We start from the raw sequence: 144,179 nt of genomic DNA on the forward strand, positions 1-144,179 counted from the left end.
ACCTTCTTTAAGTTTTGCATGCATTCATTCATTAAAAGACACAAAACTAAATACTGAAAAATATTGTACAATACTACTATTTGCAGCTTTGTGATCAACAAGTCAAGCAGTTTTCTCCATCTAAAAATAAATGAAAGCCCAGGTAGTCAATGAAGTGCTCCCGTTGTACTGATCATCGCCCCTTCTGCATACAGACTACATTCCTTTGCACACTTAAACTGTGAACACCGTACACATTCATACAGCTTTACAGTGGAATGATAGGTAATAGTAATCTTTGACTGGTTAATGCATATGCCACTCCTGAATAGAGCTTTTGACCATAAGAAGCTTATTTGCTTGCTTTTTAAGGCTTATTTCTAAGTCACTGGGAGAGTTGCAGTAACTGCTAAGCCATTTTATGCTATTCAGAGAAATAGTTTATATCTGCCTGGCATTTTGTAGGTGAACCTTGTAAAAAAAAAATACAAAGTATTCACAGTAGACATGTTCTTTCTAAACCCTGATTCACAATGTCTATTGCTGCCATATGTCTGAAACCCATGGAATGTAGTGCTGCTGCTGTTTTTTCCCCCCTATTTAATTACTTGTATTATGAGGAAAAACCCACTATTTTTAATGTTGATTTCTCACGGAAATGTCAATACTGTATAATTTCTCTCTAATGATATTTGGGGGGAACAGTGCAATTTTCTTAATTAGTAAATGTGATTAATAATGCTATGTTGTTCAAGCCATTATGCCTGTAATTTAGCCTTGGCAGTGCTGTGGTATATTACAGACATATTCCCAAAATGTAGGATTGCTTAGCAATTTTACCATCTCTACAAGTATTTGCTTAAGATATGTGAATAAGCATACAAACATCCACACCTGCCTTCTGATCACGTGATGAATTACTTTTGCCACCTTTCATTGCCAATCCTCCTCCAGTTACTCTCTTGATTAACTTGATAAGCCCAGTTTTTCCCCAGTTAGGAATCTCTTGCTCAAGTTATGGGAGAAAATATGTCAGAAGAACATACCAAAACCACACAAAAACCCCCACAGAAACAACAAATCTACTTCTGCCGCCTTCATCCAGTGTTGACAGCACAGCCAGAGGGCTCAAAGGTACATCAGGAAGACAAGCTGGTTACGCAAATTCAGTTTCTCTGAATACAGAAGTAAAGAAAAAGAAGGGAGAAACAGAGAAAAAGCTTTTATCCAAGACAGTCAAAAGCCTGCTAATTATTAAAACAGCAATGCAATATAGGAGACTGAAATTCAAGTTCTTGTTTTAAGTCAGCTCTCAATGGTCTTCATGGAATTGACTGTTTTCAATAGTCATCATAACTGTGAAACTCTGGGCAATTTTCTTTCACATTTTTAATGTAACTTTCAAACACTAATTTGAGGTATCAAAAGAAAAGCTGTATTTTTAGTCCATCACAGTCTTCATGGGAAAAAAAAAAAAAAAAAAAAAAAAAAAGGTATTTCCTATTAACACTTACCCAGAGACCTTGAAAGCTTACACAGTTGAAAGGACAGCTTTTTGTAGTGATAATGTAGAAGAGAAGAAGTAATAGCAACAAATCATGAAAGAGGGACAAGAACTTTAACCTGACTCCTAGAGGAATTACCACCTAGCAGCTTACTAGTAGGGATCGATCTTCTTTGCACATCCTTTCTGTCTGTGAGGCTTTTTACCTTGCACTGAACTTTCCCAGCCATTCTTATCAAAGGGGAGAGGGTCTGCATTTGAATCAGCCAATGGAGTTAGCAATGGACTGGTGGGGCAAAATGGTACTCATCATCCCTCTCACCTGAGTACCAAGGCTCTAGCATCTGTTATCTTCCCATTGCTCCACACCCACTGGAGGGTAAGTCAGCCAAAAGGGCTGATGTATTACTTAGCATTCCTTTCCTTTGTAGGCAAATGCATTTCTGTTCCTGCACAAACAACCTCTTCTCTATGCATCATTGGGTCAGGAACAGCATTTACTGTTTGGGCAACACATCCCTGTGTCTTCTCAAAAAGATGGTGGTGGGCCAGATAGGAGCTAGACTCTTTTCTTAATTAGGCTGCCTTACAGCATTACATCTGTGTACTATATTTAACATACATTAAAAGTATCCATCAAAATGGAGATCATCAATTAATTGAGCATTCTTGTTGATAACCATATTCTGGACCCTTACTTTTCCTCAGAAGTTCTAACCAATAACTGTTGAGAAGCATTTTATCAAATAACAAGGAAAGAAAGATTGTTCAAAAATTACTAATGATTTTGGATGCCTCAATTTTTCGCCTAAGTTCCTTTGAAAGGATTTGCTCTGCAAAGCACTGGCAAATATAAAAACCTACCAAATGTCTCTAACTAACAAAACCACTCATCACATTTGAAAAGCTGGGCTGTAGTATGTTCCTAACCAAGACTGTGCTTGAAATACTCACTGAGATACAAATAAATGAACTACAGAGTGCTGTCTGGCAAGATGATCAGCCCTGTCTGTTCTATTTCTTGGAAGAACATATAATTGTCCTAGTTCATAAATGGCTACTGTATCTACAAAACGAGTCAATTTTTGTCTTACTCTCTGGCTTTAATTTCAAAGGCATAACATCACATGCAAGCCAAAGTACCAAATGCTATTAAAATATTTTTTAACAGACCATGCTGTCTGCTTGTCTCCCAAGTAGAAGGGTGATGAGAAAGTGAATTCACTGATGTTTCAATACTCAGGCCTTTTGCAGTGACAGTGACACACTAGCTAAGGAGGATTTTATGCCTGTTCCCATTTTAGTGTGATCTGAAACATTTTAAATTGCCTGTATCTGCCAAACCCTGAGAAGGGTTTAATTGTGATGTCCAGACAAAACCAGAATGCAAGCTATTTGACTCCATGCCTGTCAAAACTACTCTAATTATATGTTTATGACGAGTTATACACCCTTGGCAAATCTTGGCAGATTATTGCAGCAGGAGGTTCCTTATCTTATAAAGAGAAAGGCTCCATTCCAATATATATATTTTACAAAACTAAGCCAGCTACAAGGGGATGTTACAGTCACTCAAAGATCTCCTATTATACAAAGAACAAATGGGAAAAAAATTGATCTGGCAGCCTGGTTCAGTAAAATACTATTTTAAAAGATGTGGCAACTAGCCAGAGTACTGGGATTCTGTGAGCAGGACAATCAGAGTTCAGCAGGCTTGTTCTAGTGACTACACCTCTTTGAATAAATCCCAAAAATGTTTTTTTAGAAGAACACTTACAAGTAATATGGTAACAGAATGTTGAGAATAATTATCACTGTTGAATTATGCAAATTGAACAAAATCAAGTGCATGTTGATGCACAGTAAAAAAGGGAAGATAAAGCCAAACGGAGCAAGTCTGGCAAGATCTCTTTCCCCTTTCTTCCTTCTCCAGCTCTGGCCCATCAGGAGTTTCCTGACTCCAGCATTATGAGTTATAGATGGTCATCAAGTTGAGCACCAAAAATGATGAGCTGGTCTTAATGATTTGCACAGTGTCAAAGCTGAGCTAATATATGCTCACTTGGTTCAGGGTTTATTAGTTTGACTCAGCACTATGTTCATGACTTCAGATCTCTGAGCACAGGAGGAATACATTCATGTCTGCTTGCAGCAGGAATATGCAAAGCAACAGAGTTCACTCATATCTGTGTGAATAAGACTATTCAGACTATATTCTCATTTTCAAATTCTGTACACTATGCTCAAAGGGAACGAAATTAGATGTGCTCAACTTCTGAGGGAGTCAGTTTTTCAAAGCCCTTCTCTTTCCGTCAGTTTTAATGAGGTTTTAATTAACCTTCTCTTCCTTGGACAGTGCATACCTTTTCACAAACTTGATGTACTGTTTGTGTAACATAAAAACTCCCTCAGCAAAGCAAACGTTTGGCACATAACATTTTGTATTAAAGTATTTAGTATTTGGCTTGGAATTGTTCCATCACTAACTTATGCTATGGTGGACCTTGACTGGAATGCAGCCCATCACGTAGCAAACACTCTTTCCAATTCTGTCTCCAGCCCACATCCAACTGGCTTGTTCTACAGGTTGTGGAAACACCATGTTCTTGGTAAGGCACCATTACAGTTCTCCCAGTCTACCAATTCCCCCTGCACAGCTGCTCGGGAGCTTCAAAATGGTACTTGAGATCTGTGTTGGCTGTGTGCCGGCCTTCTGAATAGGGCTGAATTTTTTGTCTGGTAGGACAAGAGGACTAGACCATGCCAAGGAAAGAAAATCATCTACGTCCCCATGCAGGGAATGAATTGAAGATGAGGATTATGTTCTACAGAGTCATAATACCCAAGGCATAGACTGTGGAAATGGCTTGACATGCATTTACTTCCTTTCACCTTAAAGGAGCTGTTGTGATGATCACCAAATCTTATAGTCCCATTTTTACATCTTAAAGCTCTGCTTTCCACATTTTGAAGTGTGTCTAGATTATTCTCTGGAGCTTGCAGGCTCTCTTTTCCCTCTGGATGGAGTTACTCAAGTAAGTTCACCCCTAGATGTTTCCAAATCTGCTCAAGTGTTAGATGAGGCATACCACTGCAATAGCCTAATCTGTACTCCTAGCAGAAAGTGCTTTGAGATTCAACTATGCATTTCACTAACTGTCAACATTTCTGACTGCTCAATTATGGACCATGACTGGCAGTTTAGAAGGAAAAAGAAGCTGGAGAAAGAATCATAAAAAAAATTTCAGGAACCACTGGTTTGACAAAGCAAGTTGTGCAAATAGTCCAGACTTTGGTGAAGTCAGCCAGAGGTCTGCGAATTTTTGTCATGAGCATGTGAGTAATAAGTTATAAAAAAAGAGAATGTGTATGATTGGAACTTAGCTACTATTCATGAATCTGATTTTTAAATGGTTTGGTATTTGAGAATGAGTTTGACACACATTTGTGGCACTGTTCTACTTAGACTGGATCATTACTGGAATCAAATCTAGCCATTTTTGATTCAAAAATTTGAGAGCTTTTCCCTTTTCAAAACATCTTTATTTGAAGATCTAGTACTGCATGTTATTGAAAGAACATTGCCTTGTAAGCAACAACATCTAAGGTGTAGCAGATGCATTTTACAAGATTGTTTCATTGTTATTCTTTTGGCAAAAATGTTACAGAACCCCTTATTGCCTGGGAAACTTTTTTTGTTTTTTTTGAGTTACAATCTCTCTTAATACTTCACATATGATTAACTGGCTAGCAGCTTGCAACCAGATACCTAGACTTGCCCTGGTGAGCCATTTATTCCAGGATAGCTCAGTTCAGGCTGATGACTTACGGAAGTTAATGTTAAGATGAGCTGTCTTACGTTAATGGGATTCACATTAAACAGCTACCTAATCGCCAATCACAAAACCTCAGCAGGTGAGTCAAAAGCATAAAGTCAAATTCATCCTCCCAGTCACAAAATCTATAGAACCAAGATGAATTGTACAGTAATGTTCTGCAGAAAGCCCAGCACTGCAGCTAAACAAACTTGCACTCTTAAATTCAACACCAATGGCTATCACTGCACTCACACTTTTTGTCTTGAACATCACAACATTTTCTCAGACGGTATAAAATTTTCATAGTATTTTTTCCACTGACTTGTTTTCTTTCAGTGCTTCTCATATGGGTCTAACTCCTCTGCCAATGAAGTCAATGGGAATTTTACAGCTGACCTACATCAAATACTGGCTTCAGGCCTCCTGACTTACCATTTCCACGCAAGTAATGCTAGAGAGGTGGTTTTTTTCTCTTCACACAAGACAGAGAGTTTTTCAGGAAGATTTGTAAATTAATAAGTTAACAAGTCAGAGACCAAAACCCTCGACAAGATTAATTTGGTGACATTCAAGATACTGTTCGGAGCAAAGCAGTTTCATAAACAATAATGGACTCTTATTCAGAAAATGAATGGCATTTGGACACATACTAAAGGATTTTATATCTATTACAGTGATGAAAGATGGAGAATTAAAAACATCTTTAAATAGTTTAATTTAAAACACTATTAAAATCAAAAGTCCTTTATCCAGTAAGAGTTTCTAAAATCTTTACTCAAGTTCGTTAGGTATGCAAAAACCCCAAAGATCTAAACTGTATTTTGCTTGGTGCTGGTGGGATTGCTACAAGATAAAAGGTTTGTGAGGATATGGATTTGAAGCATTACAAATGGCTTTTTACTGAATATCAGGGCCATTTTATTGATAATGAGGGATTTGCTGACTATTTACCACTGACATTTTGAGAAGTTTTTCTGTAATCCAAAATGATCTCATACTGTACTGCATTCATTTATAAGCTAGGATCCAGAGGGAAAAAAGTAGGCATTTGGCACAGCATGACATTTTGATGTATTCTGAAGTTATTAAAGGACTTACCATCCAAAGTAGTAGGATAGATTAAAAAATACGTAAGGACATTTTCATTAGAGATTGGCTGTTCTCAAAAAGTTCAGATGTTTTCATGTGAAGCACAAGAGTTCAGACATTCCTCTGAAATTGTTTCATGGAATTCAGGTCTCTGGGGTCCATCAGGTTTATTCCTAGAAAGGTCTTCTTTTGAAACTTCCAATTCTTTACAGATCTTCTTGCATTGAATGTTTTAACAAGTTGGAAAATGAGGATAAAAGCAGTCTTGCATGGCTTTCCAGGAGTTTTGGATCAGGCAGGCACTAACAGAGCATTCTGTTAGCACTCAGTTCAAAACTAGTAAGAACCAGAAAATTAAGAGAGCCTAAGCGTCACTGGAATTGGAGGCACTGAGCTTTTCTTAAACTTCAAAAGAGTTCTGGTACTGTTACATATAAAATCAGAACAAATTCAGTTTGCCTGAAATTGTTTTTCTTAGTTTAACTAAATTGTCTGAGTTTTTCTTTCTTACTTCTTCTACAATAACTTTTCTACAATAACTATTCTGGCATGGTTGCCAAAGGAATGCTTCAAGCACACTTTAATGGTGCACTCAAGTGACAACAACCTATTGGCAAACACAGGACATATAAACAAACAAACAAACAAACAAATAAATAGATAGATAGATAGATAGATAGATAGATAAATGCAGGAGGGAGGAACCAGAAGGGGAAGATATTCATGTCTCTGAAAAGAAGCAGAAGATCTTGGACCTGGCAAACTGAGCAACAATAATCAAGTAGAAACACTGAACCAGTTCATAGGCTGAGTTGTGCTACAATTAGCTGTTTATTGTCCCAGAAAATATGTTCCATTGTCTCCTTTTATTAGCCTTATGATTGCTGTTGACAAGGGACTCTTATAATGTGTGTCTAAATAGATTGACAAGAACCGTCAGAACTTTCTGTGACTTTCTGTGACTCAACATAGGCTCCAAATTTGTTGCTTTGCATCTATATTGCCTCATAAATTTTCCAATATGATGAACATCTATTGTATGTACTAAGTCCTGCAGAATATCTGAGACTTTTCAGTTTGGTTACTTCTATTGTGGTGCCAAAATGTGACTTTTGGAGCCTAGCTGAGGACATGCAACTAAGACCTTTTTTATTTTATTTTTTTAAAAATATATTATAAGGTACTAATATGTAATACCCCTTTAGGAAGTAAGAGAAAGCAAGAAAAACAATAAAGATGTTGATTTCACACCACAAATTCACTGTCTGGAAGGAAAGATCTCCATCAAGGAAGTTAACAACGCTGGTCTAGTAGCCTTCCTGAGACAGGACATCACTCAGATGCTAATATAAATTCATTGGGTAGACATATATCTATTGCAATATTTATTCATTTTCCTGTTGTCAGTAGTAACAAATTGTTTCCTGGCGTTCTTGGGTTAGAAATGAGCTGCTTTTTTTTTTCCTTTTTTTCTTTATACCTCCCAACACCCCACACTTTCTCAGTCATGTCTGTAGTTGTTACAGAGCTCATAGCAACAGCATTTTATTAGACATGCAACAACAGCACTCACTGTAAAATACCAAGCTTGAAGAAGGAACTCCAGCTTTCTAGGCTAAAATGAAGCCTTCAACAAATCCTCTTGTATCCCATCAAATAGTTCTTGTAAAAAAACCAAACAACAAAAAAAACCCCAACAACAACAAAACCACCTCTGTACCTTTATCACGTACATATTAAAGAAATACAATACAAAAATGAAACATGGCCCAGAATTCCCAGTTGGATTCTGTAAAATACTTTTCAGCTTCTTTTCAGTAGAACTTCTGCCCATATTCACACATAATAAAATTCAGCATCTCTGCTGTAATCTAAGATTAAAAAAAAAATTTAAAAAAGTGTATGCAAATACTGTATTGAAAGATGAGCTCCAAGAATGACTATCTGAAAAAAAAAAAAAAAAAAGTAACAATACAAGGACAGATTAGAAAACATATTGGTTGGACCAACAAATTAGTCAACTATGGATCCTCCAGAGGATATGGTGACAATGAAGGAAAAACAAAAAGATTGCCAGGTACTGAAAGATTAAAAAAAAAAAAAAAGGGAGAAAACTCAACACAAGTCCCAGGGAAGCTATCCTAAAACTTTAGTACAAACATGACTTCTGAAGACCCCTTAAAAACCTCAAATTATTCTATGATTCTACAATTCTTCCAATCTAAATTAAAAGCAGCTTCCTTCTTTTATGTCATGAAGTGGCTCTTTACCCTAGTGTTTGCTGTGCAGAATAAGGGCAGGAGATTCTTCATCTTTTACCTGCTGCTTCTAATCAACTAAAATTATAATATCATATGTCTACGTTTTATTTTCTCTGTTGGACTCCTTGGCTTGTTAAAAATTAAATTACCATGGAAAATACCCACAAAATATTAAATAAGCATAAACATTTCATCTGAACTATTTAAGAAAACTTGAACTTCATTTAGATGTTCTCTAGCTTTTTTCTTCTGTAGTGAAAGGATGCATATCAAGATTACTTTAGAAAATGAAATCAAAACCGAATAATTTCATTATGAAAAACAGGCATCATGGCATTCTTGCTAGCTATTTACAACATTCCTTATTATGGAAAAGCTTTATTACGTTACATTACTGAGCATTATTTCAGTATGTATTAAATAGTCCCAGTTTTTGAAAATTTATAGACTGTAGGAGAGCATATCAAATCAACCAGAACATAGCTGTGTGCCACTCTGCTTTCTCTACCACAACAATTCCATTTTAAACATTTCTTATTTTGACATTTCTAAGTGTTCAGACAGTTCTCCCTCTCCTGTACCTGAAATTGTGTTTAGTGCTGTATGAAAAGGTGTTAGTGATAAGATTTAAATTTACAATTTCAGAGACTGATACACTTCATTTCATTGAATAGAAACAGTTCCATTCAGGGAAACACAGGCTGCCCTGATAATGTGTGTTCCAGCTGTGACTGTGAAGGTGAGGAGGGAGATTTACCATCTTTTGAATTCAAAGCTTGATCCAACATCCGTTGGAAACATTGGAAAACATTCATGGCTTTGTAAATATCCTCCATACTGAACTAATATTTTATTTTCTTTTAGTGATTCATGGAGATAGGAACATGTTGGACAATATTTTTCCTTCAGATTTTTTCTAGATCAGACTTGAACTGTGGATTTGGTCGACAATGAACGCCAACCTCCTTAGCAACCACTGAGGGTTTTCCTATTTCTCCTATTTCAAAAATCAGCCAGTATCTTTCCAACACCATTACTCTGGCAATTCTGGGAAGATAAGCCAAACAACAACAACAAAAAAATGCATCTTACCTACCAGTCCGCCTCCATCAGGTTAGTATTACTGGAGAAGAGGTTTCTTTCCCGTTGCCTTTGGAGGCAACATGGCAGCTGCCTTCCTCATAGTCTTCCCAGTTCTATTGTCCAGTCACAAGTAGCACAACTGAGTTAAGTCCTCTTCAGCAGATGAAGAGTCCTTAAACCTGGATAGTTCAGCGTTCCCTCATGTTTTTCATACTGCCAGTTTTATCCTGTCAATCTGTAAATTATCTGCTACCTTCAGCCTGAGAAGAATCAACCCGTGGAAAAGGTTTTTATCCAGCCCACATTTTGGGCCCTGGTTCAGATAGGACTCAGTAAATAGGAGGCTTTGGGCAGATGAAAACTGATGTTGAAATTTTCCTTCAGTCAAGCTGCGAGATTTAAGCCCTCAACCTCCAAGCCTTCGCTTTGGAGCACTGATGAGCAAACCGTGTCACCACAGCTCCATCCCACCGCCTCCTCCTCCTCCACCAGCTCCTCGGGCCACCCCAGTAGTGCCTGGCACCTCTCACCCCAGAATCCACATGGGGACAAGGCTGGGCTTGGGGACAGGGCTGGGCTGGGGGACCAGGCTGGGTTGGGGGACAGCCCCTCCGTCCAACTGCCACGCTGAGACCAGGCTCGGGGGAGCGGGCTGGGAAAATGAGGGAAGTCTGTCAAAACTAGTGACAGAAACAAAACCAAGCGATGAATCCAGATCGGTTCAGGTGAATTTAGAGTGATTCAACGACTTTTATCCAGCACAAAACTAGAAGCGTCCGCTTTATGCTGACCTCAATTTTTCTCTCATTTGCAAAGAGGGTTTGGGGGCTTTTTTTTAGAACGGCTAAAAATTGCCAGATCTGAAGGATGAAAGTCTAACAAGCCTGGCTTCGGCGGCCCGGCTGCCGCGGGTGGGCGCTGGCAGCGCCGGCTGCGGGGCGCCAGCCTGAGGGGAGGGGCAGCTTTAGCACCTGAGGCCTCATCGCTGTGCTAGAAAATGAGCGGGAATCCCAATACGCTCCTGAGAGCCTCGGTTTGTGAGGAGGCTTCACTTTAAGGGACTCTCTGGTGCACCGGACTGCCTTCCCCGCTGGTTCTGCTCTCAGGTTTTATTTAGCCACCAAGCGGCCGCGAGCCGTGAGCCCGTGCCCGGTGCTGTGACAGCCCCGAGAGCGGCTCGTCCCCAGCGCCACCCGCGCCGCCCACTGCGCCCCATGGCAGCCCACAGGCCACCCCAGCTCCAGCTATGCAGGAACCCGCACCCAACTGGCCACACAAGCCTTGAGCGAAATTGTCGGAAAGTTTGTGTTTCCTCCTAGTCTATTCAAGCTTGAGTGGAAGTCATTTTCTTTTGTCATATGCTTTTTAGTCATCTACAGTAGCGAAAAATAACGCGAAATACCACAGAACTAGTTCATACGGCTTAGAGGACCACAAACAAACCATTTCTACAAGGGAAGAAAATAGTTTTCTGTACAGGTGCCTCCAAGAGGAAGCAAGAGTTGATGGAGCTTCTGGAGACTTCTAAGTTTCCTAATTTGCAATAGACAGACTGGCAGGACTCAGGCAGGGAAAGCCCAGCCCCAGCGCTCCCCCTGTGCCAGCTCACAGGCAAGACCCCTGCACCTCACGGGCTCCTCCGAGGTGGGTGCAGGGGTTGGTGTTACTCCTGCAGCGCTGTGGGATTATTCTGGCAACACCCCAGGCTCCTCCTGCAGTTATAAAGAAGGGAACTCAATTCATGACTTCGTACTTCCCTGCGTTAATTACTTCAGATCTTCCCCGACTCCCCAGCTAGTATGCTAGGAGTTAATGTGTTCCCTGCTACATCTCTGTGGCATTTACATTTAGAATGATCAGCCACCAGCTTCAAACCCCACCCTTTTCCCATTGCCTCTCACAGCACATTGCTAATGTTAAACTAAGTTCAGTAATGCATTTCATCTTTATTACAGCTGATCACAAGGATGCCACCACCATTGTGCAGGAACAAAGTTATCAAAGAAAAAAACTCTGAAAAGCTATTTTCCTTCTGGTCTTTAATATTGAAACAGGTAAAGCAACATTAATTCAGCCTCGAGTACTCCATTCCATTGAAATTTCATTGATTTGGTGCTGATATAAAATGAACCACCACAGACATTGATAAAAAAGCTTTATAAAGGAATAAGGCAAGTGATCACCAATTACTAAAGTGTAACTTGAAATGGATTTTAGCACTGTGGGCAGGTGCAGACATGGTATTACAAACAGACTATTAGCCAGCAGGCAGGTTTCTCCTTGGTTGTTGTGAATTTAGTTCATTATTAATGGGGGGGGCGGGGAGGGGGGAAAGCCCTTATGCCTCTTAATTTATCTGCAGACTGGCCCAAAGTTAAAGCATCCAAGCCTTTTCAAATCACCTTGACTGTCTCCTTGGCAGACAGAGTATTTTTAGTCCATTGGATTTGAACAACTTCCGAGAACAGATGGGTTAGCACTTCATGACTGTATGTGTGGTGCTGTAGAACAGAATGAATAAAAAATGACCTGGCTGTGAAATCCTTTTTCCCCACTTACTTCTCATTGACTTCAACAAATTGTCTAAATGTCTGCTTACCAACAGGAAAAAAGATGTCTGCAACAGTTTCACAAAGCCTCTTTTTTTTTTTTTCCATTGTAAACTGACTCTTATCTAGGGTGGTGAAAGGGAAGTATTTTTTTTCTATCATGAAAATATTTCAAGGTTTCAAAAGTCTTCACACTCTCTCCTGACCCCATGTCTCCTCAAATAACCAGTGATCTTTGATAGAGGAGCTGATACCACACCGACCTGGAACTCTGGGTGAAGTCAGTGTTCCTAGTCCTGCTTAAGGTGAACAACTGGAATCCAAGCTATTCATTTTTACTACATGGCAATGGCTATTCTGTGGGATGTTTCACATTTGCATGAAACTGGCTCATTGAAAACGTTTCTGTTTGGTATTTGAATGTGTAGTTAGAACTTCGTATTTCTCAATCACAGACCTTCATCCAGGAGGAGATTTCTGTTGTGATTAGTCACAATGACAACTTGGAAAATTAGATCCTTTCTCCTGCAAAAGTTCATGAATAGGCTTAGTCTTTTACATAACCATCGGGTTGACAGAATTAGGCTTTTTCAGAGAAATTGGAATAGCAGACAGAATTTCAATTGTTATTTATTATTCCATTTAAATTCATTATTTTTCAGTGCTCACACTTTTTAGTAGTGCGCAAATGGAAATCATACTGTAAGGATCCAAGCATGTAACACAAAATATTCAAAACTGTGAACAAGATACATCAGTTCTTTTTTTGGAACTCATCCACCTTGCTAGCTTGATTTTTTCTGGACAAAACATTATCTGGGGTCTTCTTTAAACCTTCATGAATTTATTTCAGTTGTCAAATCAGATATTTAATGGGCTTGGCATTTTGAATAACTGTTCCCCAGGTATTTACTTTCTCTCTTAAAAGGAAACCAGTATTAAGGGAGAGAACGGATACCTAATGAAATGTCAAAAACATTGAATATTTGTATTGATTTTGGAGCCTAATGCAGCATACTTTCTTTTAAGGCTGAATAAAAAAATTGATTTTGTGTGTGTTAAATTTGTGCATACTTTTCATATTTTCTGCAATTAAAAAATGCCTTTAGATACCTCTAATCTTTTTTCGCCTAAAAAATTGAAACCATTTCATGAAGCTTTGCATTTTGAAAATAGAATATTTCTCCATTAAATGTGTCAATGGAAGATTTTAGAGTAGCTCATTTTCTTTCTGGGGGAAGTGAAAAGTGATTCTGACAGGCAGTCCTTATAAAAGATTCTCATATTTATTATCTAAGGATTGCCACATGAACTCCAGCAGGGGTTGTTGTTGGGGCTCAGCATTGGAATTCAGTGAACGTGTTCATCCCATAGAACAGTTTGCTCACGTGCAGAGCTCTTTACTGTTTTGTTATTAAAAAATGTAGATAGATTCTAATGTAGCACATAGCATACTGAAATTCAAAATGAATGAACCAATGTGCTATGAGTGCAGCACATAAAATGTAACAAAATACTGTCTAGCAGCCAGACCAGAACTGTGTGCATTTAGTCATTGCTCTTAGAATTTTTTATTTTTGCTGAGATTCCCTGAGAGAAAATATTAATGTTAAAAATTATAACAAAACATATACCTTAATACATCTTCCATAAAATTGGATTTGAATGACTTACTAAAAATATATTTTTCATTAGCGTCAGACCATCACAAAGTAAGATGAGTTTGAGAACCAACACCAAGTATAAGTGCAACAGGTTATCTTACTAACTGGAGTGCAGTGTTCAGTGTACAGCACTCTGAAATGATTTGCTGTAGTTTACGTCCATTATTAAGCTTAAACTTCTAGATGAGAAGACATTTTCTTGTTTACAGTATTGACAGCATTTCCTACAGGAGACGAGTATAACCGGGGACAGCTTTATTCTTTGTTGACTTTTTAAGTGCTATAAAAATTACACTGAGAAGTTCATTATGCTTTATGTGGTAAGCAGTGTTTACCTTCTACATTCTCATATCCTGATTGCAATGCGTAATACATTTTAAAATTCTCTGCCCCAAATATCATAGAATAATGCATATTAACCCTTGTCTAAGACAAGTATTTCTGATTTTCCTTTCAGGCAATCTATGTTCTATGAATTTGTGGGATAGGAAGTGCATTAGGATCAGCCATGTCTTCACATGCATTGGCCATTAATGAGAATTGCATAATTATGAAAATTATCTCCTAACAAACAAGCATTTGCAATCACTCCTAGCTCTGCACACCTATATACAAAATATGTCCTTACCATATTCTTGATCTGCACTGCTTCTGTACCATTTCTGAGGCACTGTAATGTTACTTATTTGTGCCCTTTTCACACCCATACCTTCCTGCTGCTGTTGTGTAAGGGAAAAGTGGTGACGATAGGTCTCAGCCTAGGTCCTCTGAATGCTAAGCAGGAAAAACACTGCATCTCAGGAAATATTTAATTCAAGACTTGCCTCCTGTTATTTGTAAAATTATATGAAATAAGACAGTCCTACCCTCTTCTCCATTTGCTGCTTGTGAGCGTATGACCTTCTCCCACATACAATTCTCATTAAAACTGAGAACAGGGGAGAAATGGCAGCTAAACTTTAAAGAAGACATTAACATGCTAAGAGTTTTCTTTACATATAGATCAAGCACACACAATTAGGAGCAAACTAAATGTCCAATCTCTTTTGAAATTATTTTTCCCTCCATAAGAAAAATCACTTATTGATGTTTAGTAAAAATATGATAAAATGATGTTGTCTTCATTTAAAACTACTGGAAGAAATTCCAAGACAGAAGAAACCAAACTCATTGAAGGCTCCAGCCTAGTAGAAAATTTGCACTAGCTATGGGTCATAATGTAAACACACAAGCTGCAGGACTAATCACTAGCAGTAAACAAATATTTGAAGAGAAGGTTTAACACAGCACTTACATGGCAAGAAATTAGCTATAAAAATCCATCACGCATCATTACCATGAGACTATGTATCCAGAAGACTCATCTCAGGAAACACAAATCAAACATTTGGTCAAGTGCAAACACCTCATTCTCCAATTGATAGCCCAGCCAGGGACACATTACTTATAGGAGGTCACTGACCCTATCCCCTTTGGAAGGGAAAAAGGAATCTTAAAACGAAGGCTTAATAAAATAGAAAAGTCAGTCCTTGAAAATTGTTGAAAAATAACGTCCAAGCTGTTAATTATGCAAACAAATTTATTCATTCAAGAGAAGAGAAGAGAAGAGAAAAATTTCTCCCACTGTGAATTACCACATTACACCTGAGATCAGGTTTGTGTTGTGGCATTCTGTAAAGAGAAGAATTTAGACTGCAGTGAAATGTGGTGTAACTCTATTAATGCTCTATATTCAGTGGGGACTTGAGGGAAGAATGAGCAGAAGTGGATCCCTAGTTCATACAAAACTGAATTGTTTTACTGTAGTCAGTGTATTAATCTTGGCTCACCTCAGCAACGAAATAGATTTTGTTAATTTGATTCAAAGTCACTGAAATCCAGTGGAATTTCTCACTCCAAATCTGGTCTTTGGAAACAGTTTCTTCTCAGTAAATCTGAAAACAAACCCTGTTATAACTAAAATTTTTAGGTCTCTCTTTCTTAATGCACAGGCTATATTCTTTTGCTCGGTACTTGTTCAGCACAATAGAGATTTACCACTTCATAGTTGCCCTGGATCTTTTATAAAGCTAATATGCAAATACACATACTATAATTGTTTCATTACAGTAATTATAAGAGGTAATAGACTGGCATCGACATTCTTCGAATAGCCTTGAAAATCTCACCCATGGTTGCTGTCAATTTCTTTGCTTGGTTTTTGCTGTCTTTTAGAGAAGAGAGAGGTATTAAATTGGAGATGTCCATGTACAATAACAGATTAAAAAAAAAATTATAAAGAACAGATGCATATGTGGATCCAAGAAGAAGCAAGAATAAATCCTCAAGAGCTGCTTTTTCAACGATATTTGCAACCAAGCTTGGGACCTTGTGTGCCATATTTTATTGCTGTGAAACAGATATGAAGAAAAGTTCAGCTCATTTAGAAGTTTTAAAGTTTTCCTTATTGCTGTAACATTTTTCCATATGAAACAGAATTACCATAATAGGTATCTCAGTACATTCCCAGCAGTCTCATTGACAAGAAATATTGACAGGAAATCTTATAATGGAAATCCATAACATGCACCTCTTCCAACTCAACAATAGCTAACACTAGAAAAACGGATCAGAAAGCAAGACTTGAAGATCACTCTGTAACAGAATAAAGCTAGCCTTTCCAGACAATGAAAGTGCAGCACTAAAAACATTTGTATACAGTGATGAGCAGCTTCAGACAGCACTAAATGTAGAGGCAGACAGTGTGAAGCACATGCAGCATTCAAGGCTGCAGTATGGACCATCCCAGCTCTTACAGACTGAGAGTGTAAAATCTAGCTCAAATGTAGATTTAGCTCAAAACACTTGCAGAGTGAAAGGGAGGTAGCAGCGCCCAGTCTTTCAGAGCAGCGAAACTACAACATGCTTTCAAAACAATGGGATAAGCACATTTTTCCCTTCCTTGTTAATTTTCCATTTTTACTCCACTGCTTTCTCCTCTATACTTCCTACTAACTGGTTACCTTTCAATAGTCCAATTTTTAGTTCTTTTTCCGAAGGCAACAAGAAGCATTTGTTAGCTTAGAAAACATCTCTACACCTGTACTTTGCTCACAGCCCTCAAGTATATTGACAGCAGCTGCACATCTCTACCAAGGAAAGATTCTGTTCTTCTTAACTTCTGCTTGCTCTGATCTCCTTTTATTTCCTTCAAAATTTATCTTCGGTTAAGATGCACTGCATTTTATTGCTGCTGTTTCTGGTTATGTATTGTTGAGTTTTTCTTTCCTGGTAACTATGAATTGGCTGGCTATTTTTCATTATTTCTGTAGGGCTATGAAAAAAGGGGAAAAAAAGCAATTCCTTCACTTGAGAATTCTGACATTTATTAGCATAATAAAACTCTCAGGTGAAATTGCAGTTTTCCAAGTAATTTCATTTGCAGGAGAATTTACAAGGGATTTATTTTAAAGCCAGGTAAAACCTAGAATGAGAAATGAATGGAATTCAGAAAGAAAAAAATAGAAAATTAAAAGTAGGAAATGTGCTCCAAAGTGAAAATGATGATGCTGTTGTGGTGTTAATTACATCACAAAAGGACACATAAACTAAGTAGCTGGTATTTCCAAGCCCGCTTATCAGATAAACAAAACACAAGCAGTTGAAGTGTGTCACTAAAAATAAATAGCTGGATGATTATCAGTCTCTGAATGTGAATTCCTTATGGAACATGTTCTTCAATATTCTGTCTATAAACATTCCCAACACTGTGTATAATAGGTTGAGTAAACTTCCAAAAACTTTGGAAATTGCATGTCTTCTTTTCCAGCTTACCTAGCACCTTTTCTAAAGAGAAGGAGGCATTTCATGCCACCTTTTTTTTTTCTTTTCTTTTCAACAGTTCATGAAGGTAAAACACCAGTCTGCAAGGATGTCTAGGTGTTTAAATACCACCTTAATTACTCAGTACCACCTTTAGACCCTCAGCCCTATGCAGCCAGCTGCTGCTCTCTGGCCTCAGAGATACAGTCTATAGGTACCTACATTTTTTACTTTAAAAAAAATCCCTTTCTGTTCTCCTTTAAAGCAGAGCTCCAGTTGTTCTGTGAGGGAACATGTGCAGCTGTGAAGAACCTGAGGCTGAGGTGCTTCCTGAGATGCATATACAGAGGGAGCAAGAGCAGAGCTAGTTTCTCAAAGGAAGCAGCTGGTAGATAGTGGGGCTCTTTGGAGGAGGTAGATTGTACTTAGTGAACATCCTATTAGAAAAAAGCAACTTACTCTGTGATTTATTTTACAGAGTCCATATTTGAAGCACAGTGAATTACTCTGTGCTGAACTTCACATTCTGTTTGCTGGATTCAATGTTTCTATATACAGATATATAGAATACAGGTGTATTCTGATCCCAGATCACACATTCCAGGCTTCTCATTTAATGGAGACTATAAATCCTGCTGGAGGCCTACATAAGGTTACTATGTTGAGAATTGCAGAGCTGCATTCCACTTCAAGAATCTAGCCCCTTGGTGACCTGCAAAGGAGCACACTTTAACAAAATTCCAAGACCATTTGGGTACCTTGACCCTTTAGTTATCTGCCAAGTCACTTTGTTTCTTAAGGTATCAGACATACCTAAAGAATGTCCTACTTCTGTAAGCCTACTTGCTGTGAAAAGCCCAGCTGTCATCTTATCTGAGCACTGTGCACTAAGAACAGCTGCTCCAGCAAATAAGCATTGCTTATTTGCTGTGTCCTGGTTTTCTTTGTTATGAGGTACTAACAATAACTATTTAAAACCTCCAGAGCCAGTCTCCCAAGTGATTTAATACAGCAACTGTCCAGCTAAGTCTCTGTGGGAAAGTTTGTTAGAATTTTCTTTTCATGGGTCACAAACATTGATGGATTAAATCACACAAAAAGCAATGTTAACAAAAGAAAATTTTCCTGAACAATGAAGTTTGTGTGCAAAAATCTGAACTTTAACATGGGCTAACTGCATAACTGATTATGAAAAAAGTTGATATTTCCACAGGTATTTATTATTATTGTGGCACCTTAAATAGATGATGTGCTTTATAAGCTTGGACAAGTTTCTTTTCCTAAATGAGCTTACCATCTAGGTCAACGTATAGAAGGCAATCGTGAGTCCAGAGAAATGACTGCTTGAGGAGAGATAGATTTACATGGGGTTTGGGAGGGAACTCTACACTGGGATTTGGAAGGGAACCACGCAGGAATTCAGAGACTGCCCAAAACAGTAGCATACAGAAATATACTCAGTGTGCCTTTCCTACGTGTTCAGAGATTCCCAGGAGAAAATGAACCATGGATAACAAATATATGTAGCGGTCTACTTTACATCTCAAAATACACATCACATACAAAAAGGTACTGAGAAACCGCCTGTTAAAGGCATGACTATGAGACTATGCAATAGGTATACAACTATTTCCCTCACGTCCCACCTCACTCAAACAAATCAGTTGCATACAAAACCGTCACAACCCTGTTACTTGAAACGTTGCCCTGCAAAACAGATGTTGGGAACTGAAAAGAACAATTCTATACCCAGCAGTTATCTATCTGGCCATTCATGGGAACAGAGCAAGGAGCACGGGAAGGTAATAGTAACAGTTTAACTACATTTCCTGAACTGGCTGCCTCAATAGTATCCAGCTCACCAGTAAAACAATACAGGACCATATCTATGCCGTGTGTCAGCCCGGAGTGAAAGGATTGCTAAGACACAAATTTCAGGAGGGCAAGTCAACTACTGTGATGAGATTATTTTGCTTATAGTCCAAACACTAAGCAACTGCTCCACAGATCTAGACTAAAACTCTGTTTTCATGGGTTTTAGTACGTATAACAAATGGATCAAGAACACATTGTGTGGCTTTTTTTAAAAAAAAAAACCATGAAATAGCATAATGATAATATAATTAGTTGTATCTTTTCTATGGATAAATATACCACCCTCACCTTCACTCATAGCTTAGCTACGGAAAAATACCTGGCCCTATAGCAAAGTAAAGCTAGGAATCTCCAGCACGTATCTTGCACAGCAGAAGGCAGAAAACATGACAAGGCCAGTGAGAGGAGCTGTTGTTACTGCAAATCAAACTGCTTTCATCAGAATAACTAGTTCAGAATAAACTGACCACTTTCTGTCCAGGAGTAAAATTCTTTCCAAGGCTGTTGGACTGCATGAAATTGTAAATAAAATGTGAATGACCTTATTCTGTCTCTACTGTGGGGAACTTTGTAGGCCTGAACTCAAAAACAGATGGCAAGTTTCCAGCTACACCTAACCACTTAAGCAATCACAAACTGCAAAAGGATGTTCTAAGACTGTCTCTTTTGTTATCAAAAGTGCACCAACCGGCAAACCTTTCTTTGGAAAAAAGAATCTGTTCTCCAATACCGGAACTTCATACAATACTGTGAGTAGTTACCGCCCATACTTGTTGCTGCATTTTGCATTTTCAATCTCAGACATTAAGAAAATTAAGATAGGAACTTAGCATCCAGCGCAATTGGCCACAACCCCTTGAAAAATTTCTGGGAACAGTCCTCATTTGTAATGTGCCAGTATTTTCTCACCTTTAAAATGTTAGCAATACAAATAATGATGATAATTCAGATGCAAACCAGAAAAATTTTGGGCCTTCTAATGAGGATAATTTTTGGCCACAAGACCAGTGGCTTTGAAAGTTTGTTAACTATTTTTCAATGTTTAATTTTGTAGCTATCTATTACTACAGGTATCCAGAATGCATTCCTGTTAGTCCTGGATCCGTTATTCAAATAAAGGGCTGTAGTCTGGCGGATTCCTCTGCTGTCCACATGGCTCCAGTAGTAGCTCCCCCCCTGAGGATGTGATAATTTCTTCCTAGAAAGATAAAACCGATTAAAATGTCAAAGGTATAAGCCTTTCCCTGTCTTCTAAGAAAAGCAACTGATAGCAATAAAGACCATCACTCCACTGTAATTGGTAACCAATTATGAGTAAATGCTTGGTGAAGTACAAACCACATCACATGTTTTTGAGACGGTCATGTGGAAGTAAACACAAAGATTTAGCAATGATCTTGGATTAGGTTATTGCTGCTTTGCACACAGTATTTAAATGCAATTAATAATAAGAGAAAATGCACACTCATACCCTCTTCTGTAGGAAGTTTGTTCTTCCAGCTAATGGTTACCACCCCCTTCTGTCAACTGAGTTGCTTGAGTGACCTCTTCTTAATATTTTTTAAAGCAAAACGAAGCAGGTTTAGATGAGCCCTGCTCGTTTTGACTGAAAGTGAAAAGGACCCTCAAGGAGAAGTCCATGCAACTTTTGGGGTGGGGAAGTTTTTTCTTGCCAAAAATAGTCCTGAGGAAGCGGTAACTTTTCCAAACAATATAGCAATAGCCGCAAGAGAAAGTATGCCTGCAGCGCAACCATTTACATGAAGATTGCAGAGCTGGTTACCAGGAGGTTTGGGACACTTGACAATGTACTTCACCGGAAAGGGCAGGCAGAAAAGCTTCAGAGAAAACCATGTGAGAGACAGGATAAGATGCCTCCTGAAGGGATTGCCAGAGACCAGTTTTAATATAGCTATTAAGCTAGACGGTTACAAGAGAATTGTGTGGTGATGTTAAAGTTGAACCAGTTTCTCTGATGGGCTTACTACAGTGGGAGCTGTTAACTATTACCAGGGGACAGCTAAGAAAACTTTTTTTTTTTTTTAAATGTCAGGAACCAAAAGCCATTCTGCTTCTGACAAGTGCCCTGCTGCTGTCTGTAAATAGCTGTGTTTCTAGTACAATGATTGCTGAGGATGAGCTGTGATGATAACACAGGAACACAGCTGGAGCAGAGATGGTTGGAATCAGTTGTCACCATCACTCCTCTCCAGCAGCACAGCGGACACTACTTTAGCCAGAGCTCCTATATCCAATGGCTGATAATCTGCATTTGAGGTGTTGTACGTGTGCTTTTCTTTCTCTGTCAGGGCCCTGGTTTATAGACTCTTTCCAGTTGTACTGGGTCTGGCTGGGATGGAGTTGACTTTCTTCTCAGCAGTCTGTATAGTAGTGTGTTTTGAATTTGTGGCTTTATAAAACAGTGTTGATAACACACTAGTGTTTTGGCTATTGTTGATCAGTGCTTGCACAGCACCCAAAGCTTTCTCATTTTCCTACTCAGGCCCTTCTGGCAATGAGTAGGCTGGCACTAAGGGAGAAGTTGAGAGGGGACACAGACCAGTTGGTTGACCCAAACTGGCCAAAAGGATATTCCATACTGTGTGTCACACACAGCAATAAAAACTGGGATGGAGGAAGACGGGCCTTGGGGAGTTTGGCTTCCAACGTGGCCATTGAGAAAGAATTTCATCAAATCAGGGGAGGATGTATTTTTTGGTGAAATGTGTCACCTACTAGTCTCCCATGTGGAAATATAATGTCATAGTGATCTGTGACGGGATGCTAAGGCAACACCGAAGAAATGTTGTGAAGTAGCTGCAAAAAAAGAAGTATTCTAAAAAGAAGGGAAATTAGAAGAAAAATAACCTCTGCTTAGTGTCTGTGAGACTGAATACTGAAAAAATGAAAAGCTGTGAAGGAGGAGCAAAATGTTAACAGAATTCATATGAAACAACAGTGAGAAAAGCATAAAAAAGGCAAGAGAACTAGAAAAGAGAGGATGAATAGAAGTTTTAAGGGTGGCTAAGAAAAAAGCAGAATTAAAACTGATGAAGATGTGGAGACATGCAAGATGATGAAAACAAGCTATGCTATCAGAAACAGTGCTACTGTTTAGTCAGTCTGACAAAAAAGAAACACAAGTTAGAAGCAGAGTAATTCAAACTCATCTAAAGTCAAAGAACAGTAGTAAATTACTCCTGTAAGAGTTTTTTGGATAAAGGAATGACCTTAGCACATCTCCAAGAGAACCCTTCCATGTTCCCTTCTTTACTGCAGGGTGCCACTCCTTTGCTTTTGCATGTTACAGCTCCCGCATTAAAGGTCAAAAAATGCTGAAATTTCATTGAGAGACCATTCTATGGTATTTCCAGTCCAATTTTGCACAGCAAAGCGGGCCAAAAAGTGTTAGCTCTGTCAGTCCTTATAATAAGGTCCATTTTCAGCCCAGGAGAGCATACATTGTGTAAGAATCTGCTTAGAAGGGGACACAAATACATGCTGAAGCATTCAAAAGAAGAGGAAAAGCCTTCTGATTCACTGCAACAAAAGACACAAACTACAAATGTTACAGCTTGGCTTAGTGTAGAACATGTATGTATATTCTTTTCCCCACTATGGCTACTACTACTTTTCAGTGTGGTTTCAAATTACATGATTCCTTTCTAAATTATTAATCCATTCCACTCAGCTATTGACCTCTACCTAGCAAGTGTTACCTTGTGAAAATCAATAAGATCTGTCAGTGTTGCATGTCGGTTTGGATCTACCCCCAAGAAGCTGTAAAAATCCCCCGAAGCATCAACCAGGAAGTGTTTGAACCCACTTTGCTGGCGATAAGACAATGCATAGCCCCAGATCTTCTCGCTGACCCGCACTAGGAATGTTCCTTCAGATTTATTCATCAACAACTCTTCTGCCTCCTGGCGGCTGATAATACCTGGCAAGAAAAAACCCTATAGTTATAAAGAAAACAGGTCTGTCAGAGTAAATAAAATACAACAAATGCAGAGCAGAAGTGTAATGAAAGTGGCATAACTTCCCCAGATTGAAATGTCTGTAGGAGGAGTTAGAGCTACGGAGACACCATTTATGCTATTCTTTTCCGAAGGACAGCTGTAAGAGTTTTGGTGGAGTCTGGTGGGATATGCTTTTTAATTATCTGACTAAGAATTGCTTTTTCCCATCCTTACTGCTTTTTCAAAGGAAGTGCACAAACACAACTGGCCTATCAGACCAGTGACTTCTGTACAAGTGATTGCACAGATACTTGCAATTTTATTGCAGTACTTCTGACTGTTGCCTTACAACTGCTTTATAGGTCTTACAGAAGGAATATAAAGCAAGTGCCAGGAGAAAAAGCATTTTTCTCGTTTTGTACATCCATCCATACACACTCATCCATAGATGGGCTTGTATTTCTAGGGAACACTGTCACAGAGCAAAACAAGAAACAAAGATCACAGTCCTTTCCTTCTGGGGCATTTCAGGCTTAATATCGGAGTACGTATCAGTAGAATCAGTGTCCTCTAGCTACAAACTGTAGCCATGAGCTAAACAGAGTACCAACACAAAGAAAAGATTGAATACTGTATTTGTTGACTAGATGTGAGCTCATCTTTACAATTCATAACAAACAATAATGAGTTATGCACCCTGCTCCAGGACAAGAGAAAAAATTAGCTGGGGCTTCTTGCAGTGCGTAACTGTCACCACCCGGTGGTCATTTTCTCTATGAGCCAATTTACCTCTCAGGGAACAAACTGTCTCCCCATATCCTGGTCACCAAACAGTTGTTTTATAGATGAATTCCTTCCTTTGCTGTACAACAAACTTATTTGTCAGCGCAAAGAAGGATCACAAATTCAGATTATCAGAGTATGCAAGGGAAAAAAGTTTAACAGGGGTAGAGCTTTCAAGAACTTTCTCATTTTATTCTGCTGTGTTGGAAAAATCTTCTTTTCTTTCTTCCTGATCCTGGGACACAACACTGAAGTTGCTGGTACTCGCTTGCAAACAGGGTATAACAGATAAACCCCATTCTGATCACACCCCATGTAAAAGGTGTGATCAGAATTTCACCAAGCAGTGAACTGGTTGTACCATCCTAGAGAGCTGGGTTCTAATTTGTCTGGTAGGCCTAGAGGACAGTGAGCTCATGCCTCACAATTATTTGTGAAATACCAGATGCTCACTTTAATCAGGAACAGATGTTGAATTAGGCCATCCTGAATGTGAACATGGCACCAATTTCAATAAATAATATATGTACATGTTCCAAAGTTACTCTCTGTGAAGCTAAACTTTCTCAAAACAATGCATGTAGTATTTAATGGAACTTGTAGGATAGGATAGATTCCTACGCCTGTCCTAGTGAGAGATCCATGGAGTCTGGGTACTGAAAAGCCACATTGGTTTACTGTAATGCTAACCATGCCCAGGGCCTACCTGAAAGACCAAATTTTGGGATGCTCTAATTAAGCCCACAAGGAAAATTATGCCTCTGGGAGACATAGGAAGGGACTGGGGAGATCTGGGTCCTAAAAGCAAGCACTGTCTGATGTTAGGAAAAGCAAAAAAGCATCTTCTTTCAGCTTTTGTCTACTTTGAGACAATGAATTTTTTTTTACGGTTTTACTTGGTGCAGTGATGAACACAGCAAGGGCTCAATCTCAGCGGGGCTCAAGAGGTCACTACTGAAATATCCTCAGTACCAAGAAGAAACATACACATACATACTCTGCTGAATGATGCTGGAGGATATTACATCATCTTTGCACCAGCCACGCAAAACAGGCAATAAACATGCAAACATACGCATTTGTTTAGAAAGAGCATGCAACTGCTCAGCCAACAGTGTCATTTACTGCACTTTGCAGATCTATTTTTTTATTACAACTATTCCAAAATGAATTGTTATAAAGTCGTGAACTCTGTTCACATGAAAAGATAGTACTAATATGAATCCATATGACACAGCATGTTACGTGAAGCTGTATCACTAGATTCCAATACCAGGTGCCACGTGCCAAGAATTACACAAGAATTATTCTGAAATTACACGCTTTGTTAATCCAGTCTTCTCTCAAATTGACCTTATTTAAAAATACAATGAAAGGTTTTATTAGTGATTATGATGCCTACTTCCTTGACAAATCTCTGCTAGAAATACATGTAGATGAGCCACACTAAGAACCTCAGAGCATTCAACGATACAGGAATCCATCACCAGCAAATCCTACATCAATTCCAATAATCAACGTTCATACTGTAATGCTAGTTTACAATCATGCTGGTAACGTCTGGGATAGGAACTGGGTGCTGTTACAACTACCCCTTCTCTAAGCAGCGTTAGAACTGTTTATGCAGCCCTGCCAGGGAATGAGGTGGCCTAGACAATTTAGCACCTATAAAAACAGAGGGTTGGTAAAAAAAGAGAGTTGTAGAAAAAGAGGTTTTGTATTACATGGTGAAAATTATTCTTAGGATATTTATAGGGTTTGAATGACCATCACTATCAGGCATATAATATGAAATTTGTTTAGCATTGATTAGTTTAATGCTGAACAATCTGTTCATCTACTCTTAACTCTCACCAGTACAGGTAAAGCACTGCAGGCTTCCACATGATGTTATCTTCTTTGCCAGACCTTATTTTTGTTCTGGGTGCTTTATATCATTGAGTAGGTGAGAAATGCTACATTGCTTACAGCCAAGTTCTTTTCTGTTTTTATTCTCTTTTCTGCTAAAGATGGTGTAATAATTTATCAGCCAGCTGCTCTCTTCCCTTTTTCTCTCCTGATTCTGTTAACAGCTCATGAGAAACCATCTTTCCCCGCCACCTCCTCCCCCTCTCTGCCTCCCAGTTATTTTATTTTTCTCTGGTTCAATTCTTCAGTGGGTGGTGATTGCAGCACTGAAAGTCTCCCTCCACCCTTTAAAAAATGTTATACTGTTCTCAAGATAACTAGAAAAACAGTGGCACTGTTCACGCCTGAGAAAAGTTGTAGAGAAATAGACAACATCTGTGAAACCCCTACATGAACATTTAATATTGTCTGAATTAAGGTCAAGAAACCTTGGTTTCCCAAGACTCTGGTAAGAAGTTTAGATCCATCAGTGCTCTTATTTGTGCTAGTTAGGATATTAATTTGAAATATTAACTGGAAAAGAAACCACTGGTGCTTTGAAAGCTGATGTTCCCCTCTAATTCTTGCTAATCTCTTAGGAAAAAAAAAAAGGCAACATCTTAACGTCTTCACTCGGTGTAAAGTGACACTGTGTCAAAAGCAATAATCCTTTCACATAAGCACAACTTTGCAAATTTGTTTTAAAATATATACCTCACAATTACTTATCATCAGTATCATAGTTTCAGATTGTCACGTGGCCAAATACAGACTAGCATATTGGACAGCAGTTAGCTACCCCACTGAACCTCACTCACATCTTCTACCTGTCATGCCAAATAATAGAGTATACAAACTGCTGCTGTCTGTAGTAAACTGTAAGAGAACTGTAAGGTTTTGACTGGGACAGGATCAAAAGTGTATGCGGCTCCTCTTGAAAGCATGGAAACTCTATCAGCTGGCTTGAATTTTAGCCCCTTGCCCCCCAAATTCACTGCATGCACCTATCTATGTTACAAGCATCTACCTGTACACTTTAAACATGTTGGTTTTGCAGTGCTTATACCTAGTAACATTTTTGATCCTTAGCAAGAAAATAACATTTTGCAAGACAGTTATTTCAAATCATAGGATGTTCATCATCAACTGACTTGTTCCTAATTAACAGCTTCATTTTTAAAAACAGTTCCTGTAATGACAATTTGTAGATAGGCAAGTCTTAATATTTTTGTTGTAATTATGTTCTTTTTACTGCCACCAGTCTTCCAAAAAGGGGAAAGAACATCCTAACATTTAAAGTATATTAAGCGCATGGAGTGTCCGTTTTGAGTTTAGTGGGCACAGCTAAAAAATCTTGATGCTGCCTTCCAAGTTTACAGCAGCCTCAATACCAGAAAATGCTATTTGGAAATATTACGCAATGACACTTCAGCTTCCCACTCCTCCCTCAGCATTATCCTACATACTTCCTTGAGTGAAACTCAGGAGATAAAATACATAAATATTTGCTAAGAAAATGCCATAACAAGCATGAATCCAAACCAGAAAAGCTGATAAACATTGGCAACAAGGCAAGACTATATACTAGAAGTCTAAAATTACTCTTTCGATTATACAGAGCACAAAGTTACACCATGTCCATTGCTGTAATCTACCAGTGGTCAAACGTACTGAGTGTAATAACAATGTCAATACATAAAGATAATTTGGCCTTTCATGATCCATATATTTTTAAAATGCATATATGCATTTATATATGCCAAGAAGTCGAGTAAAATTAGAGGGGAAAATACAGGACAAACACATTGAAGTTTTCATTTACCCTTCTGCAATAGAAACTATTTGCTTAGCTGATGTTTTCTCTTTTCATATTTTTTCATTACCTTGATCTCAAACACTCTAGTGCATGAGGTTTTACTCACAGAGCAAAGCATCACAAATAGTGGCATGAATAAATATTAATGAGAGCATTCATGCCAAAAGTGCTTTCATGACCATTATGAAAAGCTTTCTATTTCATGCAAAATTGATTTGTTGAACAATTATGAATATTCACAGGTAGTCATGAGAGGAAAGAGACTTATCCTGTTTATACAACTTAAGACATCTAACCAGCAAGGTGTGTGATTTAGGTCACCAATCAAAATTAGGAGCAAGAGAAGCTAATACCAGTATCTCTTTTGTTTTCAGTGGGATTAGATCAAAGCCCATATGAATACAAATATCCTTGGCAATCATTACATGAATAATTCACATGCTAAAGGTCATACAGACACATTACACCTAGAGCAAGTGTAAACAATAAATAAATAAATGAGTAAACACAAGGAATTATGAGGAATTAGCAGATAACTCCCGACTAATGTAAAGGAGTATATTTGTCCGATTATACAGGCAGACCTAAACAGTAATTTGAAAGATAGTGATAAATTGGCACAAGGGTTAGAAGGATCAGTCTGCTAAGCACCAGCCAATCCCTTCCATTTTTTAAGGAACTGAAAATCTGAGCTAGACAGACATACTACTATAACTGTGCTACTTTGGAATAAAACATTTCCCAAAGAGGAATAAACAAGCAAATTTTCCAAAAAATTTCAAATAAATTTCCTCTCTATGAGACTTAATTTGAGAGTCAAAAGTTGGATTACACCTCACCTTGAAAAAAGCTGAAACGAATTTCAAAACAAACTGCTATAAAAGCCAGAAAATAAATTTGTTTAGAACAGCTTTTAGGGTCCTGGGTATTTTTAATCAAAACAGGAAAGTTCCAGTTTGAGGAGAGGAAAATACATCATAGTTTTTTCTGTCTACTTCTTTAGAATAATAAAACACCAGTAGTTGGAAGTAAAGACCCTACCTACTCTGGACCAAAATATGAATAAAGGCAATCAGTTTTGAAAGAAATAATCAGAAAAGTAAACAGAAATTCAGAAGGGATTAAGCCAATTGCAGCCAGTTGGTTTTGGAAGAGCTGACAGCCTGTGTTAGCATCCCAGCATTAACATAAACCACTGTCAGGAGGCGCAGGAACAGCTTGTAAGAGCGCTAGTCTACGAACCTAATGGAGGGGGTCATAGATTTCAGAGACCACAGCAAAGGAAGATATACAGGAGGAACAAACACAAGCTAAGATGAAAACTGAAGTTGGGGAACTAAGGTTTAGAATAGATCTGAACTTTTTTAGATCTCATAATAAGGTGGGACAGTAAAGGCTTGAAACAAATGTTCAAATGCGTGACAGTAGCAACCAGCTCTGATCTAGAAGGTGAAAAATCCGGCTCCTTCAACCGCTCAGAAAGATCAAAAGCATAAAAGCAGGGAAGATGAAGTGATTGCTTCCCTGCAGTGCAAGAACTAGAGCAGCTGTGGTTTACGCTCTCAAAGAAAAGCAGTCTCTACATCACTCAAAGCAACAGTTTCCTCAGGCTGAGTTTTTCAATTCTCTCCCACAGGTGCAAGTCTATATGTGGACTCTTAAGCTGGCTGAACATACTTCTGGTTGTTCATTCAGAAGGACACAATCTACAAAACTATGACGTCTAGACTGAATGCTTTGTTATCCTCCAGACTATTGATGTCACATATAATTTAAAGAACACTGTTATCAGTAATGATGGTTTATGGACTGATCTGCAACTGAAATAGCCAAAGGATAATGTACATATCTAGGTCATATCTTGTGCTTTCTCCAGCATTTACAGCAGGAGTAGCATGCAAAATTAAACACATGCACAAACATTTGCAGCAGTAGGATCTTACAGCATGCTACTGTATTAAAAAGGTTTCATCCTCTCCTTCTTCTCCTTCCTTTTAGTCACAATACTTTTTGGATGGTGCAACAAAACAAATAGCGGAAGAAGAGATCAATAGCATTGTGTGAGAAAAACTATGGCTGAGAGATAACAATAGCTCTGCCTCTGCTATTTCAGAATAGAAGCAATAAAGACTGCAAAGCAAAGCAAGGGAGTAAATCAAAGACAGCTGGTAATAGAAACAAAGCTGTTGAAGCTATTCACCATCTGCTGTTAAGGCAGGACAAGCTCACGTGGGACTAGGTCGTCAAAAGAGTTCTCTTCCCATTTAGGCACCAAAATAAATGGCCATGCTTTAAGAAAAAAAAAACCCACAAAACCAAAAACCCAACAACCAACAAAAAATAAACAAACAAACCAACAACCTCAGCACAATGACTGTTTTTCTTTTTTTTCCCCCCAAACCTGGCCACAAGTGTTGTGGCAAGAGCCCAAGGGAAGAGCCAAGGGGCGCCGAGTACAGCTGGTGAGAAGACAGGTATTTCATGCTGTGCTGCACGTTGGTAATCTAAGTTCTAGTAAACTGCATAGTATCCATAAATGTTACTATATAAAGGACTATAGGACTCTGTGCTGACAATAGCATCACAAAAAAGCAAAACCTAAAATATGAGTAAATAAACTAAAACCTTCTTTTCTGCATAGAACCGCAATAGGAGGCAAAGCTGGAATGTATTTAGAAACCAACAAGTGAAATGCACATCTGAAATACACTGGCTGTGTCATGGATAGGTTATCTGAGTACTCAGTGGCCAGTGCAGGGCACGGCACGACTCTTCTCTGAGCTACATAGGCAGAGTGAAGTGACACTGGCTAGGGAGCCCCTGGAAAAACTCTTCTTTGTTCCACATTCACCACCTTTTCTTCTGCGCAAGCTCAGGAGCAATGCGCACAGTAGCGTAGCTAAGATAGAGATAAACCTGTGCTGTTTGCTGTTGAAAGGTGAGGAGGAGTCTGTTACCTTCACCATTCCTCTCCTTTGTAACCATCCTGGTACATTTAAGATACACCAGTGAACCCCAGCAACCTCCCCAGTGGGCCTCACTTGGTATGGAAAGTATGCCTGGGCTACTTACAGACATGTATAGAAAATCAAAGCCCAGAGGAATAATGTTTTTCTGATAGAAAGAGATCTCTTCAGGCAAGGATAAGGCATACTGATAATGCACCATGCCCTAAAGAAGCTCTCCTTGAAGACTTATGTGGTCATAGGACTATCTTGAGCCTTTACACAGGAGAAATTCACCAAGGAAAAGTATCATCTGTAAAATATATATAGGCCTGTTTTGTTGTGGGTTTTTTTCTCTTTTTCTTCTCTTTTTTAATAATATGTATTCATATCTCCGTTCTGTCAGGATAAAGTAAGTCTCAGAATAAAGAAAACTCAGACCTCAGAAGGTTTCTTAATTCCCTAAGGCTGAGATGCCTTAAAGCAATTAAAAACCTACTAACATACTGAAAGAAATGGGTGCCTGACTCCCCTGGGAATCTTTGAAAATCCTATCTAAATGAGCAATGCAGTTAGAATCACAGAACGGTCTGGGTTGGAAGGGACCTTAAAGATCATCTAGTTCCAAGCCCCTTGGCCATGGGCAGGGACACCTTCCACCAGCCCAGGTCGCTCAGCTGGCTTTGAACACTTCCAGGGGTGGGTAATGTGGGTTCCAGCCCCTTCACGCAGCCAGCGGAACGTCCCTCCCTCGAAGGGGCACCCTCCCGCCCAAACTGCCACCGGCCGTGATCCCCGGGGCTGACGCTGTGGGAGCAGGGGGTGGCTGCCATTACCCTGTGGGTCTGGGCACTCCCCTGGGGTTCCCCAGCTCAGGAACCCGCGTAGCCTGCGACCTCCACAGAACATGCCTGCTCTGGAGCCGATCGCCTCAGCAAGTGACTGTTATAAGGGGTATTCCTCTTCAGGTTTACAGAAAATCAGATGTGCTACATCCATTGTTGCCAGTGTGGCTCACAGTTAATTCCCTATGCACTCTGGAGAAAATATACCCCTTAATTTTCTCCTTTAAAGTTCATTCTATACCCAAACTATCAAATACTCTAAAAACCCTTTACACTCACTGTCAAAATATTTATACCATATTCACTAACAGGCAGTGCAGCACATAAGAGATAGGCGTTTGCATTACTTGTCTGAATACACCGCTGGTATAATAGAGCTATAATTTTTTCTGTTAATGTCTCCTCAAAGCCTAGTGCTGGTTTCTTTCCTTTCTTTCTTTCACATCAGCCTATAGAATGCCATATAGACACCATTAGCCAGGAAGAAAACAAAGATTTCAAACTCCCTCTTTGCACATTATTGTCACCTATCAGAGGAGAAAAGGTAGCACAGAAGACCTTTAACCTTTTATCTCATATATATATATATTTTCAGACTTGTTGCTTTAGAGATGGGCTCTTCTGACATGAAATCCCTTCATTAAACCTCTGCTATTACCATTTAATTTTTGTGAGTTTTCCCATCTGAACAGCTTCTGAAAAGAAGCTAATTTTTAAAAATGGAAGATAACCATTCCATTTTCTGTGGTTTCTCAAACTACATTCTCTGTGTAGTTCATCATGTATGATCAGTAAATTGACAGAAATTTAGGTGCAAGAATATCTAATTTTGTAATGTTTTCACTGACTGAAGTTAGAAGCCTCTATTTTCTAGTAAAGTCAATGCAAGACCAACAACAGGGAGGTTTCCAAGAACCTAAATAGGATGCATTACATAAACAGTACAAATATTATTGATAATGATGTTTTTTCCTTTGCTGATAGGATGACTGGAAAATATGCAAGTGTGTCTTTTAAAAAAACTAAAAAATAAAACAAAAAAAATCAGTAAATACTTCCAGGCCTATCCTAGATGCTGTTACATACATAGGTGTATTGACATTTCCTGTAAATGGCATGGAAAATAAGCATATTCATGAGGATGTCTGCCAACTCCAAATAAGAAACAAACATGCCTTGAGAAAATACACTAATCCGAATAGGGAACTTTGTTACAAACATTATTCCTGTAAGATGTGTTCACCCCCTTACAATACAAACGGGATTGAATTTTAATTCCTATTACGTGTGGAAAAGACAGCTGACTAAACAGACTATTAATAAACTTTTGTGATAGGTGCCTGATGCGACACATGTGAAGTAGATATTAAGACTTTACTGTGTCTTCTGAAACATCAATTTTTGCTTAATCAGTAAAGCACACAGAAATACCTCACTAGAACAGCCTGGCAGGGCTAGAAATAGTACGGTGATGTAATACAAAAACACAGTAGACCAAAGTAGCTGATTTTAAGCTCTGATCCTGGTCCAGCAAAGAAAAACACATCTGTTCTGGTACAATAGTCACTGATACTGTGTTTTGTGTGAAAATTGAAAAGCGTGGCAGTTTTTTAGAAGGTTAGCGGTCAGTATTCACCATCCTTTCTCCAGGCAGGCAAAATACATTCATTCAGTCTTGGTCTTGAAAGCAACAGAGGAAAAAGAGAGGGAAATTCTAGCTTGTGGGCATCATTCATAAGCACTTCTTATCCACTTCACTTGTTTATGTTACTCACGTTGTTACTTCTCATTCAAATCCTCAAATTTTGCTGAATTTGAAAATGAGAGATAAAAAAATTTCTGGTATACAAATTAGATCTAAATCAAGGAAAAAAGATGAGAAAGCTGACCCGTGAGAGGATGAGAGAGCAAAAGCTCTCCTGGGATCTATTTACATTCTCATAAATCCAGCCATCAAAAGTCCTTGTTCCTCCTAAATACTTCTGAGGGCAGCGCAGACATGAAAATATACAGAAGACTGAGCTTTTACCAAACCAATTGCACAAAACTGAATAAAGCCCAGTGTGAGATTTTTTGTTACAGAAATCTAAAGCAAAGGTAAAGTAGAAGGATTAGTTAAAGGTAGTCTCTTTGTAGCCCCTTCCTGGCTTTGCACAACCCATTCTGAAGCAGCACTTCCAGATGACACTCCAGGGGGAACACGTGGACCGCAGACAAGAATAGTGCATGGAACAGCACTGCGCCCAGATAGCCTTAGCTGGGATGACATTCCTACAGAGACATGATTTGAGACATGGCTTCAAAGGGCCCGTTACTGGCTGATAGGTAGTTGCTGAAGGGGAGTTGGGAGGTACAGGTCTGAACACACAGAAACTGAGAAAAGTTTGTGAGGTTGGGGGAAATTCTATCTCGAATCAAAGGCTCCTTTAAAAAAGAATTTTAAGAAATATTCATGTAGAAGTAGAAATTATTAGCAATTCAAATAATTTCAAAATCATCGATCACTGGACACTTTGAATGCTGGAGGCATTAGAGTCAGAATTGAGCGCAAGTTCAATGCAAGCTGCATCTGGAACTTAAAACTCTAGACACCTGCTCACTTGTGTGTGTAAATGTTACCATTTCCCGCTTTCTGCAAGTGGAAGACAAGAATGAAAAAATTGCAAGCGTTAAAACTGCTGTCAGTCTCAGAGAGCGCTTCTGAAAAAAACATGTCTCAGATGTTTATCAGCTTGCCACTTCTCCCTTCCCTCAAGTATATGTGTACACTTAACCATCGAGATTTTCTTTGAAAACCAGTGCCAGAAGAAATACTTGCACTTGCAGATCAACAGGTGTTTAATCTCGACAAGAAAGACAAGTCAAACACAAAACTTCTACCTAGAAGGATAAACCATGCCAACCTTTAAAACAGCAAGCATATTTTACTAGCTCCAAAATAAGCATTACTGACTGAAGCGTGGAATACTTTTCAAAGCATGTAATTCCATAAGCACTATTTAAAAAATTAAATGCTAAAACATATACAATATATTTATTTTGGCACCAGGTTCTGCTTCTCTACTACACATTTTATATACTGATGCTTCTTAAGGAGTAAGATGTTCCTCCTCAGATAATTCTGACATAAGAAAAACAAAATATGCTAAACCAAATTATATATGGTTTCACTTACAGTCTTACAGTATTGATATGTAAATCTTTTTTGATGCTTCCAAATTGTGAATACATGGATGCTTAGGCAAACAATCATTTATGTTTGCAAATGCAGACTGGATCCTTTATGTAATCAGCCCCTCTTCTGAAAACATGGCCACATTTAAGGTTGTATAAACCAGAGAGCAATAATGCACGTTCATTAAAAAGCCCACTGTGGTTAGCCCACCATCTGCATGCTTTATCATGAATATATCACTTCTAGAGGAAAACAGGGGACTGAATTCAGTGCCTATTAAATTCTTAATGTTTAGGCTGTGAGTGTGACGTTATACTGAATAAATGATATAATAAATCAACATAAAAACTCTGGCAGAACAGTTAGGGCCGGATTTGCTTTTGCCTTGGATGTCATGCAGTCATTTATTCTGTGGCGGCTTTGCGACCCATTATACCCATTTTCCCATCATGTAACAGAGTACAGAAAATACAGAGAAATTAAAACATCAGGCCCTTGTCCACAGAGACTGTATTGAGACAACCTGCCAAAAAGCTTTCTAATAATACTAATAAATGACTAAGAATTGTAATATGCTGTGATTTCATATCAAAAGGAATAAGTAAGACACGAACATTAAGTTCGAGTGCAGTTTTCCTGTGCCACTATTACTATAGCTGTAAATACCTGTGAAACATAGCCACTAAATTTACTAAATGAAGAAAATGAACAAATTAGTTAATAGGATGATACTGGCAAATTTCATCAAGCCAAGGGAGAAGTAGCAAAATGAACAATAAGGTAATTCTTATATCTTAAGTTAATTGCACTGGAGGCTGCATGGTGCAGAGATTAACAATAAAAAGACAAGCAAATGCAAAGCAGCCCTATCTATATCACCACATTTTGTGGGTACTCCTGTCTTTATCAAAGCATCTCCAAGAACCATACAAAAAAAAAAAAAAAAAACAAACCAAAAAACCCCCCAACAAAACAGGAAGGAAAAGCAGTGCATTCAGTCATGAGCTAAATTATGAAAAGCCTGATTTTTTTAATGGTTAAAACTCAGGGAAGATCAGCAGTGCCACTTTCTCAAGCTCATCCCTAGGGGGAAAAAACAAACAAACAAACAAACAAACCAACCAAGCAACCAAAAAAAAAACCAACAAGAAAAATCCACGTTCTCAGGCATTCTCAGGCATTCTTTCCTTCTCCATATTGCCATGAAGCTCACCAATATGTCTTTTATAAAAACAATATAATTGCTTCATTAAAAAAACAAAGTACATTTAAAAATATCTTCATACATACTTAAGCTTTTTACAATTTTTGTGAATTAAGACAAAGCCCAACACTTCAAACTGGGACTTGGAAACTGAACTTACTGTCCTCATTAGAGGATTGACATATTTTATCTGGGTGCAATAAAGCAACCAAAAATACAGATTACAGTTTCAGGAAATCAGGAAATATATCCTAATTCTATTCATAATTAAACTTAAAAAAATAAATGAAATTTACTGAATGAAAGCACATTTTAAGAACATCTGAAGAACAACGATCATCCTAGTGAATAAAAAGGAAGGCAACTGCATTGGCTTTAGAGTAGCAGATGTCACTGACACATCTATGGATCCAAATAGTTTTCTACATGATGCATCTAGACAGCAGAAATAATATTCAATAAATACTTAAATTACTTCCATAAAGGCAGTTAATTTGCAGTTCTACCTAAAACAAATGAGCTTCACAATTACTACTGTGAAACAGAGAAGTAAGATTTTGACATCAGGAAGGACTATTAGATACTCAAAATCTGTATATAAACTGAAAACCGTATGTCTCCATATACATACATACTTAGTAAGATTTATGCAAATGTCACATTTCTGTGAACAAACGTCTTGAACAGTGTAACACAAAATGCGTGTCTGTGTAGGAAAGGTTTTGTAATTCTACTGGTTAATGACAAAGGCGCTGTCTAGGTTGGTCACGGTTTTTGAGCATTAGGAACGTTCAGAGTCTTCTTCGAGAGTCTTCCTGGTATATTGCTAGTTTAAATGGCTTTATTTTATGCTAGTATTGATTTGTCATTCAGTACACTGGGAATGCATTATGAATACAACTTCATTAATTTAGTGGTCTCACCGTAAGAGCATTTGCCCAGTGAATGGACACTGAAATGCCTAGAAGTTAATTGCACTACATGGCAGCAAACAAAATATCACATTACAGCCTCTGAGAAGCTGCTAATTTGCTAGAGTTGCTAATATTTTCCACTGGGCTTTTTATATTGATACTGATTTGTATTGATGTAGCTATGCTATTTTAATTTTAATTTGCTTTTTATCTGAGTATATGGAAGTTAGATTTTGATTCTTCATGACATCCAACAAGACTCATTAAACATCCAGTTGAACCTCCAGCTCCACAAGTAACAAGAGTTGACTTTTTGATTCTGGGGTCCATCTACATCAGCCCTAGAAAGGCAGCCCAAGGCTCATTCCGGTGGGTAGGGAGGACAATGGCATTGTCACTAGGGTGCAGTAAGCTCCAGCTTCTCTCTTCCCATGGTATGTTGCCCTGTACTTTATAAGATAGCTGAGGGTTCCTGTATGCTCCCAGCATGAAACTATTAATTTTAGGAAGAACTTGGGCTATTGTTATAAATTTGGCCCACAGCTTATAGCCAATTTGACACACTATCATGAATATACTGAGTAGATATCATGGCAATTATATAGTCCAATTGGCTTTGCAATCACCACAATTTATGAGTATAAGGTATAAAAACTTCTCAGGAGGATTTAATGGTAATGTTCTTTATTGTGAATTAGAAGAAAAGCAATTAAATGCAATTTCAATTCATTTGTAAAGAATAAAACCCCCTTGGTTATTAATAAAAATACATCACACTCAAAAATAACCAATCAACCCTTCTCCTTTCTATGATGAAATTAATAGATTAAAAAATTATGAAAACTTTACATGTGCCCATGATGGTCTTCAAAAGCACGTATATTTTACGGTTTACCTAGAATACTATAATCTCACAGGTGGTGAAGAAGCCGTCAAGACACATTTTCCATAAACCTAAATGACAACTGCAATAGTAAATCACAGTGTCAGCAGAGATCACAAAAGAGAAGGACAAAAATGAAAGTCACAGTAACATGGAGCCCTGGAATTCAAATGTTATAGCTGGTGTTAAAACACATAAAACTAAGCAGAAAATATACTGTGTTGTTTGCTTTTCATGCTTTTTTCATAGCTGACGGAAAATAGTTTTGCCTTAGATATATCCCATTTGTGTAAGGTTTAACAACGCATACATTTTTTTTAGGTACACTGGCAGTCAAATACGAAATCTATTTACATCTGTGAGAATCTTCCAGATGGTATCAGCTTAGAAGAAATCTTTCTACCTGTTTTTTAATCAAGTAATCATTAGAACTTTTTCTGTTAAAAGGGATAAAAATTTAAATCATGCTTTATCTGGAGTATTTTCCCATATTCAAATTAGAATAGCAGTTCCAGACAGATTTCTACAAAGCAGTTTGATTGCAGTATTTTCTGTAAGTACTTAAGAAACTATACTTTATCTAGCTCAAAGAAAAACAGATCTAGGGATAATATTGATAACTGATTTTTCTTCTCACACTTGGCTAGATTTGGGAACTTTAAGTTAATTTTGTTAATTACAGTGCTTTCTAGCTGCTTGCAACATTCTTGCATATTGATTTAGTGCACTGTTCCTCAGGGAAAAAAAGTTACCTTTAATCACTCAATAAAGTGAACCAGACACCGAAGCACTGTTGAAAGTCAAATGAGAATAACATTGGGACAGTAAAAACTTCACACCCAACGAGTGGCAGTATAATAACCACGTGCAGCTCTTACAATGATCCAGTTCTGGACATCCTCTGGGGTGTGACCCAGTTCTCAGTTAAGCCACTAAAAACCAGCCACTAAATAGCCTCATTTCCTACCAGCACTGGAAGGTGAGCAAGCTAGCAGCTAGGCTCAAACTCATAGCAGAATAATCTGAATCAGGTGTTCAAAGCCACTACTCAATAAGCAGAAATGGCTTCAAAGGAGGGACCAACTTCATCTGAGGTTCTGAAGAAGTTACAAACAGAAGCAAACATTTTTTTTTTACTTTATTTGTAATACAAACTCTGGGATTAAGAGTCCTTCATTTATGCTAAATTTCATCAATGGAACTATTCCAGTTTACGTGATAAGAGGATCTGGACACAGACAGCAAGTGTGCAGAATCATTTGTTGCTACCACCACCTTAGCTCTCAAAGATTCCATCCCCGCTCTGTAAACAGTAGCGTGGGTTAAGAGAGAAAAAAGGAGAGGGAGCTCCATCCCATGACTAATAAACTATTACTCTCTTGTATCTTGGACTGAAGTTTCTAGACATCTTTGCAGCTCACTTCAAGTACAAGCTCACTTCAAGCTTTTTATCAAGCATACTAGAATGAATTTACAATAGCCGTATGCACTCATGAAAGATCCATGCTGTGTTTAATTGTGAGAAGCAGTGGTAACAGCAGTGGCAGAATGTTCCATGGAATTATACATGATTTAGACTCAAGTCCTCCTTATGACAGATTAAGAACTCTTGTGTATTACGTTACATATGCTAGTCTTGGATAGAGAGGTAGGGTATGATCCAGTCAGAGCCAGCGCTGATCAGCGTGCTAATCTGCATAGAACTTTTGGAGTTTTACCTCTTAAAAAGACTCATGAGTGTGTGATTTGACAGTCCCATTCACTGAAAGGCCAGGAGAAGAAGGAAGAGCTTTCTGAAATCCAAAAGGGAAGAAAAGGAGCTGCCATTCCCTTAACTTTTGCAGGGGAAGGGTAAATTTATGTTTCCCACACCACTGCATTCTGCCTCTATGCCAGCATCACATGGTGAAGTTGCACATACAGGTTAGTTACCCACAGAGTTCCGGAAATCTCTTGCCTTTGTTTTCATATCATCTCCTACCGTTTATCTCCTCCAGTGAAAGCAGTTTACGTGTTTCACTCTGCTTCTTAACTGGGTGAACTGGAATTAAGTTAAACCAGCAACATAATTTTGTGCAATCACATGCTTTTCCCCCTGCATAACTACACACCATACCTGCTGATACTGTTTGAGAGAGTTGTGTTTTCTTAGCAGGGAAACAGCATTGCTTCAAAGGAGCTTTCAAACTAATAACTTTTAATCTTTTGCCTTAAGGCTGGATCAATAGGACTGTGGTTTCGACACTGCGTAGCAAGACAGTAGGACCAGTAAGGCAGACATCTGCTGGGAAACCAGTAAAATTTTCTGACCTTGGGCCTGCAAGTATTTGCTGTGCTGGGCTTTAAACAGAAAATACTACAGATAATAAATATAACTTTGTCTAGCATAAGCTGAAGAAAATGTATGGAAGCCTGTGAAACAGAAAGCATGTTATTGTAAGCATGCAAGCAAAGGAACAAGAGCTGGAGGTACGGCTGATAAACAAATATGGACCAACAATAAGCAGGATATCAGCAATTCATCCAAGACCAACGAGTTTCTATGCAGGACACCTGTGGTATGCTAGAGGGGGTGATCAGGAACATCTAGATACAGCATTTAAAGACATAGAGCATGAGCTGAATGTCTTGTGCTGGTAGTGACTGATGACTAAGCACACCTTGCGCATGGACAAACTAACACACACATACACAATTGACTCTGAAAGGAGAAAGCATGATCCAGCATTTAAGGAACAGATTATGATATATGTAAAAGGGTACCACAGCTCAGATTCAGGCTTCTGGACAGATGAACAAGGCCTTCTGCATTAGCTTTGGTCACCATAAAAGTTTCTTCCAGTCAGCATGAACAACCTTTGTAGATGTCAAGGCTTTTTACTTGAATGTAACATTCCTTATTTTCTTTAAAATGGTTCAGTTCTAAGTCCTCATATATGATTTATTCCAAATAATACATGCTCTTTTATCACTTGGTTTTTATAAATGAATCTTCATTTCCAAACACTAAGAGCAGAACTTTCCACTCAGCAACACCTCTCCTGTTTTATGTAATGTGATAAAGAAAGCCTGACTGAAGGAGCTGCAGTAACAGAGAAATGTTCTCACACACAGTCCAGTTCATTAAGAAGACAGAACACAGAACTGTAATGTAAAATTACAGGTAAATATATTAAACTACCACAATGGCTTACTAAATGAAATTATAATTGCTCACTATGTCATACTCTAATAGTAGCACACGGAGAAGAAGACAACCTTGAAGTGTTTTAATTAAAGGGGGCAAGAAGTCTTCAGAATGTAAAGCAATTTGGGTTTCAATAGGAAAATATTTGTTCATTAAGATATTCATAAATTCACCTGCGAGTAAACTCAATGAAAAAGCTGCTGCATATTCTTTACAAATGCAAAGAATCATCTGGCAGAAACTTGAACGGACTTTTTTTTTTTAAAAAAAAATTTTTGACTAGCAGTGCACTGTATGGGCACTGCACCTGACCTGTTTGTATCCATGAAACCAGTAACACTTCATCAAACTTGTTTCCCTTTTGTGGTCACATGCGCTTTATTATCTCTCATTTTTAGTGTCTACAATACCTGTTTAGAATTGCTGCCTTCTATCTTTAGAACATGCCTAATCTTTAGAATATAGCTTCCAGTTAAAAAGCAGTCAAGAAGGACAATGTATTGTAAAAGAATAAGAAAGCTCATTTCATATTAGCAATTAGCCTATTTACATTAATTATTCAATTGCCTCATTCTACAATTTCCCTGCTGTTCTTTTGTGCTTCCTTTCTCCTTGCAGCATGTTACAGCTCACATTACCTCACTTTGATACTTTGCTCCCTTCCAAGGGGAGCCATGAGTCTAAAACATTTATTTTGTTTGCTAATAACCTGTCTGTGTAGACACTTTGGAGCTGTAATGGCACTAGAAAACCATTCCAAAGCCTGCAAAAGAACTGACAGACTGAAACAATCATTACAAGCTAAGTGAAATGACTTAGAATATGAAGGATTATCTTATTTCTCAGAAAACAGAAAACCACCTCTCATTTCTTAAAGAAGAAGCTGAGAACTGAACAAGAGCTGGTGAAGTATTTGGGCTTTGTCATGTTATGGGTCTTACTTGACTTGAGACTTCCATAATCAAGTACCAGAATCTACCACAGGATCTAAACACTTCCAATACCGTACTATCTTTGAAAATACTACCAGAACGGCCAGTAGATGTTTGATAGGAATATGTTTTGGAAATACAAAAAATAGTGTTCCATCTCACAGCAAGGAAACAGATGGTCATGGCTCTAATAACTATGTGCAAACCCACCCATATAAAGAATATATAGAAAACTGCAAGACAAAGTGGTTCATGTATAGTGCCCCAATAAAATCTGTATGCGTAGGTTGTGAACATTACTGCTTTATAGTTATTTCAAAGTAAAGCAAAATTGCAATATTATTACTATTTAAAGGCCATGGTGCAAAACCAGAGCAAGCCTATCATTAGTCTTTCAAATGCTAGAGACAGATTTTCCAGCCTGACTTGTCTCACTCAGTGTTCAGCAACCCCTCTACAGAATACTACAGAGGGCTCTCATTCATCCTGCGTAAGCACTGTGATATGAGTATCATTCATCTCTGTGTCTGAATTCAACAGTGACGAAAAACACAGGACTATGCAGCCTTGGAAACCCAAGTACTCTTTTTAACTACAGGACAGGTGACAGCAGTGTGTGCCTCCCCACGCAGGCCAACAGTATGCCTCCACCCTCTAAGCTAGGGTTACGTGACCAGAGTGAAATGTGGTGTCCACGCTTCTTCTGTACTTGTTCTTCCTGCCAAGATTCCCGGCAAAGGTAACACTCGTTCCTAACAATGTTTTTGGAGAAGTCCACACAGATTAGGAACGATGGTTAATACTAAATGACTGTGGTATTACTCGTTTCACACAAAACCAAGCAGGTGGCAATAACGACCAGCCTGTGTGGGCCTGGGTATATCCCTGCAGCTGCCACGAGCCACAAAGTCTACAGATACATGAACTGCTGATCACCGACTGTCAGCCCTCTCTTTGAGAACAGGCTGGCAAAGTAGAAAACAGAGGGATCCACCTTTTTGATAAAGAAACTAAGACATAGTCTCTGCTAAAATCTATAATGAACATAATCTTCAATTTTTAATCTTTGCCAGGCAATTGTTCAAAATAAATTTTGATAATCTGTAGCTCTATTTTAAACTCACACTTCCCCTTCTTCATTTTGTTGTAGAAATTGGAGACCCAGAGCTGTCCTGCAACTGTGTGCAAAGTAACAGGTACATTGTAGCAACTTTTGTTTTAGCTGTGTTTATCATGTGAGTCAGGAATTCTCTGATAGCATTCCAGATATTTCCAATCACAGGATGGTTTAGATACCAAGCTTTGCATACAGTTATTTTTCAATTGTGTCTTTCAAGGCCTATGGAAGACAGTGGAAAAGCTCTCAGTGAATTCAGGAAATTTTTAACAAGATCTTGTATCTTTTTCCCAACAAAATACCCCAACAACAACAATTCTAGAATGTCCCAGACCCCTGGGGCTCAGTTTACTTAAGCAGAGAATCTGTCTGTGCACTTTCTCAATGAAAACTAAAAGCTAGATAACAATAAAGCAGTGAATTAGAAAATAGACTGTTAACATCAAGAAGGCTGTACTTCTGCTGGATTTACACCACTTGCTTTGTATCTTTCTAACATGCATTTATTGAACGACTGGAAGGTTCTTCTTCAAGAGCAGAAGAAGAAGTGTGCTTTTATGTTCAAAACAGCAAACTGTATTCACTGTCAGACATTTTTCCAAACCAAACCACTGCCATTTCTGTGTCCCTTAGAAAATATTACAATACAAACTACATTTTGTAAGATATATTTCCCACAGTTCAGCTATACCAATATGTCTAGCATTGTCGCTGCTGTTCAAGGACTTGAAATTAGTAGACTTTCAGAAATATTGCCTTCAATCCTTTAGTGAGAGCATCTGATTTGCAGAACCATTGCCACTATTTAGTTCTGCTAGATTTTCCTCTTGAAAACAATAGTCACCACCTGAAATTAAACCTTGATCTATAAACATTTACAACATGATCCTGTTCAAAATGAAAATTGCCTTCCCTGGCTCCCCTGACCTCAGGGATTACGCAGCTTCTGCTTCTCTCAGCATTTTTCAATCCATCCTTCAACTTGCTATGATCAGCTTCTTCACAGCTTGCAACTCCCTTAGCCAGTAACTGCACTGCCACCCTGACTTCCCTTGATAAAATAGTTCTCCACAACACAAACCATGCTACTGAAATTACATTTTAAAGGTACCACCTTTAGGGCAACTACCTCGTGTTTCCAGATCTGTGATATCAGCCTCTGAAACTTTCCTTTCAACCTGAAGGCAAGTAGAGATCTGATAGTGCTACAGTAGATGCTTAGCAAACATGCACACAGCCACCTCATAGACAGGCAATGAATAAATCACTCATTTTGTCATACAGTATTGTACTCACTGTATCTCTGAGAGATGCCCTCTATATCATGAATAAATAACACCAACCATCATAAAACATCAGTTTCAACTAAAGCTAGGGAAATAATTAGAGAACAGCCCACCCTGCAAACAGTTCTCCGATGTTCTGAATGGAAAACAACCAAGTGCAAAACAGAATACGTGAAAGCGAAAAATCTAACATCTGAAGTTTAAAAAAAATAATCAAAAATATCAGAAGTAACAGCTGACAAACCAGTGGGAATGGAAAAAAAAAAACGAAACAGATTTCTAGCGAAAGAGAGAGATTAAAGGAGAAATGAAAGAGAGCAAAGAAATGGAAATATTACCTGGCTCAGCCACCAGCACCCTTTTGTTAAACACTTACAGGATGAAGAGGCCTCTAGTTTTGTTGCCATATGGAATTCTATTCTCAGTGTCTTATGCTTGCAGTAAACTGAAAACTACAATTTGCCAATGTCTATGATAGTGTTTGGCAAAACTCTTCAACATATACAGGGAAGGCTGGTAACTTTCCCTTTATTTTGCAGGGGTCGCACAGAGGTTTGAAAATTCCAGTTCAAAGCTAAACTTGGCCGAAACAATGGGCACGTCTCCCTTTCTAGCCCTTCTGAGAGACAGACCTCCTACCCTTAACACCAGATTACCTCCCAGCTTTCAAACTGTACCAGCAACTGAGATATTGTTCTCAGCTAAGAGAACTAAGAATGTTCTGAATTCAGATTTACAAAAAATGTTTCATACATCTTGATACAACACTAGGATGCCCTTGTAAATTAGATTCATCAGCCCATATTCATCAGTTAGCAGATAAGAAATCACATTACAATTATTAACTTCCTGGTTGTCAAAATTATGAGAATAGCCCAGCTTCTAAATTGAAAATGTCCAGCCACCACTCCCACACAGAAGGTGACAGGAAGGCATTCTTTTACCTTTAACTAAATTTAGTTTTCATAGTAAAAAAAAAAAAAAAATAAAAATCAAGGCATATTTCTTTTCACTCAAACTTAAAGCAACTATTAAAGAAACTATTAAATAATACAAAAGAAAAAGCTGTTTTTTGTACAAAAGATATCGACACCTTATATCCAAAGATAAGTCTCAGTGACACCTTAACCACTTGTTCCAATTCTCCTTTAATGTAGCAGTTTGAGAACTGAGCATCATTTCACTGTGGCCACTAAGTGAGCATAAGCCACTTAAAAAAAAGGTTCATTTTTTCCCAATCCAAATGAAGTAAATATCATCTAATTTTATGATTTCTGAAGGGATTAAATATGGTTTTGAATTACAAACAACATTTTAAAATAGATATTTATGTTTTAAAATTTTTTTTAACAAACTTTAAAAAATCATCCTATATTGAAGAGGTATATGATCTACTTCTTGGCAGGGATCTACTACAAAAACATAGGAAAAAGAGTAGAATATACATCCAAAAGTCATAATAATATGTAAATGAACATTACATTTTGTATCTTTAACATGATAACTTTTTAAATCAAGAAAACAGTAAAACCTATTCAAAATGAGCTAAAATCATCTGTTAGTGGAGTTCAGGTAATGATAATATCAAAAGGCAAACAGAGACGAAGTCAAAGCTGGTATTTGTTTAAGAAGTAACTTTGCATACAAGGAAGGAAATGCTCAGATTAGAAAAAGACTTCTCCTTACCACAGATTTTACTGCTCCACTTCAAATGAAACATTTTGTAGTGATTCTTCATATGAAGATAAAAGGAAAACTTCAGGTACATTAAGTATGCCCTACATTACCCTGTTTCACATACCATGAAAGTGGCCTAGACAATATATATTTTAAAACAGAATCCAGATCATTTTTGATGATGTAATGTGAGAAATATACCAAATATATGAGGGTAAAGACATTTTTACATTGTTATTTGGACTTCACTATATTATCTAAACACACCTGCCTCCAACCTTCATCTCTGTATAATTAGAAAATACCATATGTCCATACTACAATTTGAAGACAGTGAATTGGCTAATGCTTAACTTCAGTTAAAAAGTTGAAAAACCTGAGAGTCAAAACAGGTAAGAAAAGGTCTATTGACCTCGGCAAAACCATGTAATTCTGTAACTAATATCTACTTTTTCAGTACTGCTGTAATGGATCTCTCAGTGCATTACATTCAAAAAGCCCTTAACATGAGGCAGAATATTATACTCCCATTTAATGGTCTAAAATTGGTATACTAGAAAATACAGAAGTTCCAAGATGTGAAGGACCTGATTATACTTCTTTTGAGAGATGCTTGAAGTTTTAAGAACCTGTCATCATAACACTAGACAACTTTAAAATACTAGGCAGCAGTTATCTACCTATCCAAATGATGATTGTATTATTACCCCATTGGCTCAAGTGATTAGCCTTAATTCTGGGCTCTGCAGAATGGCTGTCACTTGAATGGCCAATTTCTTACGCCAGTCAGATATATTCTGCTGTATTTTCATTCATACACAAAACCCATATATATTGTTCTGGTTCCATGAATACAATACAAAACATGAACACGCAGAAGATCCTAAATAGGCTTATACAACAGAAGTCACAATCTTTATTTTAATAAGAAGTAAACAGAGAACAGAAATAAAGATTACTGGTTGGATCAAAAATCTTCTGGCTGCCTTCCCTTCCCCACCTCCCCCAGCCCAAAACTGGAGGCCAATGCAATGAAGAGGGTTTGGGTTTTTTTCTAGAAAAAAGAAGGAAAAGTATGTCAATGCTTTCCAGTATTTTGCTTTGGGGTTTTTGTTTTTGTTTCGTCAAAGTTTGTCTACATTACAAAATGTAACACAGATGCTATATAACACAACAAAACATTGACTACCACACCTGTAACAACCTGATGTTTAGCTTCCACAGCTCCAGGAGAGTTACAAGGTAGTGGAATTGTTCACTAAGGATTCCGATGAACCTGACCAGAGCTGCAGAAGCTAAAGCAGCTAACCCAGCAACCAGGTACCAAAGCAGCATTCATGTGGATCTCTGCAAAGAAAACCACTGAACTTTGTGCTGGGAATCTATCTTGATTGTCTTTGTCAGGCTCCTTGAGTGGGGGGAGGACAAGCAAGGTACTTTGCACACTTCTATAAATGTTGTTGGATAGTTGCAGTTTCTTAAGATATGTATGGCATGATCGGAGAAACTAAAGAAAGATGATGAATTTCTCAATTCTTGTAGTGATTAACAGACTAAAATAAAAGCCACTGAAGTTTGCAGAAAGACTGCACAAGCGCATTAGCTCAAGCCCAGGTCCTTCTTCACTGAAGGCGTGAATTATGTTCCTAACACGTTCACATCAATAATAACGTCCTAGTCACGTCAATTTATATGGACGTGAACTTCCCACAAGCCGGGAAAACATTTACCATTGGACCACACAGAAAGATCATGGTTGAAAATACTTTTGAAAAATGTCCACAGATGAAATTTTAATCAGTTTGTCTCTCAAAGAAACCACACCAAATGTCTTTTGTAAGAAAACAAAAAAAAACCCTGTCTACATCACTATTCATAAGAAATGGAAGTATGTAGCATTTACAAGCTATTCATGACTGACTTCAGTGTCTTTGGCTAATTAGGCACTGAAAACAGTAGCTTGTTGATGTCTTTTAACACATAAGGATCTGTGTATCACACAAAGAAATCTGCAATACATGAAACACTAAACTTGTTCAGAAATCTTCCTTGCCTGGTTCAGTTTAGAACACCCACACGTCTTCATCTTTTACTGAGAGAATCATGAAAACAGGATCAGGGTCAGCTTAGTGCTTTGAACAAAGAAATGTGAGACTCACCAAAGACAGCAATGAAAAATTATTAAGATTTACTTCAAAGTCTTTCCAGTCCCTCAATTATGTCAGCTATTAAGCCAGAATTCTTTTTTTCATGTTTAGGTACCTATGAAAGTAAGATGACTTGCCTGTAAATTTGATATTAAAGATTCAGCTGCATAGAAAATGCTATACAGAGCAAAAGCCTCAGAGACGCTAGGAACTCCAGCAGATATGACAGCAAATTATGGATCTGAACAGGAACTGGTTTGCCCATTTCATGAAAACTGTCTAAAATCATACACTACCAATTCTTTTCGAGAAAGATCAAGACCTTTCTATAATTTTTGTTTGCAGAAGAAAGCAAGCAAGAAAGAATGCTACCCCAGTTTAGAAAGTACAACAGGGATTTAACAGACATGAGTTCACGTCCCTCTTGCAAATCAGGTAAAGCAAAAACCTGAATGTCAGTCACCCACACACCATACCACTAGAGTATTCACCAGTTTATTTTGGAGTCCCCCTCACCCTATCTTGGTCTCATTCCCCCTGCTTGGCTTGCTATTTTACAGAAAGTATATTTTGGCCAAAATACTCGTGAAAAAAAAACCAACTTTAGTGCTATGGGTCACAAATTAGTCTACTTAATCAGAAAAAAAGAAAACAGGAAAATCACATACTAATGACAGGAATGATGCTAACACCTTGTTTTAACAGGCACTAGGTTTCACAATGCCAGTAGAGGTTCCTTTTTGTGATGAAAGTTGGCAAGATTTATTTCCTGAGTGTATGCTTACAGCTCTATTATACAAGAAATGAAGGATCAGTGTATTACCATGAAACCATTGAGCAATCCTGTTGGTGTTCCTCTCAAACCCAGCACGTCGGGGGATCTGCTCTTCTTTGAACCAGCGAATGATGACATCTCGGGAAAAGGGTCTGGAAGGACGCTCCCAGATGTTACTGCATGGAAAGGCAAGTAATTAGAGAAAAGTCATACAGATAATTAGCAGTGTATGAACACAAGGGACAGTATCTCTTTTCTATATATATTTACAAAATGTACAGCTACAAAATGGTCATTGTAACTGCTGTTCAGTATAGCTCACTGAATAATTTTAACCTTTTTAAAAACTGTTAAAAATATTGTTCGTTTTTATGGAAACCAGAATATTTTGATTTCACCTTTGCAATGGAATCTTAAACATTTTCTTAAGCACACAACTTAAATAGAAAAATAATTTACCACAAAAGAGGCAATGGACATTTCAGTTAGCTCTTTTTCCACTTAAATTTTATTCCAGTGTACATATTGACAAGTAAAGGTTTTTTTGCCTAGAGCATACTACTTTTCACTGGCAAGCAATTCTCAGCTGTATCTCAGGTTGCGTATCCAAACCATTGAGCATGATAGAGGCAGCGTTTTGTTTAGACTCTTATGTCCCCTTTGCATTCTCTACTTGACAGCCTCCCTTACTGTTTCTTCTACTTTCTATGCATTTTAGTGAGTAGGAGGCAAATCAGGTAAAATATGTGGAAAATCTATCCAGCTACCCGAAATAACTACTAAGGATATTATATCAAAAGAATGTATGACTGCATTCCAATTAAGCACACAATCTCACTTTTCCTGAAAACAGTAGTAAAAGGGAGGCTTTATAATGCATTTCTGTATAGTGCCAAATCCCATGGGTTTCTGGGTGCTCAAACTGTTAGCACAAATTACCAGATCTTCATGACTGTATGTGTACCTGTACTATAATTTCACTCATTTGGTGAGATATACATTTCACAGCGTACAGCAGCTGGCTACCTGCTTCTAGCTTTCCCACTCCACCTGCCATACAGCTGCCCGTTAATGCTGTATATTTCTAGACAGTGTAACAGAGAACTATTACTAAAATTAGAATGTCAGCTCAGAAGTCACCAAAGAGTGTTAAACAAATTTGTGAGATAATCAAGAACCCACAAAACCAGTCAAGGTTCTGCAATTCAGGACAGCAAGGTGCTCTTTAAAAAGGAATAAAAGCAAAAAGGTACATGCTGTCTGCTTGATGATATGCAACTGAGTCCTCCTTTCAGCTTGCCTTACTATTACTAAAACCAGTGATTGATTCAGTTGATACCAAGTCATGAAGCCCACAGTGAATGTAAGTTATTGTTCAATTGCACGAACCCATGTGAGCAGATCTGACCAACATTCATGATACAATTTGAAGATACAGCCATGAGTGAGGAAAGAAAATGAGAATTCAGTTATAAACACACATTAAGGAAACCCACCTACATGTGTTCCTTATTTTTGTTTTTTAATATTTTCTATAAAGAAACAAGAAAGCCATTGAATTCCAGGGCTTAACAGTCCGTTCTTGTTTCTTAACTTATTTCTCTCTAATTCAGTTCAGCTTTGAAAAACTTGTCAAATCCATATTTTTGTCTGCCCTAGGCCAAATCTCGAAATTACTGGGTCAGGTTCTACCTATTCACTATTAAAGCAACTTTTATTTTTCTTGATACCTTCACAATCAAGTCATGGACAAAGAGGAGCCTTAAGAGATAAGAAAAATAAATACTGTCTATTTTTTGTAATATAGGTATAGCTTAGAAGCAGGTAAATACTATCGGATATGAGCTGGATAATGATTAGAATATTTTCCAGCTTTTTTTCAGGTCCTTTTTGAAAAGGATTGCATCTAGCCCCTCCAAATCCTGTAGTAAATCACCTCAGAAGCTCAGAACTGCAGGTCAAACAAAGTTATGGGCTGTATTTTTCAAAATCTGCCACTGTCACTAGTGGTTTTACTACTTCAAATTGAAGAAAAATTCAAGTGGTTTGGAAAAGCAATAAGAGAATTCCTTTCTTTGATAATTTGATTTGATGATAACTTTAAAGATCCTGTGCGCTCTGAGATTGAATTTCTGATTCCTCCTCAAACTAGGAGTTTTGCCTACTGTTATGGGAGAGTTTCTGTGTCTCTGGATTATTTTTTTTTTTCATTTAATACCACCATCCTGCAAGTGTTCACATTGCCTTTATCACCACATGAGGCCAAATTAATGGTATAAGAAATAACCAGGACAAGAGTAGAGTGACTAGTCAATTTTCTAGCACCCATCTGCCAGTTCAGATTCTTTTCCCCTTCTGCAATTCATGGTGCTCCCTAAACAGTCAAAAGATTAATAAACACCAAAGTCACTTGATTTTGCCTGAAAAAAAAACCTTAAACCCCCTGAAACTTAGGAGTATGACAGCTCTCTGCAAAACATTTCAAAGACCTGTTAAGCAGCAGGCAGTTCTAGGCTTGAGGCTTAGGCTTGTCTAAGATTTTGTCTATTTGAATTCTCCATATCGCAGCCTTCCATACTGATCTAATACTGATTTTTGAAGGACCCATCCCCCACCATGTGAACTCAAAGAAATCTGTCTGAAAAATAAATGGTGTTTAGTTTAAGTATTCAATCTGTTTTCACCTTTCTTTAAACATTCCTTTTCTGGTTGTAGCAAAAGAGCATGGCACTGAGAATTTCCAGCAACTGAAGAAGAGCTTGTTGAAATGGTGGGGATTGGAGAGAGAGCAATTCAACAGAAAGTTATTTCAAGGTCACTCTGGTACAAACTAACCTGGATGCTGCAGAGAGAGGCAGCAAAGAACTTGCACTATTGCTGTGCAGTTTTATCTCCTGATCATTATTCAGCCTTGTCCCCTGGAACAGATTACTCAGGCCAGCCACTCTTCCCTTCTGGATGGCACGCAAGGATTGTCGTCGGTATTCATCCCGGGCCCTGCGTGCTTTGTGGCTCCTTTCCTCATCTGCAGCTTTGGAGCGGCGCACTGCGGGGGATGAATGGGAAGGGTAGGGAGGAGAGACTTTAGAAATACAAACAGCCATTTACACCTTTCTTTATAGAACAATTACCTTTATTCCTTATATGACCTGATTTTAAGAGCGTTCATATTGCAATGCTCTATCAAAGAGATGGCTAACTGGATGACTTCCCTGATGCTTCAAATACAGGCCCACCAGTAGAATAAGCATGCCAGACTCGAGCTATCAATGATCTGATCACTATTGGCAATAACTGAGCCTCTACATACTGCGATTACATCTGACACTTGCTTTGGCTGTAAGAAGAGAAATTCTGCTTTGGGACATCTTTTCCACTGGCAGTGCACCAAGGTTTATGTTTCAAGAAAGAATGTTAACTATGGCTTAAAATTGCAACTATGCATGTAACAAGAATTGCAAGAGCTACTCCAAAGATTTACAATTATAAAAAACTAACATGTAGGCCGCATTTTTTGTTGTTCATGTGGCTTTCTTTCTGAAAGGCCTATGCTATCTTTGTTACAGTACTCAAAGTCAAAGTAGTCTCCACCTTGAAAATTGCAGTCCAAAAATGGTTTCAGTAACAATGAAGAAATTAACAGCCATCGGAAAAGGCACACTGATACTATGGATGGGGTTGTCTCACACTCAAGTCTCTGAAATTGCATATAAAGAACCAGCATCTGTAATGGAAGATTTAATACACACCTATTAATGGCACTGACCAGGGAGTTACATATTTCCATAACCTGAAATGAGACTGCTGCTCTGGCCATTCCAGGTCAGGCATCTTTCATTTAAGGTTTTTTCATTTTGAATCTCTCTTCAAGATGGTATCACTTAAATGCACCAAGAATTGTGCTGCAGTATTTGTTATCTGTCAGCTCTTTTCTGGTGCCTCAAGCCCCATTTTGATGATTTTAATTTTTTTTCAGACACAAATAACTTCAGGCAGGCAAATTATTCCAGTGCAAAACAAACCTTTAACATCCAATGAAGCAAGTATTAAAGCAGCAAGCTATTGCCTCCAGCAGCAATTATCAATCCTGCCATGACTATCCTGGCTTAGATCATACCCAATTCATAAAGTGCGCACACTATTTCTTACACTACTGTGATTGTACCTGTGACTAGGAGTGCATGATACAATACCCGACAGCTGCATTTCATTAGGCTGTTTGCATGCCTCTGGTTTTAACAGTCCTGGTCTAAAGCAAGCAGAAGTATAAATGGATTTGTCTAAATTATGAAAAGGTTTGATGAAATCAAAAAATAAAAGCTCTCAAAGCAAAATGAAACAAAATAAAAACCTCAGGGCAAATGAGGAAAAGAGGAGACCTTTAAACTTAGAGTTATATATTACCATAGGTAGAAAGATATACAGAACTAAAAGCTTATCAAGATAGCACAGTAAACAAGTCATAGACACTTCATATTTATACAACTGGCAGGATTTCAGTTTCACTTAACTACATCCCCTGTAGTTTTAGCTAAACACAGTAACAGACAATTGTACAGCACAGAAAACATGAGTAACAGGCTTCACTATGGATCTTACAGGTCATTAATTTAAAGGGTAGATAACGTCATCTAGATATGCTACTTCAATGGCTCAAATATATTAGTTACAAAATTTCTGTAATTTATCCTTTGTAACGCTACTCCATAACAGCTGCTTTAAATGCAGACTTCGTGTTTTCAACAACATGAGAGGCAGCAAGGAAGCTGAGTGCAATGCAGCTTGGTAAGACCTTTAGAGACGAGCCATTTTTTGTCACAGTCACGGTATACAGAGTGAGGGCAGACTGCCTGGAGCTTCCTGGGATTCTTTTCTACTGTTGTACAGGCTGCCTGGTAACGAGAAAGGCAAGGTAGCTTCGTGCCCCACTTTCTTCAGCAACAGACACTCTTTTCAACAGACGTTCCTACTGCATTTTTGCTAGCTAATAAATTAATACCATCAGAAGCTAGTGACGTGGACTACATTTTCCCAAACTATCAAATTTTAATATTTCTTATCACAAAACAATGTGAAGAGGTAGCAGAGTTATCAAGTGTTGCATATCAACATTCAGAAAACTTTGAAAGTATGTATGACATGCAGCCTTCCCTTATCCATACATGTATATGTGTTTAAATATATCTATGTATACATTCATACATGTGTATTTGTGTCTGCATGTATGTTGGGATAGGGAAGGCTGCATGCCATAGATATCTAAATGCATGCATATAGATTATATATATATGTATCTATACACACACAAATACATAGGCATCTCTTTAATGTCATAATGTATTTTTATTGAAATTTCCAACTGAGGTATCTGAAGAGTTGTATCATTGACATAGGGATGCATAGGGGCTCTTAATCCATTTTTTTCATTACTGGAGTTCTGATTTTCTCTGTATTCTGTTCCTTATAGTTATTCCCAGAACCCTCTCTCTCTTTCCTCTATCTTTAGGAGTAGTCTAGTACAGCTCCTACCATTGATCTGTGTTGCTGTTATCCCGATTTTATTTTAAACCTCTCTGACTGGCCAAGGGACTTTGTGTTGGGTAAATAATCAAAGTCACTGGCACAATAACTGGTTTTGGTGATTGGAAATAGTACTGTGGATAAAGATTCATCCAGTCACTGCAGTCAGGAATCTACACAAAAGTTTTCCACTGCACTCCAGACAAGATGATGTGTGCCACATGAACTGTCCTCCCATACAGACACCTCCCAAAAATTTATCTATCTTGAGAAAGTTACTCAAGGTCTGAAGATAAATCTGGGCATATTTCTGCAGCAGGTTTATTTTACAATAGAATTTAGTGATTATTCATATTTCACTCTGAACCATCTCACTAGAAATAAGAAATTAATGTCTGGATTGAGTCTAGCACAAATATTCTAAGACCAAAGAAGCCACAAATTCTGCGTTACGCGTTGAAGTTCAGGACACATCATAGCCTTTCTCACAATAAGAAAGTAAAAGCAGTCAGGACTTCTAGTAATATCTTAAGTAGGAACAGATTACTTTTCTTGACTGGCTGTCCTTTTACAGTAAACGCACTTCTTGCATGACCCCTGTGCAAAGCATTAAATTCAATAGTCAATATTTTCAGTAGGGGGATTAGATATCTGAATGATGTCTTCCATCCTTAAAACCCCTGGATCACCACCATAGGTCCATGTATCTACCATCAAGAATTACTACAAAAAATAGTTTACATTTTCTTCATCTTCTTGTTATATTATGGAATACTGTCAGGACTGACAAGACTGAAAACTGAGGAATTTGATTCATTTGTCAAGCTCACAGGAAATTTATGGTACAGCCAGGTCCCATAAGTCCATGTCCACTACCAGTTTTTGCTTCAGGTGTTGGTGATAACAACGACAGGAACATCCTTCTTCAGTGCTTGTAAAATTACTTCTGCCCTGGTGGCACTGTAGCTTGTGTAGAAATGCCTGAGCTGTTTACGTAGGTTAGGTGCCAATATGATTACAGCTGCAGTAGAACAGGCCAAAAATGGGTTACCAAACCTTCCTGTAAAATTGGTAAAAACATCCAGACTGAGGTCTGTGCTGTCCTGATTATACGACTCATCGTTACTAGAATTTAATAGTTTAAAGCCATCTTGGATATGTCTACATGCCCTGCAGCGTGAACATACTCTAACAACAAAGAAGAAACCCAAAAGCTTGTGTACGCAATAGCTTTTATGATCCTATAGGTCACAGTTTAAGTTTGCCTTGTTTTCCTTGAACAGTTTATGAGAATCTATTATTCCCCTATGCTAACCTAAGTTGTCTTTTGAGTGAAAATGCAAGATTGCCTTTTGTATTTTCACTTAGGATTGGGAAAATCCTATTAGCAGTCCTGGCAAAGTTCTAATACCATGTCTTTTTATATAGATGAGGATTAATTCATGCTGTGCTGCAGCTGAACTTGATCACATAATTTGTGAAGGACTTGGAACTCTCCGTTTTGTATAATCTATTTTGTGCTTTGAAGAGCTGAGTTACAGTCAGAACTATGTGAAAGCAGAAAAAAAATAAATCTGCTATGAATATGCATCTTCATTTTTAAATTATTTTGTTTCAGCTTTATCCTTGTTAATAATTCCTGGAAGCTCATTTATGAGCAATTCAAAACAACTACTTAATAGATAAAACTCAATCTTCAGATTTTCTGAGTGCGCATACAAGTCACACAGGGTTTTTCCCTTTCCTAATTGGAAAATAACTTCCCACAAATACTCTGCAATATGGCTCCAGTTCACCAATCTTCTTATCTGAAAGCATGTGAATAATCCTGTCCCTATTCAACAACACACTCTAAGACCTATTGAAGTTCAGCAAGCAACATACTTAAGGCTGAACACTTGCTTAGTTAATACATAGCTGAACTGGGGACTACTCGCTTTAAAAATCAGCATTTTATCAAATGCTCCTGCCAGTAAACTCACTCACTTGAATTTCTGCAGAAGATAAGCAACAAACATACATAAATTCCTTTAAAATTCAGACAAAAATAAATTCACAGACATAGTTTGTAGAAGAACAGAAAAATACAATATAAAAGACACTGTAATGAGGCAGCCTGCTTCCAACAGAGACCAAAACTGAGTGCTTAGGGAAAGACATAAGAATAGATCAAGTTACTCAACTCTGTTTAGATTTTTGCTGGAATAATTTTTGTCTGGAGATGAGTACAGCTGGTAAGATGGTATCTGAGCACTTCAGTGCTTGATGCAGTTTTCAGGGGTTTGTAAGTGTACTAACAGAATGCCTTTTGCAGTATTCAATCAGGTGAATATTTATGCTACAGTTCTCTCACAGATTGTTTACTGAATACTCTAGAAACCTACAAATTGGAACAGCCCACAGAAAGGTCCAAACCTGATGAGAATATACATATTCCTCTCTCCAGGCTTTGCCTCAGTTGCCACTTCTCAGTTTCAAAGAAGAGCTTTGAACAGCAGACTCTTCGAATCAGTCCTTTCCACTATTCATCTTCTCATTTGCCAGCTGATACACTGCTCCCCACACTAACTCCCAACTGCCAGCTAAAATACCCTAACATATATCCATTACATGAAATCAAAGTGTATAATTGCTCTCACATCTTTTTTCTTTTTAGTACTGATTTCTCAAGTTATTCTACATTCATCACTTTGTATATTAAAACCCACTAAAATTTCAATTAATGCAGTGATTCTATGGGCTTTTACTGTTATTTGGCACAATCAGGCAAACAGCAGAAGCAAACTGAACTGAACAACAGAAACTAATATTAGTAACACTTTGCTTATTGCCTTGGCAATAAACAGCTGAGCGATAATGTGATGAGGAGAGATGAATCCTCATCACATTCTAAATTCCATCTACTAAATAAATTAGTAGTGTCATCAATATCATTGCTTCATTTGCTCTCCACAATAGCTGCTCTAGCACTCCTGTTCCTCTTCAGTACTGACCCCCCAGCACTGTTGAATCTGAAGGGCTGACTTCAAGGAGGTAAGACACACAGGAGCCTGGCCTTGTTCCTAATGGGCAATATGGTTTCCATTGCAGGTGTGTAGAGACAAAAGACGTTAATATTACATCTGCTTGTAATTCTGTTATGAATTCATGCATTTATTTATTGCTTAGAAAAGATGACAAGTGGATGGCTTTGCCCAACTTCACTGAATTTCCTCTCAGCATCCCGAAGGAGTATTTGAAGATAAAATGAAGGATTACCATAAAAAGGAAAAAAAAAAATCTGGAACTGAAATAAAAAGTGAGAAGTCTGGTGAACTTGAGGTATTAGTTCACTCCACAGCAACTCAGATGCTCCCACTTCCAAATATTTGTTATTGCCTGTCTGCTGGCGGTTCTGCCTTCTGCAGCAAAGTAAAGGAAACAGATGATGTTAACGCTCCTCAGGAAGCTCAATGCAAAGTCTGATGGCATAGTCTAAACCAGCCAGGAACTGGTTTCAGATAAGGCACTAAACACTGCATCTTCATATCTTAAGTTGTCACACCCATTTGCTAATGGAACACAGTTCTAAGCCCTCAAACCAACTGGGAAAAATTGAGACACTGAGATAAGCGTAAGAGGATAAACAAGGATGTGATACACTCCAGTCATTAGTCTGCAGTTAGTTTAATGCTGTATCAATTACTGATAACAGCATAAATTCTTGCAGCACAGAATTCATAGTAGGCTGCAAAACCCAGCTGTGGTGCCACCAGCCGAAGGTGCTGAGCTTTCGTTTGGCCACGGCAGCACTATTATTGGCGATCAGGCTAGATAGCTTGAAATTACATGAGCTGCAGTCATTTTGACCCCAAGCAGACAAGTCTACAGGTATTGAGGCACACAGACTGAAGGTGATAGAGTCCTTCAGAGCATACAGAATACTCCAAAGGTTACACAGGAAAAAATACGGGTGGTAGATTATACCCATCAGCATATGATGCGGCTGAAAGTGCTTTCACAGATCGAGGGTGCCATTGCAGAAACCATGGCCAAAACCTTCCCCAGCTCATTCCTTTCCTCTCTGCCTTCTCCCGTAATTCCTCTATTGCATTTCTGATATCTGTCCCTGTACAACCAGCATTGCTTGAGAAAACAGACAAAAATTTAAAACCTCAGTTACCTCTTTAATGTAATAGTAAGGAAATGATAACTGGGTTTAGTAATGTTTATAGGATTTTGTTTTATTGCCTATTTCACTGTAAAGATAGGCTGGGTGTTGTTCAATTTTTAATTTTTTATAACACAGTTGAAAAAGTATTTTCTTTACTTATATACCATCAAAGAAATGCTAAAGTACATAATACCATACTCTACACTTGCTTGCCAGCTGATGCTAATTTTCTACAAAACTAAATGGTTATTTTTACCCCAACTCATTCTGCTTCTAAACACCCAAAATACAGAAAGCTACAGTTTTCCTTTCTGAATAAACATACAGCTGGATTTAGATAATTCTCCAGGAAATAATTATCTTCTCTTTATTGACAGTGTAATATACAGAGGTTTTATTGATCAAAAATGAGAGTAGCCTGCTACGAGCTTGGAAAATGGCACCAGTGTATCTTATATAGATTTAATTCATGTTGTACAGAATGATTCACTATCACATCAATTCCAGGTAATAGGCCTTCAGTAATTAGTCCTCAGGAACTCCTGAAATGATGACTAAAACCATAAAATAAACTCACCGCATATTTTGAAACATTTATTTTACTTGTCAGGAAACAAGTAACACTACAGCAATATTTTTTTTCCTACTTCATGAGGTATTTTGTGCAACACATACTAACAGCTCCCTAAAACTACATTTTTAGTATTCGTTGCTTAATCTTTGTGTTACACCTAATTACTACAATAACCCCATATGAGCTAAAACTTTCCAACCATTAAATTTCTCTTTTTGCAGAGTAATCAAATCAGTACAGATGTGGGAAATAAAAAAACATTCTTTCCCCAACAAAAATGCATAATTCTTATAGCAAAATTATTTTCTACTTCTAAAGCCAGCTATACAATAGACTCCAGATGGAATAGATGTACATTTTACTCACAATAACCTATTAAGTCTTATTACTCATAATGTGGGCCTTCACTTACCTACAGTATGTATGTATACATATATAAAGTAATATATTTGTTCTGTTCCTTATAGGCTTTTAAAAATTGCTAATGTATTTTGAAATTAATCACAATGATATTAACAAAGAATTTCAGGCTGGCTACAAAGGAACAGTACCCATAGAGTGAGATCATCATCATGAGGATTTTTTTTCAGGGCAACAAGCTAAGCATTATTTACTGTAATCTTTTGAAATTAAGTGAGTTTCAGTGCTGATATCGTAGCTTGATCCCGTTACCATATGGAAGCAATTAAAATACAGGTGAAGACAGATTTTACCTTTTCAGAGATAGCTGAGGACAAGCTGTCAAAATAACTGTGTCCAGAGCTATTGTTACTAAGCCAAAACATCTAAATAATTACATTAAACAAAAATTAATTCTTTCGGTCACTGTATGTGAAAAATTTTCTATAAGGCATTGACATGGATTCTTCTTCAGAAAGAAATGTGAAAATGGTAAACTCATTGTAACTTCTGTTTGTAAGGTCAAGCTGGTAATTTTCTGCAAAATAATACAGTATTTTGCATTGCTCTAGGTAGAAGAGATTTTCAGCAATACCTTTTTCCATTCTACAAGTGTCCTTTTATTTGCTTTCAGATATCCATTAATCCTGTGAAGGTAATTTTACTCACACTGTTCTTCCCACTCCTGGTCATCATCGCTGTGTTGACTATGCTGCTGAGCTTGCTTAAGGCTTAGATACAACTCCTTTGCTCGGATTTCTTCCTGTTGCCTTATTTGTTCTTCACCCTTTTGTCTTTCCTCTTCTTCTCTTTTCTAGGCAAATAAAGAGTACAACAGAGGTGATTAGAGAAAAATAATGTGCCAAAAGTTCGGACAGTTGCTTCCTCCCACAGAATAGCTACATTTCCTTGGACAAATCACTGTCTCTTCTAACTTTGGGTTCCTCACGTATCACATCAGCCATAATAGAAGTTTCCTACCTCCTAGGAATTTCTGAAGAAGGTGTGTTTTGAGATGCACTGGTATCATGGGAATAAGGAACATGAAGTATTTAAGACCTGAAATCTATATAGAAAACATGTTTTATCAGGTGGCACGCAAGCCTGTGCTATTCTACAATCCATAAGCAGTGCTCATCTTAAGTCCACATGTACTCCCACGGGAGGGATCACTCTCACTCAAGCAGTAAACACACCATCCACCGAATCTGTAGAATTCAGTAACTGATTTACTGGTGTTCTTAGTTTAGCAACTGTCACCATGTATCGTCATAACCAAGAAAGAGAAGAACATTTTCAAAATATCAAGACCATTGCACTCTGGAAGAAAAACCACATCCTTCAGCACACACCAGTCACTTTGCAAAACTTGGCTAAAAATACAAAAGTTTCCTGCCAAGACGACCTTAAAGGAGATGAAAATCTGATAAAGATTGCCTCTGCAGCTGGCCTTCCACATACTATCAATAACAACGGAGCTTGATTAGTGCAGAAACAGGTGTCTGTACCTGATTGCTGATAAATTTTCCCAAATTCCTTAGGTAGCAAAGAAACAGATTTAGTTCACTGTTTAATCGAACCCAAATAACCTACAAAACCAAACCTCATGAAGCTTTATTTATATTATCGAAATAACTTGAATTATGAATAAGATTTTTTTTATTTAATTTTATAATCGAACCAACACTATACCCTTTTGCGTAACAATCTTACAGATAATAATTTTACTGTCAGTCACTGAGTATAATCACCCTAAACATCTAACCTATTTACCAAACCTAAACTATAAGTGAGGCCCAAAGTAGATTGTGTGTTGTTGCAAAATCAAATTTCTAGGGTGAAGCAACTGCCATCCAGTTGAGTAAAACCTGGTGAAACTCTGCTTTTTACATTGGGAGGTCTGGGGGACATAATTCTGTCTTCCTTAAATAACTTTTGTTTACTAAATGTCAAAAAAGGGATTTCATGAGTTTTGCACTTTCCTAACTTTGCTCCCTTTTGGAGGGATTTTAATGTTTCATTGTAATGGGAGCAGTAATAGTTGAGCACAGGGAAAAACAAAAACACAAAACCCACCAAACCCATAACCAAAAAAAACCATTATTACTTTAAACTGGAAAACATTTTCTGAAATGCACCAAGACATTCTATCAATCAGCTGAGATGACATATTTTAGCAAATGTTTCTTAGTTACAGACTTTGTACTGGTAATATTTTCTTTTTCTTACGATACGGTATGATGTAAAGTCTGAAAATTATGTTCAGATGGGATTGCTCCTGCTCTCAAAGGGCAGACACACTTAGCTTTCTTTTTATTATATCGTATGATATATCGTATAATTCCACTATGAACTTTGTGGAAGGGCATATTTTGTAAGTTTGAAAACAAGCTTTCATGACAGCAGGATTCACAACTTGACCAAAACAATCCATGTTCTATTTTAGTAAGTACTGCAAATATGAGTGAGAGATTTAAAAAATGGGGTCAAAATATCACTTCTGTTACTAAGCTTTCATGCCGTTGCTCATAATCCTGCAAAAAGTAACTTGCATAACATTTTTTTTTTATTCTACTGATATGAAAGTTCACACTATGTTTAAATGTTTGTTACAATTCAGCCTCTTTGCAGGCTGAAAGGGGCTGAACTACCCAAAAGCAATATTAATTCAGTAAAAGTGTATATAAATTGATTAACACTTCCCTGCAAGAAATTATATTTTATAATACATTAGAAAAGTACTCATTCGAAGGTTGTTTGTCCTATCTTAACATCTGCCAGGCCAGAAGTATCAAAAGCAATCCAAATATATGAATGTCCAAACAATGTGTTTTAATGCCTCAAAGAGGGACTCATGCAAGTTTTCCCAGTGGTGAAACAGGTGTCTGGAATGTCTGTGTGGGAAACAGAAACAAACTTTTGTCCACCCTGGGGAAGGAAAGGCACTTTTTTCTCTCCTCTCTCCACCGCAGTTCTCTCTAGCTCTGCAGAAGTTTTCTGGTTTTAACCAGACATCTGGAATTAAAGGATGACAACGCCAATTCTTTTCAGAAGACAGCTTTCCAAGAGAAACAACATTGCTGTTCGCAACCTCTACAAGCTCAGCGAGGGCCAGAAGCAGCAGAAGGAATCAGGACTGTTTGGGTGTTCTGGTCATGGAGCACACGACGACATGTTTAAGGAAGAATGACAAAAAGACTGAAAAGAAGCAAGCGATTTAGCAGTGACAAGCAACACCATCTTCAGAGTGGGAACATGGAAGAAATGCAAAACTCTATCCTCTGAAAGAAATCAACCACTTTTTCGTCTCCCTAAGTAACATAAATCAACATTTCTCCGTTTAGCACGGCTGAGCTCCACCAGGTAACACCAGCAGAGGACCTGTCTTCTTGATAATACAACAATTCAAAAGACCTGAAATATTGAGCATTAATACTGATGTATCTGAGCAGTGAATAATGGTTCCATAACACACATGATGAACAGCACATTAGGCTGGTCTTATTATTTATAAGAAATAAAAGCCTAGTATTGTTCTTCAGTCAGTTTTAAGGCTAGTATCTTTGAATACTGCTAACATCATCCTCTCACTGTTATCCCCCAAGTCCTAAAAATATTAGTTGAGCAGACAGTTCATTATTTTTGAAAAGTCAGTGCTTTTAGGAAGCACTAATTTCAAAGCCCAGCAGCTTCTTCAGAACAAACAAAAAACAAAAAATCTTTTTAAATACCCCGTAGAATTAGGGATTCCATACTTCATTTGCTAGTAAATGGCTCTATTCCCCTCTTGGAAAAAGTATGCAATCAGCTGTTCCTTATTCTTACGAGGAGAATATTTATTCACTTGGTTTCACTACCTAAAAAAATCCAATATATCTAGGCTATCTTTTCAGAAAGATGTACAGACACCCGAGTAATCCTGGGTTATCACAATGGTTTCTATTTAACGTCTCAAAACACAAGGTTAGCTTAATGGGGGTGGGGAGGGGGGATCAATTTCACAGCAGTTTCCCTGAATCATACGAGTTTTGCCACAAATCTGTTTTGGTTTTTTTTTTGATGTAGGTATTGTTGAACCTACATCAAAGATGTAGGTAAAAAATGAAAGTGTCCAAAAAAAACCCAACCAAAACCCAAAAACTAGAATTCAGGTAGAGTTTCACTTCTTAATGGAAAGCAGTAATGCCTACTAAGAAATGTCTACCTTTTTGTGTGTGTGTGTGTGTGTGTGTGTGTGTGTGAAGGAGATTTACGTCAAAGAAGAGACAACAACAAACTTAACGCTGACACCTGATTCTGAATTCACAACACTTTTTCCTATCATTTTCCTTTTTAAAGGAAAAACATTTTTTAATCCTATTTATTTAAATTAGCACATAGATGCATGTGTAAGTATATTGGTACAACTCCTTACAGATGTGTGTGAGGAGAAACAACCCGTGCTAGAATGACGCAGGAAAGAAGAGTCATCCTTTTGTCAAGTATGACTAAAAAGCATAATTTGCATTTAAGATGACCAACTGAACTGTTCACATTTACTCCACTGGAAGACTACAGCAACCAGTTTCTCTGCTTCCCCTGCCCCGTGAATGCAATCCTGCGCATTAGAGCTGAGAGCCAAGAGCTGCAGTAACCTACAAACATCACTTCCAGCCTGACAGTAGAGAGACACTGCACTGTGTCCTGTGACCCTTTCAGCCTTTCCAGAATAATTAGGAAGGTGACAAGTGAGTACATGGTTGCAAATTGCCATCAAATACCAACGTGCTGCAATAATTCAGGCTGGCAATTCAATAGGCAGCAGTAATCCTCTCCAGCTTTAACTCCACTGGAGAATTTAAACATGCTAAATGATCTTATCTGGCCTCTGGCAGTTGAGCATTATACCACAAACTTGTTACTTATTACTGTAAATGTGTGCCTCGCAACATTTGATAGCTTTACTACAACCAGCTCTAAATAATATTTAATATTAGCCATGGTTAACTTTGCATGTTTCAGTCAAGTGCTGATGAGGGGAGATTAGGTCAACATTTGGGTTTTGCTGCTGAAAGATTTAGAAAATACACTGAGGAAAAGCCAAAATACAGCAGTTGTTTATTTACAGTGGAAAACTGAGCTTCTGGCTGGCATGGCTCTTGCGGTCTCTCTGGGGAGTGCTGTGGGATGTAGGGCAGCAGCATGACAGCCATCCTGCTCAGGGCAAAACCTGAAAGACATATTTGCTACAACAATCCTCTCCAAAGCAAAGGATGCCTGGGATTCCCTCAAAGCTTCAGGCTGGCAGGAGGTGACCTTGGCAGCCCTGAAAGCTGCAGCTAGTCGGCTGTATTACACCTGCTGTGAATCTCCTGAGCCGCCTCAGCAATCACCCCCGAGCCAGGGCAGGTATTCAGGCTACCTGCCCCAGAGCTGAGAGGACAGCTTGTCTTCAGACTGGAGCCCCTAGGACTCCCTGCTCTGAAGAAGGGAATCTGGAAATCCCAAGGTTCCCAGCTCCAGGGCAGCCTGCTCTCAGCAAGGCTGGCACAGGAGGCTGAATTCAGAGATCAGAGTTCTCCACAAATCCACCTGACAGTTTCCAACAGAGCTGTGAGTATCAGCAGAAATATGCCCAGCTCCTTCCCAACGTTTTTCTGAGAAAATTCTCTCTTTTGCATCAAAAAAGAAACTGTTTGCAGAGAGATTTTTAATTCTCTGCTGCCAGTGTCTCAAAAGGAACACAGGGTTTGCATCACTTCACTGCTCATGTATTTGCACAGAGACAAATGTACGGAATTCGGTCATGCTATACATAGAACAAGTTATGTTTCAGTCATGGATTGCCCCAGGACATGCTACTCACACACGGCTCATTTAGGGGGTAACAATACAGTCTGGTTCACAAAGACCCTCTTTTAGATCAGACAGAAAACAGAACTAAGGACTATTCCTGACTGGGAGAGATCTGAGACTTACGGCGTGTGCTGGGCAGACCCTGCTTGGGTAACTTGCCATAGATCCAGTGACAATCTACTAAAATTTTGTCTCTGGATCTTAGGGCCTCTTCACAGCTTGAATTCCTGATATGTAAACTATCATTAGCGGCTCAGATTTTCCCATTTATCCATGGAGAAGATCAGAGCTTTGCTAGTTTTTACCAGCAATCCAGAATAAAGACAGCAGCTTCAGCAGCGCAACCATTACTGATATCACTGGGGAAAAGATTTTTCTTAAAATTAATATTGCAGTTCCTCACAAGCAGGATAGAAAAATCTGAAGGCCTGATTCCCAGCAGAAACTAACAGCTGCCTCGCTTCCAACATTATTCAAGAGACAACTGCATAGAGAAAAAATTTCTGAACTGTGTTAGCACAAAAGAAAACAAAATGATGTATTACCGAATTATTCTAATTGCAATTGAATGAACCCAACTGAGGCATTTTCAGAATGAACTGGGTGCCAAACTCCAGCAAGAAGCTGTTGTCATATTCCTGGATTCTAAATAAGCTGTCCTTTGGAAAGAGTTCAGCGTTTTTTTGGCACCGCAAAGCACAGAGCTGAACTTACAGCTTATTTGCACTTAAAGATAACAGGCCCACTCAAGTGTTTGATGTTTACTTGGAGACAAGAGGGTTTTTTTTTTAGATCAGGACAGAATGCTTGCTGTTACATCACAAGAAGCCCACGGTACTGTAGGTGGTGACGGCGACATTTTACTGCATCCCTAAACTCTGTACCTGGCAGCAGTTATCTGAAGCATCAGGTCCACAGCACTTTTGGACACCGTAAAGCACTCAGACATGTGCTGAAAAGACACCTAAGTCAATAGGACTGAGGCACGTTCGTTCTATTAAGCATAAACTGTCCTTATTAGAGATCTCCTGAACTGAAGCACTCATTATTCTGTTCTTCTCTGAAGGCTGATTCTAAACCTGTCGTCTTTGATGAGAATGGAAACAGCTAGGACATAGAAATTCTTGGATCCAGACTTTAAAAAAAGCTCATCTCACTCACCACAATCCCAACTGCAAGTAAAGGTCATGAACTTGCATTTTAAAAAAATAATTTTTATATATATATATATATATGAAGGAAATGAAAACGCACTCTGACTCTCTTGTGGCCTATCAAGAGAATAAGCATTATTTCTCCTTAAGTGCCACTCTCATTAAAATGCCTACTAAATACTTTTTGATGCATGAAGAAAAACAATACCCACAAAGTTTATATGCAGCTTTTGGTTATCACACGTTTCATCTCCGAAGGAATTTTTAAAAAGCAATCTAGCTTCACTTTCAACTGTGCTTATATTACTGAATTTGGCAGTATCTGATGTTGTCATACAGATAGTACTTTACTGTCAATATTCTCTGGCTTTATGCAGACCACATGAAAAGCGAGCTCAGAGAGTACCTCTCTCTAATTTCTAAATGTAGCTGAAGGATACCACCCGCCCCTGGCTGGCTGACACTCATACCTTTAATTTGCCCTAGCTCTGCACATTGTTCCAGACTCTTAATGACAGCAACTGATAACAGTAGGAAATTATGCCTATGATCTCATAGCCTTTGTGAATTAGCAAAAAGATTAATGATAGTAATTGGCTCTCTTATTTGTCCTTTGCAATAGGCACATAAAAGAACTGCAAAAATAGAGCAGTCAACATTTATATTCTAGCATCATAAATTAAAGGCATTTCTGCTAAAGAAACACTAAGGAAAGCAATACTTTTCTGATAGTGTTGGAAAAGGAACCAGGGATCATCATTCACTTTGATATGTGAGATATCATTTATCTAGTGCAGACAGCCCTGAAGTCCCATGATAGGTCAAGAGGAATAAAAGCATTTTAAACAGGAGTGTTTGTGATACAATACGGTTAGAAATTAAACACATCAGCAGAAAGGACAGAGTTTCAATCTCCTAAGTCAAAATGCTTCAAGAGGATGAAGCATTATTAGAGACTGAACTTTTCATACCCCACTTTGGAGATTGCTTTAAACAGTCTGGTTATCATCACAGAAGGATGATTACCAATGTATTAAATATTCTAAACCTGTGAAAGTGGGCTTGCTGACTGATCTGCATCCCATTCCACACCCTGGATCATTCATGAAAGGTACATTTCTTTGTGATTTCAATGACTGCAGTCATACCTCAGTACATTCATTAATTAATCTTTTTTCCCCAACACCGTAGTTCTTACCGCCTTTTGTAGTTCGAGGCAGATGCCAGAAACATAACTTTCCTGTCTCCCTGTCTAGGTACCTTTCCACTCGTTCGGCTTGTAAATATTTCACATGATTTTTCCACTGCACAAGAGTAGTTATAAAAAGAGTAAAATGGGAAGGAGAAGGAAAGCCAAGTGAGCTTAAATAAGCCAGCAGACAGAGGTTAACAACTCCCCCACACTAGCCTGTGAGATCCACTTGTCTTTGAAACGCCTTTACTGTTTCTAAATAGTTCTACAGCACCACGTACAGGATCTGCTCTTCCAAGACCAAGGAATAGCTAAGCTGCTTTTCTGAGTGGCAAAGGTGTGGTGTTATAGTACCAGGGATCAATCCTGCATTTGGATCTCTGCTGGTGGAACCCTATGTTAGCCCATGTCCCTTCTAACAGATCTCAAGTTATAAACCTAATTGAAGACCCAGGGCTTGAATTGTAATTAGACTATGTTGTTGTATTAATACAGAAAATGCCAGGAGAGCATGCTCAATAAAGGTGCATTTAAAAAAAACCAAAACCCGCTGCATAATATCTTGTTTTCAAACTAATATTTGAAGCCAAAAAGTTAATTTCTGCTGGGTCTTGCCTTAAAAATTTTCATCCATTTATTTAATCTTTCTGCAAATATTCTCTCCAAATTTTTGACTTAAAGGAAAAAATAGGGGGAAAAAAAGGTTTCTGTTTCTTTGATAAAATAAAGATGTTGGCAACTTTATGAACAGGACTAAAGAAATCCTGGCTGAAGGTTAGTATTTGAAATTCAAAGTAGAAACTGACCCAAATTCTCATCCCACTTAACAGCAGTGCAATTCTTTCTCCTACCAGGCACACAGCTGGATGGAGGATACCTGCTCACTTCCTGAGAAACAGTGGGAACACAGATCCCTGCGACATTGCCTTTCCACCAGTACAAAAATGAGCAGAATGTGGTGCTATTCCTTTTAAATTGCATCAACAACTGAAAGACTAGTTTCCCTTAATAGAGAATTATGACTGCTGGCCACTAAAAGTCTCGCAAGTTGCTCATTCTGCTTTTTGAAAAGTCTCTTTGAAACAGAATAACAACAGTGAGCTTGTGGACATTTACCCCATCAAGTGCACTGTAAATCAACCACAGAGATATAAGTGAACAGTCTTTGTTCAAGAGGGCTTTGCTTTCCGGAAAGCAGAGAAAAGAGCATTTAATTAGTTGCTCTGCTCATTATTCATACATTAATAAAGCACTTGAAAGGTATAGTTTCATTACTCATTGACATCAAATTTCAAAGGCCCTGTTCTCTGCTATGAATTCAAATTAATCGTGCAAAGGTAAATCGGCAACTTTGTGCAGAGGAGGCTACAGGAACCGCCCTTGCTTTGTGCTACAAAACCACCTTCAAATCCCAGACCCACAATTTATAGAATAACAAGTAAGTTGCTGACTCTAGTTTGTAATCAAACTGCATAAATTTAACACCGAGTTTTTCAGCATTCCTCCCATCACAGAGGGACAAGGGAGGAGGCTATCCACACTTTTAATCACCATCTCAGGACGGGAAAAATGACATAGCAAGCTGTCAGCAGGGCAGAGGCGTGTAGACATGAGTTACTGGATGCAGATCTCCTAGGAGTCATACTTTGCTACAGGCTTTCTCCATGGAAACCCAGCCTCACCAATCTTGTGCAGTCCCAGTGTGCACATCCCAGACTCAGAACTCTCTGATAATTTCTCTACACACTAAACCAATTATATTTTATTTTCCCATTTTTAAACAATTTTTTATCTTTACAAAGTAATATGAAAAGGGAAGGCAAAGGCCATCTTTTCCTGTTTTTCTCAACAAAAGAATGTGAAAAAAATATTATTTCAAACAAACATTAAAATACTATAACGGAGCCCGTAGAAAATTCATGATGAAGTCAGTAAAATCAGACAAATTAACTTCTCCCCACAAAGCCAACTGGGTTTTTCCCATCTGTTGATTAGGAGGATCCACCTCTCATTACCTTAAAGAAAGTAGTGACAGAATTTTAAAGTTCAATATGTGAACTCACCCAAAATACACAAAACATGTTCAAGCAAACTAACTTAAAACGAGACGTTTCACAATTGTACATTTTTCCCCCCAGTATGACTCACTCGGCACAGCTGACTGAACAATCCTGTTAATGTGTGAGCTGAATAACCAGTTTGATTGTCCTGACACTTTTGAATGAGATATGTAATTTTTTTGCATCACTCACCCAGCTGTTCTGGTGAACACCATGTAGCTATTTGTATATTCCAGGATGAAAAATTACAACTCTGGGTTTTAAAGCTTATTAATAAACATGCACTGAAGGTGACAAGAACTTTGAAACTATACAAAAAGACTACTAGAAAAGCTAAAGTACTCTGTGCAAACCTTCAGTTCCTCCTGAATTTTTTCCTCCTCCAATTTGGCAGCTTTCCGATCTTCTATTTCTATTTTCCATTTTTCTGCCACTATTCTGGCTTTTTCTTGAGCCATAGCATCCCGGAATTTCTTTGTTATTTCAGCCTCCTTTTGTCTCCTTCAGAAAAGAATTTGAAAATGAAAATAATTTAAGACACTGATTTTTTTTTTTTTTAATTGAGGATCAATACTTGCTCACTGGTTGCAACAAATAATTAGCACAAGACTTCATGGAAACATAAAAGGAAATACTTAAAATGTATTTAACAAGAGACCTACTTCCAATCAGATTTGAGGAAACTATCCCGAAAGCAGACATTCTCAGTTTTTGATAAATGACTAATTAGAAGAGTACCTTCTAAATTAGAGAAGTAGTTTGCGGATGTTGAGTCATACCCTATATTTTTCCTTCCCTGGCTGAAAATATAGATTTTTCTGTCAGCCTAGCAAAGCATGATTGGGAATGTATTGTCTCTCAAATATCAATGCAAATGTCTGCCAGATTTTTACAGTAGATTGTTTATTAGTACTGACAATGTAAAAGGAATGCAGAGCACAGGTTGAAGCTTCTAATCCCTGCTTCAATATGCAATCACTATAAGCAAGAAGAATCTCCTATGAAAAAGAATAATACAGAATAGTCTGACATTTAAAGTGTCACTTTTCAGTGCTACACTACAAAAGGAAGCGTGGGAGGCAGGTGGCCAACTTCCTAACCATATCAGGCATCCAAACACTTTTGAATCTTTCCCAAAGCTTGAAGAGGCCCTGCTGGAAATACCAGCATGGCACTTTGTGTAATCAGTTTCTGAACTGCTGGGATAAGAATTAATACAAGCAATATGTAAATAAAACCAATTTCAAAAAGGACTTTATGTACCAATACCCATTGTGGGCATAGATGCGCAATACAACAAACATCTCTAATCTAATCATCTCAAACACAGATGGCTTTATTTTTATTTATTTACAAACTGGTCAATGGTTTAGCAAAATTCCTCGAAAGAAAAGTTTGCTTCACTTTTTTTGCGGAAGAGGATTTTTGTTCTTCAGTATTCAACAAAAATGAAATTCATGTTTTCCCCGTGCTGAAAAATTGCCAAAACAAGTGAAAACTAATGTTCACAAAACATACTTACCAGTTTTACCCACCATTACCTGCTGCCTTTCTACAAGGCCATGTCTCCCATTATGCCAAGTGGACCCTGAATTCAAGATTCTTAAATCCTCACCATAGTTCTTCTGCCTCCTTCTGCGCTTGTTGCCTGGCTCGCTCTGCTATGAGCTCCTCTGATATCTGTTCATACGGCTTGTCGCCGGGGGCTTCTCCCATTACCCAGACCCAGACCTCACCATCCTTCCCACGCAGCCACTGCACATGTTTGCTGTTACCTGCAACAGCCACCAAGAACAAACCAAAAATATAAATACTACCTCAAATTCTTACATAAATGTAGATGAAAAGACGGGAAATATGCAATTTGGAAACGATAAGCTTGCAATTTACAATTCAGAAGAACACATTACTAAGGAGTGGATGAAATCTTCAGATTTGAATAATCTATCGTGCTGGGGAAACAAAAGGGTTCGTGCACTCCAGATCACACAGTATTTAAAGACTTGCTATCATGCAAAAATAAGAAATTATTAATTCTGACATGCATTTCCCAGAATTTAGGTATTATGATCCCTTTTTAGTTGTATTTTCTTGCTTCGCTCAGCAAAGGATATATGAAGAGAATGGAAAGAGATGGAGCAACAACAATAACCAGTGACATTATGTGACCAGCAATGCTTCAGCACATAGGGACTGTTGATGGCTGAGCTTATAGAGACTTTATCAGAACCCCTGCCAAAAATTCAGGATTCCATCTCCCACAGTGTGAAGGAGGAGTTTCAGCAACCTGCAGAGCACACCACTCAACACTGCAGAGGCTTTTCTGCTCAGGTAGGCAACTGAAAGGGATTAAGTTTCTGGTTCAATTTTCATGAAAGACACCATGCAAAAATCTACAGTTACTGTGTTGATAGAGTGATTTTAAAAATACCAAAAAAGCCTGAGTGCTCTTTACAAAACAGACTATATTTGGTGAATGTCATGTCCAAGGACCAACTACAGGACTTCTGCTGACTACAAAGAGCACTAAAATCACGGAATCATTTAGGTCGGAACATAGCTTTAACATCATCAAGTCCAATTGTTAACCCAGCACTGCCAAGCCCAGCACTAAGCCATACCTCTCAGCACCACATCTACACATTTTTTAAACACCTCCAGGGACGGTGACTCCACCACGTCCCCGGGCAGCCCGTTCCAGTGCCTGACCACCCTTTCGGTGAAGACATGTCCCCTCACACCCAATCTAACCCTCCCCTGGTGCCACCTGAGGCCGTTCCCTCCTGTCCTGTCCCTTGTTCCCTGGGAGCAGAGCCCGACCCCCCCTGCCTACAGCCCCTGTCAGGCAGCTGCAGGGAGCGATAAGGGCCCCCCCGAGCCCCCTCCTCTCCAGGCTGAGCCCCCCCGGCCGCCCCCCATCCCACGGGTGCCCCAGCCCCCTCCCCAGCCCCTGCCCGGCTCTGGACACGCTCCAGCCCCTCTGCGTCCCTCTGGCCGTGCGGGGCCACAGCTGGACACAGCGTTCCAGGGGCGGCCTCACTAGTGCTGAGCGCAGCGGTAATCAATAGATTAGATTCTATCTGAATACATTTTAAAAGTCATATAAATTACCTGACTTCATGTCGTTTGGTCTTTTCCTTCTGCTTTTATATGTATAACTATCAGATACTACGCATTTTAGAGGATCATAATAAGGAACTGATATAAAGATCCCTTATGCATCCATTTTTGGTATTTTATTTCTCACAAATCTGTTGAAACTGCTCTTCACAAAAGGAGATTCCTCCACAAAGCGCATTCCCAAAAGAGGCAATGGATTTATTTTAAAGAACACACACTAAAAGGCCATAAATGCTTGACAGATCATCTCACTTCCTTTATATTACGGTACACTAGATTTCCCCCTTTCACCCAAATACTGAGGGTAGTAAATTGTGCATCACCACATAGCTTCTAAAAGGCATCTTGTCACATTTGAAAATATGAAGAAATGGACAGTCCACCATTTTCCCAGGGATTTTTTCTTGGACGTTCCTGGAAGAGTTAAAAGAAACCTTGTCCTACTTGAATGGCCAGTCTTTGCTTCGGCTCTTTCTACATCTTTCTCTACCAGCATCAGCTTAGCTGCTCTCACTTTCAGCTCCTGTTGTTCTGCAATAGGACAGTATCCATTTAACCAGATTAAGTTTCCCAATACACAATCAGTAACATGCTTTTGACATCCCAGACTGAAGAGAGAAAACTGCAGGAGGGAATGATGCAGGGCTGTTGACAGCAGGCAGTGCCAGTGCCAGCCCACATTCTCAAGTGTTGACAGTACGAACTGAAGGCAACAAACATATCAGATCTCTCAATGAAAGCTAATATTCTATATCAAATTTGGAAATGTGATTTATACAAATTCCCAGCGTTGGCCTAACAGTTCTGACTTCAAGGGGGGAGTGGGGGTGGAAATTTAAGCTAATGTTTTCCTTCAGTAACTCTCAAAACCATTTGCTCTTTCACAGTCTATCAGATTATGTCTCAGGTTAATGTATTTTATTGTGGTTCCTATTCTGTACATTTCTGTGTTCCTGTCAACACCACATTCATGTTGTACTTTTTGGATACAACATTTGAATGCTGTCTGCTGAGAACTGACTGGCCATATCAGTATTTGCCTGCAAGGTTTTCACCTCCTGCATTTTATGTTAAAGTATCTTGACAAGTATGGAATGATTTCCCAGGAGTACTGATCCCACCTAACCAGTGGCAGGTTTTCTTTTAAAAGCAGCCAAAGTTGTGTTTCTTGGAAGGAATCTGGATATCCTAGTTGTTCCCTTTTATTTAATTCTTTAAAGAAAACACTGCAAACATGCCTCGTGTTAATTTATTTGCATCATAAGTGGTAGATAGCAAATACTTCTACTGTTCTGAGACAACTTCACTACTTCTGCTCATTTATGAGCTTACCAAATGGAAAGAAAATAAATAAACCCCTCTTCAGGTAAGCAGGTAAATTACATCTTTGCTCTTTTCCAGGTTTTCTGTGCCAGTTATTAATAGTTCTCAGAGGCGTTACTTAGCCATTACTACCCAGCTCCATAAAACAAATAGCTGATTTGCAGACATGTCTTGAGAAATTGTTCTTTTTCTTCCTTTTAAAACAATGGATCTCTCTTCTGAAACTACAGACACTAGATGTATAAACTCTTCTGAAAACATCAGTATAACATATTGTTGGTTCAGCACTAACTACTGTATACTACAGTACAGTATACTACTGTATACACATCCATAGCTCAAGTTGAAAGGTAATAGCAGTATCAAACAGTCTGCAATTTTAAGCTTCAGCATTAAACAGACATACCTCCATACGTACAATTTTAAAGCAATTCAACTTGAGTACATATGCCTTTATTCCATTTTCTTCTTTAGACAAAGAGAACAACTTTTTCACAACCAACCACCCTTTCTAGTATACTTCAAGAAACAACTTCCATTCAAATCTTCCCTTAAACCTACAGAATCACAGAATAGGTCAGGGTTGGAAGGCACCTGGAGCAGGCTGCACAGGGTGGTGTCCAGGCGGGCTTGAGTGTCTCCAGAGAAGGAGACCCCACAGCCTCTCTGGGCAGCCTGTTCCAGGGCTCTGTCACCCTCAGGGGAAAGAAGTTCTTCCCCATATTCAGAAGGAACCACCTGTGGTGCAGCCTGTGCCCGTCGCCCTCGTCCTGTCGCTGGGCACCGCTGAAAAGAGCCCGGCCCGTCCTCCTGACACTGGCCCTTAAGGTATTTGCAGACATCGAGAAGATCCCCCCTCGGCCTTCTCCTCTCCAGGCTAAACAGGCCCAGCTCCCTCAGCCTTTCCTCCCCAGGGAGATGCTCCAGCCCCCTCACCACCTTCGCAGCCTCCGCTGGACCCTCCCCAGCAGTTCCCAGTCTCTCCTGAACTGGGGAGCCCAGCACCGGAGCCAGCGCTCCAGCTGTGGCCTCGCCGGGGCAGAGCAGAGGGTGAGGATCACCTCCCTGGGCCTGCTGGCCCCGCTGCCCCGAATGCCCCCAGGGCACCATTGGCCTCCTCGGCCACCAGGGCACACTGCTGGCTCCGGGGCAACTGGCTGCCCAGCAGCACTGCCAGGTCCCTCTCCGCAGAGCTGCCCCCCAGCAGCTCAGCCCCAGCCCGTACTGGCGGTGGGGCTGTTCCCCCCCAGGTGCAGGACCCTACACTTGCCTTGGTGGAACTCCATCGGGTCCCTCCACACCCAGCTCTCCAGCCGGCCCAGTCTCGCTGAACGGCCGCGCAGCCTTCGGGTGCACCCGCCGCTCCCCCCGCCCGGCCTCCTCAGCCTTGCTGAGGCACCCGCTGCCCCTCGCCCAGGGCACCGGTGGAGAAGTGGAACAGGACTGGGCCCAGCGCCGACCCTGGCAGCACCGCGAGCCACAGGCCTCCAGCTGGGCCCTGCGCCGCTGACCACGGCCCCCTGAGCTCTGCCCTCCGGCCAGTCCTCGGCCCACCTCACCGCCCGCTCGTCTGACCCGCGCTCCCTGAGCTCACCCACAGCGGTGGTATGGCAGACAGCGTCACAAGCCTTGCTGAGGCCAAGGTAGACAACACCCACCGCTCTCCCCTCATCTACCCGGCCAGTCATTCCATCATGGAAGACTATTCGGTCGCTCAGCCATGATTTCCCCTTGGTGAATCCATGCTGACTGCTCCTACGCTCCTAAAAATTTGGAGAAAAGTTTTACTGTACATTCTGATCATAAAACTTGGTAGTTTCTTAGCACAAAATAACATTCAAAAATGAGTGTGCCAGAAAAGAAGTACGCAGCTCAGGGAGAAAATCTGGCACTGCGCAAATGGAATTCCTGCCATACAAAAAGTCTTTGCAGCTTGCAGAATCAAGTTCACAGTGGTCAGTGTCAGCTCTGCTAGGCTAACGATACTGGGTTTGCACTTTTAAATTGTAGAACCAATTGCAAAATCTGAGCTGAAAGTACAGAAAATTATTTTCCTTAATAGTTTTAGGATACCAGTGTTGTCTGCTTTGCAAGCAGAGAATTACCACCATTGAGGGCTGCTTATAATAAAGTAATTTCTCCTTTAAGATGACCCTCAAGTATTATATTCTTCTGCAAAATAAGACACATTTTGTTATATAGTTAATAAAGTTAACACACTTTATTTACAAATAAAACAGAAATAGGGAAAAAAAAATCAATTAAATCTAAAAGGAAGAGACGGGTCCTGACTAAACAAATTTGAAATCTAGGTGAGGAGGAGGCAAGGGAGCCTTAGGTTTCCTGCCCAGAAGCAGGCTTCTGAGCCCAGTCACAAAAGCTAATGCAGAGTCAGGGAATAAAAATTAAATCTTTGAACCCCAGCCTTGTGCCTTGACCACAAAAGTACTTTTCTTTTTCCTGGAGACACTGTGCCAGGCTGCAAATATTAGTGCTATTAGGAAGCAGTGGACATCAAGATTAGTCTGGATTTGAAATGAAAGTGTTTCAGAAACAAACACTTGCTTTATCAGGAAAACGTACTGAATAATTTACCAAGTCTTTTCCATCTCTATTCAAACCAACAATTTATCAGCTGTAGTATTCTACCAGGTGGTTTTTTTTTTTTGTCTGAAACAACACTGCAGCACCACAAGAAGGCAACATCAATTTTTGCAGTTCTTTTCACCTGTAGCTCCTTCATGAATTAGGACCTCCCATGGAGTTCACCTAAATGTTTATCTGTACTGCTTTAAGACATGAAAATTGGTTTCTGGATATTGCTCCTTGCTCCAGACAAATGCAAAATCAGATACCTCAAATTTGCAGCACAAAGGGATTACAGCAAAAGCCTTCTTGGAGACCTACACCTTGAACCAACAGCAACACAAATGCACACATATAAACACACATAGTCAAAAATAAGACCAGAACATGTTTTCTATTGTTTTGTATTTATGCAGTCAATTCTATAACAGCAATTAAAGTATAAAACAATGCCCTAGAGAGCAACAGTAAACCCAAGGCTCTCACCTGTAAGAATTATTAGTCTCTACCAGCAGCACTACTAATCTCATACACACTCCAGCAGTGCTGGAGTGCAACTGTGAGTTGTGCTACATGGCATCACACACTGCTCTTGGCATTTCTGCTCCCCTTCAGCAGTCCCTGGTGTAGGCAGGGTATCCTGGCTGCCACAGCTGACCACTGCCACCCACCTTAGGAGAGAGAGGAAAAGCAGCACCTGAAGGTGCTTGGGAGGGCGAATTCTGGCTGCATGCAATGCTCAGACTAAACCAGGCTCCAGCTCCAAGCAGCCCAGACTTCCACACCATGACTAAGGCTTAAAAGAAATGAAGTTGCACAAAGGAGAACTGGGCCTTACGCTGCCTCTTCTAACCAGGACGGAGGAGCAGAACCACAGATTGGGCTTGGGATTTCTATGGGTTTGGCTTTCTGGGTTGTTTTTTGTGTATTGGCTTTGGGTTATATCTGGCTTCATTTTCACATGTGCTTCTAATTAAAAGTGCTTTAAAAAACAACAGTAGTCAGAGCAAATGGAATACTGTTGGAGTCAGCTTCCTTCCTCCAAGCTTGTTCGTCGTTGCTTTAACAGTTACAGCATCCCCAACAATTCCCATTTGTGATCCAAATGGTAGTGTTTACAAGGGAACCACTGCAAGGACCACTAGATGCCTGACTTGGTGTGAAGGCTCCCAGCTGTGCTGTCACCCAGCCACCCTGCCTGCTCAGTCCAGCAAAGCACCAAGCAGCCCTGACTGCCGTCACAGGGAGCAGTACAGGCTGCGCCAGGTGTAAATTCAGAATATAGGAAGATCATTGATTTATAATCTCAGAAATGTGGAATGGCATTCAAAGTCTGCTGAAACTTTCTCAAAAGAGCCTGCTATTTCCATGAACAGTTGTTTCTCTGAGGTTGGGCTTCCCACCATAGTTCTGCTTGGAAGCTACAGATCTCTGTGATACCAATTGACTCTCCTTCCTCGCTTGATGGAAAGCTTTGTAGTCATACAAATATCCTTTGACTCCCTCTTTAAAAAATATTCCTTTTCTTTTCTCTTTCTGTGCTAGACAAGGCTCTTGAAACTTATTCTGCATTTGAAAGAGGCTGCCTAAGCATTCACTGCTGACGTCAAGCTGAGCAGCCTGATTTCCTTTTGTCATTCAGAGATAAACCCTAGCTTGTGGAGTCTGGTTTGTAAGGGTTGGGGTGTTTGTAAGGTTGGGGTGTTTGCAAGGGTTGGGGTGGTTTTGTGCTTTTGGAGTTTAGATGTCTGGTATACTTGGGCCTAAGCACAGTGTGTTTTATGTGAGGTTTTACCCTTGGCTCTCCCAGAAAGTTATTTTTGTGGCTTCTTCAAAGTAGAAGCTTGAATTTTGATAGTGTGTAGAGTAGATGAGGTTCCATTCGGTTTCATTAGCTGCAGGACATGTGTTACAAGCACATTGATTAGGATGAAAATGAGAAACCTTAGGCTGTTCTCAGATCCTGGAGCTTACCCTGTACAAGTATTTTATTTATTTCTTTTTTATACTAACACACACATACAATTTCATGTCTTTGTAAGGAGAAAACCTAGGAAATTACTGAATGCTTCTGAGACTGTTCAAAGGACAGAATGCACTTTTCCAAACATTAGCTGCTGTAAATCTATTAAAATACATATAGAATAATTAGATTGTCATGATGAAAGTAATGAAAATAACATAATGCCACAAGCAACTGAAGATCTGCTATAACTAATGCTGTGGTCTGCCCCTGCTGATACTCAGAGGACCGTGAACTTCTCTCAAAACCCTGGTCACTTCGATTCTTAAAACAACAAGAAAATGGGGGAAAATTCTGAACTTCTCAAGCATCCCCCCAACATTTCAGTTTGCTCACCCTCCATTTTCAACACTGTGTTGTGTGCCTTTCTAGTTAAAGGAGGATTCGCAGAAGGAGAAAGAAATTCAGCTGATTTACATTAATATATCAGTAAGGGTTGCAGGATCTCAGCATCGCTGAAAAATCAGCCTTCATGGCTCTCCAGCTGCTTCCTGGTCATATAACAAAGTCAATCTTCTGTTTATGGAATTACAAACTGTTACCATGGAAATAATTATGCTGCAATACCCCTGCAGGATCAAATAAAGGAAGAGTGACTGAAGACAGCAAACATTAAGGGAGGGAACAGTTACTCAAATAAGACTATGGTAATTAAGAAATGCAGCAAAGATAACTGTACATAACACTCAGAGGTAAGTGGGCTTGCCTTACCACATGGTATGCATATATGCAATATGTATATATAGGTTTGCATACTGTAAACTAAAAAAGAAGGAAAAAACCCCAAAAGAAACACAGAAATGAAGTATCATTTATGTGCTCTCTATCTAGTACATCCCAGGTATTTTCCTGGCTCCCTGGCCAAAGCACGCTGTTACATATAACAATTTTGTAGTTTGCGCGCCTTCACCTGGGAGATAACGTTCAGAACTCATTCTTAAAGATATTGTTCTAACTCCGTCTACAATCTAGATGTAGTCCCTCGTCTGTCCATTTTAATGACTTTCACTATAAGCAGTATAAAAATGCAGATACACATAAGATTAGCTCCAAGGTTGTAAAATCATTCACATCAGTATCATTCATTTATTTTGGTTTTTTCCAACATTATAAAAATTAAGTCAAGAACATAGCACACTAATTTCTGATTCCTGATCCCAACTGTCTCTCGTAAAGTGTAAAAGCCCAAAGGCTTGGTTTCTCACACAGAGCTGTCACAAAGCATCCAGGTTTTCCCACTGCTAGAGAACAAACGAAAGTCTGCATGGCTACTTCAGGGTCTGCTGGAAACTCAAAGCAGAAGGAAAAGGGTTCTCTGTCTAAGACTGGACAGAGAACCATGGATCACTTTCTGCACCAGACTCCCCTACTTAATGCAGCATGGCAGGCTTGCACCGACTCCTTTTATCAGGCACACAGGACCACAAAAGCAGGGAGAACTATATCACTGCATTGAGATTTTCTAGCACCACAGCACACGAGCGGACTTGGAGGTTACTGAACCACCATCAGCATCTGGCTAAATCCACTGCTGACTTGAATACAGGGAGTTTTCTCATGTCTTCCACATCCTACTATCAAAACCTGGTACCTCTGTCCTTGAATGTTTTAGTCATTTATGCTACAAGCTGGCAAAATCAACAAGGAAATACTGAATTAGCTTGGGCGAATCCTGTTCTCCCCTTAGCCACAGTACTGCTCTTTCCGTATCAAGTATTCATGAGCTTGCAGACAGTCACAACCTCATATCATTACCAGAGCACCAGTATGCACAAGAAAGCCCATCTAACACCACTGTGTTCAGACAGGCTGAGGAACATAATGCCATGGAGAAACACGGGAATGCTCTCCACGCCAGTGGCTCAATTAACCCAGTAGCCTCTCTCAGCAAACGGCTGACGCCAGATGCTTCAGACAGCAGGAACGATGAGGATCACACGCATGCAAGAGAAACCTCCAGTGTAATACGGCCCAGGTAGCCAGCAATATTCTGCTTTCACTTTTCTGCAAAACAGAGAAGTCAGCTGCAGGGCAGGATATAAGACTAAAAAGCAGAGACTTACAGCTAATCCTAGGCGAGCAGAGAAGTCCCTCTGGATTTGTTCCATTGGGTACGTATTTAGGTCATGCGGCGGTTGGAGGTCTCTCTCTAGCCCCAGGTTCAGAGAAGCGAACAGCTGAGAAGCTGCTGTTTAACTGTACCTCGGTGCGCAGCCACACTGAGCACGAGCTCTGAGCCACTGAGTTCTGGCCCCAAGGAATACAGCACTAACAAAACCGCATCATATCACAAGCTGCTATACACGTCACGAATGTTACATTAAAAATTTTCCAATGACTTCAAATCAGTTGGTTCGGTCTCCTAATAAAAATTATTCTAAAGTTCCTGCTGATGTTTTCCTGTTACAACTCAGATACAACTGAAAAAGTAAACAAAAGATAGGGCTTTACAGAATTCCAGCCGACGCGCAGCCAGAAATTTCAGAAATACTGAAGCCTGATGTCTCTGTTTAGACCCATGCCCAGTGATACAGAGAAAGATACAATGACCACTGCCAGGAGCACACCTCTGTAGGAGATAAAATCTTAGCTAAGCATTACCAGGGTGTGTGGAGGCCCTAGTATAAATGAAGAATTCATTTCTGAGTTCAAAAACATAGAAAAAAATGTCACTGCTTGTACACCCACTAACACTTCACACACACTGAAACACACTCCCACTCGCTGGCCTTCACATGTGACACTGATGTATCCTCCCACCACCCACTTGTGATATTTGAAATACTTGTTTCCAAATAGCTTCATCTATTCTCTAATGATTTTCTAACACAAATGCCATTTAGATAAAGAAATTATTTTCTAGCCATGATTGGTAAGCCTACCTAATTTTCTCCTAGCTACTCTCGTTAAGGACAGGTAAATATAAGTGTTTACAAATAGCTCCTCCCTGAACATCACGAGCTGCAGTTCCCCATGAGTAATGTCAAAATAAGCAGCAGCAGACCAGCATTGTCTTCCCTCCCGCGTGGCTGTCCTTCAGCTACCTAATGCTCAACAGTCTTTGAGATCTCATTTTGGGTATGCTGACAGCTCTGGATACTGCATCAGGATCAAAATCCAAATTGGCACGGTGCTTCGCTTACTCCTAACTCAGCTATACTGGGTAAAGGGCTCCTGCCTAATTAAGTAAACATGTTTATTTGCAAATGGCAAAGCTTCCTGCCAGTCAACTCTCAGCAAATCCCAAGGGGATCTTGAAATTTTGAGGAGACTTCCCTTAGTGATTTTAGCACAATAAGAAAACGCAATCTTATTTTATTACAATGAAAATATGTTCCTGAGTTCCAGGAGTAATTTGTAAATGAACCTGAGATGGACCTGCAAGAGTTCAAGTCACTTGTGAAGCCATTTCAGTACAAGCCAGCAGTCATGATTTAATTAAAGCTAAAAAATACTTTTTTTTTTTTTACCTTGAATAAGTTCACTGAACACTGCACTTTTGGGAGGACCCAAATAATGCTCAGAATCTACTAGTATTTTTAGGTAAGGTACAAATGTAGGCGAGGTACAAACAGAAAAAGTCTGGGAAGGGTTTATTCAGTATCATCTACAGGAAATATCTCACTCTGAAGTGACATTTATCTATTGTTCCCTTTTAGACATCAGTCTGTGTTTCTAAAAAGGGAAGGAAATTAACACTGTCGAATAATCTGAAAACATTTCATTTACCCGCAAAGTGAAACGATTTTTTAACATTGACTCATTCTGATACAAATTTCAATTTTAACCTTTCCTCAAGACGCATGGAACCAAACAATCCAAATGGGAAAGCACAATTTAGCATTTACTGAAGGTGACTAATACTATTTTCTTTAGAAATGAAGAATAAGACTAATTACACACAGACTGTTAAGCTATTTAACTTGCTAAACACTCTCAGGAACTTACGTTGGTTTTGTTTTCTGAGAAGCAAATTTCATTGCACTGAATAGGATGTTTATGGACAACCTGCATTCAGTGGTGGTTCTGTATAAATCACTGCAGATACTGGTCCTTTCCTAGTTAGTTTCCAAACAATTAAAAAGAGCATTCCCTAAACCTGCTGATGATTTTACCTGTAGCACAAGGCCAATCTGACCTGAATACGCCACTTTTTACCTCCCCAGCTCTGCACTTGTGGTTTCTGTAAGACAACACATCTAAACCTGGCACAAGAACCCTTCATCCCTCAAGTCACTGTAGAGAATCAAACCCAGATTCACAATCACTGCTCTGTTTCAAAAAATCCACCTCTTCTTCTGTGCTGCTGGGGTCACACATAGCATTGCAGGTAAGCTCCTGAACTGACTGAGGTTTGAACCAGTTGGAATATAGGACTCCACATCAAGCCCAAGCACTTTTTGGAGCATTTTTAATTGGAGAAGTGCCCGTTGTCATTAATCCTTTTTGTTCTATCTCACCCTATCCCATCCTAAAGAGGTGAGGCAAAGTTCTCGTATATAGCTATTCAAACTATGAGGAAAACAGAAGGATTTGAAAGGTAGTCCTACACGTATAATTCTGATCAAATTAGTAAAAACTTTTTTTTTCTACAAATGTTATATTCATAAACAACATACACATTTTTCTGTCAACTAGAAAAATTCAGAAACTCAGCACAACATTAGAGAGATTAAAGTCTCACCTCTGTGTTTTACTACGTCAGGCTACAAAGATCTTTATAAAGCCAGAGCAACTCTTGGCTTTAACAAACCAGCATGAACATAAAACCCGTGTCATGCAGTAGAATGTCAATGAAACTTGCAGATGAAACTGCTCAAATCCCTCAGTTTGAAAGGAATATAGGACATGTAATTGCAGTAGCTCTAAATTTTCTGGTAGCCACTAATTTTAAACAGGAATAAAAATATTCCATGTTCTATACTGTGTAGCAGGGAGAGAATGTTTGGAAATTCACTTATACATCAATGGAAACTGAAAACTAAGCAGCTTCAAGGTCCAAAAAATGTTGATGCCAAATGTCTTTTAGGGGGAAAAAAATAAATCACATATTTTAAGATAGGAAAGGATTATTACAGTCACCTACTCTGACCCTTTGAATCATCCAGGCAAAAATACTGCACAGTAATTCTTACCTTACACCAGTAATCTCTGGTTGACTTTTTTGCCTTTTTTCTTTTTTTATTTTAAATGGGAAACTAGCTCCCCTATGAGACCATTTACCATCATATTATGGAACTATGCAGTAGAAATCAGTTACAAGTATCTGTAGAGTTAATGACCAGCATGCCTAAAGATGGAAATTACCTTGCAACTCTGGCCCACATCAGTTCATGGAAGTCAAAATATATTTTTAGTGGAACCAAATGCCTGACTTGCACATCTAATTCCAATAGTCCTCTCTACAAAAAAAATAAAATTGGTGATATCAGCTCTTTAGTACAGTTGTGAAGGAAGTAGAAAGTTTCTAACAGTGGGCAAAAGTCAAACCTAAGCAATACCTTAAACTGCTAATTTAAGAAGCTAAAATGGAACTGCGCTATTATGAAATTTATCTCCATGTGTATTTGTGAATGCTTTTGTCAGGGCAAATATAATCTACAGGTTACTCTGCTGCTCTCCTTTTGCTTTTTTCTTTATAAATCAGAAAATTAATTACGCAGAAAATGGTCTCCTGTAGTAGGAAGCTGAACAGGTTTAATGTATAATTTATATATGGAAATCTAGGTGTCAACAGTGTGACAAATCATCACATAAATATTTTTGCAGTTAGATTTTTCTGCATCTGTCTTCCTCAAAGAACGCACATAATACAGATCGCAATGATATAATGTTGTTTTGGTATGTGGAGCTGAACTGCATTTTTAATTTTTTCTCAGCTACAAATCAATCAAAATGAACAAGGTTTTTGTGCTGTATGAGAGAAGCTATATTGACGCCACCCTTCTAGGAGAGCACCATTCACAGCAAGAACACAAACATGAAAGAAATAGAAATTAAACAGGATGAGGCTTTCCGACATCCACCTTGCCATCTGTGGAGGGACATTTTAAACTCCTATTACAACTGATTAGGGTGTTCTAAACATTCCCCCTTTATTTTAAGGTTACCATCGTGACTTACTCTAGAGTCACTTCATAACGGCCTGTGCTTCAAGTGAGTCTTGGAAACTAGTTTTGCTTTGCAACACATTTCTTCAACAACAGGCTTTGAGTTGCTAACTATCTAATGGACACTTTGTAGGGTTCAGAGGCTCTACACATTTGCAGAAGTCTGACAATTGAATTTAATAATCTGTATTGAGGTGCTCCAAGCAAAGCTTTCTACCACGGGTATGTTAAGATAAGCAACACTTTAAACACTGACTGCAGAGTCACATAGCTGCTAGAGTGCTGTCTCAAAATCAGCTACTCAAAATTATCAGAAATTTTAAATATTGAACTTTTCATAAATTTAAAGATAGGCTAAGATCTTTGGCATTTTACAGGGAAAGGAGTGTTTGACATGTCTCTGTGACACTTCCTTGTTGAGTGAGGAATCACTGCAACTACATTTATTTCCAAGGCGAAAATGTTTTCTATCTTGCATCAGCCTAACAACTTCATCCAGTGAATGGGGAAAGAGTTAAAAGCCACTTGTTCAGAGCAGAGAGCAAGGAAATAAGTATTTCTTTTTATTCCAAACAACCTGGACCCCAGACCACATACTTGGAAATGACATTTGGAGAAGTTCTTTTTCAATGTTTTCTTCCGTGATTTTGCTTATTTGCTTTTCAAGCCAACACACACATTTAGCATCTGTAACAGCTGTGGAAGGAGCTCCATAGTTTAACTACATATTGCATGAAAACATATTTCTGTTTTTTGCTTTTGGTTGCTGGGGTTCTTTTTTACATGTTTGCCCCGCTATTATCCTATTCTCTAGACATAAACTTCTGGAGACTGTTTACTAGTACAGTTGGAAATTTAGTCTCGTATGGTATGGCTTACACATAAACAGCCCTTCACAACAAGCCCAAATTCATGAATTTATCTCCTACTCCAGCCACCTGGAAACATTTAATGTCAAGTCAAGAAACCTCAACAGCACAGGCAAGACTGCCTTTTGCCTGATTGAGGGTGAGGGGTGGGGATGGTAGGTGAAGAAAAAAGCCTTAGGAGTGGATGGAAACTTGGCCATGGTGCATCTGTCACCACTGAGAGAACAGGAGCAGTGACTCCTGACTGAAAGGGGCACTTCAAAACAATTCCCCTTTCTCCCACACTAAACTGTTCCCCTAGATGAAGAACCAGCCTCGAGAGACAAGGGGCAGGAACATGGTGGGTTTGCTGTCCCAGACTTTTTGCCTATGGGGACAGCTGGCACTCTTTCTTGTAATCTTTTCCAGACACATGCTGCACCACAGCCAGTCGCAAGCCCACCATCCCCAGCCATTTAAGTATAGAAGAAAGATACAAAACTTACTCTGGTTCCGCCTCGCTGTCTTTCTCAGCACAGCCTCCTCCACTGGTGCTTTTTCTTCCCTCTCCTTCCAGCGCCTCAGCTGCTCTTCTCTCATTTTATAGAACAAGATTTGCTTTTGTTCTTCATTCAGCTCTGCCAGGAGCTCAGGGTCAATATACATATCACGCAAAATTTGCTGCAGCATGATGACTCAAAAAACAACAACAAAAAAAGAGATGAACCTGCTTCCACTTGCACTCGCTACAGTGACCAAACCCCACCAACAGCACTCCAGAAAGCAACCTGCAGCAAAGGAGCTCTCCCACACCTGCCTGTGCCTGCCCAGGAGAGGTTTGAGTCTTGCTCTGGCCCTCTTTGTGCGGGCATATTCTGCTCCTCGTCTCTTACAAGGACAGAGTCCTCTGCTTATCTCATCCTCCAAAGGTAGGGACAGGTGTCAAGTGAAAGGGAGGGGGAGGAACAAACAAGGATAAGGGAAAAAAATTGAAGACCAGGAGAGAAAAAAAAAAAAAGTCGCTTCAGTGCTCCTGAGTGCAAGTCGGTAAAAATAAGAGATTATTGAAAAAACCCATCAGCTTTGCTCCCCCGAGAAGAAGGATATCCAATGTGAAGTCTCAGACTTTCAGCTCAAGTCGTTCCCTTCAGCAGCAATACACTCCCAAGGGTGTAAGTGCTGCCCTGGGGTTTAAAGTGATGTCACGGTTAAAGGTATCACCTACACCAACAATATCTATGTCACTTTGGGAACGGATCTCTTCTGATAAGAGGGGAGAAACGAGTTTGCATATTATTTCCCAGTCTAGCCCGTTATCTAGTCTCAACAGGGTAGGTCATATTAAAGGTCCTGTTTACCTGGTGTTGACAAAAATTGTCATGCAAACTGATTAAAATGCCTCCAGAATTAAAAGCAGTTGTAACATAAGCCACAAGAATGTTTTTATCACTTTATAAATAGTAAATTAATATTAATTAAACAAGAGTAAGTTCTCAGGAGTTCACGCGGACTATGCAAGTCCTGCTGTTAATTAATTTTCCACTTTGTGACTGCAGAAAGTTATAATGTTGCTTTTCAAGCAAATCGTGGGGTTTCACTACGTAACAGAGTTTTACCAAAATCAGTAAGATAATACTATTTCAGCACCAGGGACAACAGGCACTTAATCATGTAAAAAACGAAACCAAACCAAACACCACAAGACACCAAAAAACAAACTCTCTTTATTCCAGAGCCAGCTTTCACTGGGCAGGGGTCCGGCCCCTGCAGAGAGCGGTGGCACTTCGTGGGGAGGGGGCCATCTTCTAAGGAGAACCAAGATGTGGCCACTCGGAGTCGTAATAAACCCAGATCATGTTTGCAGGCTGAGCTGCATCCCACTGCGTGACGTTTACACAAGACTGAAGCTTGAAAGCAGATCTGTATTTCCTTAGAAGAAACCTGCTTTCTAGATAGGTATCTGCCAAACTCTCATATGACTCCCATGATCCTTATATTCAAAAACTGTACTGTTAATGCATCTATTCATGTAACATTCTTCTGAGGTATCCAAAATACTAACATCTTAATTTAGGCAGAAAACACATCTGATGCTGATGTAAACTAAATTTCAAGAGAAGACACTGTATAACCTAGAAGTATGAATCCAAAGATTATACTTGAATGACGCCTTCAGCTGAAACAATTTCGGAACCCATCACGTTTGGACTTTAGAGTGTTTGGTTCACATCCAAGCTACTCTGCAATTCAGGTTCTCTCTTATGTGCAGACTTTCTCTCCTAAAATAAAATACTTTCTTTTTTTTTTTTTTTTTAAGAAATACTGTTTGGCAAGAAAAAAAACTCTGATAAGGAGGACTTTGGTACTGCTTCTTTCTTCTATTTTACTTGGTCGGGTATAGAATGGGGAGAGCCAGGGGGGGTTGGCCTTTGTTTCTCTGCTTTTATTCAATTATATTAGAGCTGTGGCTCCACATTCTGGCACTAATTGAAAAAGACTCGCCTTCACAAAGGCTTCAGGGCAAGCACTTTTGCTGTTCTACCCATTTGTCATCTTTCTTATTTTATTTTACTTGACTTCACAGAACAGAAATCAAATCCTGATCAGAAGCTATCACAGTGCAAAGAACAAACTCTTCATCAAGGATTACGTGCATTTAAGCATGATAAGAACCACCATTTCTGAACTGCATTTAGCTGCAGAAGTAGCTCAGGATAGATACAAGACAGCATACAAACAAATTTTCAGGCAACTACTGGTAACACTCAATGAGCAATCACAGAACAAAAATAGCGAAACCAAGGAAATGAAATGAATACGTCACGAAGAACCCACTGCCTGAAGGTTATTCACCAAACATATTTGAGAACGGTAACCAAATGATTAAGTAGAATTAATCTGTATGAGAATTTTTGTGCTTTTTTTTTTTTTTTAAAGTCACATATGGAAGTGTTATCTTCTAATCACAGCAATGAATGTGATTAACTTCCTCTGTTGTAGCTTTTCTTCTTTGGATGGTAGCAACCCCAAAATAAAAATTGCAGACACACAAAGGGGAATTTAGGAAGATAAATAAATACTCTATCTGACATAAGCCAAAATCCAAAAGAAGTAGAAATATACATCACCAAGTCTGCCTTTAGTTTCTTGTCCAAGATAAAAATACTCTGCCTCAGAGCATTGGGTCTTCGAGCTCTTACATGGGTGGCAGTTTTCCATCAACTCCCTCCCTTTGCCTTCACTGGTTGCTAAGTTTAAGTCTTACATTTCTTTATGGGGTGGAAAATTCAACAGGACCAATGGGAAGAGTCAAATGTTTTCAGCAGTCCCTTCCTTTCCCTTACAAATTAACATTTCATTTGACAACAATTTGGGAATGGAGTAAATGGAGGGAGAGAGATGGTTACCTAGCTGCAGATCCTAAAGGTAGACAACCTCAGTCATGTAAGTAAATACTTGACATGCTTGAGAAACCATCCAACATTCCACTTATCAGAAAAGACTAATGGTGGATGGTGTTCCCAGAAATACAAGCTTTGAATATTTTAGCCCAATGAAGTATTTGGCCCAAACTAGGCCTAGCCTCTCGGCTTTATCAGGAGCTAGCAACACCCAACCCATCTAATGCTGAGCACCTTGCAGGAGGTAAAAGAATTACACAGCATGTCCACCTTCCATATATGCTTACCAGACTAGAAGTGCTAAGGAGCAATAAATAATTCAGACAACAAAGCGTAGTCACTAACCACCATTCCAGACCCTCAAATCTCTTCTGCATCTGCCACAAATCCTTTCGTAATCACATTTGTCCTCTGTGAAGAAATACTCTTGAAGAACCATCAGAAAACAATTAAAGGACCTCTCTGATACAGGCAGAATGACCCCAAACAAGCACTGCAAGGACTAAAAAAACCTGACTGCACAAGATATAGTCATCTGTCCCCTCGTAATAGCCATCATGGGGAAAACGACAGCAGGGAAATTCTCCTGCTCGTGCTTTTTCCAGCTCAGTTTATTTTGAACCCTCTCCTCTTGCTTTCCTGCCCACTGTGATGAAGCTTCCCGAGAGGCCACTTCCCTCAGCTGGTGGCCCAAACGTCAGAGCCTTCCTGATTAGCTGTAACCCTTTATCCGGAATGAAAGAACACGTGTGCAAAAATGTTCTCTTCCACACTGCTTGTCTTCCTGTGGGAGACATCACTTTAGATGTTAATGCCATCCTCACATCTGGCCTTTAGTGCTTTTTAAATGTAGACTGTTTTCACAGCCCATTCCCATAACTCACAGGGGTGTCAGGATGACCCGTGAGAGACAGGCATCTGTGCAGCTCTGCTTCTTGCTCATCCTCTTCACCATGGGAAAGCTAGACACTTGCTTCCTCGAAGAACGATGATGTCTAGAATGACCTCAGGTAAAATCTAGCATATTCTGGTATGAGAGAGATATCTGACTATCAAAAATCCAAAGAAAACACTCAGTCCGCACAGTTAAAGTAAAAAAAAAAAAAATTGCATAATCAAAAACAGAAATTCCAATTCTAAACCTATCCTGTCAGAGGAAGAAGAAATGCCCGTCTACCAGAAAACAATTTTTCTCATCACTGAAGACAGTCCTGTTAAAGGCATAAAAAGGCTGCTTCTCTCTTGGCTATGTCGGTGAACACGAAGTGTTCTCAGCAGTACCCATGCAAATCCAAGACTGGATTTTTAACCTAGTAGTCACCAATTCTCATTACAGTTCACCTCTCCATAAATATTCCAAACAAATAGTCTGAATTATCATGAAGAAATTATCAACTCTCCTATTTCTCAGAAATTTGGAAAAATCTGTGAGGTCCAAAACTCAAAAGGCAACCTTGAAGAAACACCTACTTTAAAAACCCTTGCTACTTCTAGGATTAGCTCATATTTTGGAATGGATGGGCTTTGCCATGGCTCCAGACAACCCAGAGCCAGAAAGCTGACCAACAGGAGAAAACACAAATGATGACTTTCTAGTGTGAAATAAAAATTTCCTTTCTTCCCCTCCCTTCCCAGACCTGATTAAATTATGGATGAATTAACGACTCTGAGCAGGGAAATCTGAAGTAGGGGTGACTGTTTCCTGACTGTGGCTGTTCACCCTCTTCCCAGCATTTCCCACAAGTATTTTGAATAGTTTAGAAGGACAGTGACCTCTTCACTGCTTTTCTCTCTTGGTTACCCCGAGTTCAACAGTCCAAACTAAGCTAAAATCATTACAGAAAGACACGACACCTCTACAGCCTATACACAAAATAAAAGATTACTACTAATGCAGGTTTTTTGTTGGCAGCCATTACTTTAAAAGAACTGCCACACAACTTGATGCTCTAATTAGCAGCAGTCTCTGCAAGGAGCTCAGAGCTGTTTAAAATTTAAGTTTGGGGTTTCCTTTAACCTTTAACAGTATCTTCTGGAACTCGACCCATTCTGTCCCATCTCTGGCATAGCATCTTTGTGGCTAAGCACTCCTCAGTGCTGCCACTAGAATTCATCTGCTGGGGAAGGGAGGGAAGGGAAAAGGCACAGAAGAACATTTTAATCTCATTTTTAGGAAAAGGGGAAGTGCTTAATTGTCCAAGGCCTGCAAATCTCCTCATCCATTTTCTTCCACGCATGTGCATCTCCCATTCCCTGAACTGAATAGCTCACTGGCAATGCTAATGAATGCTGAGACAGCAGAACAGCATTTTCATTTGGATTTTACGACACAGCCATATAACCTACTTCATCCCTATCATTTACACAAAAATATTCTGCTATAACCTGCCATTGCAGGGAAAGACTGGGGGGTAATGCACCTCTCTCCTTCAAGAAAGGGATACGATTAAGAAACAAACAAACAAAAAAAGAGAAAAGATGGCAATCATATGTTTTCCAGGCTGAACTCTGCAGCCTTAATCAATTTTTAAAATATTTTTTATTTTTTAAGAGGAAGCAGCATACAGTATCTGAATTTTTCAAGTCCTGCTGTGTCAGCAGCAAAAGGAGAACAGTGGAATCTGGAACTGAATGCTGCAGGAGGGAGCTGACCACGTGAAATGGGGAAGGTAAAATTAACATTGGTTTGAGGCCTTCTGAACCCTACAAATCTGTCACTAGAAAAGTGAATGCAGTAGGGCGCTCACACAACAAACCAGTCTTGTGTCTGATTTACACATTGCTGTCAATTAAGAACTAGAAAAAACAAAAGCAATTGAGAACCATCCCCTCCCCACCTCCTCTAGCACAAAAACCTGCCTGCTTTTCCTCCGCTTCCATAGTCAAGTCTGTGGCTCCCTCTAAGGGCTAAAATGAGCTCCTCCACAGCACGACCTGCAGCTGGACCAGAACGATCATTTCCCTGGAGCTGCTATTCCATTAAAAAAGCATCACGCAGGGCAAGAATGAGGGTATGTTTTTCCAGACCTTCCTTTTCCATAGGGAGCTAGTATCAGGAAATCAGACTATATAATGTTTTGGAGCATGGACTGGCTTTGTGTGTTTCTCGTCTTCTCTGTACTGGTTCAAGAATAGTATTTCTACAAGGCACTGTCATAATAAATAAAAAAATAAAAAAATAAAAAAAAAAGGAAAAAAACCTTGAGGTCTGTATAGAAAAATAGGAACTAAATAGATAAATTAAAACCTATGTGAAAGAAATGAAAAGCAGCAGAAGAGCTACAGACCAATTAATGAGAAAAGATGTCTTATCATACTGTCAGTCACATAGCTGTAAGCGAAGTGATGTAACTTGGGATTTTAATGGTGTAATGATGATTTATAGTGGCAGGAGATTCATCAGATAGCTGGGTTTTGGTTTGTGGGTTTTTTCCCCAATTTCAAATCTGTTACTCCTCAGCCCCTCACAGAAATTAAGACGATCCCAAATATAGGTAACGCTGACAGTACGGAAAGAAAGGGGATGGGAACTAACCCAGAGAAAGTAGTATTGAAAGTCCAGGGCTGCAGACAATAGAACAACCTGTCATTACTCCACTCTCCCAAGGTTAATTCTGTACTGTGCAACACAACTTGCCCTTCAGAAGAAGTCATATCAGTGATTATTTTTGCCTGGCAGCATGGCAATCATACCCAGCAAGATTACTTTAGGTCTATCACTTTGTGTTCTGTGCTACAGCTACAGCTGTTGTACACACGATTACATTGGAGCCTGTAATGCCTTCATGGTTCAGCACAATTTATCGGAGATTTGGGGAGCTGGGTAAAAAGGGCAGCACTGCGATTTTTCTTCGAGTTGATAGTAGATACTTGAAATTCTGACCTATGTTACAAAGGTCTGAGGATAAAACAAGTTTGTCAGTTTTGCTTAGACTTGTTTTAATTTTAATGCCTCTATAGTAATGCAACCCAAACTAGAAAATTACGTACTTGATGTTTATTGCTATTAATACACTCACAAAAGCAAGATACATTAAAGAGCTGGCAAGTCCCATTATAATTTTTCAAACGGAGAATGAAACATCCACCATTAAAATAATTCAGAGTGAAAATTAGTAAAGTAAACCACACAGAAAAGAAGCCAAGCTTCCTTAAGAGAGTTCATCTGACAAAACACGGCCCATAGGCTTGCAAGCAACGGCTACTGTCCTGTAAGCCAAGCACTGCAGAGAGAAACTTCCCAGGAGAGGAGCAGAAAAAGGCAGCAAAACACTTCCAACATGCTGCAGGTAACTGAAACAGAGCTCTCCATCCTCCGCCACCCTCTCACTTGGATCGCGCTCTCCAATTCAATTGGTGTATATCTTATTTACAAAATAGTAATCAGGATCATCAGGTTGGACCCTCAGCTACAAATGGGGTGCACTTGGTTGGCAGGTAGCAGGCTCTACTGAGGAAGCAATTACAACTCACTAAGCGTCTGCAGAGATCTCTCCTTAACAGAGGTTAAAAGGCCTGCCGGCAACAGTCTCCATGGAACTTCTCAGTTCAAGAAGATAAGCAGGATGCACTGCCCCCTACTCGCCTATTTGCACTTCCTTGCTCCTGTCAGATCCTGACGCTATACTTCACTGCATTAAATGCAGCATGTGCTTACGCTGCACACTGCAGTTCAGCTTTGTGCTGTACAAAACACATCAGTCCATCTGTTCCTCAGCAGAAGTCTCCACAGCTGAAGGAGGCCATCCACAACTCTCTAAAGCAGAACTGGTTGCCTTTTAACTTCTGAGTGACAGGCTTTCCTTATGACTCTAACACCTTTCCTTTTTATTGATCTACCGGATCCTTACAATGAACTATTAACCTAGGACAAAACTCCAGGTACAGGCAGCTTCCTAAAGAATACTGGTATAGCCTGCTCTTCCTCCCCTGCCCCTCACACACACCTCTCCAAGACCCAGCTGTCTGCAGTACAACAGGATACATATCTTCAAGCACAAATTCAATATTCTCCTTTACATGAATTATTTGCTTTGTGTATCTGCAAGGCCCACGAGACCTTTGGATTCCATGACCCAATTGCTACATGAAATTATTCCAGCATTTGGTACATTTTCAATGAAATTCATTCCAATAAGCTACCCAAGAGATATCACGCTCTAAATTATATGAGTTTTTTTCTCTCAGATATATATTAACTTATGAAGATGCTCGGTAAGTTCACCTTTTTCCATCTAACCGTTAAGTGCATCAAAATGTATCATGTGAGAGCTAATTTTCTTTAATATACTCCCTGGTACAATTTAGCTGCATTATGTATAATGCAGCAGTCGTATCATATCAGCTTCACATCATATTAGACTCTGCATTATGGCAGCTAAATTGATTACTTGTGTAATTGAAGGCTACTGATAGGAAAATTTTTGATCATTTAAATGACTCATCAGCTTTATATACAAAATGTCTTGCTTTAGTGGCATCATGCAAGTGATTTCCTTTCAGGGCGTAGCATTTTGCCCATTTAAGCCACTTCTTATTCTTATCATCTTTATTGGCAATAAAATCTTACAGATTTACAAAAGGCAGAGCATATTCTGCATGCAGACTATATAGGATTTTTTTTTGACTATTGGATTCTTACTTGCAAGACCCGATCAACAATCCAGCCAAAGCTAGTTGCCATTCTGAATTGCACCACCAAGCTTTTGATGATTTCTGTTTTGGGTTTTGTTTCTGGTGGGGTTTTTTTGTGGGTTTGTTCTGTTTCGTTTTTAATAGTTCATTCACCATAAGAAGACAGACTTTTCTTTGGTTTTCAAGGGTCAGGTAGAAAAATCCACAAACACTTTTGGCATGAGATACTGTTCTTCAAAGCCCTTTCAGCTTCACTTGCCACCTACCTCCTAAGGTGGCAAAGCCTCTGTTGCAAGAGACCCCTAACTTTCTGTGCAGGTCATATTCGGCACTTGCCAAGTCTTAACACTGAGGTGCTGTTCAAAAGGTTTAAAAAACAGTACCTAAAGTATTCTGAAAATCCTTCTTTTTTTACTTCATAGGTTTTTTTAAGACCTTCTCCACTCCTGTCATATACTGTGGGACAAAGAACAGCTCAGTACATTGTAGGACATTGTTGAAACTATTTTTTTTTTTTTTTTTTTTTACTCTAATCATCTTCACAGTTTCAAATCACAAAACCTGGATTAAGCCCACAGATTCATTTTCACAACACAAGCATTAGCAGTTTTGTCATTCATGTCTGTGCTCCATTCACCTGACAGAAAATACATTCTTCAAAGGTGCTGGCAAAATTATGACACATACAAGTTTCATAATACGGATGTGTCCCAGTCAATCCGTTATGCTGGAATTTTGAAGTTAGAGCAGCTCTATGTCTCCTCATTTTCTCGTCATATCCTCAGTCATGACAGTCACCTCCTCATTCTTTTCCAGGCAGTGCAGTTCTTCATGCTTTTGTTTATTTTCTCCTTTCTTCCAAACATCTGCATTTTAGATTTCTACTGCTGCTTCCTGCATTAAGAGTCTACTTACTGCCAGTAGGTAACTCCTGAGAAAGAGGACCAGCTCAAGTAAATTCATCCCTACTCATCTCACTGCAACATACAACTGCACTGCCCCTGTAGCATCGCACCTGTCCCCTCTCCCAACAGGAAGACAAGCCCCTCTACATTCCTCAAAAACTAAACATGCAGGGGTAATATACTTTATTATATTAAATACATTATACAATAGGGCCACAAAATGACTAAAGTAGGCAGGTGACTGAGAAATTTCTTCCTACAGAAACTCTTGCTTTGGAAGCTACAAGCTAGTTCATGCAAAGAGATACCTACCTTATGTTGGCCAAATTTTCTAGCCATTCTTGAGTAAGAGTGGATTGAAGCAGGTTATGGCTGCTGCTCCAGGCCTTTCTTTCCTTTTATTAAGTCATCTTAAGCCACCTATGTGCCCTCAGGAAGATATTCAGAGTTTTCCAAAAATAAGATTATCTCCAATTGCCAAACAAGATCATTTTCATGTGCCCACCTTAGAATTCAAGTCCCTCTTTATCTTACCATTGGGCACTGAGTGTGGAGTCTGGGCAGGAGACAGCATGCTACCAATGATCCACCTTTTTCTACTCTCTCACTGCTACCTGTATGAATCATCAGTAACTCAGGTCTCTTCCATTCTCTGCAAAGTACTGCATGACAAACTGCTGTCAGCTGTCCTCAGAAATTTGGGGTAGAGCTCAGCCAGCTGCTGCACTTCAGTTATCAAAGCGTACCGCAGTCATGGGCACAGTCACGCCCGTAATGGTTACAGCCTCCGGTTGAAGTCACTCACAGGCAGCTGCAGCTGCCTAGAGGTCCCCTTCCATTAGAGCTGGAATAACCAGAGCTCCCTGAACTTTGTTAGTACATTGCTGGTTCAGCTCCTGTGATATTTTCAGGATTCCGATGTCTCATACCAAGGCTCACTTACCATACTCCACACTGGTAGATGCCATCCTACAGAGTCCTATCTTTTCCACAGACCACTTGCCCTACTAAGTAGCTCAGAGGTCTCGTCCATCCACACTGCCATCAACTCCAGAAGCCTTAACTAATTGCTCTGCTCCAATCTACAAAGAAACCGATTGGGCTTTTCCCTAGCCTTTTTCCAGTTCTCTCCTCACAGCTCCCATGTCCAGGCCAGGCTGGCACACATTCTGATGACAGTCTGCGCAGCTGTAGCCCAGCTCTCCGTGCTAGCCACAAGGCTGGCACTTCCAAAGAAACCGGGCTTACGCTGCCCTTGAGCGTATCTGGCTCGGCCTGGACTACGGAGGAAGACCCGGTCCCTCTGATTTGACTGGTGAAATGTGATTTATTTACTACAAAAGGGATTTTTTACATTAATACTATTGGGAGTTTCAACTGAGTCATCCAGTGGGTTATACCTTGCAGATACAAGGAGCTGCTTTGATTAAATTATACTGATAATCATTAGTCTCACAGTGAGACCGGTCATACACTAACGTGAAGCTGAAGGCCCAGGTTTGCAGGACATTTCTACTTTTTCTCTACTGGCACCACAAACAGTTCTTTGCAAACTACATTAACCATCAATTCTGAGTGCCAGAGTGCTCCAGCAGCCCCGTGAAGCCACTCCATTTTCTCCTATTGAATTCAGAAAGGTTGTAGGTCTGTTATATCCAGCCTTATGAACAAATGCTACATGGATAACTGGGTGAAGTTTTAATGTCCTGTTATGATCGAGATGATCAAATAGTCTCTGCTGGCTTATTTACTATGAGTCTATAAACTTACTCAAGATAAACTTACTCAAGAGTGAGATAGACTGCTCCCAAGTGGAGATGTCACTAAATAACACAAAGAAGTTAGCACTTAAACATAACTGCCAGAAGGCACTGGAGTAATGCAGTACTTGTGCTGATAATTTTATTTAGTCTTTACTTTGATCATATGAAGTAATAATCCTTATAACCGTAACCATTAAAGAAACAAAACCAAAGCAGCTTTCTATTCCACACTAAAATTTATTGGATTTGCTTGCAGATTTGTCACCAGCAGTCTCCCTTTGTTGGCCCAGCTGTTAATAGAAATATAGACTGAGGCAAGCACTTAACTTTATGCTGTAGAGTCAACTCTAGTAAAACCTATAGGATTAGCTAGCATGTGTAATATCGAAAAGCTTTGTAGGCTGCAGAAGAAATGGGATCAGACACTGCATCTTCCCTGAAAAAAGCCCAGTAAGTACAAGGGAGTATTTTGCGGCATGTGTGAAAATAGGGAAATACAGGCCTAACTTATCACCAGTATAGCTCTTTGGAAGCCACAGGGTTGTATGCAGCCAGCTTAGTTTTCAAAGGACTCCCCATTCCATAGGTTCCATTGCTCTGTACAGTCCATACAGCAGCTCACGAAAACAAGTAAACATCAGTTTAAGAACAAGCTACAAGGCATCGGCAGAATGCTATAGATCAGGTGGCTTATTTAGAGAAAAGATGCATATATCCAGGTGCCTTTGGGCCAATAAAAAGCCAGTAGAGAACTATAACAACCTTGAGACTTCTCTAGGCTACACAGGAATGTAAACTGCCCCAATTTCACTCCAGGCCCTTCCCACAGACCCCAAGGCTATACAAAAAGTTCAGCTCAGCTAAACTGAAGACTAGGTCCTTGAGACTGTCATTTACTGCATGTTCTTACTTTCTGTTTCAGCCTCGTTTCATATGATTTTATGGAAATATTCAGAGACCAATATTTCTTTAGCTGTTATTATTCCATTACAGGAATGCTGCATTAAAACTTATTTTCTGGAAACAAAATCCATCATAGAACAAGATGGACAATATTTGCATTCTCTAGGAGCGACACTACATTCAGTATGTAGAACAGGGACTAAATTGTCTATTTAGAAAAAAAATAAGCTGCAGGAAGATGCAGGTGGTTGATATACAAAGTCATCTTAAAGTCGGATCCGCATTTAAAAAAAAACAAAAAAGAGAGAGAGAAAGGAAGAGCTAATAGTGTTACAAACTAAAATTAAAAGAACCAGACTACACCCTGGTTTAATAAAGTGAGATCCCAGAATTTAACTACAAAAATAATATTGTAATGTGCAATAGGCAGAAACTATTCTGCTAGAAGGATCCCTTTGTGGCTTAAGGACTACAGGGGCTGGACAGGTAGAAATTCTGAAAATCCAACCAAGATCCAGACTTCCATGATGTTTTGCTTCCAAGAAATTCATAACCTTCTAGACTTACTGTGGCCTATTCTCCATTACGAACAAGTTCTCTTTCTTTAATTCAACAGCAGGTTGAATACAAAGCCAGTTCTCTGTGACTGATATATCACTGTATTTGCAGCTTTATATTTTAACATAATAGCTCATACCACTAACAATACCTGATCTTCTTGTGAGCAAAGATATTCCGTGGTCTTTGCTAAACATTCAATAACCAAAATCACACACAAGGATATGCTTCCTCCTTTATCATACAAGTGTTGTAAAAAATTATTCTAAAAGAAAACACGCTCATCTCCTAACTTTTTATGTCTAATGATATATTTTCATCACCAGAGTGGAACAAGATGAACAAAATCCACAATCTCAGAAGAAAACAAGCAGTTCTGAGCCTCATAAATACTTGCACATACTTCCTTTGCCTTTGCTCTTTTTAAGTTCATGTGTATCAGCAACAAATCTTTTTGTGGATTTACAATGCATTTTACAGGCTCTTATATGCCCCACGGAGTCAGAGGTTCAGGTATTTTCAATCATTCCACATGTTTTCTTTAGAAAAAATTAATACCAATACAATTTTTTTAATTTCCAAACAGTTTTATAATACCATAAACATAATGCACCAGCCCTTTTCTTTGAACAAAGCAGCTACTGGATTGTTTTATTGCTCTTCAGATATCTATTTAAGAATAGACAATTCTTCTCTCAATGATTTAAAAGACTATTTCATTTCAGGAAGGTATTACAAGGAAGAAGCATGCTTGAGTTCTCTATCTTCCAGAGTTCCTCCAAAGGTCAGCTGGAATGATCCTCCAATATGCCTAAGCAAAGACTACAGTCATTTTTTATACAGCTGAGCTGCAGGACCTGTCTGCTTCATTCTCTTGATGAGAATATCACGAGGCAAAGAGCTGGGAATAGAGCACCTCAAGCCAGAATTCATTCAGTGGGCTTTGAATCTATCTCTTGAGCCTCAGACTGTGCAACTGAAGAGGAACTGTTCAAAAAAAAAAAAAAAAACCCACAAAAACAACCCACCAACTACTAATGAAAATTATAGGAAGCAAACTCTTAAATACTCAGAGTACCTAAGAAAAGAATTGACACCAAAAATTAATCTCAGCAGTGAAGAAGTTCCTTGATCTCCATTATAAAATGAAAAAGAACAGCAGGATTTATATCACAATAGGTAATTAAAAAGTGGCATAGAAGTATTGAATATTTCACTAATATTACTTATTACAGTGCTGTTTGAATTCTGAAGTCAAATATATGAGTTCTCTGAGCCTGACAGAGATAAAGTACAAACAACCGAATCTTATGCCTGCTTTTAAATCTTCCCCTTGAGCAATAAACGCACTAAATGTAGAAAGAAGGATCTAGCTTTCCTTTTGTGCTGTACATGCTGTCACACATGGATGGAAATAATTAGAGATTATCAGAATGGTTTCGACTAAAAAAAGTTCTGTGAAAGCTTAAATATTTCAGAATCTTTAAATACCAATAAACATTTCATTAAGAAAGGGCGGCTGGGGTTATGTCTAAGTATGAAAGTGAGGCATTCTCATTGCACCAACTCCAGTATTGAAGTCTTTGATGTACACGGATGAACTCTTCATTCAAAACCTACTCTCAGAAGATAGCAGGCATAACAGATGTGTGCATCTGTCCGTTCCTAAATCAGCTTTACCAGTCTAGCTGGATACGTATGCACAGTCTTCTAACCATAATGGCAAGGTTTCGATCCCAGAGATGACCCCCCAGTACAGCTCTGGTTGTGGAAACATAAAAATGAAGCAAAAATCTTCCCAATGTAGAAGAAAATAAAGTGTCAAAACCTCAAAAAACTTTTCCAAAACCAAGTTGGTGGTGTGTAGCCAGCTGCTGTTGTAACACATGTTATAAGGCAAATTATCTTTTTACTGGACCAGATAGGAAGAATGAAAAATCTATAGCTAATTTAAAATCTGCCTGGTACACACAACACCTAGAGTATTTTGCAAATGCATAGTGGCAGAACAGTTCTCCTAAACAAGGGATTTGCTCAGTTAGTCTCCAAGTCATCACCGATACCCCTTTTACAGTCCCTTAGTCCGTGAAAAGGAATTAGTAAGTTCATTAATTTTCTCTCAGAAAGTTTCTTGCTTAATATCCTGAGGGAAAAAGGATTTAAAAGTGAGTTATATGGAAGGACACAACATCTCACAGCCTTAGCAAAGTTAGAGAACCAATAGAAAAGTTAATATCCTTTTTTTTTGTTTAATATATATGAATAAACTCTCACAGTGAACGAACAACAGCCTAGGATTTCACCTACGCTATAACATTACAGCCAGAAAATCAAGGAATGGAAATCTGACCTGTATTCATCTTAATAAAGGATTCCTAGGTAAAAGAAAATTGTACTAGTGAGCAATTATACTTGTCCTTGGTCACACAGATCTTGCCCCACTGAGCAGAGCTCAGAAGCATGCATATTAAGATTATGTAGGGTTTACTACCTTAATGCAATTCACAGATTCCTAATTCACTACAATTCAGTTTATTCACTGCCAAATCAGTAAGGCCTCAATATTCCAGAGAGAGGGGAAAGTATTAGCCCTCTGTTTCAACCCCTTTAACTAAAAACTGTAATGAAACAAATCTCATCACACAGCAGGTCAGAAGCAGCTCCGTATGTGCCAGTCTACACAACGGCTTTTCAAGCAGCCTGAGGGCTTCCACTGGCAGCCCCTGCACAAAACCACCAGACTTCCAAATAAACAGAGACAACAGCAAAGAAACAGTATCACAATAAAGTCTTGTACTGGTCCACTTGTACAAAAGTACAAGACTGCCAAATTAGAAATTAAACTCGCGCGTGAACAACCTTCGGGATTGACACCACAGCAACCGTTTTGCGCCACCACCACCACTCCTTAAAATGTTATGGGAGTGAAGGACAACAAATCCACATATGGGTGGAATAGAGCTGCTCTTCAGCACAAAGTAATCTGGTCAACGTCCTAAAACTAACAGTGCTTATGACTTAGAGCTAACCTGAATTTCTTCCACAACACTGCTACAGCATCACACAGGGCTAGAAATGGTGTTTTGACAACTCTGAAAAACATTAGTATGTGGGCCTGGTAAGAGTGACTCGTAAAATAAGAAACCAGAGCACTGCGTTGTTACCACCAGCTTGAACCTCCACGTGCAAGCTTCCTGACTAAAATTCAGCCAGGATCAAACTATCACATCTATTCCTGCTAGTAATTTCTTTGCCTTCCGGAAACATCTCTTAAAAATGATGACTGAAATGACTGGCATTTTTCATCTGTGTTCTCTTTAAAGGGGGAGCTTCTTTCTGGTCCCCAAAACCACAGGCTTCAATTCCTTCAGGTCTCTGTCCATCATAGAAAAACTCCAGATACGCTTCTTTGAAATGCAAGTCAAGAGAAAGGCAGGATACTGGTAGTGGTTTTTCCTCAGCTGAAGATACTCAGGTTGACAGGTATCTGATGCTTTTCCATTTCAATTGGATATTCTTATTCCATACTAAAAAGCATAGAAATCTGTGGGGGTGTGCATATTTATTGCACCAGCATAACACAAAACAGGAAGCAAAAAGTGGTACATTAAAATTGCAGCAAGGGAGAAAGACAGAGAAAACTATTGAAAGATGAATAAACTTGAAGTATCTAGGTACTTTGTGAATGCACAGGAAAGGACAAACCTCTGTCCCTGAAGTACTACAAGTAGTAAAGATGGGAGAGGAAATGATGACTGACTTGAGTATAAATCCAGTTTTTCACACTTAACACGTTATTTGCTAAAAGACATTATTCTTTTCTATATCTTATTTTCATCATCTTGGTTAACTTACTTTTCTTTGTAGAGTTCCCCGACTACTCATTGTCAAAACACAAACACTGAAAGGATTACAGAAGAGTTTGTAACATCAGCCCTTACTCTTCTCAGTAGATACCCATAATCAGACTTTCAAAAATAACAACCTTCAGCAGAGATGCTGCCTAGAGGTATGCTCTAAGGTTCTCAGTCAGTTTACAACAGTACAGACACCACATTTTCCAAGTAACTATGATTACTAACCTGCTTGAAACTTCATGGCATTAAATGAATCCTGGACTCTGGACGATGCTTTATAGAAAAAGTATAATCGTGCAACACAAGAGGATGAAACACGTATATTACAAATTAAACACCTCCACATTTCAGTATTATGGGAAGACTCTATCCTAGAGAAAGATAAAACTTATAACATGGACACGTGACAAAAAAACCCAACACACCAACAATCCAACAAACACACAACTTGAAAATAACCAGAGAAAAACTCTAATGACCCAAAGTTCAATGACCATATAAAGTGAATGAGACACATACAAAAGGAGAGGCTATCACCCTTTTCTTTTTTCGGTGGCCAAGGAAAAAAAAAAAAAAAAAAATGGTCCAAGGAGTTGCCATGGTCAGTTGAACTTCGTTACACTGAACCATGTCTCCAACTTAATGCAATCCATTTATAATCAATGAATGTAAGATCTTTGGTAGGAGTGTCTCCTTTATGAACATGACGGTTGCTGCTTTTGATTAATTAGGAATACCAACCTAAGTCCATCAGAAAGTGAGATGAGTACTCAGATGGCCCACTGCCTCAGTTTCATAAAGCCATGACTCTTTAAGGGGTAGACAAGCTTTTGGTGTTCAAATTCCTCTCATAATATTGAGGGCATATTGTTAAAAACTGCTTGAAAAGAACTAGCAGTGACAGCAGCAATTCATACACTCTTTCACTGACCAAGTCCTTTTTTGCCATCAGGAAGTATTGTACTTAATTTGAGAACATGACCATTAGGTACATCCCAATACAACCCTGCCAGAACTCCAAACGTGGCCCCTAAATATGCACAAATAGGGTGTCCAGCATGTGTGTTAGGACCGGAGTGCTCCAGGTACACAGTAACAATTTGTCCTGGATTTGGGGGTATCTTTAGCCCACTCAGCGCTGGAGTTACAAGGCAAGCAGTGTGCTCACGTCACATCCAACATGCACAGGAGCATGTAGAGTAAATCCAGAGCACAGTAGATGTGTATGTTTCTTTCCAGGAAATTTTGGACAGAATTCCAGTAACTGTGGATACTTGTTGTTTTTACAAATAAGAATAAATAATTGTCATAAAAAAAATCAAAAGTGTACCTCTAAGCCAAATAACAGTATCTGCTAACACGGATTCCTCAAAGTACCTCAGAGTAATCTGAATTGCAAAGAGTAGTAAGTCTTTAATATCCTCTGCCCAGCTGGAGCAGTATTGCAGCACACTGGGAGAACTGCAGCCACATCTCTCATAGCACTGTGATGTTGTGCACTGCTCTGTGTGATGATACGCCCCCACAAAAAGAATAGGGCTTGCTGTGAATTTTAATGGGATGTTGTAGATCAGCTTATTTCCAGCTCTTTCCCCAAAAAAAGTTTGCTGAAGCATGACAAAGCCCTTGGCTCTTACTCTCCAATATGTTCACCCTCTGCTCTAACTCCTCCACTTTCTCTTCTGTTAGGTTTATTTTTATCATAGTTACAGAAATTTCACGCTGAGCAAGTAAGCTGATGATAGTTCCTTTTCTAACAAGCTTTTGATTTTCCCAAGATAACTGCATCTACTAGACCTGTGAACCACACCAGAATATCCTTGCACTAGCATTCAAAGGCAGAGAACAAAAACAATAGTATATATTCCTCAGCACTGTATATTCCCCAGTGTAAAGAGTTCTGGTATTTCACTGCTCAGATCAACACAGGTATCCACTGTCCACTTTTTTTCTGAAAAGATGCCAGTTTACTTAAAGCTGCAATCAAATAAATCACATTTCCATCTTGTAAAAAATTAAACCCGCAAGTTAACCTTCAGCTGAGAGATACATCACAATGCAGACTATTAGATTAACTTAAAGTAATACATCAACTAAGAAAGAAACACTTCTCCATTGATTCTAGATAATCTCTTTTGCTGAAAGGAAGTTTTCTCATTGGCATCTGCAAGAAAATGCTTTCTCCATGTCTGTAGGTCCTGGGATGTGCCTAGAAGAGACATTAGCTTACCTCCAGTCCTGCAGGCAGAGTCCCTAAGGACCAAGCTGCATCGCTGTACGGGCACACAACAAGTCTCAGACCACAGCACATTGTCCCTCTCAGCAGTGCTGACCAGCTAACGCTCCAGCAGAGCAAAGCTTGGGCCTCCCTCACCAGTGGAAAATCACTGGGTCCTCTCACCACCTCTGCCACTAACCCTCCGCCAGGTTACTGCCCAGATATTTTCTGATTTTTCAGTTTGGTTGTAAACTTTCCCAACACAAAAATACCTTGCTGTGCATTTGTACGGTACCTAGCGTAATCAGCACCTGATGTTGGTAAGAACCTTCTGCAGTGCCTTATACCAGGTTTGCAGGATTATATTCAGACAGAAAAAGCACTTTAGCTTGAGGGCACTATTCTATAAATCTGGATTCCCATACTGTCTTATTTTGCCATAATCTTTGTAACTGATTAGTTTGTGTATAAAATCACCGTTCATTTCAAATGGGATTTCCGTCCCTGGCTGCCTGTCAGTGCTTTGTGCAATACTATGAACCTCTGTTTTTCCATTAGTATTCACTGCAGCAAGATGATGAATGACACTGAAGATGAGTTTATCTGATGTGATTTCTTACTTGTCTTCACCCATTTACTGTATACCTCATTTTGTTTCCTTTGTTATCTTCAGTCTTTTACAAAGGAAAGCTTTTTTTTTTTTTTTCTTCCTCATTATTACTGTTTTCTACATATCCGTGAGCCTGATCCAGTGTTCCTTTGAAAAAACTCTCATTGACTTCAAAAGACACTGGAACTTGCCCCTATGGAGATTGAATGCTTCTGGAGGCTGAATGCTCCTGGCATACTTAATATTGCAGTAACACCACCTACTTGTCCCCTCTGTATTTTGTCTCTTTTGGGGCTTCACAGTTTACCATGCCTGCCAATAAAATGCTAACATTCACCCCTCTTGCGTGCCTTTCAGAAGTGTCACAGCCTCTGCCCACGCTGACAGCACATGGCAATCCTGCTTCAGGCTCAGCTGGCACCATAATATCAATAAAACCCAGCACCTTTAATATCCCAAAGCGGTCAAGAACCAATTCATCTTGTCCACCCCTGAACTGGCAGGAAGATGTGATATGCAGCTTAACCCATGACTGACCTTGGCCCCTTTCAGGCAGTCAAACATTCATGCTGTATTTCTTCAGTATTCATAGCATATGTTTTTTTCTGAATGTGCCAATGCAAATGACTGATATACACATAAGCAATTTTCCCCATTACAAGATGTCACGTAGCAGTCTTTACCTTAGGACTTTTCCAATTCATTTGCAATTTTGCAAAACATGTCATTAGGATTGGGGGAAAAAAAAAATCCTGAAAGCATTCAGCTTCCCCTCCCTCTCCATAAGCCCAGCCAAAGGGACCAGCTTTTTAATTATCTAGCAAGAGTCAGTAAAATGTCCCATCCTCCTTAACAGGATCCGCAGGCTCCAAACTCATTATCAGATTGCTTTTTATCTTTAAGAGTCAGCAATTTAAGCTCCCTCCAGTGTTATAATCACCATAGCGATTATAGCTCCACAGTGCAGCAAAGTTTTAGAACACTACAGATTTGGAGCCCACTGTTACTACCACAAACACTGCGATACACAGCCGTGGCCAGGCAGCACCATACTGGGAAGCTCAATCTGCTTACTGGAACAATCTTTAAATAGTATTAACTGGCAGACAGTGGTTCCTCTAACTCATGCTGCAGCAGCGTTAGGGGGTTGTCATGCGTCCTGAACAGAACACAGCACATAGTTCGTAAGCCATCATATAACTGGCTCTTATTTGTTAGAGGTTCAACTCTCCGATAAAGTGGGCTGAAAAAGGCAACAGAAAATGTGTACATTTTTTTAACTACTGTTCAAAAAACAGCATTGTTTTTTCAATAACTACCAAAAAAAAAATTACTAAAAAAAAAACAAAACCAAAAACAAAACCACACCACGATAAAATAATAGTAAGCCAGAGATCACAGCTTCAGGCTCTAGCATTATTTTTATGGAAAAGAGCGCTCCCATTTGTCTCAGCTACATAAACTTGAAAGGTGAGTGTGAAGCAGAGTAAGATGAGCTTGCATCAGGCTTTCTCAAGAACTCAGCACCCATCAGGCAAGATTCAGGCATCGATATAGTTTGGCTAGACTTTATAGAAGTAGCTTCTAGGAGCCAAACACTTTTTAAACCTGGCTGGTGTACCTAGATGCCAATGAAGGATCTGGTCTCTCTTAGAAATCTGTCCCTCGTTAGATTCAACAATCACTCTTCTGAATGACAATAGAAGGAAATTCAATATAAATTATTTTGAAGATCTGAAAGATTCTCTCCCAGCATGATAATTACTGTGTTTCCATTGCTGTTAATGACATCTAAGAACTGGAAACACAAGCAACAGTGGAGGATTAAGTAATTACAGAGTATTAGATGCATTTGAAGAGCAGGGTCACAGAAAAAGACAGAAGAGAGTGAGCATGCTGTGGGCTGCTCATCAGCTTGAAAGCTATAAAATATCCCCTCGTATTCACAGCTTGCTAGCTGGGAAGGACAAAGGCTCACAGTACAGATCAGCTATTCTTTATTGTCCCCATTCTGGAGAGCTACAGCTTTTATGGGTAAGTAAAGCTCTTGTTAACTATAGATAGATATGATCTCTAACGTGATTAATTTTCTCCCATATAGGAATTGTAAATGTATAGAAATAGAAAACTAATTTAGGATCATTAGAAGTGTAGTTCTATGACAAATGCAGTATTATAGGTGACCTGAAATTCTTGTGTGTCTTATTTCAAACAATATGTAACACTTAAAAGTCATATGAAAATTAAGGTTTGTTTAAAGATCACTAGAAAATTATGAGAATAGCAATGAAAAATGAACTTAAAGCACTGGAAAAATGTGAGTACTCATGAATTTAAGTATTTTGAAGGGAACTAAAATTCATCACGCTCTATTGACAGTACAACACACATCAAAGCGAAGCTGCGCACAAACAGGTCTGCATTTTGTCAAGTGCTACTGAACAGCTGCATTGAAGCGGGCCGGCCTTTGAATATGTTTCTCTATGACTCAGCTCTAGGCCTACATAACCAAGGGCTTACACTCCAGCTTTATGACCACGCCACACGAAAGGAATGACATTCACAGTGGATTTAAAATACACCTTTGAGATTTTATTTCCACTATTCTCCAGATCATTCCAAGGCATCAGGTAACTGGATCAAAGGGTTCAGCCTTCCACCTTCATTCACATAATGGTAACTTACTCCACAATTAGATCTCATGACATCAGTGGAACTAATCTTAGTATTACTCAACATGTTTAAAGGTGAAATAATTTGTCTGAGTATAACAACTGAGCAGCTACTTAGAGTAATCACCCTCCTAGTCAATTAAGTAATTATTCAAGTGAAGTTAAACATCTCAATAGTTTCGGAACACTGATAAAAAAGCAGGTTTAAATTTAATTTAAAAGCACCTTAAGCAGTCAGAGAGATGGACAAAAGATGTAGGTGGACTAAACCAGTATTACACAGGCACCGCTTCTGGCTAAACCAGCTCAATTTATACAGAATTACTGCTGTAGGACTGACTTTCTAGTGTGATTCAGGTAGAGATAACTAAACTTTGTGGATTGTTTCTTCTCCTACTCCTACATAGTTTATGTGTACCTGTCCTGCTTTCCAAACGTTCCATTCAGAAGACTTACTCTTTTGAAATATTTGTTGATTGTGGCTAAAAGTGCTTATTCCCACTGTTGTTAGTGTTCTTTTGCTCTGTGATGGTCCAAGTAACTTTTAATACCCATTCATTTTAAACTATCATTTCTGTGCTTTGGGATCCCCTTCCCCTTCATTGAAAAGGCTACATTAAGGAAATACAATATAGTGCCACTTGGAAAAAACTGAATTCTCTTCTCACTATTCTAATAACAAAATCCACTTTTTTGGGGAGCTACTTTCTAATGAAGAGCATATTTAAAATAAAATCCATACAGAAAAATTACTTCATTCAGGACTCAGTCCAGTAAAAGTATTATGACAGCATAATTCCTGTTTGTAAACTGGTGTGGGGACTTTCCTAGGGCCCCTTATAGACTGAAATGTAAAATTATTGTTCTGTTTACTTTAAAAGTATTTGGGAATAGAAGTTGCTCACCTTTACTGGAATACATCTAGAAACTCCTTCAATGACACCAATTCCAGAAAGAAAAAGGAAATGCTTATCCATTTAAGAGAAATTAGCCCATGTTACAGATTATAGAATAATTCACCTTTAAGGCAGTAAGAAATATCACAAATAAATTTTTCTGATCAGCACTGTTCAACCCATTTGTCAAAACATTTAGCAACCCAAAACTATTTCATGAAAAGCATTTCATCATTCTTTAACTTTGCAAGAAAAAGTAGAACAATAAGAAGAAATTAGTCACAAAGTACTTAAAAATGCACAAGCTCACCACAGCAAAAGAATGTTATGACTTGTGTGCAGACACTTCCTTCCCCCCTTTATTAAACTCTTCCTTTTCTCCTTTCTCCAAATCCCCTCCTATACACTTCAATATTAAAACACTGACTTAGATAATTTCTAACGACTGTAAGCATTTCTTCCAGGCAAACAGAAGTGAAAGAACCTGCAAAGATTTTTGAATGTGATAGTTCTAGGCACTGTCAAAAAAGCTCGTATAGTGTGTTACATAAACAGAAGTTTGTGCATTAAAACCTCATTGCAATATTCAGCCCAGAAAAGACACCCAAGACAGAAGTCATTCATGTCATCTTGTGCAGGCTGGAGCTATTGTAGCCATTAAATCTGTCTAAAATGCTTTAGAACTGATTGTGGGGTAACTGCTTTATTGAATTTATTTCATTGATACAACCAGGTTTTTTTTCCAAGATGTCAGTCTATATAAGCCTGCTTCCTTTCAAAACAAACAAAAAAGTTACCCAAATTGAATTTTCAAAAGCATTAGGACACCTGTGCTTGTCTACATACCTTTAAATCTGATCCTTCTTGCTCCACTGGGAACAAGCACTGAAGTAGCACTTTATAGGCATTGATAAAGTGACGTACCGATGAGCAGATTCTGCTGAGCAACTCAGGTTTTGGAGCACAGGACTAAAATATAGGTTATATACTGCAGCAACAGGTTACTTGTATTAAGCACTGACAGATCTCGTAAGGCCATAATTTTTAAACTATGTGTCAGACCTCAGAATGATCCTCTTTTCAGTATGAGGTATCTTCTACTGCACAAAAATAGCCACACACACCCTCCACTAACTAGGAAAAAAATAATCCTAGCACGTCCATCATGAATCAACCTTGAGGCTATCTTCCAAGGATGATCTTCCCATCCCTATGAAGTTATAAACAGGTCAAATACACGTCTGGATTGACACTATAATACTGAGCACTACAAAAGCTTCAGACAGTGCCCACAGGAAAAGTTGCCAGAATTTATGCAAGTTCCCACTACAGTCTGCTTTATTCTGGAAACTTCAGATTAGTCAAGAGCCTCACTAACTACACCATAGATCGTGTAACAGCCTTCTCAACAGTGCAGAGACAAGATCCTCCTCCCAGCGGCTTTTCTCCAGATCTTGAGTGGAAAATGGAACAAGCAGTTAGCATGGACAAGATAGGTGGAGGAGGAGTTGCAGACAAAAGCTCTGTCCTTTCAAGAATCTAGAAATATACTCTTTTTTTCGGCACTGTACCAGAAAGCAAAGAAGAAAGGAATGCCCCTTAAAAGTCTGACAACGTAGCTTTGTACTATAGCCTCCTAAATTTACATGATACACCCACCTCAAACAGCATTTGTCACACAGAAGTGGAACAGACAAACGCTCGGGCCTGTGAGTTCCCTTGCACAGACAACAGTAATTAATTAAACCCTAGAGTTCAGGAGTTTTAGTCTGGACTGTAAGACCTTTGTGTTGTGCCTGTTTAGGTGGAATCCAATAATTGAATGTGCCTCATAACTTATCATCTGTCCATGTAGCTCCCACGCTACCGGGCGTGCTGGTGGGGCCTCCTTGCTCTGCCAGCCACGCCACATGATGGGTTGCCACTGTTTGGAGCCAGTCCTACTCCCTGGAGTCTACCTGGTGATGCTCTCTCCACTGCAAACACGCCTTCTGGTTTCAGTTGTGCATTGCCGTGCTCCAGCAATACCTGTACACCAACCAAAACATCTGCAATCAACCAGCTGGCTTTGCAACAAGTCCCTGCGGAGAACGGGATTACACACACTGCCATGGCCAGGGATGAGACTTTTCTGCTTCACTGCAGAGGCAGCAGACAGCTGGAGCTGAGGGATGGCACATCTTCCCAGCTATCCAGCCCACCATTCCGCAGTCTACCTCCTACACCTGTCAACAGCTTTTCTTACGACAACGCATATGACTGTTTAGCAGGGATAGTTGAGGACTGGGCTGATGCTTTGATACCAGCACAATGGCTTATTTTTTCACAGCTGATCTTTTACTTGGCTGAAAAACCCCTTGTAGGAGTTGTCAGCCAACGGAAATTAGTGTTTTCTCTGCTATGGAGTCTAATTGGTTTTTCCTCCACTGACAGCTCTTCAAGCTAAATTTAGGGAGCCAGGGAAATTAGACTGAACACTATTTGGCTGAAACTACGGCCTACTTCCCCATACACACATAATGACCAAAGGGAAGGGTTCCTTTAATTCCTTTTGTGCAGCAGAACTACAGAATGTGAGCAAATAGCAAGCCTATCATATAAAAGATCTATGCTTAAGATGTATATTAACCGTGTGATCAAAGGTACTTTTAGAGGGCAACATCACTCACAAGAAAATGCAGAAAACCAGATCTCCAGTGAGCAAGAAAGGCAGAGGGATTTCATTCATTTCCATAAGTCAGTCAATTTATACCCAGCTGTCACAATTTTTCTGATTACTTTGCTGCTCACATTGTCCTAGTCAGCATGTAGCTTTGCCAGCTCTGACAATTTACCCCTGTGCTTCACAATACTTGGTGAAATCAACACCTTCTGGAACTAAACAGCTATGGAAAAAGCTGAACTTTCATTTAAACCAGAAAGTTTCCTGACCTGTTGTTTACAAAGAAAAACCTGAAAACATGACCCAAACTGTTGCTCACAGAAGAGGAAAGTAATTTTAGGTGCATTACTCATTCCTTTTGAGCATAGTACATTCGTTCCTATTCTTGCAAGTCTGATTTCTAAACCCGAAAGCTGGCGTTCCCCTTCCCTTGCATAAGGAAGGAAAGCATCTGGGAGCTCAGGCTCTGCATTAGCCTGTGAAGCTGTCACCTGTCAAACAGGCCTATTCCATAAGCACCAAGTGTCACAGTTAAATTACCAGGCACGTGAAATGGCGCATACTTCTACACAAGTTTAAAACATTTTGATTCCTTTACGCTAAAGTGAATTTTATTCCTATTCTCCATCCCTCAAAAAAGGACTAAGTTTAGCAGAATATGATTAAGCAGCTTTTCATGCTACGGGTCATCTCTTCAGCACATATGTTCTCCCTGACTGCACTCGGCTGGCTTTCTTCCGACTTATCTCACTGACCTGTTTTAGGTTAATCCTAGGATAATCATATTTTTCCTCTTATCTGTTTTCAGTCAGGGTTCTCCAGCATTTTTCTTGATGACTCCACAGGGCACAGCGTAAGCCACAGACCAGCAGGAACTGCTTTCTACCCCTACCTCCCCCCTGCCCTCCCCCCCCCTTTCCTGTATTCCCTCCTTGGTGGAATTCAGTTATCCAAGAATAAATTTGCCAAGGAAAAGTTGTTTTCCTCCTCCCAATCAATCTCCATTTCACAATCAATTGCTATTTTTCTCACCATCAACAGCGTATTGATGTGTGTTACCACAAGGAATATCAGTACCCCCTTTTACCAGGGCCCCTTCCTCTGAGCCTGAATTTCTCCACTGCAAATTTCTGCAAATACAATCTTCCCATCATGAGAAACATGGCTGAGTCTCTTGCTGTTAACAATGAAAAAAGCCTTTGTTCAGGCACTTACAACTTTATACTTCAGTCATTGCACTGTGAAACTCTCAGCTTCAACCATGTAATTCCCATCCAAATAATCCAATATTTCTAGATCTCCTTTAACTGCCTAAATTTTCAAGTTCTTTGCTCACTTTTGTTTTTCTTAAGTTAAAACTATGCACAGGTTCTCAAAGGATAAAATTTAAATGCCTTCCTGCATCAGCATACTCTCAACCATATGATGAAGTTGTCTCCTACCACACAATGCAATCATATTGTTAGTAAAACGCGTGCTCAGAAGCGAACCCCTCTGTCCACCCATCTGTTTTCTAATACCCCTCTCTGAACATGCCTGAAAACAAACCTGACATCAAAGGCCAAAGGAGAACTAAGATTTCCGGACAAACTGCAGGCCAAGCAGCAGACGGACAGTAGGGAGCCCTTCAGAAGTAAATGCTGAGTGTGGTGGTGATCAGCAGCTGGGAGAGTAAGGAACAGTCTAAGGCCAGCTGATGCACATCTTGTAGACATACTGACACCATAGTGAACTCCCTCTAATACTTGCTGCTCCCCAACCCCTTGCAATGCTCTTCTGTTTAATGGTTGGTGCTCAGGCATTAAAAATTCAACACTCAATATCCAGCCATGGCAGCCAGATACTGACCCATTTGTGTTCTACATCTATTTTCTTTTTCTACTTTACCACTAGGTAATATCCTATTATTCTTTACCTCTTTTTTTAAAAAAAATAAATAATGCCACACATTACAGCATGTAAAGAAAGAGTATTTGTGGCTGTCCTGGCTGATCTATGACAATTAAGAGAATTTTAGACATGGATTATAGAAAGCTTTCTTAAATCCTTGAGATTAATAGAGAACGTTAGTGTAAGTACTAGCCAGTCAGGCTTAAATTCCTGTTTTTATCATCCCTTCCACCTGCAGCTCAGGCTAAACAATCAAAATCTCCTTAAAAACTCGCTGCATTCTCATGTTCTTTGAATAGTAAAAAGTTCAAAGGCGCATCCTACAGGATCATAGCCACTGAACAATGCTCAGAGGAGTTCAGTATGGGTCAACGCAGTCCAGAAAGGTTGCAAAAGCAATGGGCAAAGGCTAGTTTTTGTGGACAATACACTGGGCTTTCATCTATCTTTTTAGTCTTTGGCAACTGGCATTTTTAAAACGCGCTTAGAAACTGTACATATTTGTCCATTAACAATGAGAATATTTACCTTTAGTCTAAACCCGGATAAGAGAATATTCAGATTCTGAGAGGGCAGGAGGAAATATTTCAATTCCCAGATAGCAACATGGCTCCAGTTTTCTAGGACAACCTCTACAAGCCATCTAATTCCTACCCCTTTTCCTCCTTGGAGGAGGTTGCTGCAGGGTGCAGGGGCAAGGCAGAAAGGTTATATATGCCCCACATGATCATAAACTACAGGACTGTCCCGGTTAATTTAGAGTTAGTGTTAGGTGCCATTCCAAACAACATCTTAGATTTCATCCCCATGCTGCCATACACATAGGATCGAGCCTTAAGCTCAGTTCAGCTTAATTAAATCAAGGACATTCCAGTGAACATCCACCAAGAGAACCACAAATTAAAACACCGTCTCAAGCTTTCAAAAGTATTTAAAGAAAAAAAAAAATTCTGCTTTTCTAATTTAAGAATTTTAATAAAGCCAATGTGTCCACAAAGTAGAAATCCTTTCTTGTCCACAGATGTTTTCTGTCAAGTAACTTCCATTCAGAAAAAGCTAAAAACGTCAAAGGAATCCTTAAAATTTACTTTCATTGTGAAATCTTTACAATTACAGAATAGACAAGAGTAATCAACCACACTTCATAGAGAAACAAGTGTAAAAAAAAGTCAGGTGATGAGCTGCTCATAATTATATCCCCTGTCATCCTTAGGATATTGGTTTTAAAGTCTCTCCCCAGCTCCTTTTTAATCTAATGATTTTTTTCTCCTACATCTCATCACCCTTGAGTGCAGTGACAAAGACACAAAACGTATCTTTTAGCATGGCCATAAGTGACTTTTCATGGAGACATAGATAATAGCTTAGCTGATTTATAGGACAATTTCCTTGCCATAGGTTTGAAAGTCTGAAGAGATGGAGGAACTATTCTTTTCCAATACTTTATTTCATGCACCAAGATAAGATAGTTCTATTGGAAAGCATGTAAGTCAGCCCTGTCCCAAAACAGTTGCATGCCTTTCTAGAGATGGAATACAATAATTCACCACTGGAGAAATTAAAAAACCTTTCCTCAGATTGAATTGTACCTTTCTCCTCCCTTTCCTGGTAGGGCCACCACAGTCAAAAGCAGCAGTTTTTGCTTCCCTTGGTTACAGCAGAACTGTTGTAATCATATAGCTGTACCATTCACAGTCGGCAGGAATGTAAGTATTTCACCTTGGAGGCTTTATTTGCTCTTAAGACACATATGCTGACCAGCCCTTCTAGATTTCTCCATCTCCAATTTACATCTTTTTTATGTTTCATTATAAAATAAATACAATAGCACATTCTTAGATGAGGAGACCTGGAGCCTTACTTCTATTACCATTGCTAATTCTTGTACTTAGCATACAGGCACATTTGTTACCATAGGTTTATATGGGTGTTGACATGGACCAGGAATTATTTTTGTTATTTCAGGGAAGAGCATTAAAAAACACACTGCGAGAAAACAGAGGCTTACAGTGACATGATTTTGCAGGCAGCCACATGAGTATGAATGCAGGTCACCTTCTCATTTTGTTTATTATTAAACTGCTAGACAGACCAAAAAGCTATTTTCCAGTATTATGACTTGAAAGTTTTGTTTCTTCAGGTCTCCTCTTATGCCTTCCAGCTACTCTTGACATGCAGAACTCTAGCAGTTTATCAGCATGGACTCTTACTCTCAGCTGTTACACAGGATGCATTTAATGGAGACTTGTGCTCCCTGCCCTGGTGATACAATTTTCAGAAAATCAGAGACAAGAGAACAATGATTTCAGAGACAAGAAATAAAAATGTGTTGTTTTCTCTCTCAATCAAAAATTACTTTGTGGAACTCATTACTAACGTGTGTTCTGGAAGCTAAATTCAACAAGCTCAAAACAAATACTTTCATGAATGTAAGTGCAATTAAACAGGATGAAACTTCCAGCAAAGAAAATCCCTAAGGAGTTGAATACTAAAAGTTGAGAAAGCATAGCAGGGAAAGGATATGTACTGTCTTCTTTTACTGGTTTTTAATCATCTATTACAAGAGACATTACACTGAGCCAAATGGACCTATACTGTAAACAGTTACCACATCTTTATGTTCTGGAAAATCACATTAACCTGTTTTCCAGCTTTGAATAATAATAATAATAAAATCCACAGAAGAATCATCTAAAATATACTAAAGGTAAGAGGCAGAAGAATAAGTTTAGTATGTGAAATTACTAAAGGAAGAGGCAGCAGAAAAAGCAGACACACAAGACTCTGCATTCAACTGGACTAATTTGTTTCAAGCCCTCAGACTGGATCATACTGACTTCACACTGCTCAGGATCCAAACAGTAATAAGTGACAGCAAATGTAGCACTTGGCATTGCAACATAAGGTCTATATTTCCTCTAGAAAAAACGAACCAAACAAACAAACAAAACAATCCAAACCACAAAATAGTTCCTACACGTGTGAAAGGGTAGAAAATGAGAAGAAAAAAAAAATCAGATAAGGCATTCCTGTTTTAGGGAGTGCATAATCAGTCACTGAATAAGAGAGATGTGTGAGATTCCTTCTCTCTAGGTCCCTGAGGACTTCATAGGTCAAAACTTGTGCTAGGAACTGGCACAGCAATAGTCCAAGGGATCCAAAGAGCTCACACCTCATGTTCTTTCCCCACTGTAGAAGCCAGATGAAACCTCCATGGTCCAGAATGTTTTCTGCGTTGTTTCTGCTCTCAAGATGATCCAAAACCATCTCCCACAGCGGAAGTCTGGTTTCTGTGCCTTTATTTAGTAGCTTATGCACAGATTTATGTGTGAAACAATAACCTAACCGTTCAGGTAAAGGAGAGAAAAAAAAAAAAAAAAAAAAAAAAGCAGCCTTTTGAACTTCAGTCTCCAGGGATTTTTAAATTCAGGCCCTGCAGGTAATCAATGAAAATGTAAAATTAGAGCTTTCCAGGACAGAGCCCGAGTCCATTTCCCCTATTTCTACAGTGAATTAAAGCTGATCAACAATATTCTGATAAAAATGCTGATTCAAGAGAACAAACAAAATATTTCTTAGGAACGTTTATTCTGCTAAAACCCTCCTCAGAAGGTAGGCGGGCAGGCACTCCCACTGCCCAACAAGCCCGCTAGCCTGGCTGGCTTCTTTCCAGCTTGCCGGGCAGCAGACCAGTATGCCAGGCAGCCCCCGGCGGCAGGGGGAGAAGCACATTTGCAAGAAATCTGAAACAAATTGTTCTGTTTTGCCTGAAGTTCCACCTCATCAACATTCTGTTCCAGCACAGGATGAGACAAAATGTCAACACCACAGAATTTTACACAAAACAGAAATATCCTTCTCTGGACAATTTTAGTCACAGTCTGTATGTGTGCCTCTCCACAAAAATAACTGTCTCTTCTGACGTCTGCTTTAATTCCACTTTAAAAGCATGGATTTAAAGGCAATGAGTATTGAGGAATCAGTGCCATGTCAATAAAATTAATCAAGTTTTTATAAACAACACGTTTTATAACGTGTTTTAAAACAAGTTTTATAAACAAAACAAAAATTACATGATGAAATTCTGAGTACCTAAGAAAAGGGTTCAGTATTTTAAGAGTGTTACAGTTAAACACTGCCTTCCTGCAAAACTTTTATAAAAATAGCTCTTCAGTCAGCTACTTGGTTGAGTCTCCTGCTTATAGCACTAATTTCACAATACTACAGACTGTAACCAGAGAGATATTTTATGAGGACTTTGTCATCATGCATATGGTGTTATTCTACTGATCTATTCCCTGGAAAAATAACAATGCACCTGGATTTCTAATTACCACTATACCAACCTAACAAGTGACCAGTAATGTAGCCTGTTCCCTGCTATTTGTAAAACCACCTCCCCACCTTAGAGTGCGCGATTTGCCTTTTCATCTTTCTATATATACTAACTGTATCAGAAACGTAGTTGCAAATATCACTACTGTTCTAATTAGAGGAGAGAGTACTACAAGTTAAATGTATTACCTCATGCCAACACATTTTGGGTCTTCATTAGGACGAAGTCAGAGTTCAGCAAATAATTCATTCTCACAGGATCCTAACTTATTTGATGTTGCTCTACCAGCAACTGTAGCCTTCTGCCCACTCCCACTGGATCTAGTTTAAGATCAAAGCTGATTCAACTGTCAGGTTGCTCAGGTGATTTTTTTTTTTTTTTCTTGCAACCCCCCCCTGTTTTCTCCATGTGTTTCATTCATGCAAAAATCATTTATTCAGCAAGTTGTGGCAGGAGAATGTGGACAGAAATGGAAACATTATTTTTTTAAAGCAGGTCAAAAGATGTACAACAAGGTTAATTTCCATATACTCCAGGAGCTTTCAGCCTGTTCTTATTAAGAAAACGGCAACAAATCTGAAGTCATCTATTTCTTAAAAAAGCCATTGATCTCGCATCAAATTTATGCATGGGTTGCCCTTAGCACATGATTTTGAAGAGGCCACAAAAGACAGTTACTTTGAACTACAAAGCCTTTCCACAAGACATCAACACATACAGCTTCAGTTTCTTAATCAAAAAAAATAATATTGACACTTCCCCATAAAGATTTTTAACCTGATGAATCCATTCATTTTTCTACAGACAGCATCTTGTTTAAAGCACAAAACCAAAATTGTTTTTCTTAAGTAACAGCTTTTGATTTTTTTTTTAAACCAAATAATTTTTCTTCTCAAAGGACAGTAACAGCCTTTAATTACATTCTACTTCCCTCCCTTTAATTCATCCTCTCTTCAAAACAACTCAAGACACTTCTGGTTCCTCTGAAGTAGATTCCTGTATGCACTAAATTCATGGCTTCTACTTTTTAAAACAACACCACATTAACCAATGGACACATTAAGAAAAGAGAAAACAGTGAAGCCACCAAACAACAAGTAGTATGAATTATTAATCCTGGGCTGAAGAATTTCTAGACTAAAACTCATAACTCATCTTTTTCAATGAAATAGTTTGTGAAGTAAAATGCTATTTTACTACAGTTTTGGTAGCACTTTACATTATATTCTACTATAATTAACTACTTCAGCCATCAGTTTTCCCAACATTATTTCTTACATTCATTCAACCACTTCAGGTCTTTTCACTTTAAGGAAGTAAATGGAGGAGCCTTCAGATTGAAAGGACAGAAGATTTAGGACAAATCAGTAAAAGAAACGGTAACCAACTGTCATGACTGGATGTTATTCCACAGAGTTTAAGGCATTAAAGAAATGAATCATCAAGTCACCGACTGTGATATGCAGAACGCCATTTAAATCAACTACAGGATTAACAGGGTGGAAAGCAGTTAAGGGTGGCATGAGTTTACAAAAGCAGTTGCAAGGAATGCAGGAATTTAAAAACAGTAAGCTGATATCTGCATAGGTAAATTGCAGAATTATAGTAAAGTATAAAATTACTAAACACAGATATGATAAAAAAAGGAGAGAGTCTCCGACTTCTGTGGAGGCAAGTAATGCTCAACCTCTCTTGCTTTAAATGTATTTTTAAGGAGCTGGCAAGAGGGTGAATAAAGGAGATACTATTAACTATGCATTTCAATTTCTACAAGCCTTTCAGTAAGGTTTATCATATACGCTATCTTGGGGTTAGAGATAAGGTTATCTGATGAAGTTTGAAGGGCAAAATAAAGACAGCTTTCACAATAGAGAGACATAATTATTAGAGGTTACCTTTGCTGGAACCTGCATCATTCAATACATTCATAAACAATCCAGAAATAGCCGAATGGTGAAGAGGTTTTGGATTATTTGGAGTACACAGCTAAGAAGAACTGCAGACAGTTGCAGAAACATATTATCATCCTGTATAACTTGGGACAGAGAGGCACATCAAGTTCAGTGTCTGTAAATACAGAACACAGATGGGGAAAAGACGGCCTAATTATGAATCATGGTGGGGATCTAAATTAAGTCTCTCTGCCCAGAAGACAGAAAGTCATTGTGAATAGCTGCACAAAACACATCCTCAAATAGACAAAGGATTAAAAGAAAAAACAAACAAACAAAAGAAAAACCCTATCTCTGTCTTAATCCCAGTCCACCTATATCTTGAAAACACTTTCAAATTCTAGCTCCTCACCTAAAAAAAAAATAAAAAAAATAAAAGTGAACTGGAGAAAGATTGAGACAAGTTATATCAAAGCTTCTGTAGAGGAAACGTTAAATGAACTGGCAGAAGAATTACAAGGGAGGGTTATAATAAGAATCCATTTAATCATGCCAAGTATGGGAAAGGCAAATAGTGAAGCATCTTTCCTTTCTCTTACTACAGAAACTCAAAGGCTATTAGCTTTGAGCTTTTTGGTAGCTATTTTAAAACAAAATGAAGTACCTGTCTTTTACAACAGCGAAACTGTGGAACTTAATGTCATAGTGTGCTAAGGAGATAAAAAGTATGAATTATCTTAAATAGGCAATTAAAAACATTATGGAATACAAGTCCATCAAAATGTATCAAGTGCATCGATGTAAATACAAGGCACATTTCCAAAAGCCAAGGTTGCCAGAAACTAAGGGAGAAGTATGTTACTGTATCTGTTTCATGCTTGCATTCTTTCAGTGCCTGCTACTGGCCACTATCAGACCAGATACACATGTAATCGAACTGCAAGTGCTATGGTTAGGGTAAGGAGACACTTAGAAATCACAGGCTCCATTTGGGTTCTCTAACTATTCCTCTCCCCTCCCCACTTCAAACTCTGCCACAGTTACTTTATATGTTGGTTTATTCTTCCAGATGTAATTTATCTCTGCACGTCTATACCCGCACAAGAGCTATGTGCTAAGAAGCAGATGGAGCCTTTGCCCTCACACTTTTGGATTAAACGAGTTATTTAGTGAGCCTATTTAGATCTGGACCCTTCAGGACCTGATCTTACGGTCAGCCATTGTCACTGAAAAATACCAGAAAGAACTAAAAATATTGTCCATACAGGCTCACCACAGTTCTCTATACCATTCTGTTTAGAAACCCTGAGTCAGCACCTGGAGTACCTTGGGCTCTGCGGAGATGACCCAAAAGCTGAAGATCAAATCCTTGAAAGTCTGAACAGGATTCTGCTGGCTCTTACTGAAGACAGCTAAGTATCACTCCAGATCACTGTTTGACCCTTTGCACAATCCAAAAGCATTCACTGAAGGTTTTCATCTGTTGTGGTAATCTGTATTACAAGTGACTGCTGCTGGAAATATAGCTGCCCTCAGCCTGTTTTGCTGCTATCCTTTCTCTTTGTATACTCATAAATCAACCTGTGACCAGATAAAGCTACTAGTCACTAGAGCACCTGAAGCTGCAGAGAAATTCCAAAGTTAATATTTTATTTCCTACAAACTCCTAGGATTAAATTAGAGTGACCCTATCGGTTAGGAATTTTAAAAAAGCAGTTCCTAGTTTCCTTATAAGAAAGTCCTTAAGGTCTCTGCACGTTCTCCTGAAATGACATAAACCTGCATTTATTTGGATCTCCTGGCAGATGGTAATTTGCTACCTTAAGGACAATTAGCCATATTTTTGATGAAAAAAGGCTAAGGGAATTGACTGCTCTCATTGCTGGTCTAATAAAAGAAGATGTGCCTACCTACAAAATGAATCGCTAGGCCATACCTCAGGAATAGTCTTAATCCCTTACTTCCCATGCCTTATGCAAGCATCCTTTTATAGTCAGAGAAGATGAAACTGCCTTCCTCTTTGCTTTGCCACCTGTGCTTCAATTCCACATGAGGCAGAATAATCAACTGGAATTACACTTGCTGCAATTCAAGCAGATGACTGCTTCCATATATTTAGACTAAGCCTTCAAATACCTTGTTAAATCAGAACCTTGGATCCCACAGACGTCCACTCAGAATTCTAGGAAACAAACAACATCTAAATAAAACAGCTGCAAACCTACTGCAGGTATTGTTAACACTCTTATCTTTACAGAGCAGAGATCCCTCAGCCTACTCAGAGAGAGCGGAATCTTCCTAACATTGGCAAAAATCCTGAAGGGCAATCCACGATGTGCAGTGAAAGCAGCCCAGGTGCTTTCAGAGATAGCTAAGAATGGTATGTTCTACTAAAGTGTTACTACAAGACATATTACAGCACATTAGCTGTACGTTTCCACTCTTGAGTTTTGTTTCATGGCTACCGGCTACTGGTCTTAACTGCAACTGTTTCATTCCAACATGGCAAAACCCCACAAGTTCCTCTCCTTTACCTACACAGAGGAAATGAAGAAACCATGTATTGAAGCAGATTTGGTTCCAGTTTTGATACCTTTGCTGGAGAGTACAGACCAAGAAATGTTGCTGCATGCTGGGAGGGCTATTGGCCGTATCTGTTATGATAATCGTAAGTATGGACTTGCCAGAACCCTATTTTCCCTAGCTCTAAGGTATTATAACCTGTAACTCTCAGCTTTATGAGACCTGAGCACATAATGTACTTCAGCCTCCAGTTAAACATACAGTTTACACAGGTCACAGACACCAGGCTGAATGCATCCCAAACACCTCCAGAACTCTGGGCTTCCCCCTATATTTTTGACTTCAAAGTAATACATCTTTGTCAAAACTGCTCTGCAAGTACAAGAGTAGCAGAGCCTCATATATACCTTAATCTTGCAGAACTGCCTTGGGATCAAATCCTGAATGGTTTTGTCTTCTTTCAGAGTAATAACAGTGTCTATAAAGCAAAGCACTTTTTTTAAAAGACTCAGAAAAAGCATTACTGATATATTTATCTCTGCAAGGAATTGTCCTCCCTGAGGACCATTGCTTGCATATAGGAGATCTCTGTGCTCCAGATTTTTCCATAAAGCCAGTACACTAGCTTGCCTGTTGGTCTCAAGATTTAAACCCTTTCCATTTACTTGCCCCAACAAATTAAGACTTTTTCTACCTTTAATCCCCAGACTGACCAAAATTATTTAATGCATACTGGAGGTAATATGGAACTTTTTACACCGTACCTTCTATCTATTTCCTTCTACCTTCGACCTACCTTCTCTTACCTTTCTAGCATGGACCTGCATAGCTTTACCTAGAAAGCTATGGTTTTGCCTCGGCATTCTTCGCATAATAGGTACTGTATAGATTCTACCGGTCCCCTGCAAGTTATGTGTATTTGCAGCAATTTTATAAAAAACTTCCCCATATGATTACACGCAAGCCTCATGCAACTACCGTAAAGCCAGCATTACTACAGCATATGGCCATACTCCAAATCTGCTTCACTTCTGTCAGAACCAGGCCCAGCATAGATTTAACAAGATGACTATGACTTTAAGATATGTGCTTTAATAATTTCTAACACAACAATAAATACATCACAGAAAAATTAACTTCACCGATTCCCTGACTGATTCCCTACAATTGTGTATGCTGCAACAGCACTCAGGTACCTTCTGGAGTCTGTCATATATGCCATCATCCATGTTTGACTAGTTCTCAGCAAGACACTGCTGCAAAAGCCATGTCACCATACTGTTAAGCAGCCACTGTCCAACTTTGTATTTCATAGCTCTTGGCATTCTTAAAGTCATTTTAGATATTAAGCTTTCATTCTTTACAAGACAAACTACAAAAAGAAAATGGATTATCAGTGTTTTCCTCAGCAACTCTACATGTGGGTGGAGACAACTGTAGTTAGTATACTAAAACCAGGATCAAATTAGTTTTTACTTACTGTACTTCACTGACTTCCCTTAAGGGACATGAATTTACACCTGCTTGGAAACCTTATCAGCCCATAAAAATCCCAATGATACCTTGAATTCAACCACTCTTCATTCCTACATGCTGATCAGCTAGCATTCAAAACACTGAAAGAGGATGATTCCCCTGGATCAACTTTAAAGCAGTCTGTCTCACAGTGATTTCTTGTAATAGCCCAGGTATTTGTAAAGTGTCTTGTTTTACAAATAATATTTTTTTTCCTTAAAAAAAGTAATTCTAACATGCAAAAAGCAGGTATATGGACATTTGCTCTGAGTCAAAACACTACTGATCTCGGAAAGCAGACCTGTCACTAGACCATGCTTTATCCTGAGTTTCCAGTCCCTTCCCTCTCCCTGCCCTTCAGAACAAAAGCATCCACAGGACAAGGCTGAGATTCCCATTCCCTGAGAGAAATAAGCCAACTGTCTGTTCCTCACTCAGTTTTCAGGTACACACCAACAGATACAGCCCATCAGAACTTGCATTAGTAGCTGTAGTAGTAATAGAGATGCTCGTGCAGTTGGCTTTATGTATTTTTACAGTGGCTTAATTCCTTCAGTCAAAGCAGAACCGGGAGGTTTAGCAAAACTGCCCTGAACCTGCATTTCTCACACACATGCATTCACTTAGACCCACAGCACAAAAGCTGTATAAATTCTAACAGTGTGTGACAGAACCAGACTATATTGCTGCAAACCATCTCAGCTGGACCCTTTTTACTGATCTAATTGGACCCCTATAAAAGGGTCCCCTATATATTGGTCCCCTTTAACCTCTACGCTTACTGTTACCAGGGGATCTTCAGGAAGAGCTGGTGAAGGCAGGAGTAACCACATCGCTAGTCCGAATATTAACTGATTATGCAGACAGTGAACCCCTTGTCCACGTTGATCTACTGGCCTTATGCAATCTCGCAGACCTTGGTAAGTAAATGTTTTCGTATCTTCAAGTAAAATATCATCTTCACACTGTCACTGCCTTTCTATGTATATGCAGAACACCCACAGGTTTTTGCTCTGGGGGTTTTTTGTCTTGTTTTGTTTTGGGTTTTTTTGTTTCTTTTTTTTGTTGTTGTTGGGTTATTGGGGGAGGGGTTTTGGTTTGGGGGTTATTTTGGTTGGTTGATTTGGGTTTTGGTTGTTTTTTTTAAACACTACTGATACCTAATCAGGGACTGGCCACCGTATCTGTATTGGATGCTTTGTATTTTTCCTGGAGTACCAGCTATTGCAGGTACTCTATTAACACAATTAAGATTTAAGAGACAAGTTTTGACCCAGAAAAAAGTACAGAGGGCATAACTTTATGTAATAAATTGGCAGTTTCAGCTATGTCAGATATGGTATCTTAAGTATTCATTTATTAAAATTTTATTTAATTATTAAGTTTGTATACCTTAATGAAACAGTTTCCCTTTTCATTTATGCAATTTTCAAACCAAAGGTGTCCTCACTGATTTAAAATACATCTACCTCACTTTAAACAAGTTGTGACAGAAGAAAAAGACCAAGTAGAAAACTATTACCACGCTTCGTATATGGTCTAACGACAATTTGATTTACTGCTGCCTGCATTTAGGGGGAGGGAGAGGCAGGGAAGTGGGTATGGTACCACACTGTCACATCATCCTCCAGTGAGGTCTGTCCTTTGTAGATTTCACATTACTTAATACCATACTCCATCCAAATCTGTACTATATCAGATACCAGCAAGCTTCCAAAGAAAAAAAAATTTTTTTGTTAACATACATCCTGTAGATATTTAGGATCCCAGCAAGACTAGATGCATCTAATAGAGGCAAAAAATGTACTACTACAGCCAAGTAGCATGTGCCAGTTTGATGTATTAAATAATCATACTACAGATGGATTCATAAAAGTCAGTGAAATTAAGCCAGGATTAATTTGAAAGCTGTTATAAAGTCACAGCTACAGGAATTACACAAAAATGGTGTTAAAGAAAGTGGGGGGAAGAAGGGATGGAGTAGAGTTTTGCTATCTCAGTGCTGTCCAAAGGGACTGAAGTGTCTATAAGAACAGAAAAAACATTCAAGACCAAAGTATGTCTAATCACTTCAGAATATAGGGAGATATGCTTTCAACATTTAATCAGATAAACATTCCAAATCCTGACTTTATCAAATACACAGATACAGCCAAGGAAGCTCTAAGCAAGACCAACATTGCTGAACAGCTGGTGAGACAACTGAGAAGAGCAGCGAACCATGAGAGGTTAGAAATTGTGTTTGACGTCCTGCAAGCACTTGCAGAAAATGGTAAGGCTCCTTTCAGCCTGGGGGAATGCGGGGAGACTGGGTGCTGGCACTTAGCTTCAGCCCCAGGTTCAGTGTTTGCCATGGGATCCTACTAATGGAACCAGCAATCCCTTCAGTGGAAATAAGACACAAGAACATACAAAATTCTGGCCTAAGAAGGACTTTGAAGCTTAATAGGTGAGGCAAAAAAGAAAGGAGAGAGAGCACAGCATTCCATTCCGTTTCAGCGGATCCATAAGACAGCAGATTCAAACCAATGTTCTCCATGGTGCTAAGAGGAAAGCAGACTAGACAGATTGCTTTTTATTAAAAAAAAAAAAAAAAATGACAACAAAGTAGCATAGAAGATGTCTGTTCTAAGCAGTGGTGTAACAGGCACCAACAAGAATCCACTAAAAACGTCCGGTTAACCGAACAGATCTTAAAAGAAAAGAAAACCCATGACCAGTAATACAAGAAATGTCAGAGATCAATTCTGCCTTGGTGTTATCCTACCACCAGAACGCTCCTTACAAATAAAACCAAAACAGTGACTACGTCTGAAAAAAACACTGGCTAAAGTTCAAGGATTTAGCTTCCTAGTTTGAAACACTTCAAAGACCCAAGAAGCTTTAGTGTGCTTTTACTGTGATCTCTACAGATTCTCTGAAAGTGCAGCTGGTGGAGGCAGGGGTGCAAGAGGTGCTGTCCGAGATCCTGCTGAGGCTCCAGGGTAGTTCACAAGCTGAAGACAGGTGCATTTTGAAGGCTGCATCAGATCTCATTGTCTCTCTGCTGCTTGGAGGTAAAAACAAACAAACAAACAAACCAACCCAAAAAACAAACAACAAAAAAAACCTCAGAGTACTGACAGTCCAGATACTTAAAGAAACCACACCAGAAAGTCTCCTTAGCAGAGAAGTTGCCATCTGCTCTGTCGCTTTCATCTCCTTAACAGGATCACGAAACAGGGGGCAGATGTGTCCCTTAGGGGAATTCTCAGGCACCACGCTTTTTCATTTTATAGGAGCCTAGTACTCACAGTGCCATGCTTTCCTTCAAGCATATGAGTATGTTGCCACAGGTCATCTAACACCACTGCAACCACTCCTGCGCAGCACACGAACACAAGCACTTCAGGTCGTTGTAACTGTACCTGTGGTTGTCAATGCACACACTGCTTCTATAACTTCACTTTCAAAGCTGCCCTAAGAGCTGGTTTTTAAATTTAAGCTAATCATCAGGTTAAGTTCACATGGTATTCAACTACTCATGTTTCCTCATTCACTATTCCAAATCTGTGTACATAAAAAAACTTGGATTAACAAATGAAATATAAGAACTTTCTTATAATGTAAGTTCTGCACCTATTAGGAACAGACTACATACATTGCTGACCTAGATTTTTCACTAAGTCTTTAAGCTGATTTCAGGAATAACACAAAAAGGCTGAAGACCTAACAACAACTTAATTTAGGGAGCCCTGCTATGTTGCATTTTGGACAATACAGGTTAAAGAATAAAACATCAGGAACGGGACCACTTAATACTGCATCCCATCATGCCCAATCCCAGAGCAACCAACAGTTTAAAAGTTTTAAAATATTAATAACAACAATCTTAAGTCATCATTGATTTGAACTTCCCCAAAGGCAGACAGAACAGTTTACTTTGGGGCTAATTACAAACAGACATGAGATGTCCCCCTCTATTTATTGTGCAACAGACAAGCGCATACAGAATATTTTTTTTTTTTTTTTCTTTTGCTAAGGGATGTGGCATCATCTCCCAGAACACTGGTACTTGCATCACATCTCAATACATGCAGCTACAGAGACAGGAGCAAGGGCTATTGCTAATTTTACAAAAAAAAATGGTAAGGTTGATTATTCTCTACCCTTCAAAGATGGAAAGCCAGTGTTTGTGAGTGGAGAAAAAAAACAATGCTATTAGGTTTCACTGCTACCTGGCTCTGAAATGGTAACATTCTTGCTTTTCTGCAGATGCGCATACCTTTAAGTTACAGATGCTAATGATATTGAAGCAGTTTGAAGGACATAATACTGAAAAATGAGGTAGTTAGGCATGCGAGTTTTGCGGTTTTGTGTTGGGTTTTTTTTTGTTTTGTGTTGTTTTTTGTTGTTTGTTCTCCCCCCGCCCCCCCCCCCAATCACATATTATTAGAGGCGAGACTCTAGGAATGTTTCACAGCAAATATTTGTTAGAAACAAAAAAAACCCACAAACAACACACAGTTATTGATGTTTTAGATTTTAAGTCACCTTTAGGAAGGGAGGGTTATTCAGACAAATCAGGGGAAAAAAAGAAATCTCAAGATAAGTCATTTCATCTTTTACACTTTCCAATTATAGGAAGCAATGAGCCTTAATACTATGTGGAGAGAAACACAGATTCCTGGAAGGCATGCTGTGCCGAATCAGTCAGCAGACAATACCCCACCATGTTTTCTGTCCTTTCTCACAGATAGCTACTGTACTGGGTTCAAACTCAATTAACAAAAAGGAACTTTTTCAACATTGCTCAACTTTCTGCATTAATATGTGCTTAGTTATCATAGAAGATTCCCTCACATCTGTCTCAATATTTAGCTAGTCAGTCTAATGCATCTGGACATTTTTTTAATTTGTTGGGGGCTTTTTGCTTGTTTTTAGAGCAAGCTATCATACATGCTCTCCACCTTCCCACTCCCATCCTTTCTTCCTTGTCTTATACCTTGCTCTGAATCACCCACTGTGCACCATGGTTCCACAAAGGCCAGAGACATGCCCTCGGTGCCTTTAAACTGGCTATCTTCAATGTATTCAGCTGAATGGCTTGCTTTGCCTGTCGCTCTTCTCCCTCCACCTCCCCCACAACCCCATTATATGTTCATGCGGAAAAAGTGAGTAATTGCTCTCAGGCCCCCATATATGCCACTGATGTATGCACAGGCCTTAATCTAAGAGGAAAAAAATCCTATGGAAATCTGATCTCGACATCATATGTCTTCTGAGGCAGTGAAAAGACGACAGACAGCTTTTGAGCTATGAAAGTGGTTGTTCCTACCCGACTTTAACTATGAGCCATTACATTCAAGGTTCTGCTGTTATACAAGCAAAAATCCATAGGAGGGAACACCAGTTTGGAGCTCTGTGACCATCAAAGCAAGGCAACCACTAATGGCTTCTGCCTATTCTCACTTTACTACAAGAGGAAAAAATGCTCTACCATTCTTTGGTTTGAAAGGTGGGGGGAGAAGAGAAATTAAGTTCAGTTAAGGTTAGTCTACATGAAGATCAAAATATTTTGCCTGTAGAATTTTGTCACACCAAAAGAGATTATTTATTCCTAGAAAACCTGTTCCTAAAGAGGACTGGGTGATTTCTTCCATATACTTTCATCTCTAAAGATTAGGACCAGGCAACAGAGCATCTGAAGAATCACAAGCAAACCCATCAGCTTTAGAAAACATAAGCATAAATTACTATAGAAAGATTTTTGCATGATCAGAGTTCAAACTATTTCAGTTACAGTTCTATCATGAAAATATCCACTTCGATTGTATGAACATTTGACAAATTCTTACTTAACATATGCAGTAATATATGGGAAAAATATGCTAACAACAGAAATGCTATGAGATTAAAGGAATAGTAGGCATTAGTTCAAAAGACAACTCAGGAGTTTGTTACTTTGGGGTAGAAATAATATTCAAACCAAAGGCATTAAAATTACTAGACCCATTTTCAAGTGGTATACACACAAAATTTAGAAGCCTGTGCATCTTAGGCATGCAGCAGTTAGTACCATGAGAAGCACTTAAAGCTACTTTTGGCCAGATTCTGTATTTGCACAAAGTCTGTATAGGTACATGGATAATTGTTTACTCCAGGTGAAGATGTGATCTTCCTATATAGCATTCACACTTTTTTGCCACATTTTAACAAACAGCGCCCACATGGTAACAGCACAGCAATATGGAAATGGCCAGTGTCAGGAAAACGCTCCATTTGAGGCATAATAAATTGCATAAAATAAAATACAGGAAAATATTTGACAGATGGCATCTTCAAAACACTTCCTTCAGGAAGGCTGCAAACTGTAATATGGAGGGTTTTCTTTTGCTCTTTAGGAGAATGCTTTCTCATTTCCTATCAAGGTGAGCTAAGATGCCTCCTGATACCAAAAGGGCTGTTACCCCTGCAGATCAAGTTCTTGGGCAGGGGGAAAGATACAGACATATGTTGACAAAACAGTGCAGAGCACGTACTGGGAAAAATGGTAGTTCTTTGGAACATAAAAATCACTTTCACCAGCATTAAATAGATCAGAACTCTCTAAGTCAACTCATTTTCCTAGCTTCATACGAGTGCAACACAATAAAACTTCTCATTTCAGAAAGTGGGTTTCTCAAAACAGGTAAGAAAAGCCTAGGCCCAATTCTTTTTACGATTAGTTAATGAAAAAATTTTTGATTAATACAAGAATTAACAGCAGTACAAAACTAGTAATCACTCACTCACCTTGCTAGATAAGATCCTTGGTCTCACAAGAGTCTCTTAAACGAGTAGAATAGCAAAACTGGATTATTAAAGCTATCCTGTGGAGAAACGGAAAATGCCACCAGTATTCCACTACATATATAGTGGAAAGTAAAGCAGCACTGAGGAAGAAATTGATGGGAAAACACATGGGCCTGAATTTGACAGTGACTGTCCCTAAAAAGCTCTCTCAAGCTCAGCTTTACTAGACGGTGTCTCAGCATCAGTTCACAAGTGGCTGATGCCCACTTATCTCTCGAGATGTTGTAAAAAACAATGCAAAAGCTACAGTGTCCATCTTATCAAGACATGAAAAGTCAAGGCAAGAATTCTTCAAGCTCTCAATCTGCATGATTAATGTCTATCACTGTTTCTTATCTCGCTCACCTGCTTGGTTTTGCCTCTTTCTTCAGATGGCAACTGTGTACGAATGGTACAGCTGGGAGTCATAGATCAGCTTCTAGATCTTTTGGAGAAGCATGTAGAGAGTGGGGACATCTCTGTTCAACATGCTGCACTCAGCGCACTTCGAAACCTTGCTATACCAGGTACAGAGTTTGAAGACAACTGACTTACTGTAATTCTTTGTAAAGACAGGTCATGTAATGGAGATGTGTGCAGCTCTGTCCAAGTCACCAACTCCAGTTCTTTGTATTTTGAGGGGCAACTGACCATTTTTCCCCCTGTAGAGACATATATATTTGAATAATTCATCAGGACTTCTCATCTACATAAAAGGTATAAATATAATAAAGTGTGATCTCATTGGCCGCTGATGAAATGTTGTCATATTAACAGTATACAGCAGTTCAAGACAAAAATTCAGAATAAGGTTTATAGTTTAAACTACAGTGTATGGGGTGGAGCTATCACATCACAACTGGAAGGGATTTCCTCAACCTGCTCCTCTCCTATAAAGCCAATATTCATTGATTATTTGGCTTTTGTAACACGCTTAAAAACTACAGTACTTAAAAGGGGGCATGTAAGAAAGATGGGGACAGACTTTTTAGCAGGATCTGTTGTGACAGGACAAGGGGTAATGGTTTTAAACTGAAAGAGGTAGATTTAGACTACATAAGGAAGAAATTTTTTATGATGAGGGTGGTGAGACACTGGCACAGGTTGCCCAGAGAGGTGGTAGACACCCCATCCCTGGAAACATTCAAGAATACCAGGTTGGATGGAGCTCTGAGCAACCTGACCTAGTTGAAGATGTCCCTGTTCATTGCAAGGGGGCTGGACTGGATGAGCTTTAAAAGGTTCCTTCCAATCCAAACTATTCTACGATTTTACTCTTGTGATATTTTGTTAATACAGGTCAGAAAGTTATGCTGCTTCTTATTGCAAATTTACTGCTTCCATGTAAAGGCCAGACACGTTTTGCTAGAGACTTAACGGTACGTTACCCTGCAACGCAGTCCTTACACAGCTCTACAGTACCCTAGAGAAGAGCGTGACAGCAAAATTATTTTGTGAAAACAAAAACTTGAATTTGTGTGCTATAATCATTGCTTTGAACAGTGAGAGCCCCAGAATGTACTAGTTGCTACTTAGCCTCCGCTACTTCCTTTTAAAGCCTGTTACACTCATTTCTTCTTGCAGGTAGCTCTCCTCAGAACTTCACTTATTGCTTTCAACTGGTTTTTTATATGCTTTCAAGTAATTTATTTAGTTTGGCTTACAGGATCATCACATCCTTTGGATCACAATAGCCAGTCACATCTTTCTACTCAGTATTTTCATAAACGTTCACACCATAAGCCCCTCACTGCTTCTATGTGTATTTTATTTTTCTGTGAAGAGATGTTCTACCACCATCCACATCAGCACACAGAGGCCTGTGCAAATTGCTTTTTGGTGCTAAGAGTATACAGCTTCTTGACCATGCATGCTAGCTACCTTACATCAATTACAACCTAACATAGAGCTGTTAGAAGATAATCACAGAATCATGAAAAATCACAGAAAGCCATCCAGCTGAAACTTGGAGAGTAGTTTTGTAGGCAAAATGTGACTAATTTTATTAGAATGAAAAGAAGGATTTTTTTTTCTATAAGCCTAGGCATGGGCTCCCACTTAGTTCTCATTGACTTCCCTCCTGTAATGTGTACAATAGGATTCAATGATTACAAGGAGCAAAGAAACCTATTAATCTCATTTGAAAGATAATAATTTTGATGTAGTTTCCCTTGAAAACAAGCAGAGATGATCACATTCTAACTCAAAACAGAACGCATTCCTCAACAAATACTAAGGTCTGCTTTTTGTAGTGCCAAGCCCAAGCATTCCTTGGGAACTCCTTAACAAAGCAATGAATGCAGATGATCTGCAAAGATGATAGGTCCCAGAACTCCAGAAAAATGTGGTTGCGGCCTACAACTTCATCCCTCTATCATTGCCTGTTACAGAGTTACCAGTACATCTTCATGTTCTTTGCAGCTGTACTTGCAAAGGCTAAGCTCTGAATTATAAAATATCAATGTATCAATATGGAGTCTATTTTGGTTATTTGTTCTGTTCAAGTGTGTTACAAACTATTTTAGATCTTTCTAAGTATGTAGGCAATGTAGGCACTTAAAATGCTATTTCTGCACCACACTTTTGCTCATCAATTGATAAAAATTTCATAACAGGGAAGCTGTAAGACATTCCTTCATGATAATACATTGCTCTATAGATACAGAAATTCTATCACTTTCAACAATACAGTCTGCTACCTGGAAAAAAAACCGAACACCAAACAAAAAAAAAGACTGAGTGCAAATCCAAATAAATCATAAAATTAAATTAATATGGGCTAATACTTACAAAGGTACACAGGGGAAGTCTTCAATTCAAGAGCAATCTTAAAAGAGAATAGGTGCTTATAAAAGAATTGAAAAAAGTCGTTATGCTGCTCTAAGTGAATGGAACCAGTCAAGGACATTAAGAGCAATTTACTTAACAGTGTCTACTTCCCAATTTGCCCCATAGGAGGAAGAGATAGAACAGTTATCTCCCTAATTTCACTGCCATGCCACCACCCCACCCCCTCAAAAAAAAAACCAACAAACCAAAACCTAAACAACAGGACATGAAGAAGATGGGAGGAAAATTCCTCTGGAGGAAGCGGCTTTCGGTAGCCCAGTTAAGAAGCATTAGGATTCTTTCCAGACAAGCTTCTGATTATCACCAGGGATTACTGCATTAACAACTGGAGGAAAGATGCAAGAATTAGGAGAGGGAAGTACAGAAACAAAGGCGTGAACAACAGGGGATCAGTAAGCTCAAATATGAAACCAAAATTCATTCTCAGGAAATGGTTACGTAAATGACTTCTGCCACCTAGTTCAGTTAAAATGAGCAAGCACAGGAAAGCCTTGCTCATGTGAGTGGGTGAGTAGATGGATAATCTATTACAACTAGAAAAACAAAGAGAAACAATGCTGTGCTTATCCTCTTAAGTACTTCGTTCAGGGCATAGCTGAGATCAAAAGTAACCAGAGTATAGTAACAGCAATTCCTAGGAAGTTTTTAGCTCAGAAGGAGCCTAAACAGTTTGGTAGTCCTAACTTCATTTCCAATTTCTCTAACATGTTAGACCTTTTGCTAAGAGCATAACAGAGCATAAAATTCTGAACAACAGTTATGTCCTATCTACATTTTTCACATGTGTAGTCACTGAGCTTCACATTCACATTCTTTTTTCCATTTTCTAGTTGTTAACAAGGTTCAAGTGCTAGAGGAAGGTGTGGCAGAACGGATTCAGGTACTTCTAAGATCAGAGGTGCCTCCTGTGCAGCTTAAACTTCTTGGGACACTACGGATGTTAGCAGATGGTCAAGGTAAGGAATTGCCAATGTTTCATGATGTCAACTACATGCTCCCCTCCTCCTGCAATACAACGGATGTGAAGGAGATTACAGGCTAAGTGTCCCGCTAACCTAATTCCATTCAGCCTGGAGAGGTTCCAACAGAGATGATTGCTAGGGGCTGCAAGCCTTCCATACTGACCCAGGCACCCTCACAGACAGATGAGAAACAAACTAAATGGAAGAGTCTGCAGTAGCCAGTGAAAAACGGCAAAGGCCTAAACCAAAAGTGTTTTCTACCAGAGATACACCAGCAAGGCATGAGTTTGATGGAAAAAGAGTCAGGCTGAGGCTTTGCAGTGCCAAGTCACAGGAAAGCAAATCAACAGGAAAAAAAAAAAAAAAAAAAAGGAGAATATGAAACAATCACAGGGAGCTGGGATGGAGAGAGGCAGGAGAAAATCCACTGTTTTGCTTCTGAGCAAAAGAATTTGTGCACTTCAACGGGCAAAGGACTTTCAGATTATGCACACAGTTCATTCAAATCTGGTGTTTTGTAAATTAAAAGGTCCTCCTGTTCCTGTTAAGAATAACTAATTAGATTTTATCTCAAAGAGCTCTATTGCTGGTAGACATCAGGAAGTCCCTATGAGACTGCTTCAGGGTGCTTTCGCTGAACAAGCCTCAGGCTGAGGTTCCACTCACCACCCTCTTACAAGTTCCAGCTTACTGTATTTAACTGGATTACCGTAATCTCCTCAGACTAACATGTAACATCTATGTAACATCTGACCCAGAAACAAAAGGAGGTAATATGCAGGTGGTTCTGCGACAACAAGTAACTCAACTCAAAACAAAGATGTTCAACTAGGCTACAAACAGGACCAGGGTGATGCCCCTATCAGCTAAAACTATCCCTTCCGTTCCATGTGTTAATGGTGGTTCTTCCTCAAGTCTTTGCTTCAGCAAAGCTCTGAGACACAAAACTTCCCAGTATCTTAAAACCACGCAGACTTTCCCCCCACATTTTTCCCTTTCTGAATTTGCTTCCAAAAGCAGGGATCTCCCCGGTTACTTTCTTTCAGGCCTGGAACTATTTAAAGAGATTGGAAAAGCAGAAAGATTGGGAAAAGCTCACAGACCCTTTATAGCCTTTCTCAGGGAATGTACACTTCCCATGAAGGCCTCTACCACACCTTTCCTCCTTTGGAGCACCCAATGCACATTTCATGCTCATCTGCTCTGGTCCTCCAGCACCAAGAGGTAGGGGGCGGACATGGGACAGGACTCAATATGACCAAAATTAAGTCAACAAGAAAACCCCTTAATTACAAATAACTACATGAGACCCCTAAATTTGAATTAATTCTTGCAGCCACAGTGTAATTTTGCAAACAGGGTATTTCTACACCCAAAGTTAGCACCTGTCTGGTGACTACTCTTGCCTCTCAGTTGCTACATCTGTTGCCTAACTGGAAGTGCTGTGCATTTATATCCTCAGTTCACGATCAAACGGAACACATGGAACCAGCACTTTGGCAGTTTACAAAACCAGCTCTTTTGTGCTCAAAGCCAAATGGGCGAACACTCAGTTCCTACAAAAAGGCACATTAAGTTTGCACATTACTACTTTCTTATCTTTCTCCTAGTACTCCTCACTTAGAAGAATATTCCAGTTGAATCAAGATGTAGAATTTCAGTCTTAAGTACTGAACAGAATCAACTAACTGAAATCACTGAAGCAGCGTCTACCAGGATTTTCTCCGGACTGAACCCTTGCTTAACATATTTGGTTAAAATAGAGTATGTCAGCCTTCAGCACCCTTAACTGCATTTTTCTTTGGCTTAGGAAATCACTTTCCAACAGTTAGTCACTTTTGATCCACAGCACTTTAAAGATGCATTATTAAACTGCAATAAGATTCACACAGAACCATGTGTGAGACTGATGCAATATTTAAAGAGCATGACTTAAATCCCTTCTGCTGTTGAACTTTTAAGATTTTGGGGAGTAGTCTCCCTTAACAGCAACAAGATTTAAACCATAGCATATCACTAGAGTTCCACTTCTTAGAAAAAGTTCAATCTAGTGAGGGTTTTTCCAGATGTCAGCCACAGATTAATACTTCTAGCAAGTTTTAAGATTGCATTCCCTTGTGTTTCAGGAGTCCTAATTATAAGGCTCCTCCAAACACTGGGAAATGTTGATGATGCCCAATACACAGTTCACCACACATTCTTGAGACATGCAATTACAGACATGCTGCAATTCTGTACCAAGACTTAGCTTCCCACCTGCTACCAACAGTAATTATTACCACTACCAAGTGCACTCAACCAGAACAGGCTCCGAGGAGCCCATGATTACATTTGTGCAGGGCTCAAAGAGCAAATGCAAGAAACCAAACAGGAAAGGGACACTCGTCATGAAGACTTCAGTATAGCAACAGAATATCTGCTTTCAAAGATATGAAGCTGTTCATTTCAAGCCCTGCTCCAGCAGCCCCTTAGATAGGGCAGCTCTTGGAGGTAAAGAGCAAAGTAAGGTCTTCTGATAGACCTAACACAACTAGCATTCCTCAGGTAAAGATCTCTAAGATCCTTTAAAAGCCCAACACTTTAGTTACAGCTTTTAAAGCATACCGAGTTCTATACTCACAATTCTTTGACAGAAACATTGCAAGGTCTAATTTTGAATGTCTCCTGATGATGCTTTTCTCCTCAGCCGACGCAGCTGAAATCTTGGGCCAAGACCCCATGCTGCTCAACAGACTTGTGCAGTGGTGCGATGCCAACGACCACACCGGCATTCATGGAGAAGCAAATCGGCTGCTAGCATCCATCATGCATCACAACAGATCCCAAGTATGACTACTATTGGTCTGATATGTTTCTACTTTCTATCTTTCTCAAATCTTTTTAAAGCTTGTTGATACAGCTAGGTGTGCAGTGTTAAACAGCACACACAGCTTTATTGTTAAAAACATGAAAGTTCACAGTAAAACCTCCCCTAGTCTGCCTCAATACCAAGACAAAACACGTATTTTTCTTATAGATATGCACATTCATAATTGTAAGTATTGATATTCCAAAACAGACCACCTCTAAGCAGACATGAATGATCAACGCCAAAAGCAATGTTATCTCTAGTCTCCAAATATCATCAATTTGCATTGCACCAGGCAAATAATTTTCCATCTCTTCAAAGGCTGAAGAGTATAATCTCATTTCTCTCTTCATTCTATTTTATTTGTAAAGATTTCCGTCTGTGATATTTTACCTTTGCTTTAACAGGAAGTGGTCAGAGCCATCCAGGAGGCGCAAGGAGTGAAGCATCTGGTTTCCATGACAACAAGTAAACACGCTGCCATGCAGAATGAGGCTCTGAATGCCTTGGCAATAGCATCTGCAATCGATTTAGGTATTTTTTTTCTGCTAAAAGTATTAGAGCTATGCAAGATCTTCAGTTACAAAGAAACTCTGTCATGCTGTTAATTCTACATAACATGGAAGATAAAGCGTATTTCTTGTCTAGATTTAGCTCTTCAGCATGAAATAAAGGTCAGCCATCCAGAAGATCACAAAAGCAACAGGCTTCAAGAATTGCCTGAAGATTTAGGGTAGAGTCAAATGATCAAGCTGTCTGGACAGGGACAACCTTAAGTTGCATGGTACGATGCTAGAAACCTACACACACAAAGCGCAGAAGTAAAGATGAAAGACTAGAGAAAGAGATGAAAAAGTCTAAATGAACACAAAATTAAGGATAAACTCTGGACTTGAATAGTCAGTGAAGCCTAAAAGTGGAGGAAATAATCTTCAGAAGACAGATAATTGAATGCAAGAGACAAAGCAGAAACACAGATAAAAGGGCCTTATAAGAAGCTGCAAATGAAAAAAGTGAAAAACTGAAGGTTCTAGCTACTTTTACTGGGCTTATTTTCAGAGATTGAGTATAATTTTTTCCCAGTTTTTTTTTTTTTTCCCATGTATGACTGATCACGTTTGAAAATGGGTCTCAATTTATTACAATAAAGATTTTCACCACAAATCTACATACATCAAGAGATAAATTGAAAAGAACTATCAACTTGCAATTTCTTGTACCAACAAAGCAAGACAGTAAAGCACCCATTTCACTGCTTGGTCCACCAATAAAGCTCTCAAACTCAGTTGGGTAACTAATGTGAACCAACTCTTCCAGCACTGATCATCACAAAGTTTTATCTATGATGAGGTTATTTTATACAGTCTATAGTATACATGTTCTGTCTTCCAGAATGAGGCCAGCAAAGAAACACTACAGAAAATACAGTAATTCTCCAGTACAGAAAACAGATGCACAAGACATCAGCGTAAAGCCAATTTGAAATAAGGCCAGTCAGGGATTTTATTTAAAAAAAAGCAAGCATGTTCACTTTCTAGCTTCTTCTCAGGTAACAGCTCATGTATTTGTTTACTTATTTTTCAGAAACCCTTGAAGAATCTTTTAAAGAATCACAGTTAGTTCAAAGCTTACACAAACTTCTACAAGATGATAATACAAGTCCTGAGGTGAAATATAATTCAATGGGTCTTTTGTGCAGTCTTCTTAATTCAGGTAACATAATTTTAAGTTGTCTGTGATGAAAAGATGGGAGTTTGTGGCAAAGACAAGTGTTTTCTGTTACCAAAATGTGCTGCTTGTGATGTTACAGTCAGTGAGTAGTAAAAGATATTCAAGAGGTTCATTCTTTATTGATCACCAACAATCCCAGTCAAGTAGCTTCTTTGTTTTTGGAAAGTTGATTAAACCATCAGCTGAATAAAAAAAGAAAGGCTTTATTCCAGTGAGTCAGTGGCATAATCAAGTCATGAAACAGCAGAATTAGAGCCTTGGAATAAAGGCATCTTTGTCCAAATTCACCATGCACAAGTGTCTGGCAGTCCCAGGTCCTGTATGTACCCCAGTATTTTTGTGTTCAAAGAAATAAAGAGTCTGTGTTATCTTCCACAGGCAGGCATGCATTTGTTCTCCCTATGCTGTAAGTAAACTAGAAGCCGAGCTAAAACAGCGGGTTTAGCAATGCTGTCTTTGCACAGCAACTTTTAGTAAAACGTATGAAGGATATGCTTTCAGATTCTCACTCCATGGTTAGGGCAGACTTAAAATGCTTCAAGCAAGATCAGACTCATCCTGGATATGTGGCACTAACTGAAAAAAACACCCTGAAACCAGGAGTCCAAAGACCTCATGCCATTTTCTCACATCTTAATATATATATCATATAAGTTGAAAATAATGATTGTGCTCAAGCAAGGATCTGCCACACAGGGAGCTGCTTTTCAAATCCTGGAGCTACCTTATATTGGCAGACAAGCTGGATTTTGTAGTACTCTATTTTTTCCCTGTAGCCATTCAGATATTGGAATAGGAATAAGCATTTGCATCCTTCAGTGCTACCACAGAGTATTGACACAATTAATGTGATTTAAGACTTCTTCCAGAGGTCCATATACATAGTACTTTATAGACTAACATTAGGAGTTGTGTCTTATTAATATGAAAGGCTAACAGAAAGCCTACAGGCAAAAGAATGCTGGAACTTGTCCTATATTATATTTTCACCAAAGTACTTTTCCTCTGTTCAGTCACTTCTTGGAAGTCAAACAGGAGAAAACAACATCTTAACTGGTTCAAGACTTTCAATGGCTGAAAGGGTATCTATTGAGAGAAATTTGTTTAAATTAAAGCAGTTCATTTTAAACAGCAAGCACTCCAAACTTATCTTACAGCAGTTATTGGGAGTCACTATGCCATGGCACATCACTAAAAGTCACCATTTCATCTCCAATTCAGGTGATCTGAGACAAGAAATAGAAGAGGACAAGATTAAAGAAACCCTCGAACAACTCTGCAGTCACAGCAATGCAAATGTAGTCAAGGAAGCTGTCACAACATTACAGGTTTTGAGAGGAGAGACACCCCACTAGCCTCCCTTCTTCCTCATTGCAACCCTGCACTGCTGCTGCTGCAAATGCAATAAAATGCCAGCTTAGTCAACCCTACCTTGCATTTGTCATGCTGCCACATAACCAACACTACCAAGCCCAGGTACAGTTCCTGCTTTTAAAGCTACACATACAAAAAAAAAAAAAAGAAAAAGTCATTTGCTCATCTATTTGGCCTACAGATGCTTGTATCACTGCTGCTCTTCACTGAGCTACTAACACGTGGCAGTAGGAATGAGGGCTGTCAAGCAAGTGGTCTTAAACATCACATGAGAAGCATCAGGCAATTACCACTCGTGTAAATACATTTTATACATTATATTATGCAACCTGAAACAATGGGGTTTTAGATTAGTGAGAGCTGTAGCTTAAACAATGCAAAGGGCTAATTGCCACCAATCCAATCTCTGCACACTGCCACAAAACTAAATGTAAACCAATTCCCCCTTCAACTGCCAATTTTAAAACTCACGTCCAAGTTTTTACCCACTAGTGTCACAAGCTATATTCCTAAATATCTGAGGTCACAGTCTTGTTCTTTTCAAAGTTGCAGCTATTGTAATGCTGAATGACACTCAGTAGAAGCAAAGTTTACAAGAAACTGCAGTCAACCTCCATACAGTGCTTGGACAAGATAGAAATTAACGACAGTTACAAATTACAAAGCGGACATGTGAAGATTTGGAGGCAGCTGGCATTTCATTAAGTTATCTCCAGTAAGAAAACCTAGGTTTAACTTTAAAAATTAAAAAACTGTAGTATGAAAAATGCCTCTGAACATTTCTACACAAACTTTTCTTATTTAAAAATGGTCACTTGACAAAAAAGCTAACGGGATCTATTGCACAACGTGTTCTTATGGGAACTTCCTGAAGCCATTGCAAGCATGTTGCAGAGTCCCACTGCCAAGAGGTAGGAGATCAAAGTAAAAATGTAGTGGTAGATGCTGAAGAGCTAAGTAACAATTACTCTTTTGAGCCAGCAGTAAAAGTTATTGAGAAAACAACAACAGAGAGTATTGACCTTCAAAAATTATTACAAAGCAGGGAATATTTAAAAGTCAACAAGGCCTCCTGTACTCGAACAATTTGAGTTTAACTGGCTTATGCCTGCAAAAGTGCAAAAGCTTTCCCACTTGCAAAATTTGTTAACACCATTTAGCTCACCACATTTGCCACCAAATATCACCTTGAGGAGTACTCTTGAGAAAGAGGAATTTCATAAAACCACCCAAGCAAGCTTTGACCACATTGTAGGAGAAGAAAAAAAAAAAAACCAACACACACACACACACAACAAAAAAACCTGAGATGAACCACACGCAATCTTCTCTAGTTTAAAGCACACAGTGATAGGGGTGTCAAAATCAGCACAGCTTCCAACAATCTCAACTTCAAAATGAGATCTGGGGTTGTGCCTAAACAGGCATTAGTATGAGACAGACCAGGATCTATTACAAGTTCTATAGATACACACCAAATAGCCACATTCAAGCGAAGTCATTGTTAGCAGAAATGATCCAGTCTTAATATTCTAGAGTATCCAATTCTGGATATTGCATTATTCAAATACAGTAATTATCTATTGGTTAAATGTCTCTCTGACCTTATCAAAACTAAAATCAGGTTTTAATGCATTGAAGAAATGTTAAAATGGCCAAAGAAGCAGACACAAGCCTATTTCTGCAAGCCTCATCTTCTAATCTGGAAGTTCCCTTCTGCACTCTTAAAGAGCAATTTCAGGAACATTGCTCAGAAATGACAAAGCATAGACTGCGCAAATCACAAGAGCAATAACTGTGGATAATAGCAGTCAAAGTGCAAACAGCAGTGCTAACTTTTTAGGTGTCTACATATTTAATAACTTCTGTACACCATTCTGCAACTCCTCACTTGTTTGGCTTTCCATTAACAATGGAAAGAAAAGCACCAGTGTTACCCTATTATTCAGCAGCCCAGACTGGAAAAAAAAATAATCAAGAATTAGTTTTGGCAAAACATACACATGAGCACCGGCAGATCTTTACCATTTCTGTAGTTATCCACAAACTGCAGTCTCAGTAGCCAGCCTAAACTGTACAGAAGGAAATACTAATGACTAGAAGCAAGAAATCTTAGAAATCAAACTCCAGGCATACAAAACATTAAATTTTATTTAATCAATCAAACTTAAGGCTTGAGAAAAAAAAAAAAATACTGAAAGTCACTCAAAAAAGCCATCTCAGAAGAGGAGACAGAGCTTCCCCTTCCACTGGCTACACAATGTTCAAGCTGCATGATAACCCACAGGCATTAGGGGGAAGGAAGAGGAACGGGTGCAATGGGGAGACAAAAAACAAGGCAATTCTACACATAAGCCAACTGCCACATCAACCTGAATGGACCAGAGGTACAAGTCTATCCACATGGCACTGTATGAGGGTCACCAAAACTAAAGGCCCCTTTGGAGGAAGTATTCAGGTCTTCAGGAGGCAACCAAAGCTCCTTTGGTCATGGCAATTTTTTCAGTGCTTATATTCATCGTCCTCCCTCATCTTCACATACAGGGAAACTGTGTCCAAATGCAGGTATATTAACAGAAACAAAAGGGCAGTTGCACTGTCAAACATACTGACAAATAAATACATTGTTTCACAGAAATAAATTGTGCTCATTTCTGAGAAATAAAAGTGATCACACTGAAAAGTTTCCTTCTCTCAGTCTAGTTATTCATGTCTGATCTCATCTTTGACATCATTAAAAACCCTGTTTCCATTGTAGTGTTTGTGGAGTTGTTCCAAATGCAACCACTGAAATCTAGACATCAACAATTTTTCAAACCTCTCTGGGCGAGATCATTGAATTGCTTCTCCTTCGAGGTTTTAGAGGCAAGCTCACACCCAACTGCTTCTGCTGACAAGACTTTTAAACCATAGCCTAGATCTTTAGCCATGAAGTCATTGCAGGTCCACAGAGAAGGTGCTAAATACAACTAACAAGAACGTGGTAAGAAAGTATTCCCATTCCAAGTCTGAAATTATACCAGCCATGTGTGCCACCAGTTGGGGTGCACTTCAAGACATCTAAGAGTAAACCAGTATAGAGCCCTAGGGTTTTAAAAGTGATACTGAATAAGCACAGAGCAGTTCATCCACAGTGGGGTTAAAAAAAAAAAACCAAAAACAAAACCAAAAAACAAATCACCCCATGAATTTAAAGATCCTCAAATAGGCTGAAGTTGCTCTCTTGAATTCAGTTCCAAATAACTGCAGCATTGATACAAAGCTGGTGTCAACAGTGGCCAAAGCCAGTACAAACAAGCTGTGGAAAGACAACA

At 39.1% G+C, this 144,179-nt stretch overlaps 3 protein-coding genes across 3 annotated transcripts in view; 1 reads left to right on the forward strand and 2 right to left on the reverse strand.

Moving 5' to 3' along the window:
• Positions 1-15,174: 15,174 nt before the first annotated feature.
• On the reverse strand, positions 15,175-87,477 carry SH2D4B (SH2 domain containing 4B). The gene is made up of 8 exons (XM_027817213.2): positions 86,559-87,477; positions 71,658-71,817; positions 70,396-70,543; positions 60,471-60,615; positions 51,991-52,201; positions 49,204-49,331; positions 23,343-23,563; positions 15,175-20,821 (listed from the first exon to the last, which is right to left on the reverse strand). Exons 1-8 carry the CDS (start codon positions 86,740-86,742, stop codon positions 20,729-20,731), a joined length of 1,290 nt encoding a protein of 429 aa, XP_027673014.1. The 5' UTR covers positions 86,743-87,477; the 3' UTR covers positions 15,175-20,728.
• A 20,277-nt stretch (positions 87,478-107,754) lies between these two features.
• LOC102047268 (rap1 GTPase-GDP dissociation stimulator 1-like) lies at positions 107,755-141,980 on the forward strand. Its single transcript, XM_014286880.3, has 13 exons — positions 107,755-107,935; positions 121,550-121,660; positions 122,507-122,629; positions 122,792-122,917; positions 125,079-125,207; positions 126,434-126,559; positions 127,200-127,343; positions 131,493-131,627; positions 134,781-134,906; positions 137,599-137,738; positions 138,168-138,294; positions 139,345-139,473; positions 140,713-141,980. The coding sequence occupies exons 1-13, from the start codon at positions 107,932-107,934 to the stop codon at positions 140,844-140,846; spliced, it is 1,554 nt and encodes a 517-aa protein (XP_014142355.3). The 5' UTR covers positions 107,755-107,931; the 3' UTR covers positions 140,847-141,980.
• Positions 141,981-142,998: 1,018 nt separating this feature from the next.
• The window catches only part of TSPAN14 (tetraspanin 14), a 41,689-nt gene continuing 40,508 nt past the window's right edge, over positions 142,999-144,179 (reverse strand). The window contains exon 9 of the mRNA XM_055720203.1: positions 142,999-144,179. This exon is cut by the window's right edge and continues 2,681 nt beyond it. The gene's annotated coding sequence lies outside the window, so the exon portion shown is untranslated.

Source organism: Falco cherrug, chromosome 9 (assembly GCF_023634085.1).
Source record: "Falco cherrug isolate bFalChe1 chromosome 9, bFalChe1.pri, whole genome shotgun sequence".
Taxonomy (NCBI): Eukaryota; Metazoa; Chordata; class Aves; order Falconiformes; family Falconidae; genus Falco; species Falco cherrug.

Coding starts and splice junctions, on each gene's coding strand:
- SH2D4B (XM_027817213.2), bottom strand. CDS start 86,742: ATGCTGCAGCAAATTTTGCGTGATATGTATATTGACCCTGAGCTCCTG. Junction 71,818..86,558: donor GACAGCGAGGCGGAACCAGA/GTAAGTTTTGTA, acceptor TGGCTGTTGCAG/GTAACAGCAAACATGTGCAG. Junction 60,616..70,395: donor AAATTCAGGAGGAACTGAAG/GTTTGCACAGAG, acceptor TTATTTGCCTAG/AAAAGAGAAGAAGAGGAAAG.
- LOC102047268 (XM_014286880.3), top strand. Junction 121,661..122,506: donor GCTGGCTCTTACTGAAGACA/GCTAAGTATCAC, acceptor TTATCTTTACAG/AGCAGAGATCCCTCAGCCTA. Junction 127,344..131,492: donor TGTCTCTCTGCTGCTTGGAG/GTAAAAACAAAC, acceptor CTCTTTCTTCAG/ATGGCAACTGTGTACGAATG.